General features: G+C 44.1%; 6 protein-coding genes and 1 pseudogene across 8 annotated transcripts; 5 read left to right on the forward strand and 2 right to left on the reverse strand.

The window, feature by feature from the left end:
• The first annotated feature begins 5058 nt into the window (after positions 1–5058).
• Positions 5059–29451, forward strand: LOC106569518 (nuclear receptor ROR-beta). Its single transcript, XM_014140953.2, has 9 exons — positions 5059–5465; positions 19042–19127; positions 19330–19471; positions 21158–21673; positions 24831–24958; positions 25094–25226; positions 25817–25924; positions 26065–26288; positions 27067–29451. The coding sequence occupies exons 1-9, from the start codon at positions 5459–5461 to the stop codon at positions 27229–27231; spliced, it is 1509 nt and encodes a 502-aa protein (XP_013996428.1). The 5' UTR covers positions 5059–5458; the 3' UTR covers positions 27232–29451.
• Positions 29452–31621: 2170 nt separating this feature from the next.
• On the forward strand, positions 31622–49975 carry LOC106569519 (endophilin-A2). Of its 2 annotated transcripts, XM_014140954.2 has the most exons (9): positions 31622–32059; positions 41234–41302; positions 41428–41644; positions 41845–41978; positions 42093–42251; positions 43579–43682; positions 43804–43934; positions 44164–44211; positions 45364–49975. In XM_014140954.2, the coding sequence occupies exons 1-9, from the start codon at positions 32015–32017 to the stop codon at positions 45546–45548; spliced, it is 1092 nt and encodes a 363-aa protein (XP_013996429.1). In that variant the 5' UTR covers positions 31622–32014; the 3' UTR covers positions 45549–49975. The 2 variants fall into 2 exon arrangements, with proteins under 2 accessions (XP_013996429.1, XP_013996430.1); XM_014140955.2 differs by lacking the exon at positions 44164–44211.
• Positions 49976–70871: 20896 nt separating this feature from the next.
• Positions 70872–79710, forward strand: LOC106569521 (semaphorin-4E). Its single transcript, XM_014140956.2, has 15 exons — positions 70872–71162; positions 72733–73155; positions 73437–73582; positions 74526–74585; positions 74711–74809; positions 74911–75010; positions 75370–75480; positions 75677–75828; positions 75958–76133; positions 76828–76984; positions 77164–77386; positions 77576–77691; positions 77799–77956; positions 78081–78133; positions 78237–79710. The coding sequence occupies exons 2-15, from the start codon at positions 73047–73049 to the stop codon at positions 78911–78913; spliced, it is 2337 nt and encodes a 778-aa protein (XP_013996431.1). The 5' UTR covers positions 70872–71162; positions 72733–73046; the 3' UTR covers positions 78914–79710.
• A 1800-nt stretch (positions 79711–81510) lies between these two features.
• Positions 81511–87846, reverse strand: LOC106569522 (cactin-like). Its single transcript, XM_014140957.2, is given in 11 exon segments — positions 81511–82433; positions 82531–82871; positions 82974–83093; positions 83306–83498; positions 83774–83888; positions 85172–85334; positions 85509–85654; positions 85768–85863; positions 86007–86197; positions 86200–86687; positions 87459–87846. Coding segments are annotated over 11 exon segments (2634 nt in total). The 5' UTR covers positions 87749–87846; the 3' UTR covers positions 81511–81942.
• A 348-nt stretch (positions 87847–88194) lies between these two features.
• LOC106569523 (ubiquitin-conjugating enzyme E2 R1) lies at positions 88195–100723 on the forward strand. Of its 2 annotated transcripts, none has more exons than XM_045694346.1 (5): positions 88195–89136; positions 89520–89606; positions 89788–89900; positions 97718–97846; positions 97972–98800. In XM_045694346.1, exons 1-5 carry the CDS (start codon positions 88951–88953, stop codon positions 98183–98185), a joined length of 729 nt encoding a protein of 242 aa, XP_045550302.1. In that variant the 5' UTR covers positions 88195–88950; the 3' UTR covers positions 98186–98800. The 2 variants fall into 2 exon arrangements, with proteins under 2 accessions (XP_045550302.1, XP_045550303.1); XM_045694347.1 differs by having other exon boundaries at positions 88198–89136; positions 89788–89885; positions 97972–100723.
• Positions 100724–101126: 403 nt separating this feature from the next.
• LOC106569559 (NAD-dependent protein deacetylase sirtuin-6-like) lies at positions 101127–120391 on the forward strand (annotated as a pseudogene).
• Positions 120392–134654: 14263 nt separating this feature from the next.
• On the reverse strand, positions 134655–137588 carry LOC106569560 (relaxin-3 receptor 1-like). Its single transcript, XM_014141033.2, has 3 exons — positions 137295–137588; positions 136020–136460; positions 134655–135879 (listed from the first exon to the last, which is right to left on the reverse strand). Exons 1-3 carry the CDS (start codon positions 137475–137477, stop codon positions 135289–135291), a joined length of 1215 nt encoding a protein of 404 aa, XP_013996508.2. The 5' UTR covers positions 137478–137588; the 3' UTR covers positions 134655–135288.
• Positions 137589–144179: the final 6591 nt, after the last annotated feature.

Consider the following 144179-nt stretch of genomic DNA (forward strand, 5'->3'; position numbering starts at 1 on the left):
TGCAACACCAGGGTTGTGGGTTCAATTCCCACAGGGGGCCAATACAAAAAAATAAATAATAATAATAATTCAAAAAATGAAATGTATGCATTCACTACTGTAAGTTGCTCTGGATAAGAGCGTCTGCTAAATGACTAAAAATGTAAATGCTGTTTTGTTATATGTATACTTTGACAATGTAAGTAATTTAACTTGCCATGTTAAAAAAAGGATATTGAATTCAAAAGAAGACAGGATGTGTGCATACTGCCCACAAAATGAGGTGGACACTGAGCTGCACTTCCTAACCTCCTTCCAAATGTATGACCATATTAGAGACACATATTTCCCTCAGATATCACAGACCCACAAAGAATTTGAAAACAAACCCAATTTTGATCTACTGGGTGCCATCACAGCAGCATGATTTGTGAAAAGGGCAACCAGTGAAGAACAAACACCATTGTAAATACCACCCATATTTATGTTTATTTATTTTCCCTTTTGTACTTTAACTATTTGCACATCATTACAACACTGTATATAGACATAATATGACATTTGAAATGTCTTTATTCTTTTGGAACTTCTATGAGTGTAATGTCTTCTGTTAATTTTATTGTTTATTTCACTTTTGTTTATTATCTTCTTCACTTGCTTTGGTAATGTAAACATTTGTTTCCCATGCCAATGAAGCTCTTAAAATGAAACGTAATTTAATTGAGAGAGAGATAGAGAGGGCGAGAGAGAGGGAGAGAGGGAGACGGAGCGATGGAGAGAGAGAGAGAGAGCGGGGGAAAGGCAGAGAGAGACTGTCTCCATGTTATCTTTTCAAGGTAGTCTGGTCAGAGGGGAGTAAATAAGGGTGTGTTGTTCTATATGGTGTTGCCTTGTTTACGTCTGACTAGAGGGCTGTAGGTTACCTGCTTGAAGGGGGTTCATTACCATATAAATGCTGTAAAACTACAGAATACATTGGTTACCACAATCTAGGGCCTAGATTGGGCTCCCAAGTGACACTGCGTTCTAAGGCACTGCATCTCAGTGCAAGAGGCGTCACTACAGACCCTGGTTCGTATCCAGGCTGTATCACATCCGGCCGTGATTGGGAGTCCCATAGGGTGGCGCACAATTGGCCCAGCGTCGTCCAGGTTTGGCCGGGGTAAGCCGTCATTGTAAATAAGAATTTGTCCTTAAAAGACTTGCCTAGTTAAATAAAGGTTAAATACAAAATAAAAAAATAAAATTATAGGCCTACTTACTCCATTGTATGCTATAACTAGTTGTAAAATGTGTTGTTATGGATATTTACTGTGTAGTTAGTTACATGTTAGTTACAATTTAATCTAACTGCGTGGTATCTGTGCAATTTGGAGACTGAAAGCGACCATAACAGTAGCGATTTGTGTGAAATAATAATGAAGCAATCACTGCAAGGCCTTAGTTTGGATAGGTAAGCACAATGCCAACTCTCCAGTCCAATGATCAAAACATTGTCTTTTGTCATATAATGTTTGTAATGAAAAAACTATTTTCAGGAGAGTAGCAGTGTGGGGACATTGTGTTCTCTAGCTGTGTTTGTGTTATATTGATGAGAGTTTGTGTTCCTACTGAACTCAACCACATCCATCTGATAAATCTTTAAAATGGAACACTGAGTCACTGAGTAAAGAGAGAGGAAAAGAGGAAAGAGATGAGGGATATATGAAAGAGAAGGAGGACAAGAGGAGAAGGACTGCAGAGTAAGAGCAGCTGAGGAAAGGAAGGAGGGGAGGAGTTCGTAAGTGAGAGATGAAGAAGAAGAGAAGAGAAAACATGGGAGAGGGATTAAAAGAATGAGAGAGAAGTGGGAGAGGGATTAACAGAATGAGAAAGAACTGGGAGAGGGATTAACAGAATGAGATAGAAATGGGAGAGGGATTAACAGAATGAGAGAGAAATGTGAGAGAGATTAACAGAATGAGAGAGAAGTGGGAGAGGGATTAACAGAATGAGAAAGAACTGGGAGAGGATAAACAGAATGAGAGAGAAGTGGGAGAGGGATTAACAGAATGAGAAAGAACTGGGAGAGGATAAACAGAATGAGAGAGAAGTGGGAGAGTGATTAACAGAATGAGAGAGAAGTGTGAGAGGGATTAACAGAATGAGAGAGAAGTGTGAGAGGGATTAACAGCATGAGAGAAGTGGGAGAGGGATTAACAGAATGAGAGAGAAATGTAAGAGAGATTAACAGAATGAGAGAGAGAAATGTGAGAGAGATTAACAGAATGAGAGAGAAGTGGCAGAGGGATTAACAGAATGATAAAGAACTGGGAGAGGATAAACAGAATGAGAGAGAAGTGGGAGAGTGATTAACAGAATGAGAGAGAAGTGTGAGAGGGATTAACAGCATGAGAGAAGTGGGAGAGGGATTAACAGAATGAGAGAGAAATGTAAGAGAGATTAACAGAATGAGAGAGAGAAATGTGAGAGAGATTAACAGAATGAGAGAGAAGTGGCAGAGGGATTAACAGAATGAGAAAGAACTGGGAGAGGATAAACAGAATGAGAGAGAAGTGGGAGAGTGATTAACAGAATGAGAGAGAAGTGTGAGAGGGATTAACAGCATGAGAGAAGTGAGAGAGGGATTAACAGAATGAGAGAGAAATGTAAGAGAGATTAACAGAATGAGAGAGAAGTGGCAGAGGGATTAACAGAATGATAAAGAACTGGGAGAGGATAAACAGAATGTGAGAGAAGTGGGAGAGGGATTAACAGAATGAGAGGGAAATGGGAGAGAGATTAACAGAATGAGAGAGAAGTGGGAGAGAGATTATACCCCTGCGGATGGCAGGATCCTGACATAATCTCTGTGCAATATACACTCCCCGGAGTTCTGTTTGTGTGCGCATGTATGCGTGTGTGCTCAAACCAGTTCAAACATTGCACATTCCATTCCTTAAAGAATGTTCACCTACTTTTCACCACCCAGTTCAAAACACTTTCCCATTTGTCTAATGCAGCGTCAGTGATATTTCAATAAAATTGTTTGTCTCCTGGGATATGGAGAGATCACTAAAAAAGAGAATATGAAAAACTCCAGGCCCCTAAAATGGGATGTGATCATGAGCCCTCAGCAGTTATTCATTCATTCTCTATAGATATAGTTCCGATATAGGCCATTGTCTACACATGATTTCATTCCTGATTTAAACTGATCATTCTCTCTCTTCTCTGTCTCCATACAGTATCAAGCTATGCATAACTCAGTACTGGCATCACTAAGTACTGGCATCACTCAGTAATGGCATCACTCATCCGTTTATGTGATCTCTGTTTTCCCTCTGTCTGTCTGTCTGTCTGTCTGTCTGTCTGTCTGTCTGTCTGTCTGTCTGTCTGTCTGTCTGTCTGTCTGTCTGTCTGTCTGTCTGTCTGTCTGTCTGTCTGTCTGTCTGTCTGTCTGTCTGTCTGTCTGTCTGTCTGTCTGTCTGTCGCAATGTCCATCTGTCTGTCTGTCTCTCTGTCCATCTGTCTGTCTGTCGCTCTGTCCATCTGTTTCTGTCACTCTGCCTGTCTGCTTGTCACTCTGCGTGTCGGTCTGTCTCTCTGTCTGTCGCTCTGTCTGTCTATGTGTGTCCGTCTGTCTGTCGCTATGTCCATCTGTCTGTCTATCGCTTTGTCTGTCGCTCTGTCCCTATGTCTGTCTGTTTGTTTGTCTGTTGCTCTGTCCGTCTGTTTATCTGTCTGTCTGTCTGTTTATCAGTCTGTCTGTCGCTCTGTCTGTCTGTCTGCCAAATACGTCAGTGTCTGTTCTGTTTGGGTTATTTTGCAGCTGATGATAACCTTCAAATAACACTCCCCCCTCTCTCTCTCTCTCTCTCTCTCTCTCTCTCTCTCTCTTTCTGTCCTTCTGGTTCACTTTCTCTCTCTCTTTCTCTCCTTCTGGTTCACTCTCTCTCTCTCTCTCTCTCTCTTTGCATATTTCTCCCTGTGTATTTCACTCTTTCTCTCCTTTTCAACAGACTAGAAAAACATGTCTGCTTGCATGCCTCCCAGCCATGTTGGAGACATCTCCCTCCCTCCCTCCCTCCCTCCCTCCCTCCCTCCCTCCCTCCCTCCCTCCCTCCCTCCCTCCCTCCCTCCCTCCCTCCCTCCCTCCCTCCCTCCCTCTCCCCTCTAACTGAGTTGTTCTGTGGTTATGTAAGTCTTCAGATCAGTGTGTCACCATGGTTGTCAAGGGAGACAGAGAACAGAGGGGCTATGGAAGAGGGTCAGGAGAGAAGGGAGAGAGAGAGAATGAGAGCTGGAGGATAGAGAGAAACGAATGAAGGATACAGATGAGCGAAATAAAAGAGAGATGTATGATTATGCTATAAAAGTTGGAACAATATACATGATGTAATATCAGTAACTGAAATGAAACATCTAAAGTAGATAGAAGACAGAAAGAGGAGATAAGGACAAGAGTTGCATAGAAGAGAAAATCAGAGATATTAAATAAACATGAAACAATCCTTTTTTTAAACACAGAAGGGATACATAGAGGAAGGAAATAAAGGGATGAAGCTGGAGGAAGGAAATAGAGGGGAGGTTGAAAATAACTAACTGTAGGTGTAGGGAAAACAGAGAGAGTGGAGGAGAGTCACATATAGAGAGAGGGAAAAGGATGAGAGAAAGACACAGGTATAGATAGGGCTGAGGGTTGTGTGGCTGCAGGCTCCACACACTCCAGTGTTGCTCCTCTAACATACTTTGATTTATCTGCCTTCTCCCTGTTTCATAACTAAGCTGCCAGAACCTTGCATCACATAGCACAACCCCCACTCACACTCTGTGAATGGCCCCGAATCAGAAGGAATCATCACAACATAATGTTTGTCTTATCAAAACGCTGCCCATTTTAAAACAAATTCTGATTTATGAAAAACGAGGGCAAAAAAAAAAACTGTTTTTAACACCCACATTACTAAATGAGAGTTAAAGTGTTAATTGTTGTTGTTGTTTCCAGTGGATCATAGATTAATCGTTATGTTCGCTCCATTCTGAAAAGTTCCCATCTCCAATCCTCCTTAAAACTCGATCCCGCGTGTGCGCGGCCACGAGAACTACGAGGGGACCTCGGGAGTGAGTTCGTCCACGCTTCGAGAAGTAGGTTAGCAGGGTAGACTGAGAACCTTGCAAGAACCTTGGAACCTTGCAAGCCAAGCTAAACCACCGTGGGAGTATTCTGTCAAGAAGTTACCGAAATAGTGCATCGAGACAAACAGGAAAACATGCAACTTGAACTGTCGAATTTCTTTGCATTTAATTAACTGGCGCAAGACTCTCCTCGCTGATTTTTGCCTCATTTTCTGAAAAAATATTTTCTAGTTCATTGGGCTAAATACGTTTTTTTACGTGCCAGCAAATGCTGGTCTTTCAACAGTTTTACAGATATTTGTATTCAGTTACAACCCACATGAAGTCAAATTCTTTGATCCAGAAACGATAAATATTCAACATGAGAGGTAAATGAATTATTATCATTCATATTCAAATGACTATACTTTGTAGACTTTTCAATGTCACATATATCCCATGTTCATTTTGCCGATGTCGAAAGCTATTGAAATGTAAATTACTTTAGCTAAAAGTGCAACTGCTTTCCTTTTCAAGTGCGTAGGCTATCACCTTAATCTCTCATTCTGCTTTAGCCTGCCTGGATTATCTGGCTACTCTTGCCAGGTGCGCCACTGCCTCGGAATATTATAGGAATTCCTTGGCTGTAGGCTGGAGAGTTTTCTGTAACTAGTGAAATTGCTAATAATTTATATATATTATTCATAATAAAATAATGTTTAGGTTAAATGTGTGTACAATGTTGTAAAGGGTTGTAAAGTCTGATTAATTAGGCTGTTATACACAATTTATTGGTATACAGCCTGAAACATGTTTGTGCAAAAACGTTTAAATGTTCCTTACAAGCCTGAATGTTGAATAAAATGACATTTGAATTTACATCTCATGCTTAATACGGGCAAAACTAAATACATGATGTTTTCAAATTCTCATAAAATTGTCTCAAATTGATTACAATTTCACTCATTGGATAGTTATTTAATCGAACCGGCCCTGCATACAAATCCCTTGGTATTTGGATTGACGATGATTTAACATTTAAAAAACGTATGAATGAGCTTGTTAAGAAGCTAAGATTTAAATTGGGCTTTTTATCTTTTACAGAAACAAAGTTTACCTCTCTAGTAAACAGGAAGCAGATTTACAAATGAACCCTGCACAAAGAGACTTTAGTCTCAATATGATTTATCTGTTGAAATAATGGTAAATAAACTATACCGGGGGCTGTCTTTCTGCTGCTCGAAATTTGAGACATATCCACAGGAAAGTATTGTTCACTTGACTTTTTGGAGGGATATTTGGTTTTCTTTCATCAATAGCAATTGAACCAAGCATACCATGACGATGAAAATGGAATATTCTGAATCAGGGAAGGATAGATAAAAAAAATATATTGTTAACTTTTTTTGAAGATTGAAATCTGAATAGAATTGTTTTTTTTACACCAACAATTTTTTTTCTCCATCCTCCCCCTGATTCAGATTATACCATTTTCATTACCATGGAATGCTTGATTCAAAAGCTTTTAACAAGAGAAAACTGAATACCCAATAAAAAACTAACTTTACCAGAGTGCCTAACCAACCAAATACCTACCAGCACTCTAAAAAGTCAGGTTAACAATACTTTTCTGTCGATATTTTGTCTCAAATTTTGAGCAGGTGAAGGACAAGCCGCACATACAACTGGTAGAGTAAGTTCGATGTAATTTTATTCGTCACATGCTTTGTAAACAACAGGTGTGGACTAACAGTGAAATGCTTACATAGGGGCCCTTCCCAAAAATGCAAAGAGAAAGAAATAATAGAAAAGTGAAATACGTAATAATAGATACACAATGAGTAACGATAACTTGGCTATATACAAGGGGTACCATTTATATAACTAGGAATAAAGTGACAGATAGTAAACGGCAGCAGCAGCGTACGTGATGAGTTAAAAACTTTATTCTAAAAAGGGTAAATGCAGATAGTCCGGGTAGCTATTTGGTTAGCTATTTAACTAACTAGCAGTCTTATGGCTTGGGGCAGAAGCTGTTCACGGTCCTGTTGGTTCTAGACTTGGTGCATCGGTACCACTTGCAAAGCTGTCATCAAGGCAAAGGGTGGCTACTTTGAAGAATCTGAAATATAACGTATATTTTGATTTGTTTAACACTTTTTTGGTTACTACATGATTCCGTATGTGTTATTTCATAGTTTTGATGTCTTCACTATTATTGCACAATGTAGAAAATAGTAAAAATGATGAAAAACCCTGGAATGAGTAGGTGTGTCCGAACTTTTGACTGATACTGTATATATCGTGAATCACCCATAGACCATATTGCCCTCCTCCCTATTGGCTGTCTCATTGTCATCAGTGATTTTTTGTATTAAACTTGATTTAACTAGGCAAGTCAGTTAAGAACAAATAACTTATTTACAATGACGGCCTAGGAACAATGGGTTAACTGCCTTGTTCAGGGAAAGAACGAATGATTTTTACCTTGTCAGCTCGGGGATTCAATCTAGCAACCTTTCGGTTACTGGCCCAATGCTCTAACCACTAGGCTACTTGCCGCCCAAATCAGATCAGGCCTACCACCGTCATGTCGTTGGCAAAATGTATGATAGTGTTGGAGTCGTGGGTGAACAGCGAGTACAGGAGGGGACTAAACGCACACCCCTGAGGGGCCCCTCTGTGTTAAGGGTCAGCGTGACGGATGTGTTGCTGCCTACCCTCACCACCTGGGAAGTCAAGGATCCAGTTGCAGAGGGAGGTGTTCAGTCCCAGGGCCCGTAGCTGAGTGATGAGCTTGGAGTGCACCATGGTGTTGAACACTGAGATGCAGTCAATGGACAGCATTCTCACGTAGGTGTTCCTTTTGCCCACGTGGGAAGGGGCAGTGTGGATGCAATCGAGATTGCGTCATCTGTGGATCTATTGGGGCGGTATACTAATTCAAGTAGGTCCAGGGTGTCTGGGATGATGGTGTTGATGTGAGCCATGACTAGCCTTTAAAAGCATTTCTTGGCTACATATGTGAGTGCTACAGGGTGATAGTCATTTAGACAGGTTACATTGGCGTACTTGGGCACAGGGACTATGGTGGTTTGCTTGAAACATGTTGGTATTACAGACTGGGTTAGGGAGAGGTTGAAAATGTCAGTGAAGACACTTGTCGGCTGGTCAGTGCATGCTCTGAGTATGCATCCTGGTAATCTGTCTGGCTCTGCGGCCTTGTGAATGTTAACCTGTTTAAAGGTCTTACTCACAGCGGCTATGGAGTGTGTGATCACATAGTCTTCCGGAACAGCTGGTGCTCTTACGCATGGTTCAGTGTTTCTTGGCTCGAGCTTCTCCGGTAGGATCGTGTCACTGGGCAGCTCGGGTGTGGGGGGAGGGGAGGGAGAGAGGGAGGGAAAGAAGGAGGGACGGAGAGCGAGAGGGAGGGAGGGAGAGAGAGAGAGAGAGACAGCCAAAATAGTTGACATGATTGAAAAAAATTCACAAACAGAAAGATTGTGATTAAAAGGTTCTGATTTGCGGCAATGTTCAGCTATTGCTACTTTTGTTGCTGATTGTCTTCTCACGATGCTGCCTCTAAAATTGCAACAAGAGAGGGAGGGAGAGAGAGAGAGAGAGAGAGAGAGAGAGAGAGACTCAGCCAAAATAGTAGACATGATTGAAAAAAATGAACAAACAGAAAGATTGTGATTAAAATGTTCTGAATTGCGGCAATGTTCAGCTATTGCTGATTGTCTTCTCACAATGTTACTGCAATCAAAAGGCATACCAAGACTTGTTACAATTACAGTCTGCGGCTGTCACAACAATGTAACAACATAGTAACTGAGAGACATATATTGCTATTGTAGCATATAAAATGTATATTTACTTTTATGAATTATAGTATTTAGTGTTTGTTTGGATTGAGGGCTTTTGGCATAGTGAAGGTACTCTGTTCCTAATCTGTTTGTAGAGAGAGGGAGGGAGGGAGGGAGGGAGGGAGGGAGGGAGGGAGGGAGGGAGGGAGGGAGGGAGGGAGGGAGGGAGGGAGGGAGGGAGGGAGGGAGGGAGGGAGGGAGGGAGGGAGATTTTTGGGGCCTATAGAGGGTAGTTCCACTGGCTGGCAGGATATCGAAATGTAAACAACCCCAGTTCTTTGGCTCACTGGACTGAAAATACAATTTTAAGAAGTCTCTCGTTTGCTGAGACCTAAAGAGAATTCCTTTTGTTTTTTGTTTGTATAGTTTTTTCAAATCTTTTGTTTGTCTATGGAATCATTTTGGCAAAGAATTTATTTTGCACCTTTTTTTATTATTCATATTTTTATTGAGTGTTGCTATTCCTCTTTTTGTGATTACATTGACTTTTTCAGTCTTTCACATGTTATTAACAATCTATCACCAGCACAGCTTCACACAGCTTCACACCTGTGCACCTCTAATGGATTTTAGTACTACGTGGTAATATTTGCATTCCATGACAGATCAGAGTTGATTTAAATAGTTATTGCACAGCCAAAGTGCAAATAATCATTTGTTTTGTGAGTGGAGAATGAGTGGTAAACTGACCTCCATTAGGAAATGATCTGTTACACTGTCCTTCACCTTGTGTGACACAACAGGCAACAACCTCCTAGGGACTTGACTAGAGGAGCCTTGTATGCAGCAATAACTGCTCATTATGTTTCATGTAATGTGATACTGTTTGGTTAGCCTACAGAGGGGTGACTGAGAAGGCAACACCATCTCTGTTTTCTATGGCCTCCTGCACTGATTTGAAAACACAGGAAATATGCAAGCAATATGAATACCTACTGGGAGTTGGCTTTCACAAGTCCAGTTCTTTCCCATCAGTGTCGGTTGAGGGAAATGGAGAGGAGAAAAGGAAGGAAGCCACTTCAGACATTAGACACACCCTAATGTTGAATGATTCATTTGCAATAGAGTTCCACTTCCCTCGGATCAAAGCTTTTCACAGGCATTACATAACATTTATTGTAACATGCCCTGCCCAGAACTGTAAAAAAAAATAAGTAAAAGCACAAAAGTGGTTCAAGTTTCTTACTGGAGTTTAAAAGGTTTATTGAGCGCACTCAGCCTGTCTCAGTTGCCTGTGTGTATTGCACTCATAAGCCTAAGTTAAATGTGTGAGTGTTAAGAGTCTCAGAGTAGACCTTTGGACGACATAGATTGTATGATCTCCCTCGCTCTATGTCTCTGTGTGTGCACTTGCGCGTTACTATGAAAAACAAAGTGAAATGTGGCTGGCTGGGTCTGTCAGGAGGATCGGTCACTGGTGAAAGGGAATTGGTCTGGCAGCCAAAGTTGAGTGATGATGTCACCAGTCTGTCGGCCCCTGACAACACCCAACTCTCACCAGTCATCCAGCTCAGCGTTCAACACCATAGTGCCTCAAAGCTCATCACTAATCTAAGGACCCTGGGACTAAACATCTCCCTCTGCAACTGGATCCTGGACTTCCTGACATGTCAGCCCCAGCTGGTGAGGGTAGGCAACAACACGTCTGCCACGCTGATCCTCAACACTGGGGCCCCTCAGGGGTGTGTGCTTAATCCCCTCCTGTACTCCCTGTTCACCCACGACTGTGTGGCCAAACACAACTCCAACACCATCATTAAGTTTGCTGACGACACAACAGTGGTAGGCCTGATTACCGACAATGATGAGCAAGCCTATAGGGAGGACGTCAGAGACCTGGCAGTGTGGTGCCAGGACAACAACCTCTCCCTCAATGTGAGCAAGACAAAGGAGCTGATCGTGGACTACAGGAAAAGGTGGGCCGAACAGGCCCCCATTAACATCGAAGGGGTTGTAGTGGAGCGGGTCGAGAGTTTCAAGTTCCTTGGTGTCCACATCACCAACGAACTATCATGGTAAAAACACACCAAGACAGTCGTGAAGAGGGCACGACAACACTTTATCCCTCTCAGGAGACTGAAAAGATTTGGCATGGGTCCCCAGATCCTATAAAAGTTCTACAGCTGCACCATCAAGATAATCCTGACCGGTTGCATCACCGCCTGGTATGACAACTGCTCGGCATCTGACCGTAACTCGCTACGGAGGGTAGTGTGTACGACCCATTACATCACTGGGGCCAAGCTTCCTGCCATCCAGGACCCATATACTAGGCGGTGTCAGAGGAAGGCCCAACAAATTGTCAAAGACTCCAGTCACCCAAGTCATAGACTGTTCTCTCTGCAACCGCACAGCAAGCGGTACCGGAGCGACAAGTCTAGGACCAAAAGGCCATAAGACTGCTGAACAATTAATCAAATGGCCACCCGGACTATTTACATTGACACCCCCCATTTGTTTTTACTCTGCTGCTACTCGCTGTTTATTATCTATGCATAGTCACTTCACCCCTACATACATGTACAAATTACCTTGACTAACCTGTAACACCACACATTGACTAGGTACAGGGAACCCCTGTATATAGCCTCGTTATTGTTATTTTATTGTGTTACTTTTTATTATTTTTTACTTTAGTTTATTTGGTAAATATTTTCTTAACTCTTTCTTGAACTGCATTGTTGGTTAAGGGCTTGTAAGTAAGCATTTCACAGTAAGGTCTACAGCTGTTATATTCAACATTTCACAGTAAGGTCTACAGCTGTTATATTCAACATTTCACAGTAAGGTCTACAGCTGTTATATTCAGCATTTCACGGTAAGGTCTACAGCTGTTATATTCAGCATTTCACAGTAAGGTCTACAGCTGTTATATTCAGCATTTCACAGTAAGGTCTACAGCTGTTATATTCAGCATTTCACAGTAAGGTCTACAGCTGTTATATTCAGCATTTCACAGTAAGGTCTACAGCTGTTATATTCAGCATTTCACAGTAAGGTCTACAGCTGTTATATTCAGCATTTCACAGTAAGGTCTACAGCTGTTATATTCAGCATTTCACAGTAAGGTCTACAGCTGTTATATTCAGCATTTCACAGTAAGGTCTACAGCTGTTATATTCAGCATTTCACAGTAAGGTCTACAGCTGTTATATTCAGCATTTCACAGTAAGGTCTACAGCTGTTATATTCAGCATTTCACAGTAAGGTCTACAGCTGTTATATTCAGCATTTCACTGTAAGTTCTACAGCTGTTATATTCGGTGCATGTGACAAATACATTTGATTTGGTCTTGTAGTGGTTACCACAGCATTTCTCAGTGCTTTATAATGCAAAATTGATTATTAATTATTTTGCAGAACATGGCATGCTTTAAAACAAGATGCAGTTCTGTAGATAAGGCATCAGATGTCTCTCTTATTTTATCTCTCGCTTTAGCAAAGCAGAAGAGTCTGAATACATATGCAAATATTTGTTATGACAAATGGAGGTCTGTGTTATTCTGATCTTCTGACTTGCCTTAAACTGGGGACAAGAACATAACTAGTTGGAGCAGAAGCTCAATTTCAGAGAGAGTAGTCAGATTAGATAGCAGATATGATACTGCCATACAGCTGATAGTTCATAGTCCTACTGGCACCAAGCCAGCTACAGTACCTAGTGGCTTTATGGATGTGTCCTTCGGTTGTCCCGTGTGGCTCAGTTGGTAGAGCATGGTGTTTGCAATGCCAGGGTTGTGGGTTTGATTCCCACGGGGGACCAGTACGAGAAAAAAAAATGTATGCATTCACTACTCTAAGTCGCTCTGGATAAGAGCGTCTGCTAAATGACTAAAATGAACAAAAAAATGTAAAAATGTCTTTCATTCCATCCATTACGTAGTGTTTATCAAGTCTTCACTCTTTCATTCACACTTATCGAGCTGAAGAATATCAGTGGTAACTATAGTAATAAGAATCATTTTCATTTGATCACTTTCAAACAACTGTTTAGAATTAAGATTTTTATTGTATCATTATTTATTTATTTATTTATTTATTTGCTGGATATTAAGTAGACAGCTGTGCTTTGAGCTGTGCATTTCGGAGGCTCAAATTCTAGTTGAGTTCCACCTTAAAACCTGGGGTAGAGAGCCCTATTCACACAGTGTGCAAGCGCCTGACTACCCCCTGCCTCCCCTCCCCTCGGTGAGAAAGTGTGTCAGTAGGACAGAATTACATGACAGGCTAACGCGCCTGACCGATATCCCACACAACCAACCCCCGACAGGCCCTGCCCGCCCCCTAGCCAATGGGAGCTGCAGCGGCAGAGAGGAGGCGGGGCGGTAGCTAGAGTGACCTCCCTGAATGAGTATGTTTATGAAATGCTCGCAGACGAGAGTTATATAACCGAGCGGAGTGTTTCTGAAATGCTCGCAGACGAGAGTTATATAACCGAGCGGAGTGTTTATGAAATGCTCGCAGACGAGAGTTATATAACCGAGCGGAGTGTTTCTGAAATGTTCGCAGACGAGAGTTATATAACCGAGCGAAGTGTTTCTGAAATGCTCGCAGACGAGAGTTATATAACCGAGCGGAGTGTTTATGAAATGCTCGCAGACGAGAGTTATATAACCGAGCGGAGTGTTTATGAAATGCTCGCAGACGAGAGTTATATAACCGAGCGGAGTGTTTCTGAAATGCTCGCAGACGAGAGTTATATAACCGAGCGGAGTGTTTCTGAAATGCTCGCAGACGAGAGTTATATAACCGAGTGGAGTGTTTCTGAAATGCTCGCAGACGAGAGTTATATAACCGAGCGGAGTGTTTATGAAATGCTCGCAGACGAGAGTTATATAACCGAGCGGAGTGTTTATGAAATGCTCGCAGACGAGAGTTATATAACCGAGCGGAGTGTTTATGAAATGCTCGCAGACGAGAGTTATATAACCGAGCAGAGTGTTTATGAAATGCTCGCAGACGAGAGTTATATAACCGAGCGGAGTGTTTATGAAATGCTCGCAGACGAGAGTTATATAACCGAGCGGAGTGTTTCTGAAATGCTCGCAGACGAGAGTTATATAACCGAGCGGAGTGTTTATGAAATGCTCGCAGACGAGGGTTATATAACCGAGCGGAGTGTTTATGAAATGCTCGCAGACGAGAGTTATTTAACCGAGCGGAGTGTTTATGAAATGCTCGCAGACGAGAGTTATATAACCGAGCGGAGTGTTTATGAAATGCTCGCAGACGAGGGTTATATAACCGAGCGGAGTGTTTCTGAAATGCTCGCAGACGAGAGTTATTTAACCGAGCGGAGTGTTTATGAAATGCTCGCAGACGAGAGTTATATAACCGAGCGGAGTGTTTATGAAATGCTCGCAGACGAGAGTTATATAACCGAGCGGAGTGTTTATGAAATGCTCGCAGACGAGAGTTATATAACCGAGCGGAGTGTTTCTGAAATGCTCGCAGACGAGAGTTATATAACCGAGCGGAGTGTTTATGAAATGCTCGCAGACGAGAGTTATATAACCGAGCGGAGTGTTTATGAAATGCTCGCAGACGAGAGTTATATAACCGAGCGGAGTGTTTATGAAATGCTCGTAGACCAGAGTTATATAACCAAGCGGAGTGTTTCTGAAATGCTCGCAGACGAGAGTTATATAACCGAGCGGAGTGTTTATGAAATGCTCGCAGACGAGAGTTATATAACCGAGCGGAGTGTTTATGAAATGCTCGCAGACGAGAGTTATATAACCGAGCGGAGTGTTTATGAAATGCTCGCAGACCAGAGTTATATAACCGAGCAGAGTGTTTCTGAAATGCTCGCAGACGAGAGTTATATAACCGAGCGGAGTGTTTCTGAAATGCTCGCAGACGAGAGTTATATAACCGAGCGGAGTGTTTCTGAAATGCTCGCAGACGAGAGTTATATAACCGAGCGGAGTGTTTATGAAATGCTCGCAGACGAGGGTTATATAACCGAGCGGAGTGTTTATGAAATGCTCGCAGACGAGAGTTATATAACCGAGCGGAGTGTTTATGAAATGCTCACAGAAGAGGGTTATATAACCGAGCGGAGTGTTTATGAAATGCTCGCAGACGGGGGTTATATAACCGAGCGGAGTGTTTCTGAAATGCTCGGAGACGAGAGTTATATAACCGAGCGGAGTGTTTATGAAATGCTCGCAGACGAGAGTTATATAACCGAGCGGAGTGTTTATGAAATGCTCGCAGACCAGAGTTATATAACCGAGCGGAGTGTTTATGAAATGCTCGCAGACGAGAGTTATATAACCGAGCGGAGTGTTTATGAAATGCTCGCAGACGAGAGTTATATAACCGAGCGGAGTGTTTATGAAATGCTCGCAGACGAGAGTTATATAACCGAGCGGAGTGTTTATGAAATGCTCGCAGACGAGAGTTATATAACCGAGCGGAGTGTTTCTGAAATGCTCGCAGACGAGAGTTATATAACCGAGCGGAGTGTTTATGAAATGCTCGCAGACGAGAGTTATATAACCGAGCGGAGTGTTTATGAAATGCTCGCAGACAAGAGTTATATAACCGAGCGGAGGATTGAAGAGAAACGAGAGGGTGAGGGCAGAAGGCAGGAGGGCAGGGCGATATGGCCTAAAAATCATGTTGTTTTCCCCCCTCAAGTTTACGGACGATTCACGATATATATATATATATACATATATATATATATATATATATATATATATATATATATATATATATATATATATATATATACATATATATATATATATATATATATATATATATATATGTATGTATATATATATATATATTATATATATATTATATTATTATATATTGTTTGATGTTTTCTCCATTTAAGCTTTGTTGTACAATAACAGGTCAAATACACTGCATTTCAAACAGTCAGCAATAATCTAATGAATACAGGACTTGAGAAATTATACATAGGCTAAATTATAAACATTCCACAACCATAAGACCCTCTAATAATGTTATTATTTTATCAACATAGTTTAACCTGCTTTTTTATGCAATAATCGTTGATCTGGCTTTAAAGTCAGTCTATGATAATGCAATTTCTGTTACAAATGTAACCAGAACCGTGCATTATGCACATTCACTAATAATGACTAACTTCTTGTAGCAGGCATTATAGAAAATTAACACAGGTGGCATGAATAATCTCTCAAACACAAGCCCACGTGCTAGTGAGTAGCCAGCTAATCTTTATATTTAAAGTTTAGTCAAATTTGATTTATTTTCTAGCTAACAAGGCAGAACAGTTGAATTGTTATGAACACACCCTTTCTGCCTGTCTCAAACTGTTTGAGTAGCATGCTAGCTAGCCTGTCCACTTTGTTCAGATGTTGAAATTAAGTGCCCTACCTTATTTCTCAGAATGACAATTCAAATCAAATCAAATTGTATTTGTCACATGCGCAGAATACAACACGTGTAGACCTTACAGTGAAATGCTTACTTACAAGCCCTTAACCAACAATGCAGTTTTAAGAAAAATAAGTGTTAAGGAGGTATTTGCTAAAATAAACTGAAGTAAAAAATAAATAAAAAATAACAAAATAGAAAAATGTAAAATTAATTCATTATCGAGCAACAATGAATTAACAGTTGTGAGACTATATACAGGGGGTACCGGTACAGAGTCAATGTGGAGACTATATATGGGGGTACCGGTACAGAGTCAATGTGGAAGCTATATACAGGGGGTACCGGTACAGAGTCAATGTGGAGACTATATACAGGGGGTACCGGTTCAGAGTCAATGGGAGACTATATACAGGTGGTACCGGTACAGAGTCAATGTGGAAGCTATATACAGGGGGTACCGGTACAGAGTCAATGTGGAGGCTATATACAGGTGGTACCGGTACAGAGTCAATGTGGAGGCTATATACACGGGGTACCGGGAGAGAGTCAATGTGGAGACTATATACAGGGGGTACCAGTACAGAGTCAATGTGGAGACTATATACAGGGGGTACCGGTACAGAGTCAATATGGAGACTATATATGGGGGTACCGGTACAGAGTCAATGTGGAGGCTATATACAGGTGGTACCGGTACAGAGTCAATGTGGAGACTATATACAGGGGGTACCGGTACAGAGTCAATGTGGAGACTATATACAGGGGGTACCGGTACAGAGTCAATGTGAAGGCTATATACAGGGGGTACCGGTACAGAGTCAATGTGGAGACTATATACAGGGGGTACCGGTACAGAGTCAATGTGGAGACTATATACAGGGGGTACCGGTACAGAGTCAATGTGGAGGCTATATACAGGGGGTACCGGTACAGAGTCAATGTGCGGAGGCATAGTTTAGTCAAGGTAATTGCGGTAATATGTACATGTGGGTAGAGGTAAAGTGACTAGGCATAATAAACAGAGAGTAGCAGCAGCGTAAAAATGGGGGGGGGTGACACACAATGCAAATAGCCCAGGTAGCCATTTGATTAGCTGTTCAGGAGTCTTATGGCTTGGGGGTAGAAGCTGTTAAGAAGCCTTTTGGACCTAGACTTGGCACTCCTGTACCGCTTGCCGTGCGGTAGCAGAGAGAACAGTCTATGACAATAACGTAGATAATTGTGTTTTAAAACCTGGATTCTTGCGATACAGGTATTTGGAATATCGCGCAAAAACATACATTCTAATTCATGAAATATATCGCCCAGCCCTACATTCAGCTGGCCCAGTTGCTCTGTGTATTTCTGTCATTACTTAGAGGAGAGAACAGCAGACTTTTCCCCTTTTTTTCATAGATAGAGTGGGAAAAACAAACAAATTGTAATGCCAACATGTAATGCCACAACAACAATGCATTAAATCTCTGAGAGGTAAATGAGTTTCCATATGTCTGCCTCTCAGAGGACTACAGATCCATATGTCTGTCTCTCAGAGGACCACAGCTCCCATGCGGGACTACATATCCCATACTTCATAAATTACACAGATTCGTTATCTCTGTCTTTGGCACAAACATGAAATAGACTGGCAGATTGAGCAGCGATAGCGTATCACATGAATGAGTTGGTTGTTTCTGTCTCTGTGTAGTACTATGGCTGCTGTGAAGTTAAATAGCCAACCGGCTCCTCTGTTTAAACTAAAACATGTTTTTCTTCACATATGACTGCCCTCCATTTTAGGCACTTATATGGGCCCCTTGTATGTGAGAGGGAAAGATAGTGTGTGAGGGGACTGGGTTTCTGACACATGACTCTGTCTATTTCTGTCTTTCACCTCACTGGGTCCACAGACAGACCGACAGCATGAGAGACACACGGCCAGATTTAGTTTCAAATTCACTTCAATCAAATAATTTCCCCACTCTTTTTATTGCATACTATGTTTACTTGTATTCTTCTCTGTGCTGGGGCAATCTGTGTTAGTATGAAATATGGCACATAGATAAGGCATGATTCAAGTCAATATTTGTCCATTTGAATACCTTTCAGACTGCTGCTATGACACTCAGAGCATGCAAGGCAGAGCCAAACTGACAGCCTGCCTCTCACTTCACAAGATGTTGATCATAGCCACATGCCAGGTGGAAACCTGTAAACCTGTTGCAAATGCCAATATTCAATCAATCAAACTGTATTTATAGAGCACATTTCTTACAGGGGATGGATGCATTTCAAAGTGCTTAAAAAATAAAATAGAGAAGGTGAGAAAGATAACGCAAAAGGTTTTCTAAATGAGACAAATGAAAATAGTCCTCCCGCCGTCGTATCAGAATCTTCCAGTGCTAGCCCTGCAGTGTGTCTATATAATGTATGTGTGAACGTTGCAACACATTATGCAATGAAATCTGGTCATGATCTGAGCTCCTCTTGGCCGTGCCCCAAGAGAGATTGGCCTCAGCCGTGGTGTTACTCAATAGGGAGAGTTGTTTGTGTGTGGCCATATTAGTCCCAACTCATGTCCTTATTTTGAGATCTACTAGCTGTAGACCTGGCAGGGCAGTAATATTTTGATGGATTCTCATTAGTTTTTAATACAGGTTTAATAACTCACTTGATGGGTTGAGCTTCACAGCTTTTGTAATATATCTCCACCCCCTCTCTCTCTCTCTCTCTACAGCTCAAATAGAAGTAATACCCTGCAAGATCTGTGGGGACAAGTCCTCAGGTATCCACTATGGGGTCATTACCTGCGAAGGTTGCAAGGTGAGCTAGTAGTAGTTGGGTTTCTTCTTTACTTTCTTCATGTGTTCTTTAACAATATGAAACAAAGACAAGCTGCAATTGAAAATATCCTTAGTTGTGATCAATGAAATAATACTTCCATTTTGTAACATCTAGGTTTATGATACTGGAATTATATACATTATGTAATCATTTGACTCATCCTTTGTGTTTCTTTGTGTAGGGATTCTTCCGCCGCAGCCAGCAGAACAATGCCATGTACTCGTGTTCCCGCCAGAGAAACTGTCTTATTGACCGAACCAACCGCAACCGCTGCCAACACTGCAGACTGCAGAAGTGTCTGGCTTTGGGTATGAGCCGGGACGGTGAGTCACACACACACACAGACGTGCGTGGAGCCCAGAGGAAAACTCATGACAGGTAGTAAACACTCATTTCCACACAGATATACTGTATATACAGTGCATTTGGAAAGAATTTACCCTTGACTTTTCCCACATTTTGTTACGTTACAGCCTTACTCTAAAATGGATTAACTAAAAATAAAATGTCCTCTTCAATCTACACACAATACCCCATAATGACAAAGCGAAAACAGGTTTTTTGAATTTTTTATTCAGACCCTTTGCTATGAGACTCGAAATTTAGCTCAGGTGCATCCAGTTTCCGTTGATTATCCTTGAGATGTTTCTACAACTTGATTGGAGTCCACCTGTGGTAAATTCAATTGATTAGACATGATTTGAAAAGGTACACACCTGTCTATATAAGGTCCCACAGTTGACAGTGCATGTCAGAGCAAAAACCAAGCCATGAGGTCGAAGGAATTGTCCGTAGAGCGCCGAGACAGGATTGTGTCGAGGCACAGATCAGGGGAAGGGTACCAACAAATGTCTACAGCATTCAAGGTCTTCAAGAACATAGTGGCCTCCAGCATTCTTAAATGGAAGAAGTTTGTAACAACCAAGACTCCTCCTAGAGCTGGCCAAACTGAGCAATCGGGGGAGAAGGGCCTTGGTCAGGGAGGTGACCAAGAACCTGATGGTCACTCTGACAGAGCTCCAGAGTTCCTCTGTAGAGATGGGAGAACCTTCCAGAAGGACAACCATCTCTGCAGCACTCCACCAATCAGGCCTTTATGGTAGAGTGGGCGGACTGAAGCCACTCCTCAGTAAAAGGCACATGACAGCCCACTTGGAATTTGTCAAAAGGCACCTAAAAGGCTCTCAGACCATGAGAAACAAGATTCTCTGGTCTGATGAAACAAAGATTGAACTCTTTGGCCTGAATGCCAAGCGTCACGTCTGGAGGAATCCAGGCACGCTCATCACCTGGCCGATACCACCCCTACGCTGAAGCATGGTGGTGGCAGCCACATGCTGTGGGGATGTTTTTCATCAGCAGGAACTGGGAGACTAGTCTTGGTCGAGGGAAAGATGAACGGAGGAAAGTACAGAGAGATCCTTGATGAAAACCTGCTCCAGAGTGCTCAGGACCTCAGACTGGGGTGAAGGTTCACCTTCAAACAGGACAATAACCCTAAGCACAGAGCCAAGACAACGCAGGATTGGCTTTGGGACAAGTCTCTGAATGTCCTTGAGTGGCCCAGCTAGAGCCCGGACTTGAACCCGATTGAACATCTCTGGAGAGACCTGAAAATAGCTGTGCAGCGACGCTCCCCATCCAACCTGACAGAGCTTGAGAGGATCTACAGAGAAGAATGGGAGAAACTCCCCAAATACAGGTGTGACAAGCTTGTAGCGTCATACCCAAGAAGACTTGTGTCTGTAATCTCTGCCAAAGGTGCTTCAACAAAGTACTGAGTAAAGGGTCTGAATACTTATGTAAATGTGATATTTAGCAAAAATGTCTAAAAACCAGTTTTTGCTTTGTCATTATGGAGTATTGCGTGTAGATTTCTAAGGGGGAAAAAACAATAAGGCTGTAACGTAACAAAATGTGGAAAAAGTCAAGGGGTCTGAATACTTTCCAAATGCACTGTATATAGATAGATATACTTACATTCTGATTCTTCTCTTGTCTCCCTCCAGCGGTGAAGTTTGGCCGTATGTCTAAGAAGCAGCGAGACAGCCTGTACTCTGAGGTTCAGAAGCACCAGAAGAACCAGGAGGTTCTGAACCAGGAGGTTGTGAACCAGGGGTGTCTGAAGCAGGGTTTGTCCCTGACCAGGGAAGATGTGGCAGGGGGAGACAGCGAGGGGGACAGGCACAGGGAGCTCAGTCACTCCTACAGCAGCGGCGGCTCCAGCTCCACCCTGAGTGACCTGGATGACATCCCCGACCTGTTTGACCTGCCCTTGACCCCGGAGGAGGCCCACAAGTACTGCAGCCTGGAGCTGCTGGGAGGCCACGGCGGAAGCACCGGGAACACCTCAAACTCTTCATCGTCATCATCCTCTAACAATTCATCCAATCAGAACTCGCCGCAGCAGAATCTGCTGGATGTCACCGACGCCAATGGAATCAAACATGAGTACCAGATGTTGTCGCACACTAAAGCTGCACAGCTGGAGCCACTGGCCGAAGACTGCACTCTTATGGATATAGGTACAAAATCTATTACTATAACAAACATCACCATCAACATTTCCCAGTATCAAGTAAACATCTTATCTGTAGTGGTCTTGTATTTATATGGTCCTGTGTTTCTGTTTCAGGGCGTATAACCCAGAGTGTCGTTTCTGTTTCAGGGCGTATAACCCAGAGTGTGCCATTTCTGTTTCAGGGCGTATCACCCAGAGTGTTGTTTCTGTTTCAGGGCGTATCACCCAGAGTGTGATTCTGTTTCAAATCAAATTGATTTGTCACATACACATGGTTAGCAGGTGTTAATACAAGTGTAGCGAAATGCTTGTGCTTCTAGTTCCGACCATGCAGTAATATCTAACAAGTAATATAACCTAACAATTTCACAACAATTACCTTATACACACAAGTGTAAAGGAATGAATATGTACATACAAATATATAAATGAATGATGGCCGAACGGCATAGGCAAAATGCAGTAGATGGTATAGAGTACAGTATATACATATGAGATGAGTAATATAGGGTATGAGAACATTATATAAAGTGGCATTGTTTAATGTGGCTAGTGATACATTTAATTACATCAAGATGGCAAGATGCAGAAGATGGTATAGCATACAGTATATACATATGAGATGAGTAATGTAGGGTAAGTAAACATTATATATATAAAGTGGCTAGTGATAAATTGATTACATCAATGTTTCCATGATTAAAGTGGCTGTTGTTGAGTCAGTGTGTTGGCAGCAGCCACTCAATGTTAGTGTTGGCTGTTTAACAGTCTGATGGCCTTGAGATAGAAGCTGTTTTTCAGGCTCTCAGTCCCCACTTTGATGCACCTGTACTGACCTCGCCTTCTGGATGATAGTGGGGTGAACAGGCAGTGGCTCGGGTGGTTGTTGTCCTTGATGATCTTTTTGGCCTTCCTGTGACATCGGGTGGTGTAGGTGTCCTGGAGGGCAGGTAGTTTGCACCTGGTGATGCGTTGTGCAGACCTCACTACCCTCTGGAGAGCCTTACGGTTGTGGGCGGAGCAGTTGCCGTACCAGGTGGGGATACAGCCCGACAGGATGCTCTCGATTGTGCATCTGTAAAAGTTTGTGTGTTTTTGGTGACAAGCCGAATTTCTTCAGCCTCCTGAGGTTGAAGAGGCGCTGTTGTGTCTTCTTCACCACGCTGTCTGTGTGGGTGGACCATTTCAGTTTGTCCGTGATGTGTACGCCAAGGAACTTAAAACTCTCCACCCTCTCCACTACTGTCCCGTCAATATAGATAGGGGGCTGCTCCGAGTTTGGAGGGTACTATGGTGTTAAATGCAGAGCTGTAATCGATGAACAGCATTCTTACATAGGTATTGCTCTTGTCCAGATGGGTTAGGGCAGTGTGCAGTGTGATGGCGATTGCGTTGTCTGTGGACCTATTGGGGCGGTAAGCAAATTGGAGTGGGTCTAGGGTGTCAGGTAGGAGGGTGGAGGTGATATGGTCCTTGACTAGTCTCTCAAAGCACTTCATGATGACGGAAGTGCTTTGAGAGACTGGTCTGCGCATGCTCTGAGGATGCGGCCGGGGATGCCGTCTGGGCCTGCAGCCTTGCGAGGGTTAACACGTTTAAATGTTTTACTCACGTTGGCTACAGTGAAGGAGAGCCCGCAGGTTTTGGTAGCGGGCCGTGTCAGTGGCACTGTATTGTCCTCAAAGCGAGCAAAAAAGTTATTTAGTCTGTCTGGGAGCAAGGCATCGTTATCCGCGACAGGGCTGGTTTTTCTTTTGTAGTCAGTGATTGACTGTAGACTCTGCCACATACCTCTCGTGTCTGAGCCATTGAATTGCGACTCCACTTTGTCTTTGTACTGACGCTTAGCTTGTTTGATTGCCTTGCGGAGGGAATAGCTACACTGTTTGTATTCTGTCATGTATCCGGTCACCTTGCCCTGAATAAAAGCAGTGGTTCGCACGTTCAGTTTCGCGCGAATGCTGCCATCAATCCACGGTTTCTGGTTGGGGAATGTTTTAATAGACGCTGTGGGTACAACATCACCGATGCACTTGTTAATAAACTCGCGCACCGAATCAGCGTATTCGTCAATGTTGTTGTTCACCACAATGCTGAACATATCCCAGTCCACGTGATCGAAGCAATCTTGAAGCGTGGAATCCGATTGGTTGGACCAGTGTTGAACAGATCTGAGGGCGGGAGCTTCCTGTTTTCGTTTCTGTCTATAGGCTGGGAGCAACAAAATGAAGTCGTGGTCAGCTTTTCCGAAGGGAGGGCGGGGGAGGGCCTTATATGCGTCACGGAAGTTAGAATAACAATGATCCAGGGTTTTACCTGCCCTGGTAGCACAATCGATATGCTGATAGAATTTGGGGAGCCTTGTTTTCAGATGAATCTTGTTAAAATCCCCGGCTACAATAAATGCAGCCTCAGGATATGTGGTTTCCAGTTTACATAGAGTCCAATGAAGTTCTTTCAGGGCCGTCGATGTGTCTGCTTGGGGTGGAATATACACGACTGTGATTATGATCGAAGAGAATTCTCTTGGTAGATAATGCGGTCGGCATTTGATTGTGAGGAATTCTAAGTCAGGTGAACAAAAGGACTTGAGTTCCTGTATGTTGTTATGATCACACCACGTCTCGTTAATCATAAGGCATACACCTCCGCCCTTCTTCTTACCAGAGAGATGCTTGTTTCTGTCGGCGCGATGCGTGAAGAAACCAGGTGGCTGTACCGACTCAGCGTGTCTTGAGTGAGCCATGTTTCCGTGAAACAAAGAACGTTACAGTCTCGGATGTCTCTCTGGAATTCTACCCTTGCTCGGATTTCGTCTACCTTGTTGTCAAGAGACTGGACATTGGCGAGTAGTATGCTCGGGGGGCAGTGCGCGATGTGCCCGTCTACGGAGCCTGACCAGAAGACCGCTCCGTCTGCCCCTTCTTCTACGTCGTCGTTGTTTTGGGTCGCCGGCTGGGATCCGATCCATTGTCCTGGGTGGTGGGCCAAACAGAGGATCCGCTTTGGGAAAGTCGTATTCCTGGTCATAATGTTGGTAAGTTGACGTTGCTCTTATATCCAATAGTTCCTCCCGACTGTATGTAATAAAACCTAAGATTACCTGGGGTAACAATGTAACAAATAAGCGTATCACCCACAGTGTGCCGTTTCTGTTTCAGAGCGTATCACCCAGAGTGTGGTCAAGTCCCACTTGGAGACGAGTCAGTACAGTTCTGACGACCTGAAGAGGCTGACATACAGTGGGATTCAGTACTCACCTGAGGAGACCCGCAATTTCCAGTGCAAGGTGAATAACACACACACACACACACACACACACACACACACACACACACACACACACACACACACACACACACTGCTACTCACTAATGTATTGCATTATTATTGTATTAAATTATGATTTCACTATTTCTCCCAGTCTGAAGAGTTTATGTGGCAGCAGTGTGCCCACCACATCACCAATGCCATCCAGTATGTGGTGGAGTTTGCCAAACGCATCACTGGCTTCATGGACCTGTGTCAGAACGACCAGATCATTCTGCTCAAAGCAGGTCCGTACCTTTATACATGCACACATCCAGATTACAAGTACCGCTCAAACCACTTTAGGACATGCACACACTGATTGTTATGTGAACGCTCTTTCTTTCTTTCTTTCACACACACATACAAACAAACATGGATCAAACCCTATAACACTAAAGCACATTCCTGTAATGAGTGAAGAAATGGAAGAAGTCCTTTATCTTGTCCTTCTTTTCTCCAACCTTCTTCCTTTTGTGCTCTTTTTGTTTTTTACAAACCACACATCACTGCTCCGACCATTTAACTAAACCGTCTCTGAAACATATTTATACCATTCAACAACGATTACATCTGCACACACACACATTGATTTGACGATAACTCAGTTAATGTTTGAAACCCCCTTTTGATAAGTTCTTGATAATCCTTATTGCCCTGCTGACTTTCAAATTGTTCAAATAACTTACATCTGCTATCCTCCAATCTGGAATGTTTTACTTTCCGTTGGGTGTTTTTTTTCTTCTGCATGTTGGAACATCTTCTGTGCTCTCGGTATCCCCCCTTCCACTCACTCCTCTTCCTTCATTCCTGTGGCTCTCGATGGTTGCCTTTGCAGGCTGTCTGGAGGTGCTGTTGATCAGGATGTGCAGGGCGTTTAACGCTAACACCAACACCATGTTCTTTGATGGCAAGTTTGCCTCCGCCCAGCTCTTCAAAGCCCTCGGTAAGCGTCTCAGATAGGTTAGCCTATCCCTTGTCTGATACAGTATTTAGAATGTATAGAGCTGATACTGTTAACTACTCCAAATACAATTCAGTGGAACATGATGTGTGCATATCTAATATTGTGATTGTTCTCTGCAGGTTGCGATGACCTGGTCAGTGCCGTGTTTGACTTGGCTAAAGGTCTCTGCCGCCTGCAGCTAACCGATGAGGAAATGGCTCTGTTCAGCGCTGCTGTCCTTCTGTCCCCAGAGCGACCATGGCTGACCGACAGCCAGAAGGTCCGAAAGCTGCAGGAGAAGCTCTTCCTGGCTCTGCAACACAGTCTGCACATGAGCGGGGCCGCCGACGAGAAACTAGACCAGGTAGAAGGGATCCAGATTTTGTCAAATTAACGTCAGATTTGACTTTTTGTAGCAGGTTTGGAGAACAAATTTAGCAGGTTAAGAGAATTGGGTTAAGGTTAGGAAAAGGGTTAGGGTTAGCCAAAATTCCCCAAAATTCTACTTTTGATGTTAGTTTGATAAAAGCTAGATCCCTTCTAGCCATGAGCGGGAAGACTCAGCACACGGCACGATGACAAAACACAGCCCACAGCCTCTATCCATGACCCAGTTGTCATTGGCTGAGATCCACCATATGGGAATCACTGGTGTAGCGTACGTCTCCTCTCCAAGAACTTTATGATACGGTCCTCTACAGAATATTCCAAACAGCTGCATAAGCATATTTTATGGGGCCTTAAGGCCTTGTGCTGTAGAGTAAACCAGTGGTTCCCCAACTCCAGTCCTCCAGTAACCCCAACAGTATAACAAACATGTGTAGCCCTGGACAAGCACACCTGATTCAACTTATCAACTAATCATCGAGCCCTCTACAAGTTGAATTAGGTGTTTGTCCAGGGCTACAACTAAAATGTGTACTGTTGTGGGTACTGGAGCTGGGAAACGCTGCTGTAGACATTCTTTAAATCAACTAAGACAAACAGTTAAACAGTCTAGTGTTGTAAGCCGGATCTATCCCATGCAACTTAGCTTAAGTCCATACACATTTCATGCGTTGTCTGAATTTCTTCCATCCCACCATGTCCATAGATATTGAGCGTATTTTCCTGACTTATCCCGGTGTCCTCTTCTCCTGTAGATGGTGTCCAAGCTGCTGATGATGAAGTCCATCTGTAATCTCCACGTCAACAAGCTGGAGTTCTTCCGTCTGGTTCACCCCGAGACCGCATACAGCTTCCCACCACTCTATCGGGAAGTGTTCGGGAGTGAGATCTCTCTACCCGACTCTACAAAGAGCTCCTAGAGAGAAATATGGAGTGAATGTGTTAGAGGCAGGTTAAGAAAAGTGTGGAGATATGGAAGCGAAAGGGGAGATTGAGCGAGGGATATAAATATTGAACTCAGAAATAACCAGCAGTTAACTAGACAATCCAGGACTTAAAATACTCAGTTTCCCAGCATGCTGTGCCGTTATTCCTCCTCTATCCTAGCAGGCCATGCACCTTACACTACAGACTTCACCTTCAGGGTCCTTTTGTACCGTAGCACTTTGGACAAATTAATGGGCAATATGCATATTCTACAGTGTGAACATAGATCATTTAACATTAGAACATCGATGCTCCCCAACCCCGCCATGAATGTACCACACTGACAACCACCAATGCGCCAGCCAGAACCACACACCGAATGTACGTATTAACACTCTGGGACAGTTTGACTGTTTGAATTAGAATCATTGTAATGCTATGGTTCTACTCAACAGACCCAGGGTTCTTTAATTTATAGTCCCAAAGACACAGTTCTCAGTGGTACCCATATGTAGACTGCATGTATGTTGGACATGTATGTATTCACCAGCCCTAAGAGACCAAGATTATCATTCAGTTATTTCTCTGTTACAAATGAGGATATAACAGGTATGACATGCCACACTACTTGGTCATGGCCTTATTGGTCAATTATTCTTTATTGATCGTCTGCCTACAGGTTTATAGCAAATTCACAGAATGGTTACACACTCACAGAACGGTCACACACTCACAGAACGGTCACACACTCACAGAACGGTCACACACTCACAGAACGGTCACACACTCACAGAATGGTCACACACTCACAGAATGGTCACACTCACAGACATAGGCACTTGTTCTGACAGTGTTTGGTGCTGCCCTTTGTAGAATGCATTGAGAAACCTCAGTCGCTCACCTACTTCCCTAGAGAGAGAGAGAGAGAGAGAGTCAGGTTTCCATGGCAACACCCACCCCCATAGCAACCCAATGGGGTTACGCAATGTATGTAATTTGACCATTTGGGAGGCTGAACACTCTTTGCATAGTGAACACTGCCAAGGTAGGCAGCCCAGTCACATGAAGGCAAAGGAGGGTCTCTAGTAGAATGGCCCAACATTGTTAATGAAACGGACTCTTGCGTCATGAGACCGCACTGGGTGAAAGAAACAGCAGAAGACAGAACATAAGAAGAGAAGAGGACACTTTATGAACTCTGAATAACAAAGAGACTTGAGAACAGCTCCTCTGTGAGAGTCCCTAACCAGCAACATCCAGCCAATAGGAATAGTCTCCCATTCACTAATGCCTTGTCTTTGGGTTACAGTTAAATTGTCTGTGTGTAAACTCTCTTTGCTGGTTGGATCAACTGTATTATTTTTGTACATTGCTGTTTCTGTGTCATCTACTCCTCACCAAATGTCAAAGATCTTTCCTATCCACTATCCCACTGGGCGAGCACAAGTCTAAGGATGGACCGAGCTACCAGCTACCCCCCTGAGTTAGACATCTATTTGTATTAGGTTTATGAGTCAGACAGGGCATCACTTAACCTTTTGAGGAGCATGGACAGACAACATATCCTGATTCTACTTGTTCTTATTGAACTGTAAAGTTCCACAACAGAATACTGAGAATAAGGTTCTATGAACTCACTCCACAAAGGGCTAAAAGTGACTCGTAGCCACTCAGGTAGCCAGCTATGTTCTGTCAGTCTCTCTACTAGCAGTGTCTTCTACTGGCAGTGTTTTCCTCTCACCTTGCAGCTAATACAAGACCCATAACCTTGATCACTGCGTACGTAATCTTTGTTTGTGAATGTTACTCACACAGTGTCAGAGACCTTTCCCCTTTATTCTCAATATTACAACACAATCTGAATTTTACAAGACACGATCTAAAAAATATACATATTTTTAGAACATGTTATTCTTGGGATTTAATGTTGCTTTTGTTGTGAGTGTTATTTCTGTTGGTCTGAAATTTTTCTTTTCCTCTTGTTATGTCATCACATTTTTGTCTTGTAAAATAAGTGATCTATTTTTTTTAAAGAAAACCTTACAAAAAAAACAGAAACTTGTTTTCCTCTCTATTCCCCGTAAGACAAAATGTACAATAGGTATATTGTCAGTCAAAGAGTAAACAAGTTACTCAGCTCAATGTATATTCTTGTATGTTGGGATACTTTACATGTGCTTTAAAGAATATAATAAAAGTATTTCTTTTGAATATGTGAAGTGTCTGTCTTAAAAATGTTAACTCTTTCATCACACACTTGGTTTATTTACATAAAAAAGGATAATTCCACTTACAGCATACAGAATAGTGGTAATAGTATGGAAACATTATTTGCCTAGATACCCCTTAATTTCATAATCATATACTTGTTTCTGGGTAATACACCACATACAGTGCATTCGGAAATTATTCAGAACCCTTAATTTTTCCACATTTTATTACGTTACAGCCTTATTCTAAAATGGATGAAAAAATATTAATAATCCCCTCATCAATCTGCACATAATAACCCATAATGACAAAGCAAAAGCTGTTTGTTTTTACATTTTTGAAAATGTATTACATTTACATTTAAGTCATTTAGCAGACGCTCTTATCCAGAGCGACTTACAAAATGGTGCATTCACCTTATGATATCCAGTGGAACAACCACTTTACAATAGTGCATCTAAATCTTTTAAGGGGGGGGTTAGAAGGATTACTTTATCCTATCCTAGGTATTCCTTAAAGAGGTGGGGTTTCAGGTGTCTCCGGAAGGTGGTGATTGACTCCGCCAAATGGTTATGTGCTAGCTCCCTCAACAATGCAGTACGTTAATCAATAATAACAATGAAAAGAGTTGAGAGTCTTATGTATAACACATTAGCCAGATCTGTTTGTGCTTTTACAAACTCCATTGTCATTGTTTTGGCATGACAATTCCATAAGGAGTTGGCTAGAGAGCAGAGACAGACTGGGACCAGGTTAAGAACACGTCACACTCCAAACTGCAGAGTGGGACCTGGATCATTCAGGATGGCACCACATTGTAAAACGTATTGCGCTGAACAGACATGATTCTCTGCAATTAGAAAAGGTATGACATCAGCACCATACATTTTTGTATATATTCTGCAGCATTGTACCTCTCTGAATAAGGCTCAAATCTGAATAAGGCTCAATTGTTGCCAAAAACATTCACGCATTGGGAAAGGAAATGGAGTCGACTGGGAAAAATCCATTGTCCTCAGCAGAGCTGTCACTGACTGAATAAGGCTGTGGCCCACAGCTAGTTCCTTCCCCGATGTCTCCTTTCCTTCTTCGGCAATGCTGTAGGGGGAGGGGATTGGGTAAAGGTGAAAGAAGATTCCCGGTGGCATTCACCTTTTATTCGAAAATACCGGTCCTCTCACAGATCTGCAGATAAAGAAGATGAGATTAGGAGAGGAGAGGAATCGAACGCTTCTGAAATACAATAAGGTCCAGTTTCCTGGACACAGATAGTCCTGGACTAAAAATGCAATTTCAATAGAGATTTTCAGTCCAGGACTAGGTTTAGCCTAATCCGTGTCTGGGAAACTGTCCAGATGTCTTCAAAAAGAAATGGCCTGTCATCACATGGGGACATCACTGAAAATCAATCAGAGCAAATAAATTAGGATAGGATACCTTATCCCCTGAGTGTCTATAGGCAAGCAGGCAGGCCTACAGAATCTGTTTCCAATCTAATCTATCTGTTTTCCCCATTATGCCTCACTTAATCTGTTTGAAAAATAACAGGAACTGCAAATCCATTTATATACACAGAACAATAATATAAATGCAACATGTAAAGTGTTGGTCACATGTTTCATGAGCTGAAATAGAAAATAGCAAAAACTTTCTATACGTACAAAAAGCTTCTTTCTCTCAACTTTTTTGCACAAAATTGTTTATATCCCTGTTAGTGAGCATTTCTCCTTTGCTAAGATAATACATCCACCTGACAGGTGTTGCATATCAAGAAGCTGATTAAACAGCATAATAATGATTACACAGGTGCATCTTGTGCTGGGGACAATAAAAGGCCACTTTAAAAATGTGCAGTTTTGTAGCACAACACAATGTCACAGATGTCGTAAGTTTTGAGGGAGCGTGCAGTTGGCATGCTGACTGCTGGAATGTCCACCAGAGCTGTTGCCAGTGAATTTAATGTTAATTTCTCTACAATAAACTGCTTCCAACATCGTTTTAGAGAATTTGGCAGTACCTCTAACCGGCCTCACAACCACAGTCCACGTGTAACCACGCCAGTTCATGGGGGGGTGCTGATGAGTATTTTTATCTATTTTAGCCCTTTTGTGGGGAAAAACTCTATCTGATTGGCTGGGCCTGGCTCCCCAGTGGGTGGGCCTATGCCCTCCCAGGCCAATTTATGGTTGCACCCCTGCCCAGCCATGTGAATTCGATAGATTAGGGCCTTATGAATTTATTTCAATTGACTGATTTCCTTATATGAACTGTAACTCAGTAAAATCTTTGAAGTTGTTGCGTTTATATTTTTGTTCAGTATAGCAGAAGCTACTATGCCTTGCAGGAAGTAGACTGGTTGCCAGGCAAGTTCCACTCGCAAAGGAAAACTAGCTTGAAGGAGATCCACTGTTGAGGACTAAACTCCACGGTGAAGGAAGTTTAGTCCCCTGCGGAGAAAACGACGCAGAAGAGAAACTTCAGCGAGCTATTCCTATAATCAAACGTTCAGCAATTATTTAAAAGCAACCTGCACGTAAAGAAAGAAGCTTATATTCTGCATCAAAAATGTCAGTCGCAGGCTTCAAGAAACAATTTTACAAAGCAAGCCAGGTCAGTGAACAACTTTTTACTTCGGCTAACGTTATGTTGTATGTTAGCTAGCTAAGTTAGCTGGATAGCTAGCATTACTTGTGCAACATAGCTAACTAGTTAAATGTGCCGTTTGACAAGGAAATATCTGACTCAAATGTTTTATTTATTAGCTAAATTATTTAACTTTTACATTTGTCTAATGGCTAACTTCAGTGGCCTGAAAAGTCCTCGCAAAGTTAAATCTGCATAGCTCCAGTGAGTTGGCTATGCTAGTAGCTGGCTAGCTGTCAGTTCAGCACATAATGTTATATTGGCGTTTCGTAATGAGATTGACACATTGTTTCAATTTACTATAAAAACAGTGTTTGAAAACAGCGCCATTATTTCGGTGTGTCAGCAAATGCTTCTATGCAAACATAAACAAACTAACGTTAGTGAGTTTCGTATCAGAACGTTTACATGACTCACTTTAAATACCTCTTTCTCTGAGTTTAGCAAAACATTTTCTTCCTTGGAGGAATAGATAAAGCGGTGTAGACTAGAGGGGAATTAATCTAGCTGTATGTGATAAACCCTTTTTAATTTGAGCTCAACCAATCAGTTATTTTGTGTCAGGATGATCTCATTTCATGGACATTGTATTACGATAACACATAGTACCAGTCAAAAGTTTGGACAACTACTTATTCCAGGTTTTTTTTTTACTATTTTCTACATTGTAGAATAACAGCGACGACATCAAAACTATGAAATAACACACATGGAATCATGTAGTAACCAGAAAAGTATTAAACAAATCAAAATATATTTCTGATTCTTCAAAGTCGCCACCCTTTGCCTTGATGACAGCTTTGCACACTCTTGGCATTCTCTCAACCAGCTTCATGAATTAGTCACCTGGAATGCATTTCAATTAACAGGTGAGCCTTGTTAAATTAATTTGTGGAATTTCTTTCCTTAATGTGTTTGAGCCAATCAGTTGTGTTGTGACAAGGTAGGGGTGGTATACAGAAGATAGCCCTATTTGGTAAAAGACTGAGTCCATATTATGGTAAGAACAGCTCAAATAAGCAAAGAGAAACGACAGTCCATCATTACTTTAAGACATGAAAGTCAGTCAATCTGGAAAATTAAGAACTTTGGAAGTTTCTTCAAGTGCAGTTGCAAAAACCATCAAGCTCTATGGTGAAACAGGCTCTCATGAGGGCCGCCACAGGAAAGGAAGACCCAGAGTTACATCTGCTGCAGAGGATAAGTTCATTAGAGTTACCAGCCTCAGAAATTGCGGCCCAAATAAATGCTTCATGGAGTTCAAGTAACAGACATCTTAATTATCGACTGCATTAATTAGGCCTTCATAGTTTAATTGCTTCAAAGAAAGCACTACTAAAGGACACCAATAAGAAGAAGAGACTTGCTTGGGCCAAGAAACACAAGCAATGGACATTAGACTGGTGGAAATCTCTCTTTTGGTCTGATGAGTCCAAATTGAGATTTTTGGTTCCAACTGCTGTGTCTTTGTGAGACGCAGAGTAGGTGACTGGATGATCTCTGCATGTCTATTTCCCACCGTGAAGCATGGAGGAGGAGGTGTGGGGGTGCTTTGCTGGAGACGCTGTCAGGGATTTATTTAGAATTCAAGGCACACTTAACCAGCATGGCTACCATAGCATTCTGCAGTGATACACCATTCCATCTGATTTGTGCTTAGTCCCACTATAATTTTGTTTTTCAACAGTACAATGACCCAATACACCTCCAGTCTGTGTAAGTGCTATTTGACCAAGAAGGATAGGGATGGAGTGCTGCATCAGATGACCTGGCTTCCACAATCCCCTGACCTCAACCCAATTGAGTTGGTTTGGGATGAGTTGGACCACAGAGTGAAGGAAAAGCAGCCAACAAGTGCTCAACATATGTGGGAACTCTCAAGACTGTTGGAAAAGCATTCCAGGTGAAGCTGGTTGAGAGAATGCCAAGAGTGTGCAAAGCTGTCAAAGGAAAAGGGTGGCTACTTTGAAGAATCTAATTTATTTATATATATATATATATATATATCACACTTTTGGTTACTACATGATTCCATATGTTTTGATGTCTTCACTACTATTCTACTATGTAGAACATAGTAAAAAATAGAAACCCTTGAATGAGTCGGTGTGTCAACTTTTGACTGGTACTGTATATAAGTATCTGTAGTTTGACCTATCTGTACCGCCTTCATTGTCATATCAATGGATCAATGTCATGAATAACAACACAGAATGCACCTCTGAAGTTACTCTCACTTGTCCGTTTGTTAGGAGGGACGCAGGGAAGGGTTGGTGTTTCTGGGAGGGAGATGGACATTCCAGTGCCACCACACTGGTCTCTTCCTTTCCCCCTCTCCCATTCCCTTCACATGTGTTTGGAGTGATTGTACCAATTTGCAGATGAGTCCATGATTGATGGTTCCATGGCTAGGCCTACCAGCCATGGCAGGTGTATTCCTCACTCACACACTGATTAGCACGTACTCGCCGGATACAAACATGCGTATTACCTTTATGTGGAATGTATCGCCTGTTTCGGAAGTACTTAACAGGTGTAAAAGAAACGCCTGAAACTAGATTCCTTACATACTGGTCTTGCGGAAAAAACTGTTGGGAGGTTCTCTTCTGAAATGTTCAACCAATCCAGTAAATGTGAAGGAGGAGTTAAGAAAAGTGTCACTTGTTCACGTCCAAAAGCGGATGTTGCGTCACAGGCTATATTTTTTTCATATCCACTGAAAACCGGAGGCTAGGAAGTACTAGTGGTGTAACACAAATAAAAGGGTTGTTATTGGATGGATCTGAGATACATTATAGCCTTTGCAGATACTAATACAATCTGCATTTGGCCACAAGTGAAGTAGTTACAGAACAGGTTGTAAGTAGTCCTAAGGAAGTCATCTGACAACTTTGAGAGGCCAATTTTTAACAGTTTCTATTTGATCTTTAGTAGTAAATACTCTCGAGGCCTCCATAATTAGTGATGTAACTCAGTGTGTTGTGTGTGAACTGGAATGGTCTGACTGTCCCACTCACCTCACTACTATAGAATAGTCTGACTGGTTTTTGGGTAAATGGGCACGAAGGCACCTAGTAGGCAAGGCCTAGTCACTCTCAAACCCCTGTCATTAAATATCTCTGGGAGAAATGAGGGCGTGGGTGTCTGAGTGTACTGACCCTTATTATGAGGCCATCTGCTATGTTATAGGGGCCTGTTTTGGAAATAGGTCAGTCTGTTGGTGTGTTCACACAGCTGTGAGTGATTGTTGGGTGAGTTGTTCTCCTGGCTCTGGTGTGCTTTGGAATCCTGGCAATGTTGCAGTAGTGCCCAAACCGGATTCCTGGGTTGTTATTAAGCCAGGAGAACAGACTCGGTCAACAGCCTGCCGGTAAACACACACTCACTTCCTCACATGGATTATCTAATGGGTTGTTCCACTAATTCGGGGCCTTTTTTGAGAAGTGTTATAAAATAAAAAGAGCACATGTTCAACTTCATAAACACATTTTCCCATCTCGAGGTTAAATTTTAAAAAAAATAGGGATGCACGATATATCGGTAAACATATCGGAATTGGCCAATATTAGCTTAAAAATGCCTACATCGGTATCGGCCCGATGTATAGTTTAACGCCGATTTGTAAAATCGATGTCAAAGCTGACATGCATACCTGTAGGTACATGATGTAATGACGCAACGTAAAATGTTGCGCTACACTTCTAACCTAGCCCACAATGTCTGCTGTGTGGATCGAGCAGTCATTTGAAAGCGTAATAAAATTTCAGCGAGACAACTCAAAAGGCGAAATCCATTAACGCCAGGATAATGAAATTCATTGCCCTTGACAATCAACCGTTCTGTCGTGGGTGATGTTGGCTTTCGCGACTGATCGAGCACCGGTACACACTAACGTTACCAAGTGAGCTAGTTTTCAGATGTTGCCCTACTAGAGTTACACAGTAATAGCGTCACTGCTATTAGCTTCACGACATTCTATGGAACGCCGTTTAGGTCGTTGCGTGTCAAAGATGCATGTCAAATAACACTATTCGACAATAACACTATTTGACGTGTTAAATAACAGTTCTATTATAGAATGTTGTGTTCTGAATTTGCTCTTGCAAGCCAAGCGCCACCACTACTATCAGTAGCACTATCAAAGCTGTACAAAAAAAGTCTGCAAACAAGCAAACACTGGCCACGAACAATGTGTTTACAATACAGCGTTGGTAATAAAGCATTATTTGTTCGACCGTAACTTCTGGCGTAGCTAGCTAGCTTTAGATTGGTACCTAGCGAGCACCAATACAACCAGCCTGAAAACAATGACCAGTAGAAACTCCAGTCATTTTCATTATTCTTAGCAATGATTTAGGAATCCTTGTGTTTAAGTATTAGCTAGATAGACACTTGTTGTTCACCTATTGAAATTTTACTTCAGTTCATGAAAATAAATAGCTAGCCAGCTACTTAACCCTGTTGCCCAAAGCTAACGTTATAAGCATCCAGCTAGCTTCATCTGTGTAGTGATGCTCGACCAGACCAGGGTATGTGTTGTGAAGCTAGCCACAATAAGGATTAGACACAATAGTGGAATTTGCGTTTTGCCTTCAAAATAAAAGTACCTCTTTGAAAGTAATGTAAAAGGTTACAATTGGTGGAATCATAGTTAGCCTGTTAGGGCTAGGGGGCAGTATTGACACGGCCGGATAAAAAACATACCCGAACGTACCCGATTGTGGTTACTACTCCTGCCCAGTAACTAGAATATGCATATAATTATTGACTTTGGATAGAAAACACCCTAAAGTTTCTAAAACTGTTTGAATGGTGTCTGTGAGTATAACAGAACTCATATGGAAGGCAAAAACCTGAGAAGATTCTGAACAGGAAGTGGCCTGTCTGACAAGTTGTTGTTCATCTTGGCTCTTTTTATTGAAGACTGAGGATCTTTGCTGTAACGTGAAACTTCCTACGGCTCCCATAGGCTCTCAGAGGCCGGGAAAAAGCTGAATGATATCGAGGCAGCCCCAGGCTGAAACACATTATCGCGTTTGGATAGTGGCTGGTCAGAGTACTCTGAGACTCAGGCTCGTGCACGAGGGCACGAGATGTTTTTATTTTCTCTCTCTTTGTACGTATACACGCTTTCCCGGTCGGAATATTATCGCTTTTTTACGAGAAAAATTGCATAAAAATTGATTTTAAACAGCGGTTGACATGCTTCGAAGTACGGTAATGGAATATTTAGACATTTTTTGTCACGAAATGCGCCATGCTCGTCACCCTTATTTACCCTTTCGGATAGTGTCTTGAACGCACGAACAAAACGCCGCTATTTGGATATAACAATGGATTATTTGGGACCAAACCAACATTTGTTATTGAAGTAGAAGTCCTGGGAGTGCATTCTGACGAAGAACGGCAAAGGTAATAAAATTTTTCTTATAGTAAATCTGACTTTGGTGAGTGCTAAACTTGCTGGGTGTCTAAATAGCTAGCCCTGTGATGCCGGGCTATCTACTTAGAATATTGCAAAATGTGCTTTCACCGAAAAGCTATTTTAAAATCGGACATATCGAGTGCATAGAGGAGTTCTGTATCTATAATTCTTAAAATAATTGTTATGCTTTTTGTGAACGTTTATCGTGAGTAATTTAGTAAATTCACCGGCAGTGTTCGGTCGGAATGCTAGTCACATGCTAATGTAAAAAGCTGGTTTTTGACTGGACTGAGTCATATGAACACACACACACCAGAGAGACATGTTGATTACATGAACAAACACGCCACAAATATATTCCCACTCCCAGGCAGGCCCACCTCCTAGTTATGTCATGTAGCATAATGAGGACTAAAGCTGTCAGTAGCTGGTCCTCATCATGTACCTCTTTATAGTATATTAGCTCCTGCACCTAAAATATAAACGGTACCAGAACCCAAAATGAGTACCGGAACCTATTTCAGTCCAAGTCGATCACTGACAAGGAGTAATCAGGTAGGCCAATTTTTTTTTTTTATGTTTCCACAAGATCAGAGCATGACATTTCTCCCTTTCACGTGAGTGGTTATTGAAAGGGAGAGAGCTGGAAAGATTTATTGGGGTCAGCCCTAACAAAATCGCAATAAAATTAGTATTGAATCGCAATACATATTGTATCGTGATAATATCGTATCGTGAAGTGCCTGGCAATTCCCAGCCCTAATGGTAACTTGTAGTTTCACATCAAAAATATTGTTGCCCCAGTAGGACTGAGGTGGGTATTACACACACTATAGCCTATTGCGCACCGATGAGCTTAAATGTAACTGGTATGGTTGGCAATGGGCTTGATGTGTAGTTGAATCAGGCGTGTAAAACTGCTAATATGGAGCAAAAGCCTGCACACACTGTGGGTCTCCATGACTTAAAGAACACTGTTATAAAGATGGCTAACCCATCTGCTGTGTTCATGTAGTGACATACAGTGCATTCGGAAAGTATTCAGACCGCTTGCCTTTTTCCACGTTACGTTACAGCCTTATTCTAAAATGAATTAAATATACACAATACACCATAATGACAAATTTTGCAAATGTATTAAAAATAAACATCTTATTTACATAAGTATTCAGACACTTTGCTATGAGACTCGAAATTGAGCTCCGGTGCATCCTGTTTCCATTGATCATTCTTGATGTTTCTACAACTTCATTGGAGTCCACCTGTGGTAAATTTCAATTGATTGAACATGATTTGGAAAAGAACACACCTGTCTATATAAGATCCCACAGTTGACAGTGCACGTCAGAGAAAAAAACAAGCCATGAAGTTGAAGGAATTGTCCATCGAGCTCAGAGACAGGGTTGTGTCGGAACAGATCTGGAGAAGGGTACCAAAACATTTTTTCAGCATTGAAGGTCCCCAAGAACACAGTAGCCTCCATCAGTCATAAATGGAAGAAGTTTGGAACCACCAAGACTCTTTCTAGAGCTGGCCGCCCGGCCAAACTGAGCAATGGGGGTTGAAGGGCCTTGGTCAGGGAGGTGATCAAGAACCCAATGGTCACTCTGACAGAGCTCCAGAGTTTGTCTGTGGAGATGGGAGAACCTTCTTGAAGGACAAGCCTCTCTGAAGCACTCCACCAATCAGGCCTTCATGGTAGTGGCCAGACGGAAGCCACTCCTTAGTAAAAGGCACATGACAGCACGCTTGGAGTTTGCCAAAATGGACCTAAAGGACTCTCAGACCATGAGAAACAAGATTCTCTAGTCTGATGAAACCAAGATTGAACTCTTTGGCCTGAATGTCAAGCGTCACGTCTCGAGGAAACGTGGCACCATCCCTAAGGTGAAGCATTGTGGTGGCAGCATCATGCTGTGGGGATGTTTTTCAGCGGCAAGGACAGGGAGACCAATGCAGGATCGAGGGGAAAGATGTACGTAGCAAAATAGAGATCCTTGATGAAAATTTGCTCAGGACCTCCTACTGGGGCAAAGGTTCACCTTCCAACAGGACAACGACCCTAAGCACACAACCAGCACAAGACAGGCGTGTCTTCGGGATAAGTCTCTCTGAATGCCCTTGGCCCAGCCAGAGCCCGGACTTGAACCCGATCTAACATCCCTGGAGAGACCTGAAAAAAAGATGTGCAGCGACACTCCCCATCCAACCTGACAGAGTTTGAGAGGATCTGCAGAGAATGGTAGAAACTCCCCAAATACACGTGTACCAAGCTTGAGGCGTCATACCCAAGAAGACTCGAGGCTGTAATCACTGTCAAAGGTGCTTCAACACAGTACTGCGTACAGGGTCTAAATACTTATGTAACTGATCTTTTTTGTACATTTTAGTCATTTAGCAGACGCTCTTATCCAGAGCGACTTACAGTAGTGAATGCATACATTTCATTTCATGCATTTTTTTTTTTGTACTGGCCCCCCGTGGGAATCAAACCCACAACCCTGGCGTTGCACACACTATGCTGCCGTTGCAAACACCATGCTCTACCAACTGAGCCACAGTACCGTGATAATCAGAAGAATCTTGGCAAGGAACATGACACAGACAATTTCTTTAGGGAAACTAAACTGTCTTATGTTGTCACATTGTTTATTTCCCAAGCTATAGGTGACCATGTCTGACATCAAGAAGGTTCTTAGAGGAGGAAAGAGTTTAGTTTGGGTTTTCCTTGTTTGCTGTGGAAAATCAGCTATCGTAGTATCAGCAGTTATCTAAGATCAAAATACACTGCGAGTACAGCACAGTGGAGGCCATGGTGAAGTAACGGTAACCATGCTGACCTCGTATAACCCTCGCTGGGAAGAGGAGGAAGAGGAGGAAGAGGACAGGCTCTATATAGCTACTACAGAGACCAGAAGCATGTCTGAATGCCATGTCTACATCTCTGGATAAACTGTCCTATATGTCTTTATGAGTGCTTTCTAGTGTTGTGGACATCTAAACCTAGGATCTCTCTCTGTTTTAAAAAAATATATATATTATTGACTCGCAAAAAATTCCTCAAGCCTGTTTTTTCTTTGTCATTAGGGGGTATTATTGTGTGTAGATTGATGAGGGGGGAAAAACTATTTTAATCAATTTTATAATAAGGCTGTAACGTAACAAAATGTGGAATAAGTCAAGGGGTCTGAATTCTTTCCGAATGCACTGTATAGCCTAGGCCCTGAAGATGGCAGCACTGAGTCACATGTTGAACGAATAGGCTCTATAATGAGTCTGTCATGATGACCTGCCAATAAACCCAATGCTTCTGGTTCTTGTTTGCATGCGAGTCCCTCTCTGTGAAAAAGTGTTCCTGTCTGTGACTGCGTTTTGTAAATGTTTGTAACTGTATAAAAGGAAATGGTCTGTGGTTAGGTCTTCTCTGCTGATACAGGGCTAACCAGAGTAGAGCTGCTACAGAGGAAGTGAGACTGTGTGCCCTAGAAGACTTTCACTGCCAGGACTAGCCTGGTCATGTCCTTTTAATGAACCAGCACAGACTAGAGGAGAACGCACGTTCTCCATCACGAGGTCCATGCATCATTTCACTTCTATATGCTACTGTTCTGTCTGAGTTAGGAACGGCTTTGTTGTGATGGAAAAGTCATGTCCTGTGCAGAATTCATGTAAAAGACTTGAACTTATTATTCTCCTTCTGCCTGGTCCTTTTGTAGATGGTCAGTGAGAAGGTCGGAGGTGCAGAGGGAACCAAGCTGGATGAAGACTTCAAAGATCTGGAGAAGGTTAGTGATCTCTCCCCAACATAAAAAAACATACACTCCTATTAACCTGACTGGATTTTCCAATCGATCCATTTTGTCAGAGTAGATTGTACATTCGCTGTCTCTCCTCCTTCTCTTCCCCACAGAGGGCAGATGTGACCAGTAAAGCGGTGGTGGATGTCATCTCTAAAACATCGGAGTACCTGCAGCCCAACCCAGCATCCAGGGCCAAGCTGACCATGCTGAACACGGTGTCTAAGATGCGGGGCCAGGTCAAGAGCCCTGGCTACCCCCAGGCTGAGGGGCTGCTGGGGGAGAGCATGGCCAAGTTCGGACGAGAGATGGGAGAGGACACCAACTTTGGTAAGAAAGAGATTGATTTCATAAACTACCATAAGTTTTATTTTACCTTTGTGCCCTAGCCTTTGGCTCTCAGAATACTGAATTCCAGGTGTGTTTGTGTGTGAAGTAGGGACCACGTACTCAACAGAAGAACCTTGTCCTTTATTGTGGCCGGTTAGGGGATATATGCCCACTCTCATGTAACTGTCTTTGTCCTGTAGGTGGCGCCCTGGTGGACGTGGGCGAGTCCATGAAGAGGCTGGCTGAGGTCAAAGACTCCCTGGACATCGATGTCAAACAGAACTTTATCGATCCACTGCAGGCCGTCGTCGACAAGGACATCAAAGACATCCAGGTAGAGACCTAGAATGAGATGAATAAGGGATTCTCAACTCTCCGTCAACATTACACATTTTATTTTCTAACCTTTCACAATCAACTAATGGAGGACTCTCTCCTCCCTCCTCAGCACCATCTGAAGAAGTTGGAAGGCAGGCGTCTGGACTACGATTATAAGAAGAAACGCCAGGGGAAGATCCCAGACGAGGAGCTGAGATCAGCCCTGGAGAAGTTCCACGAGTCCAAAGAGATGGCAGAGAGCTCCATGCACAACCTGCTGGAGACTGATGTGAGACATAGCTCAGGGGTCAAGGGTTAGAATTGAGGGATCTGGGGAATAATGCCAGAGATGGACAGCAACAATCAATCTCATTTTATTCGTATGGTGGTTCTTACAAATGTAAGTCGCTCTGGATAAGAGCGTCTGCTAAATGACTTAAATGTAAATGTAAATGAATTAGTCGCAAAGTGCTTACTTTCACAGCAACAAATGGGCTTAAACTCATCGAAAGCAAGTAGAAACAACAGTAGCAAGGAAAATCTCTTTAGTTAAAAAGAAAGAGGCTATTTTCCATTGGTTGGCTGGGTAGAAGTTCAGAATTCAGGCTTCATACTCCCAAACCATAATACCCAGTAGGGGCTTCAACATCTGTTAGCATTGGCATTGGCATTAGCAGTAGCACTGGGGCTAGCATTGGCAACAACGTTAGCATTAGCATTGATGAGTATTTCAGGACCAGTATGCAGTCAGCTTGCCACGACTCCATAGCTAGTGAGTGGAACAGTTATGTCACAGCAATGTGTATTAGGTAACGATTCTAGTTTTCCACTATGACTCTGCAACCTAAGAATGTGCCAAACCTGTCTTAGATGGCCTGTCTCTGGTAATGACCTTTTATTTCATCAGATGAGGGGGCTGAGTACAACACGTGTCAGTGCCATGTTAGTGGTGTGTTAATCAGAAACAAAGCAGTTTCGAGAGTCGGAAAATTGACCTCGGGTTGTGTGGGGGGGGGGGGGGAGAACAGACGTGTGCATTTCTAGTCCTGTCCCCCTGGTAATGGCGTTTCTAGTCCAGTCCCCCTGATAATGGCGTTTCTAGTCCAGTCCCCCTGGTAATGGCGTTTCTAGTCCAGTCCCCCTGATAATGGCGTTTCTAGTCCAGTCCCCCTGATAATGGCGTTTCTAGTCCAGTCCCCCTGGTAATGGCGTTTCTAGTCCAGTCCCCCTGATAATGGCGTTTCTAGTCCAGTCCCCCTGGTAATGGCGTTTCTAGTCCAGTCCCCCTGATAATGGCGTTTCTAGTCCAGTCCCCCTGGTAATGGCGTTTCTAGTCCAGTCCCCCTGATAATGGCGTTTCTAGTCCAGTCCCCCTGGTAATGGCGTTTCTAGTCCAGTCCCCCTGGTAATGGCGTTTCTAGTCCAGTCCCCCTGGTAATGGCGTTTCTAGTCCAGTCCCCCTGGTAATGGCGTTTCTAGTCCAGTCCCCCTGGTAATGGCGTTTCTAGTCCAGTCCCCCTGGTAATGGCGTTTCTAGTCCAGTCCCCCTGGTAATGGCGTTTCTAGTCCAGTCCCCTGTATTGATGAATCTGACTGGTTTCTGTGCTTGTCTCTAGGTAGAGCAGGTGAGTCAGATGGCTTCTCTGGTCGAGTCACAACTGCAGTATCACAAACAGGCTGTGCAGATTCTGGAGGAGCTGACTGAAAAACTCCGAGACAGGTAGGTCAGCTGTGTGTGTGGACTTCTACAATTCAGTTGAAGCTGTTTGTGTTGGTTGTCGTTGTGTGTGTCCGTGTGTTTTTACGTGTGACTGATTCATCCCCTCTGCTGTTTGTATCAGGGTGAACGAGGCCCAGTCTCGCCCCAGGCGTGAGTACACTCCTAAACCCAAAGCCTCCTTTGACTATGAAGAGCAGGAGCATTCAAATGGAGAATACTCCCCCTCTGCCAACCCCCCTTCATACTCCCCAGGTAAGACTGGCCCTTAGCTGTGTGTGTGTGTGTGTGTGTGTGTGTGTGTGTGTGTGTGTGTGTGTGTGTGTGTGTGTGTGTGTGTGTGTGTGTGTGTGTGTGTGTGTGTGTGTGTGTGTGTGTGTGTGTGTGTGTGTGTGTGTGTGTGTGTGTGTGTGTGTATATCTATCTATTGTAGTCTCACCAGCCCAAAACTGATCTTTCTCTATGTATATATCCCCCCCCGTAGAGGTCACGTCCTTCCACAGAACACGGTCCATGAAGAACAGTCGACACTGTGAGTGTGTGAGAGTCTGTGATTGAGGGTGAAAGAGTGGCAATTAACATGGTACTTAATCGGCTCACTTCATTCCAGGAGAGTTTTACTAACATGGAATGGTGTGTGTGGGAAGCTTTAACCCCTTACCGCAGCGGACTCACTTCACTTCATTGTTGCAGCAATTCTGACATTTTTTCTCCCCAATTTCATGGTATCCAATTGGTAGTTAGTCTTGTCCCATCGCGGCAACTCCTGTACGACTCGGGAGAGGCGACGATCGAGATCCATGCGTCCTCCGAAACACAACCCTGCCCGCTTAACCCGGAAGCCAGCCGCACTAATGTGTCGGAGGAAACACAGTACACCTGGCGACCATGTCAGCGTGCATTGCGCCCGGCCCGCCACAGGAGTCGCTAGTGTGTGATGGGACAAGGACATCCCGGCCGGCCAAACCTTCCCCTAACCTGGACGACGCTGGGCCAATTGTGCTGTGCCGCATGGATCTCCCGGTCGCAGCCAGCTGCGACACAACCTGGGATCGAACTCGGGTCTGTTGTGACGCTTCTAGCACTGCGATGCAGTACCTTAGACCGCTGCGCCCCTCGGGAGGCAATTCTGACATTTTGTATGGCAAAATGCTAATATTTTTTTCAAATTACTTGTGAAAATGCACTGATGAGCGAAAAACTTTGTTGACGTGTGGCTTGATTGAACCATATTATGCGTTAAATGTGCAGTAATTGGTTGATTTTTGCAAGCCCTCTTTTTGTACTGTGATGGGTCAGTTTTATGTGAAAATATTGCTATGATTTGACTGTTTAATTGCGGAACTAGTGCAGTGATTGGTCAAATTTGCAAGCCCTCGCATAATATGCAGGAATTGTTGATTTCTAAAAAAAAAAATTGCGATAACAGAATCCTGGAGGGACTAAACTAACCCCGCACACTGGATCTGGTAACAGGTAACGTCTCCCTTCAACCCTGTGAGCCCAGCGCTTTGGATGTTTATGAAGTGTTCTAGTTCCTTTCCTGCCTCTCACTTATCTAAACTCTGGAAGTGGTTCTGGTTTGAAAAGCAAAGCTGCTGAATCCGTTTCAGTAGAATGCCAAATTAAGTTTATTTTCTCTCTTTCCCTCTTCAACACATTCCTCCCCCTTCCTTCTCCCCAGCCTCTGAGCCGTGCGCTAAGGCCCTGTATGACTTCGAGCCAGAGAACGAGGGTGAGCTGGGCTTCTGCGAGGGCGACATCATCATGCTGACCAACCGCATCGACGAGAACTGGTTGGAGGGCACTATCCGCGGCCAATCAGGATTCTTCCCCAACAACTATGTGGAAGTGGTGGTGCCCCTGTAACACTGTCAGAACAACAAGAGGGAGGGAGGGAGGGAGGGATGAGGAGAGGGAGGACAGTGGTAGATGACAGGGGGCATCTCAAAAGTCTAAAATGACTTCCTCCTGTTGATGATCACTGATCTAAATAAAGCAGGACAAGGAAATATCAGTGTAAGAAATTAAAATGAGGTCACCTTAGATTGAGTTTCACCTAAAGATGGATGGAAAGAAAAAGTGGGAGGAAGATGTTGATGGAGAGAAAGGTTAGCACAAGGAAGGTTTATCTTCGTTTTCATTCTCTGTACACTAGATGGGGTTACTAGAGGAGATGTTTGTCATTATGGGTGACCTGTACCCATGAACACTACCAGAGGTGTGCTTTAAGCAGACCTAGAAAAAAACCTGCAACAAAATTGCCTTGAAATTGTTACCTTTAATCACCTATTTATTGCCCTTAATTCTAGGGAAAATGGTTAAATATGTTTTGTTCTTCCACAATTGGGAATCTTTGCATCAAAATCTGGTTAATTTAATGCACACTCTTTTTCTTATATAAAAACACAAAATCCATACACACCAATTATTTTCCTCCCTGGCATGGAGAGTTAGATCTTGGCTCTAGCTGTCCTTTGCTGCCCTCTGGTGGTCTAAGCCTGTTATACCTTCAGGAGTAGGATGAAGTTGCACTTAGATCAGTTTAGTATGTTTCCCACTTATGGTTAAGGTTAGGATGTACGGAGTGTAAGCTGATCCAAGAACTGTGCCCAGGGGCTAGTCCTGCATGGACATCAGTGCTGATTTTTGTTTATTTTATAGTCCTTTTTCTAATCCATCCCATACCTGTTAAATGTGATTGTTCAGCTTTTCTCTGGGTCTAAACTTGCGTGAAGAATTGGCCTGTTTGCTTACCTGTTTCTACTAAAGCCAACGTCGCCATTTCCTTGGCAAGGCAAATATATGGTGTTGTTGGAAACAGTTGGGCACCTAGGCTAGTAAATAACTGGAGTGAATGGTCATTATCTGTTGGCATACACACAGCTCTGCAGGCCAGTTATACTATGTCTCTAAACACTATAACACTATCTCCGTTTAGTACTGTTACAGCTGCAAGGCTGCCTTTCATTGACTGGGAAGATCTCAATTGCTTTTTCCTCGTCTCCTGCTCAAACCCATTGGATGGGAAAGCCAGCCGGTCTGTCCCCTCTGACCCTTTCTTCCAATGGGTTTCGAGAAAAAGGAGTATGCAATTGAGATCTTCCTTTTGTCTGCTATACCCCTTTGCCTTCCTCTTCTCTGGCTATCTCTTATTTTTGCTAACTCTTATATGGTCAAAAGATCAAAAAGGGAAACTTTCCATTGCCCACCCAAGTGCTTTGTTCTGTTTGTGTTGTGTTCTAACTTAGATTTGAAGCCATCTGCTCCTTCTGGCTTAACCATGTGTGCCTGAGGGCTGAAGCCAAAGTAACAGTGTAGAGTGACCTCCTATTATTTACTTGCTACAGTCAGTTTGCATACAGTGTGTTAGTGGTGCTTGGATCAGCTGTTTTAACACCCGCAATTGCTAATAACCCATCCGCAACCACCTGACTATATGTGATAAAGTGAACGTCCGAGGCCCGACCCTAAACCGCAAATATAGAAAATGCACTATAGGCTAGTCAAAGACTGCAGGACTATTTTTTTTTTTGGACAGAGGGTGCAGGACAATTTCTTTTTTTGGACAGAGGGTGCGGGACAATTTTGTTTTTGGGGGGGCAGAGGGTGCGGGATTTTTTTTTGCCTTATTTAAACATGTTTCTGCTTATGATTTCTGACATTTTGGTAGGCTATTTGTTAGTCAACTTGTCTATAATTATATACATATAGCTTCTCTTCTGTCATATGTTGCCCTAGAAGACTAACTAAACCCTTGCTTTCTAGAATGTCATAAATCAATAGAATGAATGCTTCAATCTAGTTAACATCGGTAAAGTTTCACAGAGCAAAGACGTTTAGCGATTGGGGAGAAAATGCAATAACTTTTTTTTTTTTTACGGTTTTATGCGCAAGATTCCCAAATGACATCTGTTGGACTAGGAAATAGAAAGCTGTGGACAACCTAACATGTTTTTGATAAGGTTTCAGTTAGGCTTGGATGCAAATTTTGTGGTTTGAAATTGTAGCATTCACATTCTCTCAAGATGCTGAAAAAAAAGAAATAATTTCTCCACTCCTGTTCCCAAGTCCACATTTTTCCTACATTTAGTGTATCATTTTACTGCAACAAATGCTTAATTCTGCAGGAGTTCATATTAAGTCTGTGAGAGGTTTGTTTTAAACCATCTCAACATTAGGCTACAGTTCCCTTGACATGCCATAGGCCTATTTAAAGGCCGTCTTGGCTGACAACTTTTTTTTTTTGTGCCTCACAATCATCACATATTTAAACACCCAGCAATTTAATGGGTATTTACCAACGTTTCAGGAATCACTGTGCCTTCCTCCTACCCTGAGGAAGGCACAGTGATGCCGAAACGTTGGTAAATACCCATTAAATTGCTGGGAGTTTATACATGGAGTGTGCGATTTTCTTTATTTTGATAGTTTATTGTCCGTTAGTCAGCACCTCCACACAAACTATTAGTCTGGGTGTGCACCAGCTCATGTTTTTTAATTCACAATCATCACATAACATAGCTGGCACGATCATCCTCTTACCGCTTCACCACATCTTTCCCAAACATTACTTTTCTGTCCCTCCCTTCTTTATTTTCAACTCTCCTTTCATAGCTTTTCTCTTATTGAAACTCCAACATTGTCCTTTTTGCCTCCATGGATTGACTTGTTTTCTGCCTGTTCCTAAAAGTGATTGGTGTGTAGGCTATTTGCTGCGCGTACAGGTAGGTCCTAAAGTTTAGGCTTATGCACTAATGCCAGATAGATAATGAAAGAAATACCTCAATGTAGCCTAAAGATATAAATTGCACAAGAATGATACATTTATGGATTTAAGGTATTATTTTCTCTTTATTCAACCCACCCGCCTACAACCTGCCCTTCATCCACACAATATTTAATGACCCTAAACCCATCCCTTCAGAAGATATAACCGCAAGGACTGTGTGTTCAATACAACCCGCTGCCAAAAGGGGATTTGAAAGAAGGGTCGTTTTTTACACGTGTCACCCCATGGTGTGGGTGGGTGGGAAAGAGAGGAAATAGTACTGTATATGACCATGGACTTTATTAGTCTTTCTGGGTGTTTCAATTCCAGCTACGCCTTTTTACCCAGAGCCTCAGAACTGTGATGAGGCCTACCCACAGCCGATAACTCTATCCTCGTTATCTAGTTGCTACACTCCTTCACGGCACCCGTGGAATTGTATCTGAAACAGACACATTTTTTATGTCGAAATAGGCACAGAACAGCTTATACCCTACCCCCATTAACTGGCTATTTGCCCCCATACCGCTGCCCCCTCGCCACCTACCCCTCTCACACCTGCCCCTGTTCTCCTCCCATTTTCATCCCTAAACCCCCTTCCAACATCTCTTAATCCACCCACTCAAACACTGTCTCAAAGATCACTACATAAACCCCCCCCCATCTCCCTTTCCACTACTACCCTCCACTTCTTCCCTAGAACATGCAGCTCTACCAAAAAAAAAAACGAATATCCTATGTGTATAAACTAAACACGTTCCTCCTAACTTCATGTTTACATGTCTCTTGGGCTATATTTGTTGTGTTAACATGGTTTGGGTTTTAGTGCCTCTAGGTGATTAATGTTTAGGTTCAGGTGTGGGTTACCACGTACCATTAGCCTAAATAAAAGGAACTAGGCAGGCAGGGGGGAAAGGAGCTCCAGTTGTCTTAAGTACCTTGTTTACCGGTGTCTATGTAATGTAACAAAGGGCTCAGATCAAGCATGTCCGTTTTTGCGCACTGGTGTCGTTGTCTTCAACTATTCTAATGCCGTTGGTGACAATCTGTTTTTCACACTACATTCAAAGATGGGTATTTCTACCAAATCCCACAGGAGTATCATATTTTGATATTACGAGTATTATCTTACTTAATAATAGCAGCTTTATTTTAATATACTACAGAATAATTTTGTGAAGTGTCCATTGTAAATTGCTCGTTGCCTGCATGTGTCTATAGGTTATGCGTCTTGCTTTAGCGATGATGCCTTATTTTGAGGCTCCGTGTTTTTGGTAATTTACGCTCTCTGTGGATCGAGGTTTGAACCAAGGCAGGATTATCTTTATGTGGATTCTCTTTTATTATCTTTGTATTGTCATGTATTAAATGTATATTTTTGCGACGATGTAAATGGGGAATGTTGTCCGATCGCTTGTTAAATAAATATGAAGGAAAGTGAAGTGGCCCTCAGTCTGCTGGATGTGTCTTCAGGGGGGATGTGAATGATACCTTCATTTACAAATAAATGACAATTTCCAGAAAAGTCTCTCTCGCATATTTATTCTTTCATTGTAGTTGTCTATTGTACACCCATTTTCATTTATATGCTCCTGTAGGTACAGTGAGGAGGAAAAAGTATTTGATCCCCTGCTGATTTTGTACATTTGCCCACTGACAAAGAAATGATCAGTCTATAATTTTAATGGTAAGTTTATTTGAACAGTGAGAGACAGAATAACAACAGAAAAACCCATGTCAAAAATGTTATAAATTGATTTGCATTTTAATGGGGGAAATAAGTATTTGACCCCCTCTCAATCAGAAAGATTTCTGGCTCCCAGGTGTCTTTTATACAGGTAACGAGCTGAGATTAGGAGCACACTCTTAAAGGGAGTGCTCCTAATCTCAGCTTGTTACCTGTATAAAAGACACATGTCCACAGAAGCAATCAATCAGATTCCAAACTCTCCATCATGGCCAAGATCAAAGAGCTCTCCAAGGATGTCAGGGACAAGATTGTAGACCTACACAAGACTGGAATGGGCTACAAGACCATCACCAAGCAGCTTGGTGAGAAGGTGACAACAGTTGGTGCGATTATTTGCAAATGGAAGAAACACTAAAGAACTGTCAATCTCCCTCAGCCTGGGGCTCCATGCAATCTCACCTCGTGGAGTTGCAATGATCATGAGAACGGTGAGTAATCAGCCCAGAACTACACGGGAGGATCTTGTCAATGATCTCAAGGCAGCTGGGACCATAGTCACCAAGAAAACAATTGGTAACACACTGCGCCGTGAAGGACTGACTCCTGCAGCGCCCGCAAGGTCCCCCTGCTCAAGAAAGCACATATACATGTCCGTCTGAAGTTTGCCAATGAACATCTGAATGATTCAGAGGACAACTGGGGGAAAGTGTTGTGGTCAGATGAGACCAAAATGGAGCTCTTTGGCATCAACTCAACTCGCCGTGTTTGGAGGAGGAGGAATGTTGCCTATGACCCCAAGAACATCATCCCCACCGTCAAACATGGAGGTGGAAACATTATGCTTTGGGGGTGTTTTTCTGTTAAGGGGACAGGACAACTTCACCGCATCAAAGGGACGATGGACGGGGCCATGTACTGTCAAATCTTGGGTGAGAACCTCCTTCCTCAGCCAGGGCATTGAAAATGGGTCGTGGATGGGTATTCCAGCATGACAATGACCCAAAACACACGGCCAAGGCAACAAAGGAGTGGCTCAAGAAGAAGCACATTAAGGTCCTGGAGTGGCCTAGCCAGTCTCCAGACCTTAATCCCATAGAAAACCTGTGGAGGGAGCTGAAGGTTCGAGTTGCCAAACGTCAGCCTCGAAACCTTAATGACTTGGAGAAGATCTGCAAAGAGGAGTGGGACAAAATCCCTCCTGAGATGTGTGCAAACCTGGTGGCCAACTACAAGAAACGTCTGACCTCTGATTGCCAACAAGGGTTTTGCCACCAAGTACTAAGTCATGTTTTGCAGAGGGGTCAAATACTTATTTCCCTCATTAAAATGCAAATCATTTTATAACATTTTTGACATGCGTTTTTCTGGATTTTTTTTGTTGTTATTCTGTCTCTCACTGTTCAAATTAACCTACCATTAAAATTATAGACTGATCATTTCTTTGTCAGTGGGCAAATGTACAAAATCAGCAGGGGATCAAATACGTTTTTCTCTCACTGTAGTTAAAATCAATAGGACAATCTAATCAGTGGTTTCAAAAACAAGTCAGTTGTCAAAAAAACATTGATCTGTCAGGCTTTGAAATACATTTCCAAGCAGGTGTGTTAGAATATTCAAGCAATAGATGTCACAACCAATCGCTGACCCTACTGAAGAAGCCTAACCGAATCAATCAACGCAAACTGCACAATAAACCACATGACATCTCCTATACTGACTGACACGTCCTATTCTGACTGACATGTCCATCATAAGGACGTGCACGACAGCCAGTTTTTGGCGGGTATCCATGGCGATATCTCATAAAAGGAAGGCGTGCCCTTTCCGGTTTGCCCAGCCAGTCAGCTATACTCATGGCTGCTGCACCTAAGAAACAGCGCTAGGGGGCGGAGGGAACCAGGGCACAGCTCCCGCCCTGCTACTACGAAGGATACTTGGAAAAACAGGGACCGAAAGAAAAGGTTGGTGCGTTGCATTGCATGCTGTGTTAGTGTCGCCCATTAGTGAGGTCGGCACTGATGTTGGGAGATTAGGCCTGACTAGCAGTTGGTGTTCCAATTCATCCCAAAGGTGTTCAATGGGGTTGAGGTCAGGACTCGGGCCAGTGAAGTTCTTCCACACCGATCTCGACAAACCATTCTTTATGGACCTTGCTTTGTGCACGGGGGCATTGTCATGCTGAAACAGGAAAGGGCATTCCCCAAACTGTTGCCACAAAGTTGGAAGCACAGAATCGTCTAGAATGCCATTGTATGCTGGAACATTAAGATTTCCCTTCACTGGAACTAAGGGGCCTGCCCGAACCATGACAAACAGCCCCAGACTATTATTCCTCCTCCACCAAACTTTACAGTTGGTGCTATGCATTGCGGCAGGTAGCGTTCTCCTGGCATACACCAAACCCAGATTCGTCTGTCGGACTGCCAGATGGTGAAGCATGATTCATCACTCCAGAGAACGCGTTTCCAGAGTCCAATGGCGGCGAGCTTTACACCATTCCAGCCGACACTTAGCATTGCGCATGGTGATCTGAGGCTTGTGTGCGGCTGCTCGGCCATGGAAACCTATTTCTTGATGCTACTGACGAAGTGTTCTTGTGCTGACGTTGCTTCCAGAGGCAGTTTGGAAATCTGTACTGAGTGTTGCAACTGAGGACGCTTCAGCACTCGGCTGTCCCGTTCACAATAATAGCACTTACAGTTGACCGGGGCAGCTCTTGCGGGGAAGAAATTCAATGAACTGACTTCTCGGAAAGGTGGCATCCTATGAAGGTGCCATGTTGAAAGTTACTGAGCTCTTCAGTAAGGCCATTCTACTGCCAATGTTTGTCTATGGAAATTGCATGACTGTGTGCTCAATTTTATACACCTGTCAGCAACGGGTGTGGCTGATATACCCGAATCCACTAATTTGAAGGGTGTCCACATACTGTGGTGTACTTCACTTTCTTCTTGCTCAGAAGTGATTGTTATTAAAGAAGACTGAACTGGAGTCCGAATGAATTAAGCGCCTAAGCATACCACTGTTAGCCTAGGGTTGGACCAATGACTGTACGGTTGGACACGGAACTAGATTGGATAACACTGCAGAAATGGCCCAGTGATTGTAGCCGAGTCAAGGCAGGATCTGTCATTATGTCAATAACAACAAAGAATGTACAGGCAGGCCTATTCTATAGACCGGGGATGGGCAACTTTGATGGGGGTGGGAGCCACAAAAAATGTTAACTCATCAGGAGGGGGCGCATTTGCTCGCCGGTCTGTGTACCCACGTCACATTTTTTAATTTTAGAGTTAATTTTGTGCAATTACATTTTTTTTACCATGGGGCTAGAGAAAATGTTGCTGTTTTTAAAGCTAGTTTGCTGCAATTCAACACATTATGCCATGGGGCGGCGAGAAGATTTTGCAATTTTATAACTAATTTCCAGCAATTATACTCATTTTGCCATGGGTCGGAGAGGAAAATGAGCTGTTTTACAGCTAACTTCCTTCAATTGTACACATTTTGCCTTAGGGTGTAGAGAAATGTTAGCAGTTTTTAATATATCTGAGTGAGACTGACTAACAAGATCAATGGGGGTTCCCAGGCTGGTAATAAACCATGATTACTAACTTAGTCTAACGGCCAGATAACTTACCAATCTAAAAAAAAAATGACAGCTGTCAATGTTCAGCTCACAATTCTGACTGAATGTCACAAGCATTCCTAACCTTTGAACTGTCATTGAAAATGCAATGAAAATGTGCCTGTAAGAGGAGAATCTGTCATGTCTTGTTGCCTACGCTTGAATATAACTGTCCCTTCAGCTTTGTCATTTTTAGTCTATTCATCCTTTTTTCCTAGAATCCAAGAGCCTTTTCCTTTACACAGTAGCAAGTCTAAATGACCTTACTAGTGAATTGATTGTAGAAATGCTTTTAATATAGAAATGCTTTTAATATGGCCATCTCTATCTCTGAGAGATGGTACCACTGTGCTATGGTGTTTTGGAGAGGAGCGAAGCATGGTGTTGTCAGTGGCTGCATTTTAATAACACTGCCTGGCCACAGCTTGGAGGGAGGTAACGCCGGATGTTTGGGACTGGGGTTCAGATGCACTTTATTGAATGGAGGATCACATGCCCATGGATTGACAACAGCTGTGGTGCAGAATCATCCCCTGGGATCATTATAGAGCCCCAGATTGGTGGTGTCTTAATACCCATAAAACCTAGCGGTCAAACAGGGAATGGTTCAAATCATTTTTCCGCCATAAATTTTTCCGATAGGGGATTAAAGAAACACTTAAAATACGGGCTGTGTTTTGTGTAGGCTTACCCTGGCGTGACATTTTGATAACGATGTAAATCTCTCACGGACAAGATGGCTTTCATTAATATGTTCAGCTCTATTTACTCTCAGATATGAAAATGCTAATTGGCATCAAAGAAGACATCATGCAAGACTATAAATCGCTGCATGCTCCTGTATGTCATCTCTAGCTGGCTCCTTTGCTAACAGTTACATTTTAAGAAATGTAGCCTATTTATTAATTACTACATTTAGCTAACATTATGTAATTAATCCAGAGATTCTTACCTTTGCCTTGATTCGACAGTCTCATCCAGAAAATCATGGCGTTTCTAGTTCTTTATGATAGCCACATTAGCAGGCAATTAGCATATCATTTGTTGGATTGTAAATACATGCGAATATATTGATAAGTCATCTTGTCCGAGAGAGAATTACACGGTTATCAAAACGTCACACCAGGGTAAGCTTACACGAAAGACCACTCTTATTTGAAGGGTTTCTAAAATCCCCTATGGCGGAAAAATGAATGGTGGAAAAACAAGGTTTTATGAGAGAGAGAGAGAGAGAGAGAGAGAGAGAGAGACTGAGTATGAGGTAACAATGTACGATAATGTTAAAATCATTACTGATTTTCCAGTGAAAATACTGGTATGCAGCTCCAATATGTCTCCGATTTCCTCTGAATCTCTCTGCGTATCTGCGTCTGTGTGTGCATACAGATCTCTCAGCGGCTGTGGACCTGTCTGTGTGGGAACACTCTATTCTTCTTCAATAATGCCAAGGACACTCACGTAACTGTTACACACTGTCTGATATGTCATTGCGTTTGTATGGTTGATATCTGTTGCAGTATGTGGAGAAGATGGACCTCAGTGGCTTTGTCTCACTGAAAGACGACTGCAGCCGAGACAGAAACCTGGAGGCAGCTAGAATCATCCTACGCATGACGGATGGAAAAAACTCACAGTAAGAAACACAGGCACGCACAAACAGTTCCTTCAGAAAGTATTCAGACCCCTTGACTTTTTCCACATTTTGTTACTTTACAGCCTTATTCTAAAATGTATTACATTGTTTTTTTCCCCTCATCAATCAAAACACAATACCCCACAATCACCCCCCCCAAAAAACGTAAATTACATTTACATAAGTACTTAGACCCTTTACTCAGTACTTTGTTGAAGCACCTTTGGCAGCAACTACAGCCTTCTTGGGTATGACGCTACAAGCTTGGCACACCTGTATTTGGGGAGTTTCTCCCATTTTTCTTTGAAGATCCTATCAAACTTTGTCAGGTTGGATGGGGAGCGTTGCTGCACAGCTATTTTCAGGTCTCTACAGAAATGTTAGATCGGGTTCAAGTCCGGGCTCTGGCTGGGCAACTTAAGGACATTCAGAGACTTGTCATGAAGCCACTCCTGCGTTGTCCTGGCTGTGTGCTTAGGGTGGATGTCCTGTTGGAAGGTGAACCTTCGCCCCAGTCTGAGGTCCTGAGTGCTCTGGAGCAGGTTTTCATCAAGGATCTCCCTATACTTTGCTCCGTTCGTCTTTACTTAGATCCTGGCTAATCTCACAGTCCCTGCTGCTGAAAAACATCCCCACAGCATGATGCTGCAACCACCATGCTTCACCGTAGGGATGGTGCCAGGTTTCCTCCAGACGTGATGCTTGGCATTCAGGTCAAAGAATTCAATCTTCCTTTCATCAGACCAGAGAATCTTGTTTCTCATGTTCTGAGAGTCCTTTAGGGGCCTTTTGGCAAACTCCAAGTGGGCTGTCATGTGCCTTTTCCTGAGGAGTGGCTTCCGTCTGGCCACTCTACCATAAAGGCCTGATTGGTGGAGTGCTTCAGAGATGGTTGTCCTTCTGGAAGGTTCTCCAATCTCAACAGAGGAACTCTAGAGCTCTGTCAGAGTGACCATCGGGTTCTTGGTCACCTCCCTGACCAAGGCCCTTCTTCCCCGATTGTTCAGTTTGGCTGGGTGGCCAGCTCTAGGAAGAGTCTTGGTGGTTCCAAACTTCTTCCATTTAAGAATGATGGAGGGCACTGTGTTCTTGGGGACCTTCAATGCTGCAGAAATGTTTTGGTACTCTTCCCCAGATCTGTTCCTTGACACAATTCTGCCTCGGAGCTCTACAGACAATTCCTTCGATCTCATGGCTTGGTTTTTGCTCTGACATGCACTGTCAACTGTGGGACCTTATATAGACAGGTGTGTGCTTTTCCAAATCATGTCCAATGAATTTAATTTACCACAGGTGGACTCCAATCAAGTTGTAGAAACATCTCAAGGATGATCAATGGAAACAGGATGCACCTGAGCTCAATTTTGAGTCTCATAGCAAAGGGTCTGAATACTTATGTAAATAAGGTATTTCTGCTTTTTATTTTGTATAAGTTAGCAAACATTTCTACAACTGTTTTCGCTTTGTCATTATGGGGTATTGTGTGTAGATTGCTGAGGATTTTTCAAAATGTAATACATTTTGGAATAAGGCTGTAACATAACATTTGGAAAAAGTCAAGGGATCTGAAAACTTTCCGTAGGCACTGTACAGACGGAAAGTATCTCCTCTGTTGTCCTCTTATCCAGGTTGCCAATCTGGAGGCTCGAGAGCTGTGGAAGGTTTCATCTACTCTGTCATAGATGTAAGTCAGACACCCTACATCACAGTATAACCCTGTCTGGTTGGCGGTTGCTCCCTGACCTCACAGTAACCCCCTGCTTGATTGGTTACACTGCCGGGGCGGCAGGTAGCCTAGTGGTTAGAGCGTTGGACTAGTAACCGAAAGGTTGCAAGTTCGAATCCAAGAGCTGACAAGGTACAAATCTGTCGTTCTGCTCCTGAACAAGGCAGTTAACCCACTGTTCCTAGGCCGTCATTGAAAATAAGAATTTGTTCTTAACTGACTTTCTAGTTAAATAAAGGTGAAAACATGAGGGTCTCTGAACCTTCAGTAGACCTCTAAACAGCAGGAAAATAGTCTAAAACAGTAAATCGAAAGCCTTGTGACTTCTCTGTTTCTTCCACAGAGTTGTTCACAGTGAAGAGTGTTGGTTAAAGTCTGGGCTGAGGAAATGTATCTCACATATACAGTGCCTTCAGAAACTTTTCACACCCCTTGACTTTTTCCAAATTTTGTTGTGTTACAGCTTCAATATAAAATGGATAAAAAATGGATTTGTTTGTCACTGGCCTACACCCATACTGTCAAAGTGGACTTGTGTTTTTAGACATTTTTACAAATTCATTAAAAAGCTGAAATGTCTTGAGTCAATAAGTATTTAACCCCTTTGTTATGGCAAGCCTAAATAAGTTCAGAAGTAAAATGTTGCTTATCAAGTCACAATAAGTTGCATGGACTCGCTCTGTGTGCAATAATAGTGTTTAGCCAGATTTTTGAATGACTACCTCACCTCTGTACCCTATACATACAATTATCTGTAAGGTCTCTCAGTCAAGCAGTGAATTTAAAACACAGATTCAGTACAGGGAGGTTTTCCAATGCCTCACAAAGAAGGGCACCTATTGGTAGATAGGTAAACATTTTTAAAAAGCAGTCGTTCCTTTAAACATGGTGAAGTTATTAGTTACACTTTGAATGGTGTATCAATACACCCAGTCAATACAAAGACACAGGCGTCCTTCCTAACTCAGTTACCGGAGAGGAAGGAAACCGTTCAGGAATTTCACCATGAGGCCAATGGTGACTTTAAAACAGTTACAGAGTTTAATGCCTGTGATAGGAGCAAACTGAGGATGAACCAACAACATTGTAGTTACTCCAAAATACTAACCTAATTGACAGAGTGAAATGGAAGTATGCACATAACTCAAATATTCCAAAACCTGCATCCTGTTTACAACAAGGCACTAAAGTAATACTGCCAAAAAACTGGGCAAAACAATTCACTTTTTGTCCTGAATACAAAGGTTTTGTTTGAGGCAAATCCAATACAACACATTAATGAGTACCACTTTTCATATTTTCAAGAATAGTGGGTGGCTGCATCATGTTATGTGTATGCTTGTAATCGGTAAGGATTGTGTGAATACTTATGTAAATTAAATATTTTTGTATTTCATGTTTAATACATTTGCAAAAATGTCTAAAAACATATTTTAACTTTGTCATTATGGAGTATTGTGTGTAGATGGGTGAGAGAATGTAATCAATTTTGAAAATAGGCTGTAACACAACAAAATGTGGAATAAGTTAAGTGGTATGAATACTTTCTGGAGGCAGAGATTATCATTTTTTAAGGTAAACATTTGCTATAATTATATAAAACATACGATCAAACATCTGGAGATTGTGCTACACTACAATCAATACACTCAACGTGAATGTGAAAGTTAGTTAAACAAAATGTACATTCTTATTCATTTCTCTCATGTAACATTGGACCCAATCACAGCAAGCAGAGAGCTGTGTTTGTCTGAAGGCAACAGGAAAGTAACAATTATGAGAGAGAAGTAGCCTCATCCTGATCACCCAGAGAGACTCGAAGACTGGTATCAGGTGCTGTGTAAAGAGGGCCTAACTGGGCAGTGTTACTAGGAGGCAGAGTACAGTGCTTGGGCTGGTATAGGAGTGGCATATAAAGGAATCAGCAGGAGAGGAAGTTTTATTGACTGTTTGCTTGGATACAATACCAAGTCCTAAGTGCTTTGATAAGTTACACTGCATGGCACAATAATGAGTACTGCCATGCCTGCTCCTCTCCCTTCAGTCCCACAGAATAAAAACACTCCTAGACTGGCCAGCTGGTAATGTGTCCTTTTGCAGTGTCTCATCAGACACACTGACCCATCTGCACACATTCCACACCACATTCATCTATCCAGAGTTTTGGGTTTGGTGGTTTGACACATCAGCATCCCTGTGTAAACTGGAATAACCTAAAAAAAATAACTGTACAACACTAATGATAAGTACACAAACAACATGATTGATACTGTTACTGTAGTCACATTGCTCATTCTGTTAGAGGTGAAAGCATATACTGAACAAAAATAAACGCAACACATAGGTCACGTTTCATGAGCTGAAATAAAAGATCCCAGAAATGTTTCATACACACCAAAAGCTTATTTCTCAAATGTTGTGCACACATTTGTTTACATCCCTGTTAGTGAGCATGTAGGCCTAATTTATTTACACTCAGTAAAATCTTTTAAGATGTTGGATGTTGCGTTTTATAATATTTTTGTTCACTGTTAATATAACTAACTATATGGGAGAACTGTCTTAAGAATTTGACAAAAAGTAATTCTGATATGCTCCCATTGTGGTATATTGAGATACACACAAAGTAGACAATGTGATCATCCCACTGGAAGCTTTGTCAGGTCGTGAAAACCTGCAGTGTTTTTCTAGCAATTACATACTTTCAGAACTTTATGTAGGGTTAAATATGATATATGGTCAAACTCATCTTTTGCACATTTTCTCTTACTACATGCCATACGTATTGTAATGCATCACTGTAGGACAATGTACAATTTGGCAAACAAGCGTTCATTTTTGGTTTTTTGTTGTACTAGTCCTGGGGTGTAAATGCATAATGTAGGCATAATGTACAGACAAGGGTATGGTAGGATGTGAGTACAGTGGAAGTAAACCTATGCGTTGCGTGAAGATGAGAGAGGTTTCGTCTCTGGAGGCATCAATTGATCTATTTGAGGTCTCAGCATGTGTGTGGGGTGGAACAAAGAGCTATCTAAGGCTTTTAGAGAGGGACTGAGGGCTCTACAGTAAAATAAAACTAAAACTAGCCAAGACAGCAGTAGACAAGGCATATTGACATTAGTCATAAAGCAATCACAGGTGTTGATCAGGAGAGCTAAGACGACAACGGGTAAATGGCGATGAATGGGCAGAGCGGGTCAGTTAGGTACATACAGGACCTGAGTTCGAGGCTGGTGCCATGTTGAAACAGTCCCGGGGGCATCAGCTGTGTAGCCCGAGTGATCATAGGGTCAAAAGAGCAACAATAGGTGAGCCTGGATGCTGTTCGGTAGTCACTAGTAGCTGGGCGAGCAGGGGACACAGCGGGCCGGGGCTAGTAGATGGTTCTTCGGTGACATCGTAACAGAATAGCCTGTTGAGACCACATCGGGTGATCACATTTACATTTACATTTAAGTCATTTAGCAGACGCTCTTATCCAGAGCGACTTACAAATTGGTGCATTCACCTTATAATATCCAGTGGAACAACCACTTTACAATAGTGCATCTAAATGTTTTAGGGGGGGGGTTAGAAGGATTACTTTATCCGGCAGTCCAGTCGTGATGGATCGGCGGGGCTCCGTGTCGACAATAAAGGGTCCATGCCAATTGGTAGAGGAGGTATTGTAGCCCTAGAATTAGCTGGTATTTGGGCCTAGCCCGAGGCTAGCTCAAGGCTAGGTGCAGTTGGTGAGTTTAATAATAACGACCATGGACCGATACAAAACAAGCGAAGCGTCTGGACATGAAAACAGAACCAATAATGCCTGATTTGTGAGGCTACAGAGTGCTAGATAAAGGGGAAGTAATCAAGGTGGTGATGAAGTCTTGGTGTGCATAATGATGGGGCGCCAGGACTGGTGGTTAGTGGACCAGTGGTTAGTAAACCGGCAACGTCAAGCACCGGAGTGGGAGAAGGCGTGATACACCTTAAGGTTGCCCAAGGGTGAACTCTATTTTCTTAATAAGTCATTGCTTATTGTGATAGTCACATTATGTTAGTTAGAGGTATATCCTACTGTGAGATACTATTTCACTGTCATGGGTTTCCTTGCTGGCCTTACTATCCACCACATACAAACGGGTATGAGGAAAATATTTATTTACGTAATGTAAAGAAATCCATGTCTGTCCCATTAGGGTGATTTCTACCCGTCCCAGGGCTGTGTTCAGTACGTTTTCACATTCTGGAACGTTCAATTAAATGGCAAGATTGTGCGTGCATCAAAGAAAACCAAAGTCCATCCTTTTGTAAGCTAAAGATTTATCTACAACACCTATATAAACCCTTCCCTGGAAGTGTGTGTGTTTTAAAAAACAAACAAAAATTTGACCAATTGGGGACATTTAGTTTGTCCCCATGAGGTCAAATGCTATTTCTAGGGGGCTTAGGGTTAAGGTTAGACTTTACAATAGTACATAGTACAATAGTACATCTATATCTTTTTTTTGTGTGTGTGTGGGGGGGGTTAGACGGATTACTTTATCCTATCCAAGGAATACCTGGGATAGGATAAAGTAATCCTTCTAACCCACCCTCCCTACCCTCCCCCCACAAAAAAATATATAGATGTACTATTGTAAAGTGGTTGTTCCACTGGATATCATAAGGTGAATGCACCAATTTGTAAGTCGCTCTGGATAAGAGCGTCTGCTAAATGACTTAAATGTAAATGTAATGTAAATGGTTAGGAGCTAGGGTTAGTTTTAGGGTTAAAGTTAGGTTTTTGGGTTAGGGGTTAGGGAAAATTGGATTTTGAATGGGACTGAATTGTGTCCCCCCACAAGGTTAGCTGTACAAGACTGTGTGTGTGAATACTATAGTGTATGGTGATGCACATAAAAGTCCTGGACAGAAGTATGTTCTTTCCGGACAGCCTGTGGTGAGTCAGAACGCTCAGACGAGCTCCAGCTAGCAGTTTTCTTCATGTTACAAATGTTGTAACCTCATCTTGCTTCATTTGTTCTTATGTGTGGTTATGAAAATAATTGACTTTATTTATTTGCAGTGGCGTGTGTATTCATGGATGCCAAGGGAAGCCAGGCTTCCACAAATATTTGACCAATAACAATTATATTTTTTATGTACAATTTATTTTTCGTCTCTGTGTGTGAAAAAAGGCCGGCCCTCTGAACCTGACTGAGCCTTCAATCAGGGTGCATGGGCGCATTCCAGAGCTCAGCCCACACACCTCAAATCAGAGCATGTTCACCTGCCACCCCGAGAAGATGCAAGTTGTGTAGTGACGGACTCTCACATGCTGTTTTCTATCTTGAAGTGTTTTGTGTGTACATCGAACATACAGTAACTACAACACCTATATAAACCCTTCAATGGAAGTGTGTGTGTGTGTGTGGTAATGGTTACAATTAAGTGTGCCTCTACATGATGTTCTGACCGGACAGCAGAACCAAAACCAATCAGCATTAAGTACTAGCGGGTGAGGACATTCACACAACTGACTGCTCAGACGAGCTCCAGCTAGCAGTACCGGAGAAATCATCCAAGCGAGGGAAACAGTGCCCCTCTGTCTCAGATTGTGTAGCCTATGTATCTGATGCTGTCTGGACAGAAAGAGTATGACATGTCGCTGTAGCATTTCATTGATTTATGCCAGCAAGCATTTGGCCACCCTTGATAATAAAAAAAAGTATAAAATAATTAGCCAATCAGCGTTGAGCTGAGCTCAACTGTACTCTTCCTACTTTGCAGAACGTCTTGTACTGAACGACATGTTTCCCCAAAACGTTCTTGTACATTCTTGAATTGACTTTGAGGTACGTTTTCTCCTGTTTGGTGGGTGTAGTGAGGTGTGGCTTGAAGCAATGAGTGACGTGCAGTGGCCATACTGACAGCTTTCCACAACCCAACTCCTCCCAGTTTTTAACTGGTTGATCAGTACAGTAACGTTTCCGTTCAATTGAATGTTCCAGAATGTAAAAACGTATGTTTTTTCAATTTGTGCACGCACACACACACACACAAATCAGTACCATGGATATTTAGCAACATTGATTGGACTAAAGTGTTTTTGGTATCTTTAAGTTTATTTTCAGTGTATTAAACTAAGCATTAAGCCTTGTCGACTTGACGATGTTTAAATGTTTAAGTTGAAATGGTGCTGGAATACCAGAGGCAGTGCTCCTGTTGTCTTTGTGCTGACTGGCGGTAACTCTCTGTGGTTCTAAATCACTGATTGTTTAGTAAACTGTCGGAAACATGAACTTGTCTTGATCATGCTGCAGGTGGTATAACTGTTTGCTACATGCAATATGCTTTGTGGACTTCACCGGACAGATGTCGCTCTCCGGTTTTGTGATGAAACAAATGCATGTGTGGTTGATTTATTCCGCCACTGTGTGACTGTTGTCGTTAAGTTCTCTCGACTATATTGTATATCATGGTGGCGTATGAACAAATTATAGAGCAAACAACGCAATTATCACAACATAAGTTGGAATATGGCTTTTTTTCCTCTGGCGTGGCTTCCCCAGTGATTTTACCCACACACCGCTACTGTTTATTAGTGGTAATAAAAATACTTCCTGTAAGTTGCTCAGATGCATTCATAATGTTCTTGCCCTCTCAGCTGTGGTTGTACCAATGTATACCAGCAGCTAGAAGCAAAAGCAAACATTAATGGGAGAGTCATAATCTACTGGCTTCAAAACATATTGTCAGTCTGTTTTGTTTGTTGTGCCATAGTTAGGCTATAATATCACATTTCACATATTGACAGCCATGTTACATTCCTTGCCTGGGACTAACCAACTAAATTGTCTAATCTTAAGTATAAGTTAAGGGGAAAATGTCACCTTATAGTGAAAAGAAGAGAATTAGAAAAATGGAGGAGAGAAATTGGTACCAGAATATGCACCATAATCAATGCACAGTTCATCCAGTGGTGAGTACAATACAGACCATTGTGCATAGTGTTTCACCACTGCAATGGGAGGAAATTCCATCATAGGTACTGTATTGAGATAATGTTTGCGGTAATGGATTCCATGATAATAGAGTAGGATGGTCATTCACTGTGTTAATAATTAATGGAACATTCTTCTGCGGAGGGAGTGACTCCATCTGGACTCTGGACTGCATCTTAAGCTGCCCTGGTTTTTGTAAGGGCAACAAGGACTTTATGGGAAAACACTTTATGCACTCAAGCATGAGATAAGCAAACAGCAGGATACGATTGTTAGTTGCTTCAAGATGTAGTTAGGCTAGGCTAAATGTTTTGGATAAATGATGAAGCATTAAATTATTTTTCTGCCTTACGGGATAGGTCCCCAAACCCCCTGCCCCCGCTGTACTGCCCACACTTGACTTGAGTACTAAACTACACAAAAAAAATGGGTATGCGTATAATGCAAACGTCTAGCAACCCAAAGGTTGTGTGTTTGAATCTCTTCAAGTCTGTGTTTGTAGGCTGCAGCCTCTCTGTGTTAGTGATGGCTATTTAACAGTCTGATGGCATTGAGACAGAAGCTGGTTTTCAGTCTCTCAGTCCCAGCTTTGATGCACCTGTACTGACCTCACCTTCTGGATGATAGTGGGGTGAACAGGCAGTGGCTCGGGTGGTTGTTGTCCTTGATGATCTTTTTGGCCTTCCTGTGACATCGGGTACTGTAGGTGTCCTGGAGGGCAGGTAGTTTGCCCTCGGTGATGCGTTGTGCAGACCGCACCACCCTCTGGAGAGCCCTGAGTTGTGGGCGGTGCAGTTGCCATACCAGGCGGTAATACAGCTCGACATAGCAAGGTAGCAACACATGACAACACAGAATGGTAGCAACACATGACAACAACATGGTAGCAACACAACATGGCAACAGCACAACATGGTAGCAGCACAAAACATGGTACAAACATTATTGGGCACAGACAACAGCAAGAAGGTAGAGACAACAATACATCACGCAAGCAGTCACAACTGTCAGTAAGAGTGTCCATGATTGAGTCTTTGAATGAAGATATTGAGATAAAACTGCCCAGTTTAAGTGTTTGTTGCAGCTCTCCTAACCCTAGCCTAGTTAACGTTAACCACCTAGCTAATGTTAGCGTTAGCCACATAGCCAATGTTAGCCACAACAAATTGGAATTCGAAACATAGCATACATTTTACAAAGTAGTAAAATGTACGAATTTCAATTGAATGATGAATGAATGATGGACATCCACAAATTAATACATACCATATGAAACGTAACATATCTTACTAATTGGAGTGTGCCAGATTTACATTTACTAGGATGTATTAACATGGCATAAGTCATTGCAAAATTAGTCGAATTTTAGGAATTTCTCTTTAAACGTTTTCACCAGAGGGCAATGCCACCCCTTTTTTGACGTTTAGGTTCCACCTCCGAAGTATGATGCAGGCTGCTAATACATATTCACAAATTGGGGGTGGGATTGGGAATGCTGTGATTTCCACATGGATTGGAGAAATAACAACTGACTGCTGCTAGCTAGCATGCTAACCTTATCTAGCTAGCTAATGTTATCGGTTGTTGCTGTACCGTATTCAAAAGATTAGTCGGCTGACTAAGCTATGGCTGGTTCTGGAGCTGGATTTGTCATAAGCATTTGGGTAGAACTTCACAACAGATGGATAGGGGAAACCAGTATCTTTGACTTTGCCATCTATTGTTATCTCAAGTTTTGGCATGTTGCATAAATTGCGGCCGCGAATCTGCCATAGAAATAGAAAGAATAAGATGAAGCTCTGGTAATATGGATAGCCTAACTATTGAACGGTTTGGACAAGAGACGTCTTTTTCTACATTGTAATGGACACAGTGCAGCCTTTGGTAAACTGCTAGCAGGCTATGTGGCTATGCTACAGCAATGCCAAGTCAGCCAGTGCTCGTGCCTTGGTTCTCACAGCTCACAGTGAAATGATAGGCTACAATGACTTTGCTCATGATGCACACAGCAAATTATATGTAACAACACCCTGAGCGCATCGGACACAAAACGAAACACCAATACAAATGCAACAACGGCACAAAATTGATTAACAAATTTGTGTAATTTTCTTTCTTTTCATTATAGGATAGACACTTGTGACTTTTAGCTGCACCAATCAAAGCAGTGGAGTGTGGTCAAAGCCATTCATCTTGGGGCGACGGGGGGGAGTGGGGTTCCAAAATGCAATCATTTCACACGCAATTTTACCATTTTATAAAATGTTTATATATATTTTGAATATAAACTAGCTAAAAAATATGTGAAACTTGACAAATTATCCAATGGATTGTGATAATTTGCTGGTAAAAAAAAAATGAAGGTGCAAAAACACAAATTTGCACCCCCATTTTAATTTGCTCCATGGCTTCAGGCGGCCAAGTGTCGGCTACAGCGAAAAGCTGTTTGGCTCTTCCAGAGATGATCTATAATATTTCTCAGATCAGTCGCGACTCACGAAGAGGGAGAACTTTGAAGGTGTTTCTGATTAATAAACAATGCCATGCTGGTGGGTGGTAAAGTTCAAGTAAAACCCAGCCCTAAAAAGAAACATAGACTGAAAAGTATTAGCACCTCCCATCATTGGGGAAACACGCCATTGACGCAGAAAATATCTGAATTTATCACTTCGGATTTCCCACTTCAACCCCAAATATATCATACTTTGACTAAAACGATAAATTATTGACTTAAATCGTTGTGCAACATCATGGGTAAGCTATGAGCATTGTCTTTCAGCTGACAAAAAGTGAATTTTTGCTAAAACTGGGTGTTTAAAACTGCTAAAATGTCTCTCCACAAAATTTCAGGAAATTAGCTGTAAAACAGATTTTTTTTCTCTCTGCCTCATAGCAAAATGAGTAGAATTGCATTCCATTTGTTATAAAATTACAAAATGTTTTCTCCGCCCCATGGTAAAATGTGTAGAATTGCAGGAAATTAACTTGAAAACTAAAATGTTCTCTCCAACTTCAAGAGGGGCCACTAAAATGTTTTGCCCTGAGATGGGTGGCCCCCAACAAAATCTCACTTAGGGCCTCAAAAGGGCTAGAGCCGGCCCTGCCAGAGACAGAAGGCAAAGCAGGGACAGCTGTTTAGGTGGTGGACAGAGAGAGAAACAGAGGCAGAGCACACACATCCTGTGCCCCCACCCGCACTGCCCCTTCACCTCTATCTGTACCTTTCCTGGGGGAGATACCATTGTGAATCACGCATCCACACACACACACACACACACACAATAACTGTTCTGTTTTTCCAGGTGTAGAGCAATGGAAACAGAGTAGAATGGCTGCCCCCTCTCATTGAAACTACAGAAGTTCATGGCTGACCAAAGTACTGCAGGCATTGTTAGCAGAAAACAGGATCCCCATTATAGTGAATGGGAAAATGTCAATCTCCGTATATATATATAAAAAAAAAATATATATATATATATATAAGACGATCATGGTAACCAATAATTGCTTCTAATATACCAGATTTATATCCTTGAACTAATTATTTTCACAGAAGAAGTTATAAGGATAATTTAGTTGATCAATCAATCAATACATGTATTTATGAAGCCCTTCTTACATCAGCTGATGTCACAAAGTGCTGTACAGAAACCCATCCTAAAACCCCAAACAGCAAGCAATGCAGGTGTAGTTGATATTGCCAGCCTGCAGTACCCCAGTCGGTCTTCAATTTAAGTTACTCAATAAGAGGTGCAGCACTGAGCTAGCCTGCAACGTCACTTCTTGGAGTAGCTCAAACTGGGAATGTTATGTCTCCATGAGAAGCCATCTTAAAAGGAACATTTAATAAATGGCCGTGTGCAGTGGAGGAGATATTTGTGGGCTATACTCAGCCTTGTCTCAGAGTAGTAAGTTGGTGGCCGGTTGATACACTAGAGGTCAAAAGTTTTAAAACACCTACTCATTCAAGGTTTTTCTTCTTCTTTTACTATTTTCTACATTGTAGAATAATAAATAATAGTGAAGACATCAAAACTATGAAATAACACATGGAATCATGCAGTAACCCAAAAAGTGTTAAACAAATCAAAATATATTTTATATTTGAGATTCTTCAAATAGCCACCCTTTGCCTTGATGACAGCTTTGCACACTCTTGGCATTCTCTCAACCAGCTTCATGAGGTAGTCACCTGAGCCCTACGACCATGCCTCAGGACTACCTGGCCTGATGACTTCTGGCTGTCCCCGGTCCCAGTCCACCTGGTCGTGCTGCTGATTCAGTTTCTGCTGTTTTGCCTGTGGCTATGGAATCCTCACCTGTTCACCAGACGTACTACGTTGTTGTGCTGCTGCTCCAGTTTAAACTGTTCTGCCTGTGGCGATGAAACCCTGACCTGTTCACCGGATGTGCTACCTTGTCCCAGACCTGCTGTTTTTGAACCTCTCTTAACATTTTGCTAATTGTCTGTTTATTTTGTTAGGACTATTAGTGTGCAGGGTTTGTGCATTTACATTTTATTCCAACCCATTATAACTGTCTGGTTGGAGACAACTACACTGACTAAGTGCAAGTTTAAGGTGAGGGAAAGTGTTACCTTAAAGAGAGGACAATGAGGAAATGGAAGAGAGAAAGGCTGAGTAATGAAAGCATGGCAGGTTATGCCGCATAATCAATGCACAGTTCACCCATGCAGTGAGCAGGTGAGTACAATACAGACCATTGTGCATAGTGTTTCTCCACTGCAATGGGAGGAAATTCCATCATAGGTACTGTATTAAGATAATGTTTGCGGTAATGGATTCCCTGATAATAGAGTAGGATGGTCATTCACTGTGTTACTAATTAATGGAACATTCTTCTGCGGAGGGAATGACTCCATCTGGACTCTGGACTGCATCTTAAGCTGCCCTGGTTTTTGTAAGGGCCAAAATAACTTTATGGGAAAACAAGTTATGCACTCAAGCATGATATAAGCAAACAGCAGTACCAATACGATTGTTAGTTGCTTTAAGATGTAGTTAGGCTAGGCTAAATGTTTTGGATCAATGATGAAGCATTAAATTATTTCATATTTTCTTTCCAACGAGATATGTCCTTAAAACCCGCTGTCCCCACTATTACAGTGCTGGAAAAAGGAGCCAATTATCATACTTGAGTAGAAGTACAGATACCTTAATAGAAAGTTACTCAAGTAAAAGTGAAAGTCTAGGAATGTAGTGAAGTAAAAGTTGTCAAAAATATAAATAGTAAAGTAAAGTACAGATACCACAAAAAAACTACTTAAGTAGTACTTTAAAGTATTGTTACTTAAGTACTTTACACAACTGCTGCACTGTCCACATTTGACTTGAGCACTACACTAAACTACACGAAAAATATAATTATTGTTGTAGAAACTGACTTCATTAGCATTTGTAGTGTTGTGTTGTTCAAGGGAAGCGTGATATTTCAGTCATTTTTATGTCAGACCTGTCCGGACTCGCCTGTTTTTTACGAGAGAGCGCGCTCATCTTTTTCTACCTCGCTCACAGCCTGGTCTCATAAACTAGACATAACATAGTAAACGTAAATCCGAGAAACTCAAATTAGTATGATATGTTACGTTTGGTATGGTTCCATTAAACAGATGTTTACTTAAAACCTCTTAAGGATCTGCCTCTTTTTTTAATTTTTTCACCTGAAATGACATACTCAAATCTAACTGCCTGTAGCTCAGGCCCTGAAGGAAGGATATGCATATTCTTGGTACCATTTGAAAGGAAACACTTTGAAGTTTGTATGTGAAAGGAATGTAGGAGAATATAACACAATAGATCTGGTAAAAGATAATACAAAGCAAAAAACAACCGTTCTTTTGTATTTTTTTTGCACCATCATCTTTGAAATGCAAGAGAAAGGCCATAATGTATTATTCCAGCCGAGGTGCAATATACATTTTGGCCACTAGATGACAGCAGTGTATGTGCAAAGTTTTAGACCAATCGAATGAGCCATTGCATTTCTGTTCAAAATGTTGTGTCAAGACTGCCCAAATATGCCTAATTTGTTTATTAATAACTTTGTGTTAAAAATTGTGCACTCTCCTCAAACAATAGCATGGTATTATTTCACTGTAATAGCTACTGTAAATTGGACAGTGCAGTTAGATTAACAAGAATTTAAGCTTTCTGACAATATCAGATATGTCTATGTCCTGGGAAATGTTCTTGTTACAACCTCATGCTAATCACATAGCCTATGTTACCTCAACCGTCCCGTGGAAGGGACACCGATCCCGAAGTTAAGGCAAAAACGTAAGTAGGTTGTAACTTTAACCCTTAACCTAACTCCTAAACTTTACCCTAACCCCTAGCCTAGCTAACATATCACATGTTTTGCACAGTTGAGGCTGGTGAGAGGAGCTATAGGAGGACGAGCTCATTGTAATGTCTCAAATGGAATAAATGGAATGGTATCAAACACATCATACATATGGAATCCACCTTTGACCTCATTCAATGTCTTCTATTCCAGCCATTACAATGAGCCCGTCCTCCTATACCTCCTCCCACCAGTTTTAAAGCACATTTTACAAATTTGATACATATTGTACATTTTGCCAATAGTAACATATAAACGAGATTGTAATTCATAGCATATAATACAAAATGGGTGATGGTCATCCACAAATTAATACATACCATACGAAATGTAACATATTATACTAAAAGGAATTGATCGGAATGTATGTACAGAATAATACGAAATGCTCAGAGACCAGGTTGCTCAATCAGAGAGAATAATCTGGCATGCTGACGGAGCCATAGCAGCAGCGGTATCTATCCAAGTCCTTCACCGCGGGATCTGAGCGCCTTAATTTTTCCCAACAATATAGCCGACAACAACAGTCCCTTTCAACGGATCCGACAGAGACAGAAGGGGGAACAAGGACAGCCGTTTAGCCACTGCCTCTTTGTGGAAAGCGCTTGGCTGTGGGTTTGTACTGTGTTTGAACCAAAGAGCAACCAGACCTGGGAAGTTTCTTGTACACACTCGAGAAAGAACACCTTTCACTTTTAAAGGTAGGTTTAGTCTCTGATCAATTTTTTTTAAGGGTTATTTTTGTTACATTTTTCATAAATGTATAGTGGGCCTAATGAATTTGAGCCTTGATACGTGTGAACAAATTATAAACTACTGCGTGCTTTATTTGTGACCATATGCACCAGACAGGTGAGTGATAGGGGACAGAAGTAGAGTAGTTGTTTCCTGTTTTGAGTTACGCAATAGTTTATTACGTTAACTTGTTTGCCAACAGTTGAGGTATTAGGTATGACATTTTATTATAATTCGTTTTAAAAATGTATTTTAAATGTAACTTTTATTTAACTAGGCAAGCCAGTTAAGAACTAATTATTATTTACAATCACGGCCAAACCCGGACGACGCTCGGCCAGTTGTGCTCGGCCCTATGGGACTCCCAATCACGGCGGGATGTGACACAGTCCACAACGTTACACCATTCACTGCTGACGTTTCTCAAGATCTCAGGGTATACACTATTTGGACAAAGAAATGCATTAAACTACACAGGAAGGTTTTTTCTGCAGATGCACCACTCACAGACATGCAAACAGACCTGTCTCTTATCAGAGATGTGTCTAAATGTGAATGCCATTGGTGTAGCCGCAGCATGTGCAGATGTGTTAACAAATGGAGCCTCTTGCCTCAGGGGTAGATATGTGAAACATCTGTGACATGCATTATGTGACATGCTGTGGCTAATCTGCTACACAACCAGCACTCTGACTAATGACACACCTGGACACACCCACCGTACTGGGGAAATCCGATCCTCAAAATAATTGAGTTGCAACATTGCAACATTTACGGAACAAGATTGTACAACTGCCTATGTTGTTGTGATGGTAGACCTGGGTTAGTTGTATGTGTGTGTGTGTGGACATGTTTAACTACACTTGTGGGGACCAGAAGTCCCAACAACAGTAGCATACAAACCAACATTTGACCAACTGGGGACATTTTTCCAGCCCTTACAAGGAAAAAGGCTATTTCTAAGGGGTTTAGGGTTAGAATTAGAGTTGAGGGTTAAAGATTAGGTTAGGGTTAGGTTTAGAGGTTAGGGAAAATAGGATTTTGAATGGAATCAATTGTGTTAGTAAAACAAGACTGTTTGTGTGAACTGAACAATATGTGTTTTTCTCATTTTGTACCGCCCCTGTCCACACAGGATTTGGTATTCTGTGAGGATCTCTTTTTGTGTGGTTGTGTTAGGTCCAGACGAGCTGAAGTCGACACTCCTGCACCCCACTGAAAGCCTTTCATGCCCTCACATTACCATCACTATGGCTGTGACAGAGTTACTGCTGCGCAGACCATAGCTCACTCCACGCTCTTTAACTGTACCTCTCTCTAGCTCTTCTCTTTTCTTTCTTTCTCTAGCTCAAAATATGTCCCCCCCTCTCCAGTGTTTTTTTCTCTCTCTCTCTCTCTCTCTCTCTCTCTCTCTCTCTCTCTCTCTCTCTCAGATGGGCCAAAGCAGTTAGCGGGCCTGTGCCTTTTCCCCATGCTATCCATCTTACCATAGATCCCCCTCTCTCTCTTTCTCCTCCCTCTCTCTCTCTCTCTCAGGTCCGTGCCATCCATCTTACCATGGACTCCCTGCTGACAGAGGCCTGTAGAGGGATCAGAAGCCTGTGCTGGAGACTGGCTCAATCACACAGCCATCTATCCTCTGAACACAGAGTAGGCCTAACACGTTGCCTGGATCTATGAGTGCCTCCTGCCTTCTCTCTACCGGACTGGATTTAACACAAACTGGACTGGATTTAACACAAACTGGACTGGATTTAACACAACCTGGACTGGATTTAACACAAACTGGACTGGATTTCCGTTTAAGAGCCATTTGAGGAACTAAATGACATTTTGACAAGGAACCAGCCATGTATCCTCTAGTGGTTGTATGTTTCTTTTGGCTCCTCCCTCTCGCTCTGACGCTGGATGCCCATTCGCCACTGGACTGCGTTCCGCGTAAAACTGTACCCTATCATAGTAAGTACTGCTCTTACATTTAAGTGTGTCCATCAATATTTATTCACTGCTTCTGTCTATACTGTTTGTGTAGCTCAGGTGAATATATCTACGTATTATATTACTGCTACAACCAGGTGTCATTTGGATTAGGGGCAGATATAAGTTTATGTAACTGTCATATGTGTCAAAAAAAGTTTACATAACTATCATCCGGTGTAACTGCAGGTGTCTTTGTAACTATTGGTGTCACTCCATACGACTTCCTGTATCATTCAATGTCACTCATTCTGCTGTATTAGGAGAGAATGGTCGTATGTTCAGTGAGGAGGGTGTGTGGAACTACTCCACCATGCTGCTGAGAGAGGACCTGGGTCTGTTGCTGCTGGGAGCCAGAGAGAACATCTACGCCCTGGACATCAACAACATCGCCAACAAGAAGTCCTCTGTAAGAACACTGAAGTATTACAGTTTAACAGATTGTTTTGGCACTTACACTGACAGCTATGAAATGATGTCCTGGAAGACTCATGTCTCATGTTCAACATGGCTTTGCAGCAGCTACTCTTCCTGGTGTTGGGTTCTAAATGAAGTGTAAAAACTCTTGGACGATTAGAAAATCTCAAACCAAGTTTATTCACCCAATGGGTCACACAGCTGCATAAGACCAAGATATTCACACAATCACTGGTATTTAACCCTTCCTCCTATGCTGAGTCTCCTCCTACACATCTGAACAGCCAATGCATCTCTGTTGCTAGACAGAACCTTAGTGATATCTGTTCTTCCTCACTTCATCTGACCTGACCTTGACCCAAATTCCTCACTCCTCCCCGACTCACGGCTGTCCTTTTGACTTGTACCAGACTGTGGCCCTTCTCCTTTCCATAGGATCCCCGGTGTCTAACAATAACATATTCTGACAGTTTAAACACTTTTAAAAACATTACAATACATTCACAGATTTCACAACACACTGTGTGCCCTCAGGCCTCTACTACACCACTACCACATATCTACAGTACTAAATCCATGTGTATGTGTGTGTGTATGCATGTGTCTGTGCCTGTGTTTGTGTTGCTTCACAGTCACGGCTGTTCCATAAGGTGTATTTTTATCTGTTTTTGAAATCTAATTTTACTGCTTGCATCAGTTACTTGATGTGGAATAGAGTTCCATGTAGTCATGGCTCTATGTAGTACTGTGTGCCTCCCATTGTCTGTTCTGGACCTGGGAACTGTGAAGAGACCTCTTGTGGCAAGTCTTGTGGGGTATGCGTGGGTGGCCGAGCTGTGTGCCAGTAGTTCTAACAGGCAGCTCGGTGCATTCAACATGTCAATACCTCTCGTAAAGTGTTCATCTTCCAACTTTATCTTCCACGTCTTTTTCAGGTAAGTTGGAAAGTGACAGAGAAGCAGCAGAAGGAGTGCACCTCCAAAGGGAAAAATCAGGTAGGTCCAGACCAGTCAGTGAACTGATGCTTTCTCTGCACATTTCATGGTCCTTTCCCATTTCATTTGTATTTAAATATGTGCATTCTATGCAAATAGCTAAATAACTAGATACTGTGTTACAGATAGAGTGCCAGAACTACATCAGGGTCCTGCATACGATGGAGGATGGTAGGATGTATGTGTGTGGGACCAATGCCTTCAACCCAGAGTGTGACTACATGGTGAGTCGATGGAAGCACAACACTCCTTCTGATCAACTCCGGTCATAACCTGTAATAGTAGATATCATTCACAAGTGTACCGCTCATCTCTGTCCTTGCAGTCGTACAAAGACGGAGAGTTGATTCTGGAAAACAAGGCAGAGGATGGCAAAGGGAAGTGTCCCTTCGATCCATTCCAGAGATTCTCTTCCATCATGATCGGTGAGTAACTACTCCTGAATCTGTTAGGAATCCGGGAATATCAATCTCCTTAAAGTCAGAAAAGGCTAGGTTTAGTGACGCAGGTCTGATATTCCTGATCTGATGGCTTGTTAGAGTTGAACCTTCTTTACCCACAATGCTCTTAGGTGAGGACCTGTACTCAGGTCATGTCTAGATGGTATACAGCTTTTGTCAATTTGATGCCAAAAGTGTTCCTGTTTTTTTTAGTTAACCCAAACCCTTTTCCTAAACTTAACCTACTCCGCAAACCTGCTATGTGAATTCTTCTTACCTGCTGCGTAAGTTCTCCCAACCTCCTACAAAAAGTCAGTTTTTGACAAAAGCTATATCCCTTCTAGACAAAACCCTCTACTCAGCCACCTCAATGAACTTCCTGGGTTCTGAGCCTGTGGTGATGCGCAGCTCTCCCTCCTCCATACGCACTGAGTTCAAGAGCTCCTGGCTACACGGTAAGACAGTCTTCTTTCAACTCCCTTTTCTTTGTTTTTCAACAAGAGGTTGTCTTTATAGCCTGGTCCCCGATCTGTTTGTGCCGTCTTGCCAAGTCTTATAATGGAAACATAAGGAGTTGGCAAGACAGCACTAACAGATCTGAGAACAGACTGAAGTCTTCAGGCTGATGTCTTCTATATTTTTCTTTGTCAGAGCCCAACTTCATCTCCATGGCCCAGATGCCAGAGAGTAGGGCCAGCTTAACAGGTGACGATGACAAGATCTACCTGTTCTTTACTGAGACCGCTGTGGAGTACGACTTCTACAGCAAACTGGTGGTGTCCCGCGTAGCACGTGTTTGCAAGGTGTGTGTCCCACGGTGGCATTGACAATTACTTCTCTCCTTAAGGGGTCTTTGGGTGCTTATATTCTATGAAGATAGACAATAAGGGTATAATGGCAGCTTCATGTAAAACTCTGTCTCTGTGTCTCAGGGGGACCTTGGGGGCCAGAGGACCCTGCAGAAGAAGTGGACGTCGTTTCTAAAGGCCCGTGTGGACTGTCCTGTTCTGGAGTCCCAGCTACCCTACGTCATACAGGACACCTACCGCTGGTGTGAGGAGGGAGACTGGAGAAGCTGTGTGTTCTATGCTGTATTCACATCACAGTCGTAAGTTGAACTCTGAAGTGTGTGTATGAGTATGTGTGTTTTGCTTATGTGAGCACCACGATGGACAGACCTGACTGTTTTAGTTTGTGTGTGTGTGGTTGTAATGCTCTGTGTGGTTGTATTCCAGGGACAGGGTGGACCTCTCTGCAGTGTGTGTGTGGTTGTAATGCTCTGTGTGGTTGTATTCCAGGGACAGGGTGGACCTCTCTGCAGTGTGTGTGTGGTTGTAATGCTCTGTGTGGTTGTATTCCAGGGACAGGGTGGATCTCTCTGCAGTGTGTGTGTGGTTGTAATGCTCTGTGTGGTTGTATTCCAGGGACAGGGTGGACCTCTCTGCAGTGTGTGTGTGGTTGTAATGCTCTGTGTGGTTGTATTCCAGGGACAGGGTGGACCTCTCTGCAGTGTGTGTGTGGTTGTAATGCTCTGTGTGGTTGTATTCCAGGGACAGGGTGGACCTCTCTGCAGTGTGTGTGTGGTTGTAATGCTCTGTGTGGTTGTATTCCAGGGACAGGGTGGACCTCTCTGCAGTGTGTGTGTGGTTGTAATGCTCTGTGTGGTTGTATTCCAGGGACAGGGTGGACCTCTCTGCAGTGTGTGTGTGGTTGTAATGCTCTGTGTGGTTGTATTCCAGGGACAGGGTGGACCTCTCTGCAGTGTGTGTGTGGTTGTAATGCTCTGTGTGGTTGTATTCCAGGGACAGGGTGGACCTCTCTGCAGTGTGTGCATACAGGGTGTTGGACATCGGCAGGGTGTTCTCCGAGGGGAAGTACAAGACCCCGGTAACCGTGGAAACGTCCTTTGTGAAGTGGGTGATGTACAGCGGTGACGTGCCCTCCCCCAGACCTGGAGCTGTGAGTCACTGACTCTTCTTTTCCTTTTGTCTTCTCTCTCTTTTCCTGTGACATTTCTTTCATCATGATTTTTATTCACAGTCAGATTATCTATAGATTTTCAACAGACCATCCTAACCTTGAAAGTTTTCTGATAAAAGTTGAATAAACCCTCCCTCCTCTCCCACTCCCCTTTCCAGTGTATAAATGACGAGGCTCGTAACCAGGGCATCAGTCAAACTCTGGACCTGCCAGACCGGACCCTGCAGTTCATTAGAGACCGGCCCCTCATGGACCAGGCTGTTCTGCCCATGGGAGAGCGCCCCTTGCTGGTCAGGAGAGGCACTGCCTTCACACGCATCATAGTACACAGAACACAGGCCCTGGACGGGAAGAAATACCATGTCATGTTCATAGGCACAGGTGTGTGTGTGTGTGTGTGTGTGTGTGTGTGTGTGTGTGTGTGTGTGTGTGTGTGTGTGTGTGTGTGTGTGTGTGTGTGTGTGTGTGTGTGTGTGTGTGTGTGTGTGTGTGTTTCATAACTCTGAACAGCTGTGTATGGCTTAGTTTCCCACATACAGTATCAGCACTGATGTGTGTTTCGTGTCTCAGAGGGTGGCAGTGTGTTGAAAGCGGTTAACTACGATAAGGAGATGTTCATCATCGAGGAAGTGCAGCTCTTCCAGCCCCGTGAGCCAATCAAAGTCCTCCGTTTCTCCAACACAACGGTAACGCAAAGCTCTATTTCTTGTCTGTCGGCAGCTGAAATCTTCTGTACAGTATGTATGGCAGTGTAAAGGGTGTGTGTAACGTGTGTGTGTGTGTGTGTGGTCAGCTATACGCAGGCTCTGAGGACGGTGCTGTTCAGATGCCGTTTAGTAGCTGTGGTCGTTCTCGCACCTGTGTGGACTGTGTCCTGGCCAGAGACCCTTACTGTGTCTGGGACAGAACTACAGCCCAGTGTATCACCCTGTCTACAGCTAACACAGACAGGTATGGTGCTGCATAAACCAATTGTACTTTTTCCTTTGATTACTTTTAACCCATGTAGAAGAACAGAGATCTGATGTACTGTTGGTTAACTCCGTCCCTGAACACCTTCCCGTTTCTGTCTCAGTGAACTGATCCAAAGTTTATGGGCTGGAGACTTCTCTCTCTGCCCCGCCTCAGGTGAGTGTGTCTATTCTATCTTTTCTCTGTGTGTGTGTGTGTGTGTGTGTGTGTGTGTGTGTGTGTGTGTGTGTGTTTTTCTAACCAATACATTCTCTTCCAGACCCTGTGAAGACTGTTAATCAGACCGTGTGGCTGGGTGGCAACGTGAAGCTCCAGTGCCCCCCCACTTCCAACCTGGCAGAGACTCACTGGGTGCAAGACTCCCTGCCCCTGCCCTCCTCGCCCCGCCACCAGATCCTCCGGGACAGCCTCCTTATCCTCAACGCCTCTGCCTCTGACACTGGCCGCTACCGCTGTCTGTCCTTGGAGCGTTCCCACAGCGGGAAGTACACCACCACCGTGGCTCAGTACCAGCTTAGAGTAGGTCTAGAAGGGCTCCCACTCAGACCTCAAGCCCGGACCGAGGGCCCTTCCCTGGCAGCGCTGCAGGTGTCAGTGGCCTTCCTGGCGATTCTGCTGGCTGTCCTGCTGGGGTGGAACCTGTACAAGGGACATCTGCCCCTGCCTGGGCCCTGTGGGAGAGTGATAGGAGCAGGGAGAAGGCAGAACCAAGGTGCCCCAGAGGAGGGGGCTGCTTGCAATGCCGTGGCCCACCTAGATGTCTCAGAGCCTGGGGAGGCGGAGAGCAAGGCCCTGGTGTCTGGAGTAGGAAACTGCACCAGTAATAACAACCACTCTACTGGGGAGGTGGCGTTAGGAGGGGGTGAGGAGGGGGAGAGTGAAGCCAGAGTTACATTCCCCTCATTGCAGTTCATTGATGATGAATCAGATATATGATCTTACCTCCAATGGTATATCAGTTTGCTTTATTTTTTGACTGTATGCAGTCAGTATTCAATGGGACTGAACAGTATGCAACAGATAAACTGTGACTAGATCGGACCAACACACCTGTAATGTTTTGTACAAAGCGGTTGGAAGAGAACTGTATTGTTTGTGAAACTATGGTTGCGTTCTGCTGACGTTGCGTGCATCAACCAATGGTTGCGTGCCACATCATTGACTGTGTTATCGACCGACAGATTGCTATAACATGTGGTTAGCTAATATGTTAAATACCTATCTAAGCGTTGTAAGATCTGGCAGGCGTCAGCAACGCCTGAGCAGAGGAACACGCCTTATGATTCTGTTACTAGCCAATCAGACCCAGCTTTTCCTGCTCTAGTGCTGGATTGGAAAAGTTGAACTGTGGAGGAGGGGACTGGTGATCAAACTTTTTTTAGATTTACGTGCACCTAAAGCATTAGAAACTTGTGTGACCCACTCAAATGAACAACCATCTCTGCCGGTATCCAGCACCCACATTTTGGGGAAGTAGAGCACCAACCTCTAACAAGCACTGAGATAGAACTACACGGATAGGTAGGAATTATCCAAATTAAATCAATAGCATTGATATGAGAATGTTTAATATCTTATTTTTCTCAGTGAATCATCCACTTTATTACAGAATGTTTTGCTAGGTGGTCCCTCTCTCTCGTGCCATTTCTAACCTGTCTAAGTACGTCCCTTCTCAGGATCCTGTTAACTGTATCATGTCAGTGTTGTCTTTATTAAAACTCTTTCTACCGGAATTGTTTTTGGTGTCACCAATGTGTGTATATAGAATAGCCAATAGGCTGGGGCAGGAGTGGACTTGCTAACATTGGGGGTTAACTAGTCTTAAATGGAACAGCTGTGGATAGGTCATGTTAGTTAGGGCTGGATTCAATCTGTATCGCTGAAGTTCAGCGCTATAGTGGCCAAATTTCCCGATTGAGAAAACATATGCAGGGTGAATGAGATTACAGATGGAATCCTGCCCTTAGCCAATGGTAAAGGTGATACTTTACTCACTGATTTGTTGACATCCTGACTGATGAGGCATACTTCATGCCACTGAGGAAAATGTAAGTTAGGATGTTTCTTTAATTGAATATGATTTATTAGACAGTTTTACCTCTCACAGCTCTGATTGCATCAAATGGAAGCCAGCTAGGAAAATAATGTTTAATATGTAATTTCGGAGACAGGTACAGTTGAAGTCAGAAGTTTACATACACGTAGGTTGGAGTCATTAAAACTCGTTTTTCAACCACTCCACAAATTTCTTGTTAACAAACTATAGTTTTGGCAAGTTGGTAAGGATGACACGTAGTTTTTCCAACAATTGTTTACAGACAGATTATTTCACTTATTCACTACCACAATTCCAGTGGGTCAGAAGTTTACATACACTAAGTTGACTGTGCCTTTAAACAGCTTGGAAATTTCCAGAAAATGATGTCATGGCCTTAGAAGCTTCTGATAGGCTAATTGACATAATTTGAGTCAATTGGAGGTGTACCTGTGGATGTATTTCAAGGCCAACCTTCAAACTCAGTGCCTCTTTGCTTGACATCATGGAAAATCACACAAAAAAAAAATTGTAGACCTCCACAAGTCTGATCCATCCTTGGGAGCAATTTCCAAACGCCTGAAGGTACCACGTTTATCTGTACAAACAATAGTACGCAAGTATAAACATTACCACACAGCCGTCATAACGCTCAGGAAGGAGACCCGTTCTGTCTCCTAGAGATGAACGTACTTTGGTGCGAAAAGTGCAAATCAATCCCAGAACAGCAAAGGACCTTGTGAAGATGCTGGAGGAAATGGGTACAAAAGTATCTATATCCACAGTAAAATGAGTCCTATATCGACATAACCTGAAAGGCCGCTCCGCAAGGAAGAAGCCACTGCTCCAAAACCGGCATAAAAAAGCCAGACTACGGTTTGCAACTGCACATGGGGACAAAGATCTTACTTTTTGGAGAAATGTCCTCTGGTCTGATGAAACAAAAATAGAACTGTTTGGCCATGTACATTGTTATGTTTGGAGGAAAAAGGGGGAGGCTTGCAAGCCGAAGAACACCATCCCAACAGTGAAGCACGGGGGTGGCAGCATTATGTTGTGGGGGTGCTTTGCTGCAGGAGGGACTGGTGCACTTCACAAAATAGATGGCTTCATGAGGAAAGAAGGAAAATGATGTGGATATATTGAAGCAACATCTCAAGACATCAGTCAGGAAGTTAAGCTTGGTTGCAAATGGGTCTTCCAAATGGACAATGAGCCCCAGGCATACTTCCAAAGTTGTGGCAAAATGGCTTAAGGACAACAAAGTCAAGGTATTGAAGTGGCCATCACAAAGCCCATAGAAAATGTGCGGGCAGAACTGAAAAAGCGTTTGCGAGCAAGGAGGCCTACAAACCTGACTCAGTTACACTACACCAGCTCTGTCCGGAGGAATGGGCCAAAATTCACCCAACTTATTGTGGGAAGCTTGTGGAAGGCTACCCAAAACGTTTGACCCTAGTTAAACAATTTAAAGTCAATGCTACCAAATACTAATTGAGTGTATGTAAACTTCTGACCCACTGGGAATGTGATGAAAGCTGAAATAAATCATTCTCTCTACTATTATTCTGACATTTCACATTCTTAAAATAAAGTGGTGATCCTAACTGACCTAAGACAGGGAAGTTTTACTAGGATTAAATGTCAGGAATTGTGAAAAACTGAGTTTAAATGTATTTGGCCAAGGTGTATGTAAACTTCCAACTTCAACTGTACATTGAAAAGCAGTAGCTGATCAAACAAAAATGGAAACCATTCTTTGTGACAACAGAATGGTCTGGGCTGCCATAGTGATAACAAAGAGAAAGGTTACCACTAAGACAACCAATAAAAACCCAATAGATAAAGTACATTAACATTCCATATCTATGGTTAAAACCTGGCAGTCTGAGGTTCCTAGTCTGGGTTGGCGTTGGTCAGTTAGCAGGTTCTATCTCCTGTAGCGGTACCTCTTGAAGTGGAACCACAGCTGGAAAATCCCGTTGGCGAACTGACAGCGGAACCCATGACGGTGAGAGTACTCCCACTCGCGGTTCACGATCTTAAAGGCAATGTCCTCGTACGGCGGGCCCGCGTGGAACCGCAGAACCCCAAAGTCCTTGTTGTCAGGACTGGGTTCTAGGAAGTACTGCGGCGTGGAACGTTTGTTGATCAGATCCGGGTAGAAGATGTTGAACTTGTAGCCCTGGACAATCTTAGGCGGAGGGTTGTCGAAGTCATAATGCGTCTGGTTATATTTGTTCCACTCAAAGCCTGTGTGGACCCTGTTGAAGAAGCGTGGTTTCCGGGGACGGTATTTGTCGGCCCACAGGTACATCTTGCCCGTTAGGGGAAGCTCCACGCTAAACTGAGCCTCGTCCCCGCCCATGCCCTGTTTGGCGCGACGCACAAACTCATCCTCCGCATTCTCATTGGCATCACCTGGAGAACAAGAGGAGAGAGAGATGAATATGACGATGGATAGAGATGTCCGAGTGTTTGTGGGTGTGTGTGGGTGTGTTGATGCAAAGCCTCTTACCTGTGACGGCGAGCTGTCTGCGTGAGAGGTGTAGTTTGTGTGTGTCTTCGTCAGGTGTGATGGTGTGTGTGTCCAGCGGTAGCTCTGCGGGCAGCAGCAGTGTGGGACTGTAACGGCCAGAGTCATACTCCGCCTGGCTCTGCTGGATCAAATCCTCCTCGGTCAGAACGGCCTCTACCACCTCACCCTTCTCCTCTCCCTCTTCTCCCTCCTTCTCCCCGTTTCCCTCTGTGGATGGGCCTGCCACTTGGTCATCCTTCTCTGTAGCTCTCTTCTGATTGGCGGAAGGGGAGGAAGAGGCGGCGCCAGGCTCCTTTGAGGGAGGGACTTCTTTCTCGGTCCTGTGGAGAAGAAACAGAGGAGGCAAAGGTCAAACCTTGTGGACATGAGCGTGTAAAGAAAGAGGTTGAAGGTGAAACCTGTGTGTGCGCCCATGTACTCACACATCCTCCACCTCAGGCTCCTCTTTGATAATGGGGAAGAGAGGCTCACTCTCCACTCCCTGCTCCTGTTTCAGCTTGAACAGCTTCTGACGTAACACATCCTGGTGCCTCTCTCTCAACCTACAACACAGATAGGGATGGTTAACACACACACACACACACACACACACACACACACACACACACACACACACACACACACACACACACACACACACACACACACACACACACACACACACACACACACACACACACACACACACACACACACACACAAATGCCAGAGACCGGTAGGGTAAGCATGCATACACACACACACCGGTCCTCACCGTGCTCGGCCCATGTAGACCCTGACTTGCTGCATCAGACTCTCCCAGTAACCTATATCCAGGTTGGATCCCCCAGCTCGGATCTTAGTCTCCATGTTGAGGTTCAGCGCCTGGAGCTGGCTGTACGTCTTTCCCTTAAACACTATCTGAACATCGGTGCTCACTGAAGTGTTAATGCCATCACGACGGTCACCTGGGGAAGAGGGAGACCGTCAACTACTCAGAAAACATCAGACTGGGGCTGCGCAAGAAATGGCACCATATTCCCTATATAGTACACTACTTTTAACCAGGGGACCATTTTGGACACATCCTAGGAGAGAGGGACAAGGGGAGAAATGCCTAGGTGTAGGCACAGAGTATAGAGGTTGATGGTGGAATGCCAAGACAGAATATGAGCCAATGAGAGAGAGCGATACTGAGATGTTACTGTAGTTTGGCCTATTTGAGATGGTGGTGCTGCTGTACCTGGGCCTTTTCCAGATGCCTCCAGTTTCCGGAGCTTGCTGATCTCGTCCTCTGTGATGGTGGTCATGTCCCTCCAGTAGTCCACATTCTTGCCCTGCTCCAGCTCCATGTACACCTACAGGGAAAAAGCACACACAAGGTCACACACAGACATGTCACACAGTCTCTCTCTTCCGCTACAAACCACAATTTCTAGAAACAGTTCTAAGCACATTGAACAAAGCGTCACACAAACACACACACCAGGGTTTCAGTTAGGAACATTTGGTGCCGGACAACCTGACAGGAAAAACATCTATTTACCAGACATCCTAATGTGCTGTCTGCATGACGCATTAGAGCGTCCACCCAATTCATCTTAACAGAATAGAAATGAGCCTGTAAAGTTGTAAAAAAATTTAACAATGTTCTTATACCAACATGACAGGTTTTACTGAAAAGCAAAACATTTCCCGTTGCATCTTTACCCCGTCTAGAAATCATAAATGAATATCATTTTTTTTAAAGACGAAAAAAACATTTAGCCTAGAACAAGTCGCCTACACAGTAATAAAACTTTCAAATATAATATCATTTGTGAACGACCTGTCCTATAGGCTGTTTGTATGAACATTTTAATTAATAAATTAAAAAGTCAGCTGTTTTCAAATACAATCTAGGCCTCTCTAATTTAACATTTTAAATAGGCCTAATAAACAACAACTGGGGAGAGGTGTTGGAGGAACAGCAGGGCCGGTCCGCCCCACTCCCGCTGCCATTCAGCACCACAGCAGGGCCGGTCAGCACCACAGCAGGGCCGGTCAGCACCACAGCAGGGCCGGTCAGCACCACAGCAGGGGAAAGAGGCCACAAAATGAAAAATGATCAACCTGATGTTGGACAATCAAATTCAATATGGGAATAAAGTCATTAAGGCTGGTTCATTGATAGAAATCTTGTTTTAAAATGCTCCAGTGAAGCGAGGCCCGCGCTATGCGATATGCATTTATGAAAGCACTTATTTCCAGAGATCAAATGATATCTCTTTTTACAGTTCTACTGGATGATGTTAATAAATGATTATTATAATTTTAACTATCTTGGGGTCGTGACTCACGTCATGTGATATACGTGGCTTATTGATAACTACTCTGTTTCCTACTACAGACAGTTGGCACACACCCTACACTAATGTCCCAGCAGCTGGAGGATTTATTATGAAGTATCTTTCTTTTCCTTAGAAGTTGGAGAATATCCACCGGTATTTCCATCAATGAATAAAAAATACAAAAATTCACAATGGATGTTTTTTTGTTGTTTTTTTAACAATTTGGCCAGTAACAATTTTATTTATCTGCTTTTCTTATTTTACCAAAAGTCGGCATTTACCGTCTAACTGAAACCCTGACACACACACACCTTGATGTCTTCGAGCAGGTCGTCCATGTCAGTGACGGTGAGTCCATTGAGGAAGGTGTAAGGTTCGTGCATCTCCACAGCCAGGTCATCATCCTCAGCACTGATGTACTTAGCCAACAGGTCTATGGGCTTAGCACGGCCGTCACGGATACGGATCTTAGACCTAAACACATAAACATCTATTAGTTAGAGGTCTGCACACAAATCCACATCAGCAAACACCGGAGCAGTGAGATGTTGTTTATGTACCAGGCTGTTTTCAAGTGAGTATATGGAACTATGTGAGGTTGTTGAGGGTTAGGGTTACGGGGACAGTAATGAAGGTGTCACCACTCACCGTAGCTTGGCCTGGTGCAGGTGGAAGTTATCCTCTTGCTCTGCCCAGGTTTTGAAATGCTCTGCCTCCTTCTCTCTCTGCAGCATCTCTAGTTCCGTCTCTCTCATGGCCTTCTCTCTCTCCCTTTCCAGTCGCAGCTGCTTCACCTAAACACAGACAGACGTATACAAAGATCCTGCTCTTGCATTGCATTCTCCATAAGCACATACGTTCCTGAGCCTGTTAAACACACACCAGCTCATGTTGCATAGAAGCATACCTTCTGCAGTTCTCTACGATTCTCCTCCTGGATGCGTTTGTTTCTGTCTTTCAGGTCCTTCTCACCCAGATGGCCAATGCCCTTCCTGTCTAGAGCCTGACCACAACACCACCACCACCACAGAAACACAGATTATTCAGAGCCTGGTCAGATGTAACCACTGTACTTTTAAAAGGAGGACGTCGATAGTCCCACATACATCCATTTCTCAAGTGCCCACTCTCCTCTCCCTCTCTTACCTTCTGCCATTTGAAGGTGCCCAGCAGGTTGTTGTCTCCAAAGGGGTTGTCTGCATTGGTATAGCCCATGTACTCCTCACTCCAGCCCATCTTCTCCCTCTTCTTCCTCTCCTTGGCCTCCTTCTTGGCCAGTCGTCTGGCTCTCTTCTCCTCTGGGGTTTCCAGGGCCTTCAGCATCTCTCTCTGGTTATCTTCTCATCTCGGACCGAGGGCCCGGCCTCTCCAGACCCCGGGCTGCCTCCACGGGCCCCACCCTCCGACCCAGAGCTCTTAGACGAGTCAGAGGAGCCAGAGCGACGTCTTTTCCTATCTTTGTCCCTCCCTCTGCTTCCCTCTCTCCTCCCGCGGTTTTCACTCCTCTGGCTGCTTCTCTCTCTGTCTCGACTTCTCTCCTCACCTCGGCTTGGGTCCCTCTCTCGGCTTTTCATCCTCTCCCTGTCCCTAGTCCTCTCCCTGATCTGTCGTTCCCTCTCTCTGCTAGGGCTTCTGCTCCCTCTGTCTGCACTCCGCCATCTCCTCTCCCGGTCAATGCTCCCCCCATCCCTCACTCTCTTCCGGTCTGCACTGGACCCTAAATCGGACTGGAACTGGCTCCAGCCCCTCCTCTTCTCTCCTTTGTCTTCTCTTCTGCCTTTGTTTTTCTCTCTTTCCTTCCTCTCCTTTGGATTATCTGAGTCAGAGCTGATGGATAGAAAAACTTAGTTGCAGACATGTGATTTCTTGATTAATATTGTACTTGTTTGACATTTTGCTGCACTGTTATGCGCTAGTAAAACAAGCAAAGTTGGAAGCACAGAATTGTCTACAATGTCATTGTGTGCTGTAGCATTAAGATTTCCCTTCACTGGAACTAAAGGGCCTAGCTCGAACCATGAAAAACAACCCCAGACCATTATTCCTCCTCCACCAAACTTTATAGTTGGCCCTATACATCTGCCAAACCCAGATTCATTCGTCAGACTGCCAGACTGTGAAGCATGATTCATTACTCAGGAGAACGCGTTTCCACTGCTCCAGAGTCCAATGGCGGCGAGCTTTACACCACTCCAGCCGAAGCTTGTCATTGCGCATGATCTTAGGCTTGTGTGCGGCTGCTCGGCCATGGAAACCCATTTCATGAAGCTCCCAATGAAGAGTTATTGTGCTGACGTTGCTTCCAGAGGCAGTTTGGAACTCGGTAGTGAGTGTTGCAACCGAGGACAGACGATTTTTATGGGCTATGCGCTTCAGCGGTCCCATTCTGTGTGTTTGTGTGGCCTACCACTTTGCGGATGACCCATTGTTGCGCCTGGAACTTTCCACGTCACAATAACAGCACTAACAGTTGACCGGGGCAGTTCTAGCAGGACACAAATTTGACGAACTGACTTCTTGGAAAGGTGGAATCCTACTACGGTGCCACGTATTTTTATTTAATATAATTATTTTATTTAATATACCTGTCATGTTTACCTGGATCGGTCTTTTGATTTGCCCTTCAGTTTACGTCTCTTGTCACTGTCTGAGTCGCTTCTCGACCCGGGATGGCCTCTGCTACAGGGCCATTGTCGCCCCGCAGATCCACCACTGGTGTCCGAGCTTCCGCTCTCAGAACGCGCAATTCTCCGGGGAGTTTGGTTCCGACCCACGGACCGACTCCGGCCTCTTTTGTCTTCGGGTGATCGTGATCTACTTATTTTGGACCTGTTTCGGTTCCGACTACGAGAGCCAGAACGGGACCGATGATACTTTTTCGGACCCATGGCAAATGGGTTTCCAAAACGTTGTGGTCCGTGCTACGTCGCGTAAATCGGAGCTGTATAATAATTTTTGTTCGCAGCACACAACTGTAATGTATTTGAGGTGAAGAATCGTTAGGACAATTACAAACCTAATTATTAACTTCAAAAACACGAAGGGATCCCCTCTCATAATAACTTTTATATTGATTTTGTTCGCATTTGTTGTTTTAATTCTCAGGCATATTTAAAGCCAACCGCTGGGATTTGCATTGAGCCCCGGCGCAGTTTGTTAACGTCATATTATAATCTGATCGGTCATTTGGAGAATGGTGGCATATAACGTCAATGTGCCTTTCTCAAGTATTTTATCATGATTCATGAAATCTGCCCACTACAGGTATGTCGTCTAGGCATGTTTTAGTTTCCACACAAATTGGCATCGAAAAGGCAAAACAAGGTTCGTGTTGTTGTACGTGTCACACTATTGGCTGTATTCCAGAAATGTCTTGTGTAGTTCTTAAAACCCACCCGAAAAAAAACAAGTAATAAAAAACATGATATTCTCAATTAATTGAAATACTTTTACAATAAACATGGTGATTACAATGGATACTTTTTGCACTGCTGACATGAGAATTTTATGCTAATGTCTACATCGGAACTACATTTCCCAGAGGGCACTACAATCTTATTGACTGTTTTGAGAGGAGAGGAGACTGCTTTCAACTCTCCTCATTTATAGCTAGCAGGAACACATTGTTGGTTAATTTTTATTTATGTTTGTATAGTCTTTAGCTGGTCCATAACGATTTGTTGTATAACTGTCAGTTGCAAAGTAACATTTAAAAAATATATATATTCATTGTCACTGGACCAATAGTTAGCAGTTTGTGCTAACTAACTAGCTTCACGGTTTAGCTAGGTCGGTGAGCCTAGTTAGTTTCTAAAATACCAACACATTGTTTTTAGTATGATTTTTTTTGAGTTATTTTATACTGATAACTAGCTAGATAAAACATATTGCGCGATTTCAAAACAAATCCATCTACTTGAATCAAAAGAGAGGTTAACTAACTAGCCATTGTGCGCATAGAGGAAATCGCAACAAAGAAAACGTTTTTTTGTTTTGCTGGATCAGCTGGCTCGCTAGGTTGCTAGCTGTGTTGTAAACGACGACGTTCTCCGCCAAACGTTAGCAAGATTAACTAGTTGGCTATTTTGCCATGGCGCAACATGGTCCTGTTCACGTAGCAAGCTCACAAAAAGCATTAATGCTAGAAATGAAGAGCCTTCAAGAGGAGCCAGTCGAGGGCTTCAAAATAACATTGGTAGATGAAGCAGATCTCTACAATTGGGAAGTGGCCATTTTTGGACCTCCTAACACTCACTATGAAGGGGGTTATTTCAAGGTAAGGCTGAAATATATAGCTAACTAAATTCACTTGTTTTGCTAACTGTCTTAGTTAGATACGCTACTCCTACATGTCTAGCTTGTTTTGTTAGCTAGTTAGCCAACATGCGCTATGGTCAACTACATGGTTGGATTCCGTTAGTAGTAGGCCCGTAAACGTAACATCGCATCTGCTTTCTATTGCTGTACTTCCAGCCTGCAGTGACAAGCACTACCCTGTCAAACCTATTTCTGGGTCAGGCTGTTGTTTTCGGATGTGTTCTACTCAACACTGGGTTGCAACATCAGGTTTACCATTGAATCGGGTTAGGTCCCACAGACGCATGTTAGGACTTGTTGCTGACATATGTTGATATGACTTTCTCTCCGTGTGTCCCACAGGCTCGTATCAAGTTCCCAATTGACTACCCCTACTCGCCACCTGCCTTCCGTTTCCTCACCAAGATGTGGCACCCCAACATCTATGAGGTAAGGAATCACTGACCCAATTCTAGAAAAATTGTCAAACTTAAGGTCATTCATTTTCAAACAAATGTCGTGGTCCTAATCTCAATTTGTATTGCTCTCTATATGTGGCTTAATCCTAGTCACACCTGTCATTTGTGAGCATAAGTAGAGTATGTTCATTTTAGATTCTCCCTTGTGTTAGAATGGGGACGTATGTATATCCATTCTGCACCCTCCAGTTGATGACCCTCAGAGTGGGGAGCTGCCATCTGAGAGGTGGAACCCTACCCAGAACGTCAGGTACATGCCCTCTCAGTATGTTCTCTCTTCTCCCCGCCTCTCTCTCTCCTCCCCGCCTCTCTCTCCTCCCCGCCTCTCTCTCCTCCCCCGCCTCTCTCTCCTCCCCCGCCTCTCTCTCTCCTCCCCCGCCTCTCTCTCTCTTCCCCGCCTCTCTCTCTCTTCCCGCCTCTCTCTCTCTTCCCCGCCTCTCTCTCTCCCCTGCCCGCCTCTCTCTCTCTTCCCCGCCTCTCTCTCTCCCCTGCCCGCCTCTCTCTCTCCCCTGCCCGCCTCTCTCTCTCCCCTGCCCGCCTCTCTCTCTCCTCTGCCCGCCTCTCTCTCTCCTCTGCCCGCCTCTCTCTCTCCTCTGCCCGCCTCTCTCTCTCCTCTGCCCGCCTCTCTCTCTCCTCTGCCCGACCTCTCTCTCTCCTCTGCCCGCCTCTCTCTCCTCTGCCCGCCTCTCTCTCCTCTGCCCGCCTCTCTCATCTCTCTCTCGTCTGCCCGCCTCTCCCTCCCTCTCTCCTCCTCTCTCTCTCTCCTCCCTTCTCTCTCTCTCTCCCCTCCCTTCTCTCTCTCTCTCTCTCTCTTCTCTCGTCTGCCCGCCTCTCCCTCCTCTCTCTCTCTCTCTTCTCTCGTCTGCCCGCCTCTCCCTCCCTCTCTCCTCCTCTCCCTCTCTCCTCCTCTCTCTCTCCTCCCTTCTCTCTCTCTCCCCTCCCTTCTCTCTCTCTCTCCCCTCCCTTCTCTCTCTCTCTCCCCTCCCTTCTCTCTCTCTCCCCTCCCTTCTCTCTCTCTCTCCCTCCCTTCTCTCTCTCTCTCCCCTCCCTTCTCTCTCTCTCTCCCCTCCCTTCTCTCTCTCTCTCCCCTCCCTTCTCTCTCTCTCTCCCCACCCTTCTCTCTCTCTCTCCCCTCCCTTCTCTCTCTCTCTCCCCTCCCTTCTCTCTCTCTCTCCCCTCCCTTCTCTCTCTCTCTCCCCTCCCTCCCTTCTCTCTCTCTCTCCCCTCCCTTCTCTCTCTCTCATCCCCTCCCTTCTCTCTCTCTCTCCCCTCCCTTCTCTCTCTCTCTCTCTCCCTTCTCTCTCTCTCTCTCTCTCCTCCCATCTCGCTTCCTTCTCGCTCTCTCTCTTCTCCCTTCTCGCTCTCTCTTCTCCCTTCTCGCTCTCTCTTCTCCCTTCTCGCTCTCTCTTCTCCCTTCTCGCTCTCTCTTCTCCCTTCTCGCTCTCTCCTCCCTATTCGCTCGCTCTCATTCCTCCCTTCTCGCTATCTCTCTCCTCCCTATTCGCTCGCTCTCATTCCTCCCTTCTCGCTATCTCTCTCCTCCCTATTCGCTCGCTCTCATTCCTCCCTTCTCGCTATCTCTCTCCTCCCTATTCGCTCTCTCTCTTCTCCCTTCTCGCTATCTCTCTCCTCCCTATTCGCTCGCTCTCATTCCTCCCTTCTCGCTATCTCTCTCCTCCCTATTCGCTCGCTCTCATTCCTCCCTTCTCGCTATCTCTCTCCTCCCTATTCGCTCGCTCTCCTCCCTTCTCGCTCTCGCTATCTCTCCCTCCTCCCTTCTTGCTCTCTCTCTTTCGCCCTCCTCCTTTCTCGTTCACCTCCCTTCTCGCTCTCGCTCTTCTCGCTCTCTCTCTCCTCCCTTCTCGCGCTCTCTCTCTCCTCCCTTCTCGCGCTCTCTCTCTCTCATCCCTTCTCGCGCTCTCTCTCTCTCCTCCCTTCTCGCGCTCTCTCTCTCCACCCTTCTCGCTCTCTCTCTCTCCTCCCATCTCGTTTCCTTCTCGCTCTCTCTTCTCGCTCTCTCTCCTCCCTTCTCGCTCTCTCTCTCCTCCCTTCTCGCTCTCTCTCTCCTCCCTTCTCGCTCTCTCTCTCTCCTCCCTTCTCGCTCTCTCTCTCTCCTCCCTTCTCGCTCTCTCTCTCTCTCCTCCCTTCTCGCTCTCTCTCTCTCTCTCTCTCTCCTCCCTTCTCGCTCTCTCTCTCCTCCCTTCTCGCTCTCTCGCTCTCTCTCTCTCTCCTCCCTTCTCGCTCTCTCTCTCTCCTCCCTTCTCCCTCTCTCTCTCTCCTCCCTTCTCGCTCTCTCTCTCTCTCCTCCCTTCTCTCTCTCTCCTCCCTTCTCGCCCTCTCCTCCCTTCTCGCTCTCTCCTCCCTTCTCGCTCACTCCTCCCTTCTCGCTCTCTCCTCCCTTCTCGCTCTCTCTCTCCTCCCTTCTCGCTCTCTCTCTCTCTCTCTCCTCCCTTCTCGCTCTCTCTCTCTCCTCCCTTCTCCCTCTCTCTCTCCCTCCTCCTTTCTCGTTCACCTCCCTTCTCGCTCTCGCTCTTCTCGCTCTCTCTCTCCTCCCTTCTCGCGCTCTCTCTCTCCTCCCTTCTCGCGCTCTCTCTCTCTCATCCCTTCTCGCGCTCTCTCTCTCTCCTCCCTTCTCGCGCTCTCTCTCTCCACCCTTCTCGCTCTCTCTCTCTCCACCCTTCTCGCTCTCTCTCTCTCCTCCCATCTCGTTTCCTTCTCGCTCTCTCTCCTCCCTTCTCGCTCTCTCTCTCCTCCCTTCTCGCTCTCTCTCTCCTCCCTTCTCGCTCTCTCTCTCTCCACCCTTCTCGCTCTCTCTCTCTCCTCCCTTCTCGCTCTCTCTCTCTCTCCTCCCTTCTCGCTCTCTCTCTCTCTCTCTCTCCTCCCTTCTCGCTCTCTCTCTCCTCCCTTCTCGCTCTCTCGCTCTCTCTCTCTCTCCTCCCTTCTCGCTCTCTCTCTCTCCTCCCTTCTCCCTCTCTCTCTCTCCTCCCTTCTCGCTCTCTCTCTCTCTCCTCCCTTCTCTCTCTCTCCTCCCTTCTCGCCCTCTCCTCCCTTCTCGCTCTCTCCTCCCTTCTCGCTCACTCCTCCCTTCTCGCTCTCTCCTCCCTTCTCGCTCTCTCTCTCCTCCCTTCTCGCTCTCTCGCTCTCTCTCTCTCTCCTCCCTTCTCGCTCTCTCTCTCTCCTCCCTTCTCCCTCTCTCTCTCTCTCCTCCCTTCTCGCTCTCTCTCTCTCTCCTCCCTTCTCGCCCTCTCCTCCCTTCTCGCTCTCTCCTCCCTTCTCGCTCTCTCCTCCCTTCTCGCTCTCTCCTCCCTTCTCGCTCTCTCCTCCCTTCTCGCTCGCTCTCTCTTCTCCCTTCTCGCTCGCTCTCTCTTCTCCCTTCTCGCTCTCTCTCCTCCCTCTTCGCTATCTCTCTCCTCCCTATTCGCTCGCTCTCATTCCTCCCTTCTCGCTCTCTCTCTTTCTCCTTCCTCCCTTCTTGCTCTCTCTTTCTCCCCCCTCCTTTCTCGTTTATCTCCCTTCTCCTCGCTCTCTTCTCCCTTCTCGCTCTCTCTCCTCCCTTCTCGCTCTCTCTCCTACCTTCTCGCTCTCTCTCCTCCCTTCTTGCTCTCTCTCCTCCCTTCTCGCTCTCTCTCTCTCTCTCTCCTCCCTTCTGGCTCTCCTCCCTTCTCGCTCTCTCTCCTCCCTTCTCGCTCTCTCTCCTCCCTTCTCGCTCTCTCTCCTCCCTTCTCGCTCTCTCTCCTCCCTTCTCGCTCTCTCTCCTCCCTTCTCGCTCTCTCTCTCTCCTCCCTTCTCGCTCTCTCTCTCTCCTCCCTTCTCGCTCTCTCTCTCTCCTCCCTTCTCGCTCTCTCTCTCTCCTCCCTTCTCGCTCTCTCTCCCTCCTCCCTTCTCGCTCTCTCTCCCTCCTCCCTTCTCGCTCTCTCTCCCTCCTCCCTTCTCGCTCTCTCTCTCTCTCCTCCCTTCTCGCTCTCTCTCTCTCCTCCCTTCTCGCTCTCTCTCTCTCCTCCCTTCTCGCTCTCTCTCTCTCTCCTCCCTTCTCGCTCTCTCTCTCTCTCCTCCCTTCTCGCTCTCTCTCTCTCTCCTCCCTTCTCGCTCTCTCCCTTCTCGCTCTCTCTCTTCTCGCTCTCTCTCTTCTCCCTTCTCGCTCTCTCTCTTCTCCCTTCTCGCTCTCTCTCTTCTCCCTTCTCGCTCTCTCTCTTCTCCCTTCTCGCTCTCTCCCTCCTCCCTTCTCGCTCTCTCTCCCTCCTCCCTTCTCGCTCTCTCTCCCTCCTCCCTTCTCGCTCTCTCTCCCTCCTCCCTTCTCGCTCTCTCTCCCTCCTCCCTTCTCGCTCTCTCTCCCTCCTCCCTTCTCGCTCTCTCTCCCTCCTCCCTTCTCGCTCTCTCTCTCTCTCTCTCTCTCTCTCTCCTCCCTTCTGGCTCTCCTCCCTTCTGGCTCTCCTCCCTTCTGGCTCTCCTCCCTTCTGGCTCTCCTCCCTTCTGGCTCTCTCTCTCTCCTCCCTTCTCGCTCTCTCTCTCTCTTCCCTTCTCGCTCTCTCTCTCTCCTCCCTTCTCTCTCTCTCTCCTCCCTTCTCGCTCTCTCTCTCTCCTCCCTTCTCGCTCTCTCTCTCTCCTCCCTTCTCTCTCTCTCTCCTCCCTTCTCGCTCTCTCTCTCTCCTCCCTTCTCGCTCTCTCTCTCCTCCCTTCTCGCTCTCTCTCTTCTCCCTTCTCGCTCTCTCTCTTCTCCCTTCTCGCTCTCTCTCTTCTCCCTTCTCGCGCTCTCTCTCCTCCCTTCTCGCGCTCTCTCTCCTCCCTTCTCGCGCTCTCTCTCCTCCCTTCTCGCTCTCTCTCTCTCCTCCCTTCTCGCTCTCTCTCTCCTCCCTTCTCGCTCTCTCTCCTCCCTTCTCGCTCTCTCTCCTCCCTTCTCGCGCTCTCTCCCTTCTCGCGCTCTCTCTCTTCTCGCGCTCTCTCTCTCCTCGCGCTCTCTCTCTCCTCGCGCTCTCTCTCTCCTCGCGCTCTCTCTCTCCTCGCGCTCTCTCTCTCCTCGCGCTCTCTCTCTCCTCGCGCTCTCTCTCTCCTCGCGCTCTCTCTCTCCTCGCTTCTCGCTCTCTCTCTTCTCCCTTCTCGCTCTCTCTCTTCTCCCTTCTCGCTCTCTCTCTTCTCCCTTCTCGCTCTCTCTCTCCTCCCTTCTCGCTCTCTCTCTCCTCCCTTCTCGCTCTCCTCCCTTTTCCCTTCTCGCTCTCCTCCCTTTTCCCTTCTCGCTCTCTCTCTTCTCCCTTCTCGCTCTCTCCCTTCTCGCTCTCTCTCTTCTCGCTCTCTCTTCTCGCTCTCTGTCCTCCCTTCTCGCTCTCTGTCCTCGCTCTCTCTCCTCGCTCTCTTCTCCCTTCTCGCTCCCTTCTCCCTTCTCGCTCTCTTCTCCCTTCTCGCTTCTCGCTCTCTTCTCGCTTCTCGCTCGCTTCTCGCTCTCTCTCTTCTCCCTTCTCGCTCTCTCTCTTCTCCCTTCTCGCTCTCTCTCTTCTCCCTTCTCGCTCTCTCTCTTCTCCCTTCTCGCTCTCTCTCTTCTCCCTTCTCGCTCTCTTCTCCCTTCTCGCTCCCTTCTCCCTTCTCGCTCTCTTCTCCCTTCTCGCTTCTCGCTCTCTTCTCGCTTCTCGCTCTCTTCTCGCTTCTCGCTCGCTTCTCGCTCTCTCTCTTCTCCCTTCTCGCTCTCTCTCTTCTCCCTTCTCGCTCTCTCTCTTCTCCCTTCTCGCTCTCTCTCTTCTCCCTTCTCGCTCTCTCTCTTCTCCCTTCTCGCTCTCTCTCTTCTCCCTTCTCGCTCTCTCTCTTCTCCCTTCTCGCTCTCTCTCTTCTCCCTTCTCGCTCTCTCTCTTCTCCCTTCTCGCTCTCTCTCTTCTCCCTTCTCTCTCGCTCTCTCTCTTCTCCCTTCTCTCTCGCTGTCTCTCTTCTCCCTTCTCTCACGCTCCCTCTGTCCTCCCTTCTCGCTGTCTCTCCTGTTGTGCTGTGTCACTCATACCCAGATAACATGACATGTGGAACCTCTCCATGACTTCCTGGAAGTGAATAGGAATCATACTAGCCCAACCCCAAGTCAACCTGTAGAATCTATGCAGATCAGAGAAATTTGATTCGTTATAAGCAGTGTGGTGAAACGTCCACCAGCCTATCAGAGGACAAGCACTCCTGTTACAGTGGTTTACCCAGTTACACTTTTACTATAAGTCAAGTTGACAAATATATATCTGTGAGTTCTTAAAATAGAAGAGGTAAATCAAATCCATATTTCATTTGACACATGCGCCGAATACAACCGGTGTAGACCTTACTGTGAAATGCTTACTTACTAGCCATTAACCTCTCTGGGATATGTGGACGCCACCTCAACAACAGCCAGGGAAATTGCAGGGCGCCAAATTCAAAACAACAGATATCTCACAATTAAAATTCCTCAAACATACAAGTATTATACACCATTTTAAAGCTTAACTTCTTGTTAATCCAGCCATAGTGTCTGATTTCAAGAAGGCTTTATGGTGAAAGCATACCATATGATTGTTAGGTCAGCACCTAGTCACAAAAAACATACAGCCATTTTCCAGCCAAAGAGAGGAAAAACTAATCACTAACCTTTGATCTTCATCAGATGGCACTCATAGTACTTCATGTTACACAATACATGTATGTTTTGTTCGATAAAGTTAATATTTATATCCAAAACTGTCAGTTTACATTGGCGCGTTCTGTTCAGTAATGTTTTGCCTCCAAAACATCCAGTGATTTTGCAGGGAACCATATCAATTTACAGAAATACTCATCATAAACATTGATATAAGATAGAAGTGTTTTACATAGAATTAAAGATACACTTCTCCTTAATGCAACCGCTGTGTCAGATTTCAAAAAAGCTTTACGGCAAAAGCACACCATGCAATAATCTGAGTACAGCGCTCAGACACCAAAACAAGCCATACAGGTACCCGCCATGTTGTGGAGTCAACAGAAGTCAGAAATAGCGTTATAAATATTCACTTACCTTTGATGATCTTCATCGGAATGCACTCCCAGGAATCCCAGTTCCACAATAAATGTTTGTTTTGTTTCAATAAAGTCCATATTTATGTCCAAATACCTCCTTTTTGTTCGCGCGTTCAATTCACTATTCCAAATGCAGAAGGCGCATGCACTAAGTCCAGACGAAAAGTCCAAAAAGTTGCATTACATTTTGTATAGAATGTATAGAATCAATCTTTAGGATGTTTTTATCATAAATCTTCAATAATATTCCAACCGGACAATTCCTTTGTCTTCAGAAATGAAAAGGAACTCAGCTCGCTCTCACAGCCGCGCACATGACTGAGCTCATGCCATTTTTCCAGACAACTGATTCCAATAGCTCTTATTCTCTCCCTATTCACAGTAGAAGCCTGAAACAACGTTCTAAAGACTGTTGACATCTAGTGGAAGCCTTAGGAAGTGCAAAATGACCCCACAGACACTGTACATTGGATAGGCAATCACTTGAAAAACTACAAACCTCAGATTTCCCACTTCCTGGTTGGATTTCTCTCAGGTTTTTGCCTGCCATATGAGGTCTGTTATACTCACAGACATCATTCAAACAGTTTTAGAAACTTCAGAGTGTTTTCTATCCAAATCTAAAAATGTGCATATCCTAGCTTCTGGGCCTGAGTAGCAGGCAATTTACTCTGGGCACCTTATTCATCCAAGCTACTCAATACTGCCCCCAGATCCCAAAGAAGTTAACCAACAATGCAGTTTTAAGAAAATATTTACTTATTTTTTACTTTAGTTTATTTAGTAACACAATAAAATAACAATAATGAGGCTATATACAGGGGGTACCGGTACCGAGTCAATGTGCGGCGGTACAGGTTAGTCGAGGTAATTTGTACATGTAGGTAGGGGTAAAGTAGGTCTTATTTTATCAGCACTGTTTTAGGTTTATATTGACAGGTTGACACATTTCCGAAGTCTTACTTTGCAGAAATATCCTAGCCTGTATCCCACAAAGCAGGATCAATGAGCCAACCAGCTAACTCTGATAGACAAAGCCTTGTGCTACTCTCTGAAAGCCAACCTGGTTTGTGTATCCTGTAGGACCATCCTTCTGAGTGTAATCTCTCTGCTGAACGAGCCCAACACCTCCTCCCCGGCCAACGTGGACGCCTCCGTCATGTACCGCAAGTGGAGGGACAGCAAGGACAGAGAGTACGCCGAGATAATCAGGTCGGTAAACATATGCACAAGGACAGAGTGTACTCCGAGATAATCAGGTCGGTAAACATATGCACAAGGACAGAGAGTACAGCACACACACTTATTCAGCCCCTCTATCTCTGTGTGTGTCTCAGGAAGCAGGTATTGGCCACTAAGGCTGAAGCGGAGCGCGACGGGGTGAAGGTCCCCACAACACTGGCCGAATACTGTGTCCGCACACGCGCCCCGCCCCCCGACGAGGGCTCCGACCTCTTCTACGACGATTACTATGACGACGAGGATCTGGAGGACGAAGACGAGGACGACTGCTGCTACGATGAAGACGACTCTGGGACGGAGGAGTCGTGACGCGTCCTACCTGGGAACCTGGACGGCTGACGCGTGCGCTCCCTGAACTCTCCTCCCGTAGGAGAGACTTTTCGGGAAGGACTACTTCACATATTTTAAACCTCTCACTTTTTCTATCCTCAGAATCCAAGCACGCTGTCATCTGTGCAAAGTCTGCACCTGTTATTTACAGGAAGTATCGACTAAAATGAAATTGAACTCGACATGCTACCTTGTGACCCTGTTTGACTATCTGGAAAAAACAAATGTAAACATTGCGCTGGTGAAAACACTCGGTAAATCAAGCACATGAGTTGGATCTCTAAGTTTTCCCTTCCTCAACTTGCCGCCTCCTAGTTCACTCACACCTATAGTCAGATAGTGTTTTGCCTAAACAGGCGACTGAAGACTTCTTCACCTGTCATGGTGTCTGTGTGATCGACACACCACTGAACTTACAGCAGGACTTATATATCTCCAAGATGAGGTTCTGTCTGGCTTCTCTCCTCCCTTACGTTTTTGTGCGAGGGAAAACGTGACTGTCAACATGGTGTTTCTGCATGTCAGACATCTTGGACACAATCATATGTGCCGGCATACTGGTTTGATTGAATTTAGAAAAAAATACTATTGTGATCATGGAGACGCCAATGACTGTCTGGTGGACCCCAGGATGCGCTTGAGCTGGGGGCCAAACCCAGTTTGAATGTTTTAGCAGCGTTTCAACAACATTTTGCTGGCCTAGCCGTAACTGTCTGAGGTGTTTTCTGTTTGAGAGTGGAGTGAGTGATTCTACAGCACAATGTAATGTTGTCGTGGCAACTGTTTCTCCTGCATCTGGACAGAATCTTCTCAGAGACCCACACCTTTCTCCTCTGCAAAGCATGATGGAGCCAGAGACAAGTCTTTGTAGCCCAGCAACTGTATGGAGAGGGGGGGGGAGTGCTTTATGGGTTTAGCGTAATGATTAGCTGTTTCCTGTTTTTATTCTCCTTTCATTGAGAATTATGCCAGTAGTCTTTGTTAGAGAATGATTTAAAATGTCCTTGGGTCATAGAGTCGACCGTTGTGGTTTTCTGTAGGAAGATTGTGTATCTCTGTTGAAAATATGTTGTGGCAGTATCAGTCAGCAAGCCTCGGGAATTGGGGAAAGAAAATGGCTGCCACTTTTGTTTTTACTTTTGTGTGTGCAAGTGGAGGGTGCTATCATGAATCTCCAAGCAGAGATGTGTTTGCGTGTGTGTATCAGCAATATTGGATGTTGCATTTATTCTAATTTAGCTTTAACTCTCAGGATATTTAAGAATGAGAAAAAAATGAGAATTTACAAGATAAAGTGGTCTCTTTCCTGGTGGGCTTCAGAGATATACTATATATACAAAAGTATGTGGACACCCCTTCAAATTAGTGAATTCGGCTATTTCAGCCACACCCGTTGCTGACAAGTGTATAGAATCGAGCGCACAGCCATGCAATCTCCATAGACAAACATTGGCAGTAAAATGGCCTTACTGAAGAGCTCAGTAACTTTCAATGTGACGTCGTCATAGGATGCCACCTTTCCAACAAGACAATTTGTCACATTTCTGCCCTGCTAGAGTTGCCCCGGTCAACTGTAAGTGCTGTTATTTTGAAGTGGAACTGTCTAGGAACAAGTCCACACAAGCGCACAGAACGGGACCGCCGAGTGCTGAAGCGCGTAACAATCACCTGTCCTCAGTTGCAACACTCACTACTGAGTTCCAAACTGCCTCCGGAAGCAACTGTTCGTGGGGAGCTTCATGAAATGGGTTTTCATGGCTGAGCAGCCACACACAAGCCTAAGATCATGCGCATAGCCAAGCTTCGGCTGGAGTGGTGTGAAGCTCGCCGCCATTGGACTTTGGAGCAGTGGAAACGCGTTCTCTGGAGTGATGAATCGCGCTTCACCATCTGGCAGTCCGATGGACGATTCTGGTTTGACGGATGCCAGGAGAACACTACCGACCCGAATGCATAGTGCCAACTGTAAAGTTTGGTGGAGGAGGAATAGTGGTCTAGGGCTAAGTTTCATGGTTCGGGCTAGGACCCTTAGTTCCAGTGAAGGGAAATCTTAGCGCTACAGCATACAATGACATTCGATCGGTGTGGAAGAACTTGACTGGCCTGCACAGAGCTCTGACCTCAACCCCATCAAACACCTTTGGGATGAATTGGAACACCGACTGCGAGCCAGACCTAATCGGCCAAAATCAGTGCCTGACCTCACTAATGCTCTTGTGGCTGAATGGAAGCAAGTCCCCGCAGCAATGTTCCAACATCTAGTGGAAAGCCTTCCCAGAAGAGTGGAGGCTGTTGTAGCAGCAAAGGGGGGACCAACTCCATATTAATGCCCATGATTTTGGAATGAGATGTTCGATGAGCAGGTGTCCACATACTTTTGGTCGTGTAGTTTACAGTAACATGTACCTTTACTGATCTGCACCTGTGGTTATATGGATGATCACATTTTCATTTTTACCTGTATGTCTTTGTTTTTGGCCTATTTAAAACTGAAAAAATAAAGCTCTTTATTGGAAACAAGTTTTATTTAGTCCTTTCTACCCCCATGTGAAATGTACAGCATGCATCACAACAATACAAATTTCCTGTTGACCAAATTACACCAGATTTTAATTCTGGGTTAACTGAGACTAATTATAGTGTAACAATAGTGTGTACTTTCTATAGTGCATCAACCACAGATTGAAGTTCAGCTAGTACTTTTTGAATAGGCCTACTGTTTAATTTGAATGCAGTTTAGACATTCACAATTAAGGTCTTATGCCTATAGCCAAAATAAATATGCAACGTAAGGAAAAGGTTTACTGTAAAGTAGAAACTGGATGGATTGACTACAGCCAAGGCAAAGGGAGACCATAGTCCATGTTGTATTTTGAGTGGAATTTCCCTTTAATATAGTCTTCATAGATTGTGTCACCAATCTCGGACAACAACGAGCAAGCGGGCTGGTTTTCGAAAGAAACTACAGATCATTGTGTTGAACTCGAATGTTTGAGAGAAGGAAGGTTTATTTCAGAGTTTTGGTTAAGGAGCAGTGGTCATGTCTGTAAGCTACGCCGTTGGACTGTCTCCCTATGTGGACACTGTGCATGCGGGCTCCCCGAGGTAAACACTCCGGCTTGCGAGCTAGTTACAATGCTTTTCGAGGATCCCCTCTAGCCGAACGTGTATGTACTACCGTCGCAATATCTTACTACTGCCAATATACACGACATTCAGCTAGTTAGCTACTATCCTAGCTCTGATGCGGCTAGACACCAAAGATAACATGGACGCCAGTGTTTCCCCAAGCATTAGTTTGTTGTTAGGGCCGCGGCCCGCTGTTACTTTTGACATGTTCGGCCGTTCTCCACCCACTGAACCACACTTAAATAGAGGAGTCTAACCTGCCCTGTTCTCCCTTCTTTCGTACTATTTTCCCACCCCCTCCTGCCTTCTCCTCCCCCCATCTTCTCTGCCTTCCCCCCTTCCCTCTCTTCACCACTCTCGCTCCTTCTCCCAGTCGTTTGACAGTAAAGGAGAGTTGAAGAGGAAAGTAGAGGCTCTGGCCCAGCTGATCAGGGAGTCCCAGTACCTGGTGGGCCACTCTGAGGCAGGCATCAACCTCTTCAGGCACACCTGACTTCAGGAAAGACCATAGCTAATTAAACTCAACTCTAGCTGCGACTAGTGGGTTGAACTGGAGCTCTGACGTAAGCACCCAATTGTGCTGTGTAATTACATAGTATTCAACGGGTACTGAAATCTGTAGTTTTTGAAAAAAACATAATTTTATGTGACATCGGAGCTCCAGTCCACCCACACTAGTGAGTTTAGTTGGTTAGTAAGATCATGACCCTGTACCGCTCAACCACTGAGTGCACCTCAACAGGCTAAAGAACACCCCTCCTACCCTTGGATTGCCTTTACAAGTATATTATTATACCAGTAAAGGGCCCCAGTCTGTTCAAATATCCTACTTGGAATTGGATCAGTGATTTTTATTTTATGTTTTTGAAATGGAAGATGGAAGGATGCATTTTCAAACGATTCAAGTAAGGAAATAAATGTGTCAACACCCTCTGATTCGACTGCAGTACCGCTGTTTCAGCAGAGGGCAGTATAGCTCTGTTACCAGAGCACTGACTACTGTAGGCTGGAGCTCTGTGACGTTGACTTCCACACTAATGGTCCAACGTTTTCTTTCATATTACAATTCATTACTCTCATTCTTATGCGCTCTTAGTCTGCTTCACTCATTTTCCCAGTCTCGTGTGAGGAATGTGTGTTGTAAACCATAATATTTCATTTGTAGAGCACATTTACCACGCTCAACATGAGGGACAAGATGAGTCTCAGCGGCAGCTCTCCTCAACTCTAGAGGATGTCACATTCATATTTCAACAATCTGCTTGCCTGCCTCTGTCATACTGGTTTGCATGTCTGTCTGGGAGATATGGCCTGGAATTTAATTCATTGTCCATTACTGAAAAAGCTAGGTGAAAAAAGGGACACGTTCCCCCACTAAAGCCAATTTGCAGACTTCCATTGCTTTTCATGTCCCACAGCCCTTTTCTCCAAAAGATACGTGTGTAATACCAGGCTGACGTACTCCTCTGCCCTAGTGCCTGTCTCACCAAACGGCTGATTAGCTTTGATTTGGTCTTGGGTGAGCAGAGGATGAGTCACTGTGAGAAACGGGGCTGTGTGAGTTAAGAGAGAATGGGAGAGGAGAATGCTAGGACTTACTTCAGTATTCTTAGTAATTCTCGCTCAGCCTTTTGCATAGAAATGAGTCTCTTTCCTTTTGAAGCCCAGATGCCGCTCCTAACTACGGAGATGTCGAGATGGCTTGACAGTCTGTCTTGTGTGTTGTCCTTCTATAACCTTGGACAGACTGAGTGTGTCTGTGTGTATACACCTCTCTGAGGTCCCAAAAGAGTGTGGACCATGGAGGAGAGGGGCGAGTCTCCCCACTTTGACACCACGTTCGAGGAATCCTGGCCCAGCCTCACTCACATGGCCCCGCTGGGGCTGCAGAGAGCCAACTACATCAAATACCTCGTCAGCCAGAATAAGGACCACCTCCCCACCCACTCAGGCCTCCCCAGCTAACACTCCCTTGCAAAAGAGACTGGGTGTTTCTCAATATGCATACTACTTTGCTTCGAGCACGGGAGGGTTCGGAGCGTGAGTCCAAATCAAAGTATGCGAAATTGAGCACAGACAGCACTTCTCGGATGCGTACTCCGCTTGTACACATTTAGAAGCATTCGTCGATGCAAGCTTCAACCAAAAGTATGGACAGAAATATGACGCAACCACATACGAAATGATGCAACATTTAATGAAATCAGTGGCAGCCATTATTTGAGCTGAAGTGAGAGAATTTAAACTCTGACATCGGAATGAAATGTTGCCCGTTCACAACTCATATGTTGCCTGACTGAAAGCGTTAATGAATACGTTCTGTGTTCATTTTGGCATGTTTACCTGCCTACAATACCCAATGTAATGTGCATAGTAAGTCAATAGGGCGAACTGGCTAACTACAACTGTTAGCTAGCTAGCCACGAAGAATTGTTTGCTAGCGACCCACAAAGAATTGACATCTACCTTGCATAACATTAGTTTTAGGTCATTTTTGCCTGTTAAATAGTGTGGTAGCAAGATCATTACGATTCACTGATAGTTATGAAGTAAAACGTTTGCTTGGTGCCTATCTTGTTTCGTCTCTATTGTCATTGTCCTGGCTGGAAGAAGGTTCAGTGAATGGGGAGATGCAGCGTAAGGTAATACAGTAGGGGGAGTGGGAGGTAATACAGAGGGGGAGTGGGAGGTAATACAATAGGGGGAATGGTAGGTAATACAGTGGGGGGAGTGGGAGGTAATACAGTGGGGGGAGTGGGAGGTAATACAGTAGAGGGAGTGGGAGGTAATACAGTAGTGGGAGTGTGAGGTAATACAGTAGGGGGAGTGGGAGGTAATACAGTGGGGGGAGTGGGAGGTAATACAGTGGGGGGAGTGGGAGGTAATACAGTGGGGGGAGTGGGAGGTAATACAGTAGAGGGAGTGGGAGGTAATACAGTAGAGGGAGTGGGAGGTAATACAGTAGGGGGAGTGGGAGGTAATACAGTAGGGGGAGTGGGAGGTTATACAGTAGGGGGAGTGGGAGGTAATACAGTAGGGGGAGTGGGAGGTAATACAGTGGGGGGGAGTGGGAGGTAATACAGTGGGGGAGTGGGAGGTAATACAGTGGGGGGAGTGGGAGGTAATACAGTAGAGGGAGTGGGAGGTAATACAGTGGGGGGAGTGGGAGTTAATACAGTGGGGGGAGGTAATACAGTAGGGGGAGTGGGAGGTAATACAGTAGGGGGAATGGGAGGTAATACAGTGGGGAGAGTGGGAGGTAATACAGTGGGGCGAGTGGGAGGTAATACAGTGGGGGGAGTGGGAGGTAATACAGAGGGGGAGTGGGAGGTAATACAGTGGGGGAGTGGGAGGTAATACAGTAGGGGGAGTGGGAGGTAATACAGTAGGGGGAGTGGGAGGTAATACAGTGGGGGGGAGTGGGAGGTAATACAGTAGGGGGAGTGGGAGGTAATACAGTGGGGGGAGTGGGAGGTAATACAGTAGAGGGAGTGGGAGGTAATACAGTGGGGGGAGTGGGAGTTAATACAGTGGGGGAGGTAATACAGTAGGGGGAGTGGGAGGTAATACAGTAGGGGGAATGGGAGGTAATACAGTGGGGAGAGTGGGAGGTAATACAGTGGGGCGAGTGGGAGGTAATACAGTGGGGGGAGTGGGAGGTAATACAGAGGGGGAGTGGGAGGTAATACAGTGGGGGGAGTGGGAGGTAATACAGAGGGGGAGTGGGAGGTAATACAATAGGGGGAATGGGAGGTAATACAGTGGGGGGAGTGGGAGTTAATACAGTGGGGGAGGTAATACAGTAGGGGAGTGGGAGGTAATACAGTAGGGGGAATGGGAGGTAATACAGTGGGGAGAGTGGGAGGTAATACAGTGGGGGAGTGGGAGGTAATACAGAGGGGGAGTGGGAGGTAATACAATAGGGGGAATGGGAGGTAATACAATAGGGGGAATGGTAGGTAATACAGTAGGGGGAGTGGGAGGTAATACAGTGGGGGGAGTGGGAGGGAATACAGTGGGGGAGTGGGAGGTAATACAGTAGGGGGAGTGGGAGGTAATACAGTGGGGGGGAGTGGGAGGTAACACAGTAGGGGGAGTGGGAGGTAATACAGTGGGGGGAGTGGGAGGTAATACAGTGGGGGGAGTGGGAGGTAATACAGTGGGGGAGTGGGAGTTAATACAGTGGGGGGGAGGTAATACAGTAGGGGGAGTGGAAGGTAATACAGTGGGGGGAGTGGGAGGTAACACAGTGGGGGAGTGGGAGGTAATACAGTGGGGGGAGTGGGAGGTAATACAGTGGGGGAGTGGGAGGTAATACAGTGGGGGGAGTGGGAGGTAATACAGTGGGGGGAGTGGGAGGTAATACAGTGGGGGGGAGTGGGAGGTAATACAGTGGTGGGAGGTAATGCAGTAGGGGGAGTGGAAGGTAATACAGTAGGGGGAGTGGGAGGTAATACAGTGGGGGGAGTGGGAGGTAATACAGTGGGGGGGAGTGGGAGGTAATACAGTGGGGGGGAGTGGGAGGTAATACAGTGGTGGGAGGTAATGCAGTAGGGGGAGTGGAAGGTAATGCAGTAGGGGGAGTGGGAGGTAATACAGTGGGGGGGAGTGGGAGGTAATACAGTGGGGGAGTGGGAGGTAATACAGTGGGGGGAGTGGGAGTTAATACAGTGGGGGGAGGTAATACAGTAGGGGGAGTGTGAGGTAATACAGTGGGGGGAGTGGGAGGTAATACAGTAGGGGGAATGGGAGGTAATACAGTGGGGAGAGTGGGAGGTAATACAGTGGGGGGAGTGGGAGGTAACACAGTGGGGGGAGTGGGAGGTAATACAGTAGGGCGAGTGGGAGGTAATACAGTGGGGAGAGTGGGAGGTAATACAGTGGGGGGAGTGGGAGGTAATACAGTAGGGGGAGTGGGAGGTAATACAATAGGGGGGAATGGTAGGTAATACAGTGGGGGGAGTGGGAGGTAATACAGTAGGGGGAGTGGGAGGTAATACAGTAGGGGGAGTGGGAGGTAATACAGTGGGGGGAGTGGGAGGTAATACAGTAGGGCGAGTGGGAGGTAATACAGTGGGGAGAGTGGGAGGTAATACAGTGGGGGGAGTGGGAGGTAATACAGTAGGGGGAGTGGGAGGTAATACAATAGGGGGAATGGTAGGTAATACAGTAGGGGGAGTGGGAGGTAATACAGTGGGGGGAGTGTGAGTGCTTCTCAAATGTAATGTTTTATGCGTTCTCCACACTCTCGTCCTCATTAGAACGGACTCGAGATTGCCCTCTGAGAATGAGTGTGTGGCGTGTCTCTAGGCTTTTCCTGGTTGTCTAAAGGAAGAAAAAAAATGGCCAAAAAATGCATGATAACTAGTCTGCATCCTGGGGTGCGGAAGGACCTCCTCTTGTTGATACTGGAACACCATCACTGGAGCTAGGTTTGAATCCGGCTCGAAGGACCATGAAACAAACAGGTAGCTGGAGCGGTTGGCTTCTGAGCCCTCACCCCCTGACCGACTGCTGATATACTTGGTTCTGATTCGCTACAGGCTCTCCGGCTACAACAGTACGGATGCTTCTCAATCCAGGACTTTCATCTTCATCACCACCACACACTATGGTATTCACACACAAACACAAAAATCTTCAGTTTACACAGAATGGACTTGTGGTTCTATAGGGGAAAGGAGACATGTATTGCTACTTTACTACAGTTAATATGTATACAACAGGATCTGTACATAGCCTAGTGGAACGACATTAAATACACACATCTCACCATAGAGAGAGAGGGAGAACTAATTACTTGGACTGGCAAGATTAATAGCCCTCTCTCTCCAGCCTATTGTACATTTATCTGATCTGTCTCTGGTGACAAAGAGTTGTAAATCAGACTTGCTTGAGCTTCAGGACCGTCTTTGAAACTACTATCAGGTTCTAGAAACTTGCCATGGCATAGCACTAGCGCCAACTGAGAATGTTCACTTGGATACATTACAGGATATACATTAGCCATTTCTAAACTAACAGCAGAAATAATCACACAATAATGATATACACAATATGCACCAGCAGTAGGCCATCCAAAATATACAAAGGAATACGATGCAGGATAACAGTAGTACTACAATACAGTTACAAAATGTAGGAAAGGACCTATAAGCAACTATTAAATAGTTAAGCATCGCTAAACACCATAGAACACCCCCAACTCACTTTTGGCTGCACGCACAATCTTCCTAATATAAAGAGTCAACTTGGTCGCTAGCCAGAGCTTGTCTTGTTATGACTACTAAAATGTTATTACCTTGAGTGGGAGGGGTCAAATTTGCATTCGGGCACGCTGATTGGTGGAAACCAGGAGGCTGTGATAGACAGCTGAGAAGGGGAGAAATCACCCTTATGAAACTGTGGGGAAAGTCACATGCACAGGAATGGCCTTTTTTTATTTTCTACACTAGCCCAATGTAGCACTACAATCATTCTCTGAACAGGACCCGCATTTATCAAGCGACTCAGAGTAGAAGTGCAGATCTAGGATCATTTTTGCCTTTTAGATCATGGATAATAGGATTCTAATGACAGGAGGGACCTGATTCTAGTTTATCTCTCCTACACTGAGAGACTGCATTTACACAGGCATCCCAATTCTTATCTTTTGCCGCTAATTGGCCAGTTGACAAATCACCTCACATCTTTCCAATATTTGTGTAAAATCTCAGTATTTGGCTGCCTGTGTAAACACAGCCTTCATTAATAGAGGGCTTGGTCTCTATTGTCAAAAGGATTTACGAAGTCAATGCTCAAGCAGGAGTCTTCAGGTTTCAGAGACTTGTTACACGGACAAAAATATAAGCACAATATGCAACAATTTCTAAGATTTTACTGAGTTACAGTTAATATAAGGAAATTGGTCAATTGAAATAAATGAGGTACCAATCTATGGATTTCACATGACTGGGAATACAGATATGCATCTGTTGGTCACAGATGCCTTAAAAAAAATAAGTTAAATGTAGGGGCGTGTATCAGAAAACCAGTCAGTATCTGGTGCGACCACCATTTGCCTCATGCACAGTGACACGTCTCCTTCACCTAGAATTGATTGTGGCCTGTGGAATGTTGTCCCACTCCTCTTAAATGGCTGTGTGATGTTGCTGGATATTGGCGGGAACTGGAACACGCTGTCATACACATCGATCCAGAGAATCCCAAAAATGCTTAATTGGTGACTGGTGAGTATGCAGGCCATGGAAGAACTGGGACATTTTCAACTTCCAGGAAGTGTACAGATCCTTGAGACATGGAGCCGTGTTTTGTCATGCTGAAACATGAGGTCATGGCGGCGGATTAATGGCACAACAATGGGCCTCAGGATCTTGTCACGGCATCTCTGTGCATTCAAATTGCAATGCAATTGTATTCGTTGTCCGTAGCTTATACCTGCCCATACCATAACCCCATCGCCACCATGGGGCACTCTGGTCAAAATGTTGACATCAGCAAACCGCTGGCCCACACGACGCCATACACGCTGTCTGCCATTTGCCCGGTACTGTTGAAACCAAGATTAATCTGTGAAGAGCACACTTCTCCAGTGGCCATTGAAGATGAGCATTTGCCTCCTGAAGTCTGTTACGACGCCGAACTGCATTCAGGTCAATACCCTGGTGAAGACGACGAGAATGCAGATGAACTTCCCTGAGACAGTTTCTGCCGAAATTCTTCGGTTGTGCAAACCAACAGTTTCATCAGCTGTCTGGGTGGCTGATCTCAGACGATCCCGCAGGTGAAGAAGCCGGATGTGGAGGTCCTGGGCTGGCGTGGTTACACGTGGTCTGTGGTTGTGAGGCCGGTTTGACATACTACCAAATTCACTAAAACAACGTTGGCCTCCAACGTCAGTAGAGAAATGAACATTCAATTCCCTGGCAACAGCACTGGTGGACATTCCTGCAGTCAGCATGCCGATTGCACGCTCCCTCATAACTTGAGACATCTGTGGCATTGTGTTGTGACAAAATCAGCTTCTTGATATGTCACACCTGTCAGGTGGATGGATTATCTTGGCAAAGGAGAAATGCTCGCTAACAGGGATGTAAACACATTTGTGCACAATTTGGGACAAATAAGCTTTCCGTGCGTATGGAACATTTCTGGGATCTTTTATTTCAGCTCATGAAACGGGATCAACACTTTACATGTTGCGTTGATATTTTTGTTCAGTGTAGAATTCATGGAATTGGAACAGCTTGTCACGTCCTGACCAGCAGAGGGCGTAATTGTGTTAGTCTTGGTCAGGATGTGGCAGGGGGTTTGTGTTTGTTAAATGTTGTGTGGGTGATTGGACTCCCAATTGAAGGCAGGTGTGTTGAGTTGCCTTTGATTGGGAGTCCTATATAGGAGTGTGTGTTTTTCTTTGGGGTTGTGGGTAGTTGTTCTTGCACTGCGTTGTATGTGCCTGCAAGACTGTTGCTGTCATCTTTATTGGTTCTGTCCAGTGGATACTTTACTCCTTTTTTTTTAATTAAAAAACATGAGTATCCACATACCTGCTGCGCCTTGGTCCATTCTTGAAGACAGCTGTGACACAGCTACAGCTAGAGAGAAAACATGTTAATTCCCACGTTGTATGGATCCGTTCGGAATGTTCCAAATTGGAACATTAACAATCTATTGTTTGAATAATCTATTTTATTCCTGGAGATGTTACTGAGCAGTGGAAACCATTCAATACTTGAGCACAACAATATCATTATTCCAATCCATATGGTAATGAGTTGAGAAGGAAATGCTAAACTACAGCCTTCTACAGCCTAATTTACGTTCATAGGAATTGTCTTTCAGTAACATACTCATGAAATAATCTCTCTCTCTCTCAGGGATCTGCTGTCTGAGTCGCATGGGAACATGTTTATGGAGGAGTGTGGGAAGTGTGACAGGTGCGTCAGTTCAAACCACTTTTTGTGAATGATATCACACTTGAAGCACTCAACCAAAAGCACAGAAATGTGAATGAAAGTGTACCGAAACACACTTCAGCCTATCTTCATCAAATCAAAACAAGTTTTATTTAAACAGCACATTTCAGACATGGAATGCAACACAATGTGCTTCACAGGAAAAATGTTTTACATTTTTACATTTTACATTTTAGTCATTTAGCAGACGCTCTTATCCAGAGCGACTTACAGTAGTGAATGCATACATTTCATTTCATACATTTATTTTTTTTTTTCTGTGCTGGCCCCCCGTGGGAATCGAACCCACAACCCTGGCGTTGCAAACACCATGCTCTACCAAGTGAGCTACAGGGAAGGCTAAAAAAAACAAACAATGAAAATAAAAGACGCAAATATTTACTACACAACATAAGAGGATAAAAAATAAAATACCCGAAGGAAAAGCAAAGCTAAAAAGGTGTGTTTTTAAGAGCTCTTTTAAATATGTCCACAGTTTCTTGAACAAAAATGAATATTTTGTGTGCTCTCAAATGGTAAATTCATTCATAACCCTCTGTCTTTGTCACACACACACTCATGTCATATAAAAGCCAGATTGATTAACCCTGTACTTTACATTTATGCTAATTCTACCTTAAATCTGCCGACACGGTTTGCCTAACTCATCTGTCAATCACACAAAAAGAAAGAAGAACTTCTGTCTGTCCATATGTTAACAACCAGAAGGCAACTCGGGCAAGGACGGCTGACTTGAAAGTGGGGCCGCCATTCCAGCAGCATACTAATAAAGTAGTAGGGATGACTTATCTAGCCTTCAGAAACCATCTGTTAATAGGGATGACTTATCTAACCTTCAGAAACCATCTGTTAATAGGGATGACTTATCTAGCGGGCATAACAACATCAGCGGAGCACCATCAAACATTTACGGCAACCATCTCACACGCTCTTTAAACTCTCTGAAATGTTTGTTCAGAGATCTGCTTTGATAAGTCACCTGTTAGGTGGCTCTACCCATCAGAGTTGATTATGGCAGGATTATGGGTAATAAAGTTTTGTGTTTCTCTGTCTGTGAAGGCGGGCCGACCTGGCGCTGTCTCTGGCTGCCTCTCTGCAGATTTCTTTTAATTTTTTTCAATTGAACCTTTATTTAACTAGGCAAGTCAGTTAAGAACAAATTCTTATTTACAATGACGGCCTACCCTGGCCAAACCCCAACCCGGGCAATACTGGGCCAATTGTGTGCCGCCCTATGGTACTCCCATTCACGGCCGGTTGTGATACAGATCAAGCCCAGAGGAGACCTACCCCTCCTCACCAAACGCAAAGGGGACAAGATGGTCATCATCAACCTGCAGCCCACCAAACAAGTGAGTCACAGACACATGCGCTTGCTCACACACACACACACACACACACACACACACACACACACACACACACACACACACACTCACAAAACCTCCAACTTATAAAAAATGAGTCACACACTCATATACTGAATACTTAATCATACGTGATTAACACAAAAATCATGAGCTGTAAACATGAACACAATAGCTTCCAATTTCCGCAAATGATGTTGAAAGAGAATGAGATGTAAATTGTTTCCACAGTTCGACCCAATTAACCCCCGGGTGTTTCAAATCAAATCACATTTTATTTGTCACATGCGCCGAATACAACCGGTGTAGACCTCACAGTGAAACGCTTACTTACAAGCCCGTAACCAACAATGCTTTAAGAAGTTAAGTAAAAAATTGAAAATAAAAGTACCAAATAATTAAACAGCAGCAGTACAATAACAAGCGAGGCTATATACAGGGGGTACCAGTACAGAGTCAATGTGGAGGCTATATACAGGGGGTACCGGTACAGAGTCAATGTGGAGGCTATATACAGGGGGTACCAGTACAGAGTCAATGTGGAGGCTATATACAGGGGGTACCGGTACAGAGTCAATGTGGAGGCTATATACAGGGGGTACCGGTACAGAGTCAATGTGGAGGCTATATACAGGGGGTACCGGTACAGAGTCAATGTGGAGGCTATATACAGGGGGTACCAGTACAGAGTCAATGTGGAGGCCATATACAGGAGGTACCGGTACAGAGTCAATGTGGAGACTATATACAGGGGGTACCAGTACAGAGTCAATGTGGAGGCTATATACAGGGGGTACCGGTACAGAGTCAATGTGGAGGCTATATACAGGGGGTACCGGTACAGAGTCAATGTGGAGGCTATATACAGGGGGGTACCGGTACAGAGTCAATGTGGAGGCTATATACAGGGGGTACCGGTACAGAGTCAATGTGGAGGCTATATACAGGGGGTACCGGTACAGAGTCAATGTGGAGGCTATATACAGGGGGTACCAGTACAGAGTCAATGTGGAGGCTATATACAGGGGGTACCGGTACAGAGTCAATGTGGAGGCTATATACAGGGGGTACCAGTACAGAGTCAATGTGGAGGCTATATACAGGGGGTACCGGTACAGAGTCAATGTGGAGGCTATATACAGGTGGTACCGGTACAGAGTCAATGTGGAGGCTATATACAGGAGTACCGGTATAGAGTCAATGTGGAGGCTATATACAGGGGGTACCGGTACAGAGTCAATGTGGAGACTATATACAGGGGGTACCGGTACAGAGTCAATGTGGAGGCTATATACAGGGGGTACCGGTACAGAGTCAATGTGGAGGCTATATACAGGGGGTACCGGTACAGAGTCAATGTGGAGGCTATATACAGGGGGTACGGGTACAGAGTCAATGTGGAGGCTATATACAGGGGGTACCGGTACAGAGTCAATGTGGAGGCTATATACAGGGGGTACTGGTACAGAGTCAATGTGGAGGCTATATACAGGAGTACCGGTATAGAGTCAATGTGGAGGCTATATACAGGGGGGTACCGGTACAGAGTCAATGTGGAGACTATATACAGGGGGGTACCGGTACAGAGTCAATGTGGAGGCTATATACAGGGGGTACCGGTACAGAGTCAATGTGGAGGCTATATACAGGGGGTACCGGTACAGAGTCAATGTGGAGGCTATATACAGGGGGTACGGGTACAGAGTCAATGTGGAGGCTATATACAGGGGGTACCGGTACAGAGTCAATGTGGAGGCTATATACAGGGGGTACCGGTACAGAGTCAATGTGGAGGCTATATACAGGGGGTACCGGTACAGAGTCAATGTGGAGGCTATATACAGGGGGTACCGGTACAGAGTCAATGTGGAGGCTATATACAGGGGTACCGGTACAGAGTCAATGTGGAGGCTATATACAGGGGGTACCGGTACAGAGTCAATGTGGAGGCTATATACAGGGGGTACCGGTACAGAGTCAATGTGGAGGCTATATACAGGGGGTACTGGTACAGAGTCAATGTGGAGGCTATATACAGGTGGTACCGGTACAGAGTCAATGTGGAGGCTATATACAGGTGGTACCGGTACAGAGCCAATGTGGAGGCTATATACAGGGGTACCGGTACAGAGTCAATGTGGAGGCTATATACAGGGGGTACCGGTACAGAGTCAATGTGGAGGCTATATACAGGGGGTACCGGTACAGATCAATGTGGAGGCTATATACAGGGGGTACCGGGTACAGAGTCAATGTGGAGGCTATATACAGGTGGTACTGGTACAGAGTCAATGTGGAGGCTATATAGAGGTAGTACTGGTACAGAGTCGATGTGGAGGCTATATACAGGTGGTACCGGTACAGAGTTGATGTGGAGGCTATATACAGGGGGTACCGGTACAGAGTCAATGTGGAGGCTCTATACAGGGGGTACCGGTACAGAGTCAATGTGGAGGCTATATACAGGTGGTACCAGGTACAGAGTTGATGTGGAGGCTATATACAGGGGGTACCGGTACAGAGTTGATGTGGAGGCTATATACAGGGGGTACCGGTACAGAGTCAATGTGGAGGCTATATACAGGGGGTACCGGTACAGAGTCAATGTGGAGGCTATATACAGGGGGTACCGGTACAGAGTCAATGTGGAGGCTATATACAGGGGGTACCGGTACAGAGTCAATGTGTAGGCTATATACAAGGGGTACCGGTACAGAGTCAATGTGGAGGCTATATACAGGGGGTACCGTCACAAGTCAATGTGGAGGCTATATACAGGGGGTACCGGTACAGAGTCAATGTGGAGGCTATATACAGGGGGTACCGGTACAGAGTCAATGTGGAGGCTATATACAAGGGGTACCAGTACAGAGTCGATGTGGAGGCTATATACAGGTGGTACCGGTACAGAGTCAATGTGGAGGCTATATACAGGGGGTACCGGTACAGAGTTGATGTGGAGGCTATATACAGGGGGTACCGGTACAGAGTCAATGTGGAGGCTATATACAGGGGGTACCAGTACAGAGTCAATGTGGAGGCTATATACAGGGGGTACCGGTACAGAGTCAATGTGGAGGCTATATACAGGGGGTACCGGTACAGAGTCAATGTGTAGGCTATATACAGGAGTACCGGTATAGAGTCAATGTGGAGGCTATATACAGGGGGTACCGGTACAGAGTCAATGTGGAGGCTATATACAGGGGGTACCGGTACAGAGTCAATGTGGAGGCTATGTACAGGGGGTACCGGTACAGAGTCAATGTGGAGGCTATATACAGGGGGGTACCGGTACAGAGTCAATGTGGAGGCTATATACAAGGGGTACCGGTACAGAGTCATTGTGGAGGCTATATACAGGGGGTACCGGTACAGAGTCAATGTGGAGGCTATATACAGGGGGGTACCGGTACAGAGTCAATGTGGAGGCTATATACAAGGGGTACCGGTACAGAGTCAATGTGGAGGCTATATACAGTTGGTACCGGTACAGAGTCAATGTGGAGGCTATATACAGGGGGTACCGGCACAGAGTCAATGTGGAGGCTATATACAGGGGGTACCGGTACAGAGTCAATGTGGAGGCTATATACAGGGGGTACCGGTACAGAGTCAATGTGGAGGCTATATACAAGGGGTACCGGTACAGAGTCAATGTGGAGGCTATATACAGGTGGTACCGGTACAGAGTCAATGTGGAGGCTATATACAGGGGGTACCGGTACAGAGTAGATGTGGAGGCTATATACAGGGGGTACCGGTACAGAGTCAATGTGGAGGCTATATACAGGTGGTACCGGTACAGAGTCAATGTGGAGGCTATATACAGGTGGTACCGGTTCAGAGTCAATGTGGAGGCTATATACAGGGGTACCGGTACAGAGTCAATGTGGAGGCTATATACAGGGGGTACCGGTATAGAGTCAATGTGGAGGCTATATACAGGGGGTACCGGTACAGAGTCAATGTGGAGGCTATATACAGGGGGTACTGGTACAGAGTCAATGTGGAGACTATATACAGGGGGTACCGGTACAGAGTCAATGTGGAGGCTATATACAGGGGGTACCGGTACAGAGTCAATGTGGAGGCTATATACAGGTGGTACCGGTACAGAGTCAATGTGGAGGCTATATACAGGAGTACCGGTATAGAGTCAATGTGGAGGCTATATACAGGGGGTACCGGTACAGAGTCAATGTGGAGACTATATACAGGGGGTACCGGTACAGAGTCAATGTGGAGGCTATATACAGGGGGTACCGGTACAGAGTCAATGTGGAGGCTATATACAGGGGGTACCGGTACAGAGTCAATGTGGAGGCTATATACAGGGGGTACGGGTACAGAGTCAATGTGGAGGCTATATACAGGGGGTACCGGTACAGAGTCAATGTGGAGGCTATATACAGGGGGTACTGGTACAGAGTCAATGTGGAGGCTATATACAGGAGTACCGGTATAGAGTCAATGTGGAGGCTATATACAGGGGGTACCGGTACAGAGTCAATGTGGAGGCTATATACAGGGGGTACCGGTACAGAGTCAATGTGGAGACTATATACAGGGGGTACCGGTACAGAGTCAATGTGGAGGCTATATACAGGGGGTACCGGTACAGAGTCAATGTGGAGGCTATATACAGGGGGTACCGGTACAGAGTCAATGTGGAGGCTATATACAGGGGGGTACGGGTACAGAGTCAATGTGGAGGCTATATACAGGGGGTACCGGTACAGAGTCAATGTGGAGGCTATATACAGGGGGTACCGGTACAGAGTCAATGTGGAGGCTATATACAGGGGGTACCGGTACAGAGTCAATGTGGAGGCTATATACAGGGGGTACCGGTACAGAGTCAATGTGGAGGCTATATACAGGGGTACCGGTACAGAGTCAATGTGGAGGCTATATACAGGGGGTTACCGGTACAGAGTCAATGTGGAGGCTATATACAGGGGGTACCGGTACAGAGTCAATGTGGAGGCTATATACAGGGGGTACTGGTACAGAGTCAATGTGGAGGCTATATACAGGTGGTACCGGTACAGAGTCAATGTGGAGGCTATATACAGGTGGTACCGGTACAGAGCCAATGTGGAGGCTATATACAGGGGTACCGGTACAGAGTCAATGTGGAGGCTATATACAGGGGGTACCGGTACAGAGTCAATGTGGAGGCTATATACAGGGGGTACCGGTACAGATCAATGTGGAGGCTATATACAGGGGGTACCGGGTACAGAGTCAATGTGGAGGCTATATACAGGTGGTACTGGTACAGAGTCAATGTGGAGGCTATATAGAGGTAGTACTGGTACAGAGTCGATGTGGAGGCTATATACAGGTGGTACCGGTACAGAGTTGATGTGGAGGCTATATACAGGGGGTACCGGTACAGAGTCAATGTGGAGGCTATATACAGGGGGTACCGGTACAGAGTCAATGTGGAGGCTATATACAGGTGGTACCAGGTACAGAGTTGATGTGGAGGCTATATACAGGGGGTACCGGTACAGAGTCGATGTGGAGGCTATATACAGGGGGTACCGGTACAGAGTCAATGTGGAGGCTATATACAGGGGGTACCGGTACAGAGTCAATGTGGAGGCTATATACAGGGGGTACCGGTACAGAGTCAATGTGTAGGCTATATACAAGGGGTACCGGTACAGAGTCAATGTGGAGGCTATATACAGGGGGTACCGTCACAAGTCAATGTGGAGGCTATATACAGGGGGTACCGGTACAGAGTCAATGTGGAGGCTATATACAGGGGGTACCGGTACAGAGTCAATGTGGAGGCTATATACAAGGGGTACCAGTACAGAGTCAATGTGGAGGCTATATACAGGTGGTACCGGTACAGAGTCAATGTGGAGGCTATATACAGGGGGTACCGGTACAGAGTTGATGTGGAGGCTATATACAGGGGGTACCGGTACAGAGTCAATGTGGAGGCTATATACAGGGGGTACCAGTACAGAGTCAATGTGGAGGCTATATACAGGGGGTACCGGTACAGAGTCAATGTGGAGGCTATATACAGGGGGTACCGGTACAGAGTCAATGTGTAGGCTATATACAGGAGTACCGGTATAGAGTCAATGTGGAGGCTATATACAGGGGGTACCGGTACAGAGTCAATGTGGAGACTATATACAGGGGGTACCGGTACAGAGTCAATGTGGAGGCTATGTACAGGGGGTACCGGTACAGAGTCAATGTGGAGGCTATATACAGGGGGTACCGGTACAGAGTCAATGTGGAGGCTATATACAAGGGGTACCGGTACAGAGTCATTGTGGAGGCTATATACAGGGGGTACCGGTACAGAGTCAATGTGGAGGCTATATACAGGGGGTACCGGTACAGAGTCAATGTGGAGGCTATATACAAGGGGTACCGGTACAGAGTCAATGTGGAGGCTATATACAGTTGGTACCGGTACAGAGTCAATGTGGAGGCTATATACAGGGGGTACCGGCACAGAGTCAATGTGGAGGCTATATACAGGGGGTACCGGTACAGAGTCAATGTGGAGGCTATATACAGGGGGTACCGGTACAGAGTCAATGTGGAGGCTATATACAAGGGGTACCGGTACAGAGTCAATGTGGAGGCTATATACAGGTGGTACCGGTACAGAGTCAATGTGGAGGCTATATACAGGGGGTACCGGTACAGAGTTGATGTGGAGGCTATATACAGGGGGTACCGGTACAGAGTCAATGTGGAGGCTATATACAGGTGGTACCGGTACAGAGTCAATGTGGAGGCTATATACAGGTGGTACCGGTTCAGAGTCAATGTGGAGGCTATATACAGGGGTACCGGTACAGAGTCAATGTGGAGGCTATATACATTGGGTACCGGTATAGAGTCAATGTGGAGGCTATATACAGGGGGTACCGGTACAGAGTCAATGTGGAGGCTATATACAGGGGGTACTGGTACAGAGTCAATGTGGAGGCTATATACAGGGGGTACTGGTACAGATCAATGTGGAGGCTATATACAGGGGGTACTGGTACAGAGTCAATGTGGAGGCTATATACAGGTGGTACTGGTACAGAGTCAATGTGGAGGCTATATAGACGTAGTACTGGTACAGAGTCGATGTGCAGGCTATATACAGGGGGTACCGGTACAGAGTTGATGTGGAGGCTATATACAGGGGGTACCGGTACAGAGTCAATGTGGAGGCTATATACAGGGGGTACTGGTACAGATCAATGTGCGGGGGCACAGGTTAGTCGAGGTAATTGAGGTAATATGTACATGTAGGTAGATTTAAAGTGACTATCCATAGATAATAACCAGAGAGTAGCAGCAGCGTAAAAGAGGGGGTGGGGGGTAGCCCTTTGATTAGCTGTTCAGGAGTCTTATGGCTTGGGGGTAGAAGCTGTTAAGAAGCCTTTTAGATCTAGACTTGGCGCTCTGTACCACTTGCCGTGTGGTAGCAGAGAGAACAGTCTATGACTAGGGTGGCAGGAGTCTTTGACAATTTTTAGGACCTTCCTCTGACACCGCCTGGTATGGAGGTCCTGGATGGCAGGAAGCTTGACCCCACTGATGTACTGGGCCATACCCACTACTCTCTGTATTGCGTTGTGGTCGGAGGACGAGCAGTTCCCATACCAGGCAGTGATGCAACCGGTCAGGATGCTCTCGATGGTGCAGCTGTAGAATCTTTTGAGGATCTGAGGACCCATGCCAAATCTTTTCAGTCTCCTGAGGGGGAATAGGCTTTGTTGTGCCCTCTTCACGACTGTCTTGATGAGTTTGGACCATGATAGTTTAGATCCTATTATCTTCAGAACTCTCCTATTGTCACATAGAACTGTGTAATTCTAGGGTCTGGTGTTCTAGAGGAGGGCTGTAGGGACCATGATAGAATTAGAAACCAGCTGCATGAATAATTCCGCCACAGTGGTCAGTGACTCACTGAGAGATAGATAGACCTGCACATGATTAATGACTTTACACATTCTCACAGCTAATGCCATGGCAGGACCTTTAGAAAGTTTGAAGGCGATTCATCCATAAGGAGTAAAAAGGCCTAAGTAAGTAGTACGTTTAGAATGTTTACATACTCTTTAGAATGTTTACATACTCTTTAGAATGTTTACATACTCTTTAGAATGTTTACATACTCTTTAGAATGTTTACATACTCTTTAGAATGTTACATACTCTTTAGAATGTTTAAATACTGTTTAAAATGTTTACATACTGAACGTCTGCAGAAGCAGTATCGTCTTGATGTCTGCCCATGTCTGGGTGGTTTCACCTTTGAAGGTGGACAAGTAAAATTTTCGCAGGTGAATTATCTTATTTTAAAGCCAGTAGTTTTTCTGGGTTTACATGGTAAGTATAAACTCCTGACCTTTCTATAATGTGTGATGCCAGTCCAATCAATCTGGGGAGGCTTCAGCCATTTTGTTCACATCTAGCCTGTTCTTTCAGTTCTGCTAACTCTGAGGTGGTAGGAACTAGCTTGTTGTTTCTGTTCGAGGTCTCATTCTCATGTTTGTTTCTGTCTGGCAGGACAAGAACGCACACCTGCGTATTAAGGGTTACGTGGACGAGGTCATGAATCAGCTGATGGAGCTGCTGGGAATGGACATTCCCAAAGGAATCTCACCTTCTGCGAGAGCTTCACCCCTGACCAGAAACCACTTCCTGCCATCGCTGCACAGAAGGAAGTGAAGAAGGGGGTGAAGAAAGAGGGTAAAAGGGAGGGGAGGAAAAGACTGGCAGAACCAAAGAAGGAGGAGGATGAGAATGACCTCCAGGCCTGTAATAAGCCCTGGTCCAGTCCAAACACAGAACCAGGATCAACCCAGAGGGGGAGGAGACTGGAATGAGAGGGCCAGCTACCCAGCCCTCTACCTCTAACAGCGCAGACAGCCCCCCATAGCAAAGATACAACCATTAGTGTCTTAGTAGTGTTCCCCAACCCCTCAGTTGATATACATACTGATCCAGAACAGTGGTTGCCGTAGCCGGCTGCCTGGGACCAATGCAAAGACCTCTGTTTAGGTGAGAATGTTTACCTCTGACAGAACATACAGTAGGGATGGACGATTAAGTACAAGTAAGAGACTAGAACCAGCAGGATCGTGACTCTCTAGTGGACATTTCTCAGAAATACAGATCTAGGAAAGGGAAAGAAGCACCTTGAATTTAATAGGAATCTGACCATGAAAGACAAGTTCACTAGCCAGAGCAAGGCCACCCAACAAAGACAAGTTCACTAGCCAGAGCAAGGCCACCCAACAAAGACAAGTTCACTAGCCAGAGCAAGGCCACCCCACAAAGACAAGTTCACTAGCCAGAGCAAGGCCACCCAACAAAGACAAGTTCACTAGCCAGAGCAAGGCCACCCAACAAAGACAAGTTCACTAGCCAGAGCAAGGCCACCCCACAAAGACAAGTTCACTAGCCAGAGCAAGGCCACCCAACAAAGACAAGTTCACTAGCCAGAGCAAGGCCACCCAACAAAGACAAGTTCACTAGCCAGAGCAAGGCCACCCAACAAAGACAAGTTCACTAGCCAGAGCAAGGCCACCCAACAAAGACAAGTTCACTAGCCAGAGCAAGGCCACCCAACACCACACATCAACAATACTGAAAACGTTTACATGCATGACTGTAAGCCTCTATAGACAAAAGTGTCCACTAAATTACAAATATAATATTATTCAGAGTAATGACACTTCATTGGGGTGACGGTCATAACACTGGGATTTCTAATGCAGCCATTCTAGAATTTTTCTTTCCCTCGCAAATGGGTAACTCCTATCTTTGCCAATAAGTAACTCAAAATGTACTGTCATCGTTGCATACTTTCTGCTCCCTGTCAAGCCCACTGTCCTAGTTTACTTTCTCTTGAACTTGTTATTTATTTTTAGGAATGATGTTTGTTGTAACCTGTACATTGTTTTTAATGAACACTGAATCTAACAGGTCGTTGCAAGTTTCTTTATCTCTGCCAGTTTTTTGGGGGCATAAGTGGTAGTGTCTGTGCTTGGTCCATTATGTTCAAGTGTTCTGCAAGCCCAGTACCCTTGTGGTAAATGCATGTTCAGATTTACATTTTAGTCATTTAGCAGACACTCTTACCCAGAGCCACTAGGGTTAAGTGCCTTGCTCAAGAGCACATCGACTGGTTTTTCACCTAGTCATCTCGGGGATTTGAACCAACGACCTTTCGGTTACTGGCCCAATGCTCTTAACCACTAGGCTACCTGCCACCCCAGATTTAGGGGTAGTGTCTAGAACAGGCCTGGGCAAAGGCCGGCCCGACCTGATTCAACATGGCCCGCTGAATCATGCTCAGATCACATAAAGAATTTGCGAAGTTTTGAAAAGGTATTTGTTATTCATATTAAAGGCCTGTGTGGCTCAGTTGGTAGAGCATGGTGTTTGCAACGCCAGGGTTGTGGGTTCGATTCCCACGGGGGACCAGTACGGGGAAAAAATGTATGAAATGTATTCACTACTGTAAGTCGCTCTGGATAAGAGCGTCTGCTAAATGACTAAAATGTAAAATTAAAAGCCCAATGAATACTCGCCTTTGTTTAATGATTTAACTCCCACCGCTTGTGGGCCATTTATTTTTTAGGCACGTATAAATAAATCACAGTTACAAATTGTAGCTAGAAAATGCGCAAATATTTGTTTTTCAAAGTTTTCAAAAAAAGGAAAGTAGACAATGAATGTAGGGTGTTCCAGCAAGAGTGGACATCGAAATATTTCTTTATTGAGGTATCAGGGAAAGCTGTGTGCTTTGAAAGTCTACAACTTGTCCCGAAATTTCCAGACGAAGCATGCAGAGAAATATAGGAATATGTCTTCTGAGCAGAGGGCAAGTGCATCAAAAGAGTTGCTTTCTCCGTTGTAAAAGCAGCAATGACTTTTCACAAAACTGCATTCAGCAAACAACGGAATTGTGAGAGCTAGCTATGTACTGTCCCACAAAATTGCTCAACATAGCAAGCCATTCGCTGAGGGCGAATTCATTGAGGAATGTTTCATTGACTCTGCAGCAATACTTTGCCCCGACAAGAAAGAGCTGTTTGAAAATGTTTCCCTGTCAAGGTGAACAGTGACACGGCGTGTTGAGGACATTGCAGAGAATATGGAACAACAGTTGAAAGACAAGGTAAAGGATTTCACCTATTTCTCCTTGGCCCTGGATGAGAGCAGCGACACGGCACAGTTGTTGATATTCTTACGAGGCATAACCCCAGACTTTGAAATTACAGAGGAGCTTCAGTGCATTCAATGAACAACACAACCACGGGGAAATATTTATTGGAGGAGGTTAATAAGTGTGTGGCAAAGCTGAGTTTTGAAAAGTTATCCAGTGTGACCACTGATGGGTGCCCAAACTTGACAGGAAAGAACGTTTGCCTTTTGAAAAGGATACAAGATCAAGTAGCTGACCTGAACCCAGATCAGAAAAGTATTTTCCTGCATTGCATTATTCATCAGGAAGTGCTCTGTAAATGTGTGGATACAGTCACTAAAGTGGTAAACTTCATAAGAGCAAACTCTTTGAAGCACAGGCAGTTTGTCTCACTGTTGGAAGAGACAGTCGGGTCATGCAGAGCTCCCCTACCACACACAGATGGCTGAGTTTGGGGAAGGTGCTTAAAAGGGTGTGGGACCTGAAGTCAGAGATTGCTGGGTTTTTTTAAATGAAAGGAAAATATGTGGATTTCCCTCAACTGCAAGATAAAGAATGGTTGACTGATTTTGCCTTCACTGTGAACATCATGGCCCTCATGAATGAACTGAATTACAAACTACAAGGGAAGGGCCTTTTTGCACATCAGATGTCCATCCTTGTCAAAGCCTTCAAGGGAAAATTACTCCTCCTGACCCGCCAAGTAGAACCCAACAATCTCACCCATCTTCCGACACTACTAGTCTGTTCCCTATCAGATGACCAGCGGGAGAAGTATACATCGCTGCTGCGTGCTTTGAACGGTGGGTTTTCTCATCGTTTTGAGGATTTCAAAGTGTTGGAAAATGACATGCTGTTGGTTTCCTCTCCTTTCACCTTCAATGTGGATAACGCTCCCACTGACCTGCAACTTATCGATCTTCAGTCTGATGCAGGGATTGGAGAACTATTCAAAACAATGTCACTGACGAGGTTCTATGCATCTCTCGATGATCAAAACTTTCCAAAGATTAGGAGTCAGGCTCAGAAGATGTTTGTACTGTTTGGGTCAACCTATGTATGTGAACAGACATTTTCAGTGATGAAATATAACAAGTCAAGGCACAGATCATCTCTTACTGACTCTCAGAAATCTTGTGCATAGCGACATCAGAAACTATACCTGACTTCACTGCTCTAGTCAATGTCCATCAGAGACTTCACTCCTCACACTGATTGAGTAGTTTAAATGTAATGTTGAGCTCTCTGTCTTTCTTGTGTTTTTGTGCATACCCGTTAACAAGAGTTCTGTCCGTGGTGCTGAATGCAGTGTACTTTTCCCTGTGTAGTTCATTGCATGTTTAATAATGAAAATACCTACCAAAAGGAGAACATGGATGTGGTTTATTTCTGTGCATGTTAAAAAAGTAAAATAAGTAGCATATCTGGACGTGATTTACAGTAGATATATCTGTCAACACAGTCATACACATGATGTATAATCCTGTAATATGATTCTGGCCCGTGATGGCAAAAATATATTCTAATGTGGCCCTCCATGGAAAATAATTGCCCAGGCCTGGGTTTGGAGACTAGATGAACCATATTGGGTAGGGAGTAGGGGCTCCCCCAGAGAGCTCCAAAGCAATCATCTATTAAGAATGCTATGATTTCACTGTGTTCACCCACCCACACACACACACACACACACACACACACACACACACACACACACACACACACACACACACACACACACACACACACACACACACACACACACACACACACACACACACACAACCATTTTCACTGTACTTGTGCACATGATAATAACTTGAAACTTTAAGGGATGAAATACTTATTATAAGCAGGTACATTGATGGGAACCATGTGCTCTGGCTCCTCAGCTCATTTAGTGGGTGGAGGAGAGATGAGATGCCTCTCCACACTTGGGTCCTTTCCAGAGCTCCTCTTGCAGTCCATGCTGTTGTTTAGATGACTAATGGTCTATAACGGTTTCCCAGACTGCTTCCCAGAGATACTCTAACCAGTTTAGAGAGACATCTGCGAAGGCACAGTTTCTGTGTAACTGTATGAGAGAAAGGGTGAGCAGCTGAAGGCACCCTGATCCAACTATCCTGCTGTGCAGAGACGAGTGCTAGACTGGCTGCACCACTAAAGCCTGGGCCTCATAGTGTGTTGATTATTCTGTTGTGTTTAGTATTCATGCAGGTGTATTCATGCACAGAGAATGGTAGATATGGAGGACAGGGGAGTGGGAGAGAGGTAGAGAGACTTACATGTTAAATAGATTTCCTCTACATGTGTACTTAAATTACAATGACATATTTTTTTCTGGATAGTTTCGTAAGGAGGGAACAAAGGACCTATAATTGAGCTACAGTTGTAGGATCTTAATTTGAGCCAGTTTTTCACAGCAGGAAAATAATCCTGCAGCAACAGGAAATGTGAATTATGTGGATTATAATTAATGGACATTTTTTGTAGGGGTTGATACATTTTCAGTTAGGGCAAATCAAGTCTGACATTTTAAAGTGGAAATTCCAAACTTTAGAAGCCTTCTTAATCCTCGAATACACTACAAGTTTGCATTTCCTGCAAAAGAGTGATCAAATTAAGATCCTACACCTGTATCATTGTGGTGCATTGCTCCTGCCATATTCTAAGTACTCAACTTGGAAGTGATTGACATCTCACAATAGGTAATTGTAATCTGAATCAGAACTGTTTTTTATTAGACTACTTTGGAAGTTTCTGTCTTTGAGTGATGATAATCAATGATAGTTAGCAGAACTGGTAGCTTGTGAAAGCAGGTCGACCCCACTTATCGTTCACTAGGGTACATTGTAAAGATCACCAGTAAACCATTTTTGTCATAACATTCTCAGGCCTCTTCATTCCAATGTGGAACATAAGGCTTCTATGAGAGCTGAGGTGATTAGAGTATGTGCTGTACTCAAGTTAAAGTACCGTTAGTCAAAGGACATTCTACTACAATAACTGTTGTCATGTCTTTTGGCCGTAAGATTTCCGGATACTGTTTTCATTAAAACTGAAATGGATATACAATTGGAACTGCATGGCCCATAGTTTCTGTGTGGGAGGAGAAGATGTATGTTGATGATTTGTTCTTACATGACAATTCATTAATGAGACACAAACATTCATTTCAATGAATGTTGTTTTTGTCCATGCATTGAAATGATCACATCTCGTCCAAAACAATGTTTAATAACAATGGAATATCAATCACTACTATGATTGAGTGATTGTTTTCTGTGCATCTCCACGCCCATGTTTGGCTAAAAAGCTGAGGGATGGGGCTGGAGAAATGTAACCACACTCAAAATAATAGATACATTTATACATTTATGTTGTTTACAAACATTGGAGTAAAACAAGCTTATATTTGGGGTTCTACTGGGGAAGGACAGTTGAACTAAGATCATGAGGCATTTCTAAATGAAATTCTTCAAGAATCAATGGGTCCACAGTACCAGTCAAATGTTTGGACCCAATGCAAACAGTGTGCCAAGCTGTCATCGAGGCAAAGGGTGGCTACTTTGAAGAATCTCAAATCTAAAATATATTTTGATTTGTTTAACACTTTTTTGCTTACTACATGATTCCATATGTGTTGATGTCTTCACTGTTATTCTACAATGTAGAAAATAGTAAAAATAAAGAAAAACCCTTGAATTAGTAGGTGGCAACTTTTGACTGGTACTGTATATCATTAATTTATTAGTCAAGTAAAATTGATGTAGCATCCATAGTTGCTATCTTAAATCGATAATAATCACCTGTTTATAATTCACGTGCACAGATCTGTAAGATTACCTCTCTGAGCATGGCATTGTTTTTTATCTTTATACAGTGTCATCAACATAATTGTTTTTCCTCGAAAGGAAATGCATTATCTGTCTACTATGGATGTGTGTCTAATGGGGGTTTCACAACAAAGACAACGGATAGAAAATGCTAAATAAGCCTAAGCCACCACAGGTACATATCCTGTCCCCTTTAACACGTCTGCTGGTGCTCATTAAAATGTCCTCCACATACGAGCCCATTAATGAAAGTACGCCCAGACTCAAATCTGCCAGACTGACAATGACAGACGGAAGCCCACTGTGAGTGGAGGTACAATCAGTTGACTGTATAAGGCTGCTGCTGTGATCTAGAAAATAATAGAGGTTTACACAATTGAGTTGGCTTGTTATATGGCAAAAGTATTGTTAGACCAGATTCAGGGTTAAAGCATGGGGTCTTAGCTCTGATTCCTGAGGGGTGCAGTGTCTGCTTTATCCTTGACTTACCATTCGTTGATCAATTTAGTGCCAGGGACGAATCAAAACCAACAGAATTTGTGGCCCTCAAGAACTGGAGTTGACAAGCCTTCAATATTTACAACAAGCAAAGACCATGCACCATATTTTCTCCCTCTCTGGAAGAAAGGATAGAGGTTCTGAAAGCCTCTTTATTAGGATCACCATGTAGGTTATAGATGCTACTGCACTTTTATTCACCATATAAGGACACATGCACTTCTGCCTATTCTGTTCCAGGAAATATGGCTTTGTGTCATTGTGACACAGTAGTGATTATACAGGGAATATGCCATTGTCTAGGGCAGTGTGGATATGGGACATATTTCCACACAGCGGTTGTTGTTTTCAGGTGAGAACTGTGCAGAGACATAGAGTGGCTGTCTGTTAGATATCCAAGGTTGCTTTTAGGGAGACATTTTGGGGATTTCAGACACAAATCAATTTACGGTCTGACTGAGATGTGGTGAAAGCACTGACATGTAATCATCACACAAACACTACCCGTCAAATAATTTTTTTATTATTTGCTTTTGAATTGAGCTTTCTCATGCATGAAAAAGCAGTGAAGGTATAAGTCTCCCACTACCGCTCTGTTTCCACTGTGTGTTATTATGTATGATTCATAGTTGATAAACAGTCACAATGAGGCCCAAGTCAATACTGGCACTCCCTGCTAGCGTCACGGTAACCTCGAGATGAGATGTGTTGTGGAATTAGAGTTTAGAGTAGTGTTTACTTTACCGCACATCATCACAATACAAGAGTCCTCTGTGCATGCATCTTCAGAGGACATAATAGATATATCATATGGTTTCCGTTTACCTTCGTCTTGGAAGTGTTGCCCCAAACCTGATTCAACTTATCTTGTTGACACAGCTTACTCATAAATACCAAGTTATGTCAGGTGTGTTAGTGCTGGGCTGGAACAAAAGTCTGCACTCTGTAGTTCTTTAGGACAGTGATAACCAGTGGAGCGCCCTCTGCAGACATTAGGGAGAAGGAGCTGTCCATGGTCCTGACAAGTTAAGATCCTGTGGTGGTGGTGGTGCTGAATGGACAGCTCCGCTCTCCATTACTTGTATATAACATTCACATTACATAAATATTTATATTGCATAACATTTACATTACATGAATAATTTACTTGTACATTTACATATACTGTACATAATACATTTAGCATTTTCATTGCATTCAAATAGCTTTTGAATGGCCTTTGAATGCCAACCATTTTACACCAGCAACAGCCTCGTTAATGGCTTTTTGTTAGGTTACTATATATGTACATGCAGCCCATGGATGATATTCAGGTAGTGTCCTATTATTTCCTCTAAAACATGTTTTCCTTAGGGTCCTGAAACCCTCATTTTACATTGTTAAATACACTGAAGAACACACACACACACACACACACACACACACTGTTTAGTGATAGAGCGTGCTTCACAATCCTGTTATGGGCTGAACATATTTTATATTTTATATAAGCATATTTTACATTGTTAAATACAATGAATAATCAAAAGAAGAATAGAAGACCCGAGCATGAACACGGTAGTGAACACACACACACACTAGTGGTGAGTTATAGAGCTTCACCACCTTGTTATAGGCCTAGGTGCTCAACCTGAGACAAGGTGGGGAAAATAGGATAGCCTGTTACCATCCAACATAATACAGTCTTGTTGTGTCTGAATGCTCAGCAGGTAGCAAAGTGGTAAGTAAGAAAGTAGGGCCACACAGGTAGTAATGATACACACAGGTAGTAATGATACACACAGGTAGTAATGATACACACAGGCAGTAATGATACACACAGGCAGTAATGATACACACAGGTAGTAATGATACACACAGGTAGTAATGATACACACAGGTAGTAATGATACACACAGGCAGTAATGATACACACAGGCAGTAATGATACACACAGGTAGTAATGATACACACAAGCAGTAATGATACACACAGGTAGTAATGATACACACAGGCAGTAATGATACACACAGGCAGTAATGATACACACAGGCAGTAATGATACACACAGGTAGTAATGATACACACAGGTAGTAATGATACACACAGGCAGTAATGATACACACAGGCAGTAATGATACACACAGGTAGTAATGATACACACAGGCAGTAATGATACACACAGGTAGTAATGATACACACAGGCAGTAATGATACACACAGGCAGTAATGTTACACACAGGTAGTAATGATACACACAGGTAGTAATGATACACACAGGCAGTAATGATACACATAGGTAGTAATGATACACACAGGTAGTAATGATACACACAGGCAGTAATGATACACACAGGCAGTAATGATACACACAGGCAGTAATGATACACACAGGCAGTAATGATACACACAGGCAGTAATGATACACACAGGCAGTAATGATACACACAGGCAGTAATGATACATGGGTAATAGTAATAATGTAATAGAAAATATGGGTTGTGTGAGTTGGCAAGCAGATAACCTGTTTTGAATCAAATCACAGCTTTTTCACCACTTTCTTTCGATTGTTACCACTAGTCTTGTGAAAGCCTGAACAGTAAATAGAGTATCTGTTTTTGTTCTGGTCCCGAGATTATAATATAATATATTATAATATTACATTGACACTATCTTCCATTTTTGACCTAGTCTCTGGCAGCAGGTGACGACTCAGACAGACACAGGGGTTATGTGGAAACGTAATCTAGCTGGAGCTGGCTGATGCTATCTGACTGTTAATTAGCCCTGGAGCCATGAGCTTGCCTATACAGAGCCTGGATGTGAGTGGTGTTGGGTATTCAGACCCTGGCCGTGTTGTTATTGTGTTATTGTGAATAAAAGGTCATAGAGGAACTATAGAGCCAAACGTCTGTCAAGACCCGGTCTCAATTTCCTACTCTTTGTCATTTCCATGTACAGAGCCTTGACTCGGAGAGAGGGCCTCCAAAGAGTCAGCCATTTTAAGTTCCTCCTCGTCCACACCACGAGGACTTGACATGGACCAACAACACCACCACTCTTGTCAAGAGGGCGCAACAGCTTCTTTACTTCCTAAGATGGCTGAAGAAATTCAGCATGCCACACCGGGTCCCCTCCAAATTCTACCGCTGCACCATCGAGAGCGTCCCGACCAGTTGGATCACGGCCTGGTACAGGAATTTCTCCATCCACGACCGCAAAACCCTCCAGCGACTGGTGAAGACGGCTCAGTACATCACTGGGACCGTGTTCCCATATATCCAGGATATCTACTCGAAACGGTGCCTGAGGAAGGCGTGCAGCATCATCAAGGTCCCCAAACACCCCAGCCACGAGCTGTTCACCCCCTTACCGTCAGGCAGATGGTATCGGAGCATGAGGTCTGATACCAACAGGCTCAGAGACTGTTTCTATCTACTTGGCATCAGACTTCTGAACACTTGAACTGGACTGACCAGGTGCACTTGACTCACCTACACAGATATATACACACACATACACACACACATTCATGCTACACACACTTCACAACTTATGCTACCAGACTCTTATTATGATTGTTAAATACTGCACAATTTAAACACTTTCCCCCCAATTCCCACTTCCCCCAAAACGTGGGTAAATATTGGACTATGAATTGTGCCTTCCTGTATTATGCTTACGCTAAAATATTTATTTTCTAATGATCCATTTACGTTATGTTCCTATTCTTGTATTATTTCTTATTGTTGTTGCATTGTCCAGAAGGAACCTGCAAGTAAGCATTTCATTGGATGGTGTATGGTGTATAGATGGTGTATGGTGTTTAGATGGTGTATAGAGGTCATAGAGGAACTATGGTGTATAGATGGTGTATAGAAAGACTATTCTAGCATGTGAAAATGAGTTTGCCACTCTTTATTTACATTCACAGTCCTTAACATACATCAAAGCATTGTATGTACAGCAAAACAGATCACCAACATCAACTGATACCCCTTCATTAAGATGTCAATGTGTTATTTTGCAAAACCTGATGACAATATAGTAGGTGAATAGTTGTTTAACTGTATAGTTTACTTTATACTTTAAAAATAGTTTTAAAATAATTGTTTCACATTCATAGTTACTGGAGGTATTTTAGCATTTTTGGCTAAGATGACCTTGTCAGGTCATCTTAGCACAACCACAACAATCTCATCAATATGTTTGTGATTTGCTGCTATTCCTGGAGCAGAAAAATAAACAAATAAGGTTCATTTTAAAATATAAAAATGTACATTCAAGATGATGTGATAAGAATTTATTGAATCAAACAAGCATAATGATGATGTATTGATGATGAACCATCTGCGGTTATATGATCATTTATAGTGCTTTTCTAAAACAGAAAGCGCTTTACATTGCATGGGGGTAACTCACTCATCACATAATGTTTCATCTCTACCCCCTTCCCCCCGTCCCACTTCAAAATATCACAGACTTTACCAGCTCAGTTACTGCAGATGACAAACTTTGATCCTGAATATACAGTGAGGTCTGAAATGATCGACACCCTTGATAAATATGAGCAAAAATGACAGTATAAAATATGCAATTTTTTTTGTGGTTGAAATGATTTGTTAAACAAAATCTCTTTCTCTGAGCTATTGTATTAGTATAAAATAATATAATATTTTTTTTTCTCGAAAACGTTGGGGTCAAAATTATTGGCACCCTTGTTTTCAATACCTGACATTGGGAGAATAACGGCACTGAGACTTTTTCTAAAATGTTTTAGAACACATTGGGAGGGATCTTTACTATTCCTCCACACAGAATCCTTCCAGATCCTTGATATCCTTAGTCTGTGCTTATGGACTGCCCTCTTCAATTCAAACCCCAGGTTTTCAATGGGTTTCAAGTCCAGAGACTGAGATACCTGTTGAATTAACCATTTGATTGTGGGTTTTGATGTGTGCTTGGGGTTATTGTCTTGCTGGAAGATTCACTTGCAGCCAAGTTTCAACCTCCTGGCAGAGGTAATCAGGTTTTTGGCTAAAATGTCCTGGTACTGGGTAAAGTTCAAGATGCCGTTGACCTTAACAAGGACCCCAGTACCAGTGGAAGTAAAATAGCCCCATAACATCAAAGATCCACCACCATATTTTACAGTAGGTATGTGGTTCCTTTCTGCTTATGTGTTCTCATTTCGACAACAAACCCACCACTGGTGTGCGTGGTCAAAGAGCTCGATTTTCATGACATCTGACCAAAGCATTGGTTCCAATCCAAGTGCCAAGCCCTTTAGCAGACTCATCTTGGAATCAGTGCTTTGGTCAGATGACATTAAAAGCTCTTTGGCTACACGCAGAAAATTGATTTTTGGGGGGTTTATATCATTTGATTTACACAACATGCCTACCACTTTGAAGATGCTAAATGTTTTTTATTGTGAAACAAACAAGAAATGAAACAAAAAAACTGAAAACTTGAGCGTGCATAACTATTCACCCCCCCCCTGCAGAGCCACCTTTTCCAGCAATTACAGCTGCAAGTCTCTTGGGGTATGTCTCTATAAGCTTGGCACATCTAGCCACTGGGATTTTTGCCCATTCTTCATGGCAAAACTGCTCCAGCTCCTTCAAATTGGATGGGTTCCACTGATGTACAGCAATCTTTAAGTCATACCACATATTCTCAATTGGATTGAGGTCTGGGCTTTGACTAGGCCATTCCAAGGCATTTAAATGTTTCCCCTTAAACCACTCGAGTGTTGCTTTAGCAGTATGCTTAGGGTCATTGTCCTGCCTCAAATCTCTGGAAGACTGAAACAGGTTTCCCTCAAGAATTTCCCTGTATTTAGTGCCATCCATCTTTCCTTCAATTCTGACCAGTTTCCCAGTCCCTACCGATGAAAAACATCCCCACAGCATGATGCTGCCACCACCATGCTTCAATGTGGGGATGGTGTTCTCAGGGTGATGAGAGGTGTTGGGTTTGCGCCAGACATTGCGTTTTCCTTGATGGCCAAAAAGCAACATTTTTGTCTCATCTGACCAGAGTACCTTCTTCCATATGTTTGGGGAGTCTCCCGCATGCCTTTTGGTGAACACCAAACATGTTTGCTTATTTTTTCTGGCCACTCTTCCATAAAGCCCAGCTCTGTGGAGTGTACAGCTTAAAGTGGTCCTATGGAGATACTCCAATCTCCGCTGTGGAGCTTTGCAGCTCCTTCAGGGTTATCTTTGGTCTCTTTGTTGCCTCTCTGATTTATGCCCTCCTTGCCTCGTCCGTGAGTTTTGGTGGGCGGCCCTCTCTTGGCAGGTTTGTTGTGGTGCCATATTAATTCCATTTTTTAATAATGGATTTAATGGTGCTCCATGGGATGTTCAAAGTTTCAGATATTTCTTTCTAACCCAACTGTGATCTGTACTTTTCCACAACTTTGTCCCTGAGCTGTTTGGAGAGTTCCTTGGTCTTCATAGCGCTGGTTGCTTGGTGGTGCCCCTTGCTTAGTGGTGTTGCAGACTCTGGGGCCTTTCACAACAGGTGTATATATACTAAGATCATATGACAGATCATGTGACACTTAAATTACACACAGGTGTACTTTATTTAACTAATTATGTGACTTCTGAAGGTAATTGGTTGCACAAGATCTTATTTAGGGGCTTCATAGCAAAGGGGGTGAATACATATGCACGCGCCACTTTTCCGTTTTTTTTTTTTTTGAATTTTTTGAAACAAGTAATTTTTTTATTTCACTTCACCAATTTGGACTATTTTGTGTATATCCATTACATGAAATCCAAATAAAAATAAATTTAAATTACGGGTTGTAATGCAATAAAATAGGGAAAACACCAAGGGGGTGAATACTTTTGCAAGGCACTGTACCTACTGTAAAATATAGTGGTGGATCTTTGATGTTATGGGTGTCACATCCTGACCATAGTAAGATGTGATTTTCTATGGTAGAGTAGGTCAGGGGATGACAGGGGGTGTTTTGGTGTTTTTCTATGTTTTCTATTTCTATGTTCTTAGGTTCTAGTATTTGTATTTCTATGTTGGCTTGTTTGGGATGATCTCCAATTGGAGGCAGCTGGTCCTCATTGTCTCTAATTGGAGATCATATTTAAGTAGGGGTTTTTCTTCCTGGGTTTTTGTGTGTGATTATATTTTGAGTAGTGTTTTTTTCTCTCTGCGTCACGGTTTGTTGTTTTGTCATTTTCAGTTATTTGTGTATTGCAAAGTTTCACGGATTTAATAAAAAATGTGGAACTACAACCACGCTGCACTTTGGTCGGCTCCTTTCGACAGCCATGACAATGAGGCTATTTTGCTTCCACTGGTTGTCACTGTATGTTTAATAAATCACTGTATGTGTTAATTTAATGAAAATAATTCAAAAATATATATTTTTTAGATTTATTTCCCTGAGCCTCCTTTGGCCCTTAAAATGCTCAGTCTGATCATGTGGGGCGTTAGGAAACAAATGTGAAGATATTGACATACACAACCCTGAATAGCTGATAGGATGTTCTTGACCCCAGCCCCTTACCCAGATGAACAGTTATTGGTCTATTATAGTCAGATCTTATTGTGAAGTCATGATGTGGGGCCCAAAGTCCCATCCCACCTGAACAGGATTACATTTCAGGATTTTTTTCAAACAGCTCTTACACAAAAAACAAGGAAATCACATTTTAGCTGCACTGCCCATTTAAGAAAGTATAGTCCCACTGGCTGAGTCTCACACTGATATCTCTCTCCATTCCCACAATACCTCACTAATGTGTGTGTCCACTGAATCAAGAAAATGCATGTCAGTATATTCATTAATTGGGGTTTCTTAAACTATGGGTCATGACCCAAAGTGGGCCCTAGGCATGTGGGTCTCTGGTTAATACAATACATCTATATTCACACACTGTTTCTTCTTCATTTGGCTCGCCGGAGGACGGTACATTTCTCATTTGGGTCTCGAGCTGAAAACGTTTAATCAATTACTCATGTAGGCTACTTTCCAACTTGACTGTAACTGACCTGTACAGCAGCCTCGACTATGAGAAACTTGTAAATGAAATGCATCCTTAACATCCTTATGGCCCTCCAGTCAGTCACACGTTGACATCCCTGTGTATAAGCACCATGCTAGGCGGTGCCTCCTCCACTCTCTTCCCCCTCAGAGCCAGGGTGAGAAAGTTCCTGATGGACAGCGAGACTCTGAGCAGCAGCTCCTTGAGTCCAGCCCTGTACTCCTGTCGCATCAGGCAGTACAGCACGGGGTTCAGGCAGCTGTTGGTGTGAGCCAGGCAAACAGTCAGAGGGAAAGCGTAAGCCTGGGTATTGTAGAAGGCCTTACTAAAGGGCACCAGGTCAAATTTGATCAGCACTCCCCACAGTGTCAGAGCCTGGTTGGGCAGCCAGCAGAGGAAGAAGGAGAGCACCAAGATGGTCACCAGGCGGGTCACTTTGGAGCGACGCCGTTGATGGGACCTCTCTGAACTCTCCATGACCCCAACGCTGCCAAATACGCCACTGACGCGCCGGCTCAGGAGGAGGTAACACACGCTGATCACTACCAAGGGAACCACAAATCCCAGCAGTACCTTCTGTGTCTGGTAGAGGCCCAGTAGAACCTGAGAGTCCCAGTGACCCGAGGCAGATCCAGAAAACCGGACCAGACACAGCTCGTCATCCGCAGAAACCTAGAAACAGCAAAAAGATGCATCACAATGGAATTAAGTGTTTGACTTATGCTAAGTCAATTGATGTGTTTTGTTTTGATGTACACACAAACAGCCTTACATGCATTTTTAAATTGGCAAATAAAATCAGTCAAACAAACCTGGACTGTGGTGGAGTAGATGGCGTGGGGCATCGTGACCGTCAGTGACACCACCCAGATGGCAAAACTGGCCCACTTGGCACGAGCCGCAGCCATTTTGGGGCTGTTTAGCCTCAGTGAGGAGGCGAGGGAGCAGTATCGAGCCACGCTCATGGCAGTCAGGAAGAAGACGCTAGCGTACATGTTCATGGTGGTCACAGAGCTGACAATCTTACACATGACCCTGCCGAAGGGCCAGCGGAAGTCCAGGGCAGTGTCCACAGCCCAGAAGGGCAGGGTGAGGACGAACTGGAGGTCAGTCACGGCCAGGCTCCTCACTAAGAAGTCAATAGACGAGTGGTGCAACTGGTGGTGGGAGTGGAGAAGGAACAGCGCCAGGAGGTTTCCAACCAGCCCCAGAGCACACACCACCAGGTAGACCAGAGCAATGACCACTCGCATCTGGAAGAAGGAAACAGTCAACTCCTGATACCTAATGGCTTGGTACTGTCATTAATTAATAATAATCAAAAAGAAAAATAATAAAGTTCATCTTAAATTGATTTCTCCTAACCCACAACAACAAAAATATATTTTATATCAAGATAATCTACCTTTAGGACTTTAAAGCTGGGATCTTTAAACGTGCAATATGTAACTTTTTGGGTGACCCCACCAAATTAAAATAAATATGTGAGTCATAGTCTGTCATTCTCATTGAAAGTGAGTTCAATCTGTCATTCTCATTGAAAGCAGGTCTAAGAAGCAGTAGATCTGTTCTAGGTGTGCTATTTATATGCTTCCAGTTCTTAAATTTCGTTTTTGCATCTTTTATGTTCAGTTTTGTACACCAGCTTCAATCTAAATACAATATTTGTGGTTATGTAAAATATATTTCACAGAGGTTTAGATGGTTCAATGATTCTCTACACTATACTTGCGTGTTTTGTCACAAACAAAAATTATGCGAACTATTCGAATTTTAGCAACCAGGAAATGGAGCAATTTATGCAGAGTGCATCTTTAATAGTGAAACTGACACGTCCATTTGCGATATTACAACAATCCATCTTGGTCAGACTTCAAGCAAAAGATTAGTTAGTGCTAGTCTGGAACAAAAGCCTGCACAACCAGTAGTAGCTCTCTGGGTCCAGAGTGGCAGATCCCTGAGCATCACTCCTCTATGGGCTAGCAGGGCTACTATGAAGTAGGATGAAGTTACACCTGATCTAAACTTAGTTTGCGTTTGTCACTCTAATGGTTAGGACTTTTGGAGGGTATTAGGAGCACACACACCGTCATGTTCGCGCTGTCCCCATACAGCTCCGGAGCAGACTCTCTGGAGAGGAGATGGAGCCAGCAGTCCAGCGAGAGGTTCTGGAGCGATTCTCCGGACAGGTTAGCCTGCTCTGGGCTCTCCGCATCCTCCTGACGCTCACTCAGACCCAGGTGGAGCAAACTGCTGTTACTCTGATGCATGCTTCTTCTCTATCATTCAGCAGAACACTCCGCATAAAAACAGGGTCTCACATCAGCCAAGGTGTGAAGTAATGGTACAAACATTTCGAGTTAAGAGTAGACTCAACATATCCAAATTCCAACCGCACTGTTTTTGTAAGACACATTTTGTGTTTTAGGAAACAGTCATTGTTAGTAAATATTCACTGTTTTTTCGTTTCATTTGAATGTGCTTGTTCAAGTCCGACTTCTTTCTGAATGAGTTACATCACGCGTCTAGTCTACGCTTTTTATACGGTTTGAGATGCCATGCGCGGGTAAAGTCTCCGAGAATTCGCACTGTGCGGTTGCTATCACTCCATCACGTACATAAAATAGGGGGAGAGTAGGGGTGAGAATGTGGAGGGCTGCAACCTGCTCTCAGAGCATTTCGTTTTATTCTGTACATAAGGCCAACGCACTACAATTAGTATCATATGTTACGTTTCGTATGGTATGTATTAATTTGTGGATGTCCATCACCCATTTAGTATGATATGTTCCGAATTACAATTTGTATTATATGTAACCTATTTGCTAAACGTACAATATATTACGAATTGTGTCTGGCGAAACTGGCAGACATGGTGTGTGTGATGTGTGTGATGTGATTGTTCTGCTGTACCTCTGCTCCTCAAGTCTTTATTCAAAACATACATTTACATCTTTCCAATGACTACATGGAAAACAATCCCTATTCTGCCAAGTACAGACTGAAGCAGTGCAAGGGAAACCTTTTAAAATAAGCATTTTTATTGAGCTCAGACACATCAATGAAACTTAAATAAGAAATTATATCAAAGTACAGTAAGTGAAGTATGTCCAAAAAAAGAAAGTAAGTAAATGAATATCTGCCGCCATTGTTCAGTAGCCACATTATTCAGTAAATCTCTATATTACGGGATCTCTATAATACATAACACCATATATTGGGGTTCAGCAACCTGGCCTCAGGGCAATTCATATTATTTGGGACGTTTTTTTCCCTCCATTTAAATCAAATGTTATTGGTCACATACACATGGTTAGCAGATGTTAATGCGAGTGTAGCGAAATGCTTGTGCTTCTAGTTCTGACGGTGCAGTAATATCTAACAAGTAATCTAACAATTCTCCAACAACTACCTAATATACAGGGGTGAATGAGAATATGTACATATAAGTATATGGATGAACGATGGCCAAGCAGCATATGCAAGGTGCAGTAGATGGTATAAAATACAGTATATACATGTGATATGAGTAATGTAAGATATGTAAACATTATTAAAGTCGCATTATTTGAAGTGGCATTGTTTAAAGTGACTAGTGATCCATTTATTAAAGTGTCCAGTGATTGGGTCTCAATGTAGGCAGCATCACTGATTGCTGTTTAGCATTCTGCTGGCCTTGAGATAGAAGCTGTTTTTCAGTCGCTCGGTCCCAGCTTTGATGCACCTGTACTGGCCTCGCCTTCTGGATGATAGCGGGATGAACACGCAGTGGCTCGGGTGGTTGTTGTCCTTGATGATCTTTTTGGCCTTCCTGTGACATCGGGTGCTGTAGGTGTCATGGAGGGCAGGTAGTTTAACCTCGGTGATGCGTTGTGCAGACCACCCTCTGGAGAGCCTTGCGGTTGTGGGCGGTGGGTGCAGTTGCAGTCCAAGGCTGTGATACAGCCCGACAGATTCTCTTGATTGTGCATCTGTAAAAGTTTGTGAGGGTTTTGGTTGACAAGCCAAATTTCTTCAGCCTCCTGAGGTTGAAGAGGTGCTGATGCGCCTTCTTCACCACACTGTCTGTGTGGGTGGACCATTTCAGTTTGTCTGTGATGTGTACGCTCAGGAACTTAAAACTTTCCACCTTCTCCACTGCTGTCCCTTCGATGTGGATAGGGGGGTGCTCCCTCTGCTGTTTCCTGAAGTCCACGATCATCTCTTTTGTTTTGTTGACGTTGAGTGAGAGGTTGTTTTCCTGACACCACACTCCGAGTGCCCTCACCTCCTCCTTGTAGGCTGTCTCGTTGTTGTTGGTGATCAAGCCTATAACTGTTGTGTTGTCTGCAAACTTGATGATTGAGTTGGAGGCGTGCATGGCCACGCAGTCATGGGTGAACAGAGAGTACAGGAGAGGGCTGAGCACACACCCTTATGGGGCCCCAGTGTTGAGGATCAGCGAAGTGGAGATGTTGTTTCCTACCTTCACCACCTGGGGGCGGCCTGTCAGAAAGTCCAGCACCCAGTTGCACAGGGAGGGGTTCAGACCCAGGGCCTCCAGCTTGATGATGAGCTTGGAGGGTACTATGGTGTTGAATGCTGAGCTGTAGTCAATGAACAGCATTCTTACATACAGTTGAAGTCGGAAGTTTACATACACCTTGGCCAAATACATTTAAACTCAGTTTTTCACTATTCCTGACATTTAATCCTAGTAAAAATTCCCTGCCTTAGGTCAGTTAGGATCACCACTTTATTTTAAGAATGTGAAATGTCAGAATAATAGTAGAGAGAATGATTTATTTCAGCTTTTATTTCTTTCATCACGTTCCAAGTGAGTCAGAAGGTTACATACACTCAATTAGTATTTGGTAGCATTGCCTTTAAATTGTTTAACTTGGGTCAAACGTTTCAGGTACCCTTCCACAAGCTTCCCATATGTATGGGGTATGCTTGGGGTTATTGTCCATTTGAAAGACCCATTTGCGACCAAGCTTTAACTTCCTGACTGATGTCTTGAGATGTTGCTTCAATATATCCACATAATTTTCCTGCCTCATGATGCCATCTGTTTTGTGAAGTGCACCAGTCCCTCCTGCAGCAAAGCACCCCTACAACATGATGCTGCCACCCCCGTGCTTCACGGTTGTGATAGTGTTCTTCGGCTTGCATGCCTCCCCCTTTTTCCTCCAAACATAACGATGGTCATTATGGCCAAGCAGTTCTATTTTTGTTTCATCAGACCAAACATAACGATGGTCTTTATGGCCATTTTTGCTTCATCAGACCACAGGACATTTCTCCAAAAAGTACAATCTTTGTCCACATGTGCAGTTAAAAACCGTAGTCTGGCTTTTTTATGGCGGTTTTGTTGCAGTGGCTTCTTCCTTGCTGAGCAGCCTTTCAGGTTATGTCGATATATGACTCGTTTTACTGTGGGTAAAGATACTATTGTACCTGTTTCCTCCAGCATCTTCACAAGGTCCTTTGCTGTTGTTCTGGGATTGATTTGCACTTTTCGCACTGAAGAACGAGTCTCTTTCCTGAGCAATATGACGGCTGCGTGATCCCATGGTGTTTATACTTGCGTACTGTTGTTTGTACAGATGAACGTGGTACCTTCAGGCGTTTTGACATTTTTCCAAGGATGAACCAGACTTGTGGAGGTCTACAATTTTTTCTCTGAGATCTTGGCTGATTTCTTTTGATTTTCTCATGATATCAAGCAAAGAGGAACAGAGTTTTAAGGTAGGCCTTGAAATATATCCACAGGTACACTGCCAATTGACTCAAATTATGTCAATTAGCCTATCAGAAGCTTCTAAAGCCATGACATATTTTCCAAGCTGTTTAAAGGCACAATCAACTTAGTCTATGTAACTTCTGACCCACTGGAATTGTGATACAGTGAATTATATTTCACGTCCTGACCAGTATAGGGGTTATTTGTTATTGTAGTTTGGTCAGGACGTGGCAGAGGGTATTTGTTTTATGTGGTTCGGGGTGGTGGTTTGTTTAGAAGGGTGTTTGATTTATTATTTCTGGGTTTTGGGTTATGTTCTATGTTTTTGTATTTCTATGTTCTTTCTAGTTTAGTATTTTCTATGTTAGGTAATTGGGTGTTGGACTCTCAATTGGAGGCAGGTGTTTTCTGTTGCCTCTGATTGAGAGTGCTATATATAGGTTTGTGTTTTGTTTGTAGATTGTGGGTAGTTGTATTTCGCACTGCTAGTTGTTGTAGCATGTGAAACTGGTGTCGGCTTTGTTTATTGGTTTTCCGTGTTCACATTTATTTAATAAATAATAATAATAATAATAATGATGAACATGCAACCTGCTGCGCCTTGGTCCTCTCTTCACGAAGACAGCCGTTACATTATAAGTGAAATAATCTGTCTGTAAACAATTGTTGGAAAAATTACTTGTGTCATGCACAAAGTAGATGTCCTAACCCACTTGCCAAAACTATAGTTTGTTCCAAGAAATTTGTGGAGTGGTTGAAAAACTAGTTTTAATGACTCCAACCTAAGTGTATGTACATTTCAGAAGTGAATTTAATGTAGATAATGTAATACTCAATACTCAGTCAATTGCCAGATAATGACAATAAGCACCGGGGTGGTGGACCCTTAACTGGGCTAAATTACTTTTCTGATTCGAAACTGTCCATTGGTCCTTACCTGCTCTCCAGACTGTCCCTTGGTCCTTACCTGCTCTCCAGACTGTCCCTTGGTCCTTACCTGCTCTCCAGACTGTCCCTTGGTCCTTACCTGCTCTCCAGACTGTCCACGTACTCCCTCTTCTTCTTCCTGCTCTCCTGGGATCTTCCTGCGGATCTTCTTCAGAATCCTCTCATTGTACTGATCCAAGAGAACACTGTCAGACAGGAGAGAAAGGAGAAAGTGATGGAGAGAGAGAGAGAGAGAGAGACAGAGAAATAGAGAGATACAGAGAGAGTACAAACGGTTCTATAAAGTTCAACTGTAACAAATTCAGGGGCAGTTGTCTGGGCAGGTGAACATTAAGGCCAGTAGTAGCCTACCTTAGTAAGGGGCAGTTGTCTGGGCAGGTGGACCCCCTCTTTATCCAACAACTTCTTCTCATCCTAGTTAAGGACCAGCTCCTGCAGGGAATGCTGGGAGCCCCACTGAGCCTGCTAATCACCGGAGAGAGGAAAGACAGTCATAACTGCAAGGCTTTAGACAGTCACACACTGTGTTTATGTCCTATTGTCTCCTCATCTCTCTCTGTGTCTGACTGTCTCCATCTGGATCACGTATCTTCTCCTTCCACTCTCTCTCTCTCTGTCTCTCCCTCTCTCTCCATCCCTTTCTCCTCACTCTCTGTCTTTCTCTCTATCTGTCTCTCTCTCTGTATCTATCTCTGTCTGTCTGTCTCTCTCTGTGTCTCTTGTCTCCTCCCCTAGAACCTAGACCTACAGTTACAGTTTGATCAAATGGATTTCATACAGTAGATGAAGGCAATATGTTGGAGCCTCAACTCCCCTGCCCCTCTGACTCACCTTTTATCTTATTCCAGAGAGCAGCAAGTCCATTACAGTGGGAGGGTAACCAGAGGGCAGCCGGGGGTTGTGGGTATTCCCATTGCTCTCTTGGAAGAGGCCAGACTCCCATCTAGCTTAGACAAACAGGAATAAGAGAGACGGTGAGTCAGAGGGGCAGGGGAGTTGAGGCTCCAACATATTGCTTTCATCTACTGTATGAAATTACAAAATGAGTGCCTTGTACTGGGATTGAACCTGTGATGCTCGGAGACGAAAGTTCTAATGTTACTGTCCCCACTACAACAAGAAAATACTCAAGTAATATGTCCATTTAATTGATATACTGTAGAATTCCTTTCATTTCTATGGAGGACTGCTTCTTCTTGGGAGTGGCAATATGGCTGACCGGTGGCTTCAAAACCCACTAATTGGCCAATACATAGCATCAGCAATCCAGGCTTTATACAGTTGAAGTCTGAAGTTTACATACACTTAGGTTGGAGTTATTAAAACTCGTTTTTCAACCACTCCACAAATTTCTTGTTAACAAACTGTAGTTTTGGAAAGTCGGTTAGGGCATCTACTTTGTGCATGACACAAGTAGTTTTTCCAACAATTGTTTACAGACAGATTATTTCACTTATAATTCACTGTATCACAATTCCAGTGGGTTAGAAGTTTACATACACTAGGTTGACTGTGCCTTTAAACAGCTTGGAAAATTCCAGAAAATGATGTCATGACTATAGAAGCTTCTGATAGGCTAATTGACATAATTTGAGTCAATAGGAGGTGTACCTGTGGATGTATTTCAAGGCCTACCTTCAAACTCAGTGCCTCTTTGCTTGACATCATGGGAGAATCAAAAGAAATCACCCAAGACCTCAGAATAAAATTGTAGACCTCCACAAGTCTGGTTCATCCTTGGGAGCAATTTCCTAATGCCTGAAGGTACCATGTTCATCTGTACAAACAATAGTACGCAAGTATAAACACCATGGGACCACACAGCCGTCATACCGCTCAGGAAGGAGACGTGTTCTGTCTCCTAGAGATGAACGTACTTTGGTGCCAAATGTGCAAATCAATCCCAGAACAACAGCAAAGGACCTTGTCAAGATGCTGGAAGAAACAGATACAAAGGTATCTATATCCACAGTAAAACGAGTCCTATATCGACATAACCTGCTGCGGGAGGGACTGGTGCACTTCACAAAATAGATGGCATCATGAGGGAGTAACATTATGTGGATATATTGAAGCAACATCTGAAGACATCAGTCAGGAAGTTAAAGCTTGGTCGCAAATGGGTCTTCCAAATGGACAATGACCCCAAGCATACTTCCAAAGTTGTGGCAAATGGCTTAAGGACAACAAAGTCAAGGTATTGGAGTGGCCATCACAAAGCCCTGACCTCAATCCTATAGAACATTTGTGGGCAGAACTGAAAAAGTGTGTGCGAGCAAGGAGGCCTACAAACCTGACT

Source organism: Salmo salar, chromosome ssa14 (assembly GCF_905237065.1).
Source record: "Salmo salar chromosome ssa14, Ssal_v3.1, whole genome shotgun sequence".
Classification (NCBI taxonomy): domain Eukaryota; kingdom Metazoa; phylum Chordata; class Actinopteri; order Salmoniformes; family Salmonidae; genus Salmo; species Salmo salar.

Excerpts from the sequence above, each read along its gene's own strand:
- LOC106569521 (XM_014140956.2), top strand. The coding sequence starts at position 73,047 with ATGTATCCTCTAGTGGTTGTATGTTTCTTTTGGCTCCTCCCTCTCGCT. Across the intron at positions 76,985-77,163 it reads CCTCCCCCAGACCTGGAGCT|TGTATAAATGACGAGGCTCG; the intron begins GTGAGTCACTGA and ends TCCCCTTTCCAG. Across the intron at positions 77,692-77,798 it reads TCCGTTTCTCCAACACAACG|CTATACGCAGGCTCTGAGGA; the intron begins GTAACGCAAAGC and ends GTGTGTGGTCAG.
- LOC106569560 (XM_014141033.2), bottom strand. The coding sequence starts at position 137,477 with ATGCATCAGAGTAACAGCAGTTTGCTCCACCTGGGTCTGAGTGAGCGT. Across the intron at positions 136,461-137,294 it reads GGGACAGCGCGAACATGACG|ATGCGAGTGGTCATTGCTCT; the intron begins GTGTGTGTGCTC and ends TCCTTCTTCCAG. Across the intron at positions 135,880-136,019 it reads TCTACTCCACCACAGTCCAG|GTTTCTGCGGATGACGAGCT; the intron begins GTTTGTTTGACT and ends TGCTGTTTCTAG.
- LOC106569523 (XM_045694346.1), top strand. The coding sequence starts at position 88,951 with ATGGCGCAACATGGTCCTGTTCACGTAGCAAGCTCACAAAAAGCATTA. Across the intron at positions 89,137-89,519 it reads ATGAAGGGGGTTATTTCAAG|GCTCGTATCAAGTTCCCAAT; the intron begins GTAAGGCTGAAA and ends TGTGTCCCACAG. Across the intron at positions 97,847-97,971 it reads GAGTACGCCGAGATAATCAG|GAAGCAGGTATTGGCCACTA; the intron begins GTCGGTAAACAT and ends TGTGTGTCTCAG.
- LOC106569518 (XM_014140953.2), top strand. Across the intron at positions 19,472-21,157 it reads TTTGGGTATGAGCCGGGACG|CGGTGAAGTTTGGCCGTATG; the intron begins GTGAGTCACACA and ends GTCTCCCTCCAG. Across the intron at positions 24,959-25,093 it reads CCCGCAATTTCCAGTGCAAG|TCTGAAGAGTTTATGTGGCA; the intron begins GTGAATAACACA and ends TATTTCTCCCAG.
- LOC106569519 (XM_014140954.2), top strand. The coding sequence starts at position 32,015 with ATGTCAGTCGCAGGCTTCAAGAAACAATTTTACAAAGCAAGCCAG. Across the intron at positions 41,979-42,092 it reads AGGACATCAAAGACATCCAG|CACCATCTGAAGAAGTTGGA; the intron begins GTAGAGACCTAG and ends CTCCCTCCTCAG. Across the intron at positions 44,212-45,363 it reads CATGAAGAACAGTCGACACT|CCTCTGAGCCGTGCGCTAAG; the intron begins GTGAGTGTGTGA and ends CCTTCTCCCCAG.